We start from the raw sequence: 116,380 nt of genomic DNA on the forward strand, positions 1-116,380 counted from the left end.
GGTAAAGAAGCGGAATGAATTAGAAATTTGTTATTGGAAATGGAGTTGTGGCCACAACCAATGCCATCCATTTCTTTATACTGTGATAGTGAGGCTACTTTGTCTAGAGCATACAATAAGGTATACAATGAAAAGTCTAGACATATTACGTTGAGACATGAATATGTCAAGCAATTAATAACTGATGGAGTTATTAATATTGCTTATGTTAAATCAAGTAATAACTGGGCGGATTCGTTAGCAAAAGCACTTTCAAGAGCTTTGGTAGTTAGTACATCTAGTGGAATGGGGCTAAAACCCTTTAGTGAAAATTGGCCACCAATAATGGTAACCCGACTTTGTCTAGAACATCACTAGTTTAAAAGTTTAATGGGTAATAACAAGTTATTGTTAAGTGATTGTGAAAGTAGGGGTGGGCACGGGCCGGGCCGGGCCCAAATTTGAAGGAACCTGGCCATACCCGTTATAAATTGTAACGGGCCGGGCCGAGCCGGGTAGAGAGATCTTGGATTTTAGAACCGGACCTAACCCGGCCCGTTTCAAACGGGCCGGTCCGGAGCGGGTCCACGGGTCCAAATCCTTTTTTTTTTTTCAAAAATACAATTTTATAAAACTGCACTGCAGTGCACAGCAGCACAGACGTTTTCAAAAATTACATGAGCTACTTCATGCTTCAAGCTTCTTCATAGACAGATTACAAGAGCTATTCCAAATCCAAAAAAAACATAAACATTAAAACCGAAATAACATCCGTATTAACATCTGCAATGACATCAAACGTCCAAAATGATGAGGTGATACATTATGGTCAAAGAAATTGCAATATCGAAATGAGAACTGCAGTCTCAGCTCCTTGTACATCCTTGAAGGTAACATATGCAATTTGTGACCGCTCAGTATCACTACATGATCTTTCAATAAGACAGATTCAAACAAAGATAATGAAAGACAATAAATCCATTAAACTAAGTCAATCATCAAACCTCATCGTTTCGACATAAACAATATCACCAGAAAAAGAAAAGAACTCCTTTATGTCTCTCTCACTTGCACCCAAGGAAAGATTGTTGACTTTGATGGTTGTTACCTGCAACAGAATGATAACATGAATCTTTTATCCAAACATCCAACACTGAAAAACAACAAACTCAAAATGAATCAGTTGGAAAAATTAACACACACGGCTAAAGATTAATTTTTTAAGTAAAAGTGTAAAACTAATAGAGAAGTAGCTTGGTCTTATTTTGCATGTTGCAGCAATTGTCTTTTACTGGTGTAGCAGAGCAATGAAAACACCAAACACAGATTTCCAGTGATAAAGCTCTTTATCCCGTCTATTGGATCTAAAACCCATACATAATCTGCATACTTGTCTTTACATCTCCACCCATTTTCTTCTCCATAACTCTATCATATCTTCTCCAATAGCACAAAATCTAAATATTCAAAATTCATACACTAGCAGCAAACCAAATTCGAAACTCATACACAAGCAGCAAATCAAGAACCCAAAGTCCCAAAATCTAGAAAACCCTAATTTATTTTTCAATCCTAATCCTGAAAATTGAATACCTTTTGTGAGATAGACCGTGAAGTGGTGGTCGGAGTTGAGAGAAGCTGGTGGTGGTGGTCAAAGTCGACTTCAGACGGGAGGGAGCTCAGCTATCAAGATTCAAGAGGGAGTATGAGAATCGAGAGGGAGGAGAGTCAATCAGTTTGAGAGAGAGAGATCGAGAAAGAGGAGAGTCACTGAGTCTGAGAATCGACGATCTGATTCGAGAGAGAGAACCGAGCTGTGGAGATTCAGTTCAGTCTAGGAGGGAGAGATTGAGAAACGGAGAAGGTGAATTGACAGAAATGTGTGTGTGAATTGTTTGTGTATGCGTGTGTGAGAATTGAATGGTGGAGAGTTAATCTCCACTATTAGACGGTGGATACGGTTCGGGTAGGGGCCCCGTGTCCTCAAAAATTTGTACCCGCCCCGCCCCGCCATTCATTTAGACTCAACCCGCCCCGCCCCGTTTTTGTGTATAAAATATATGGAACTGCCCCGAACCTGGATTGAACCGCTAGGACCCGCCCCGCCCCGCGGGTCCAGGACCCGTTTGCCCACCCCTATGTGAAAGTACTGAAAATTATTACATAGCTCATTCCAGGATGATCAGTGCAAGACTACTACGTTTAGGAGGATGAATTTTATCTCTTAATGAGGTTATTTGTAGTTATGTCTATAGTAGCAGGGACATGGGAAAGAACCTCACCTATATGAACATAAGAAGTGGTGCCGCTTTTGTCAAGAGTTGGGTTTTCTCTTATAAATGTTTATGAAACCAGGATGAAGCGCAAGACCATAATAGTGCTTAATTGGTTCAGGAATTTCTTTAAGGAAATAAGACATAGTCATGTGTGTAGTGATTCTAGTTTTAACATAAGAATAATTGGTTTAAACTTAGGTCACCATCGCATTCGTTATAACTTTGAATTACTTACACGAATTAAAGGCTTAATTCGAAAAACACCTTTATTGTATGCATAATTATATCGGCATGCTTGTGATAATTATAAAGAGAGAATTATTGTAATATCATTTATTATATATTATTGAAAATGGGAAGGATTGTTAGAGATTTCAATAATAAATATATAAATTATTATTATTATATTATTTAATTATATATATATATATATATGTATATATTGGTGCAATGCATCAGAAATGTTTGACAGATGATGGGATTGGGTCATTGACCCAACAATCACACCCTTTCCAACTAAACGTTGCACCTTTTCTCTGTTTTGGCGAAAATGTATGATGCATCCGAATGTATTTTTTGCATCAGACATCTCCATTAGAAACATTGCTGCAATGTTCAGTTGTATCTCATGGTGAGAGGATACACCAAAAACCAAAGGATATGTCTAAAGGTGCAATTCTCTCTCTATATATTGGTAACATTAGTAGAAGAGATTCATTCAGAAATTTGTTGTCTACATAATTTCTTTGCTCTATTTTCTCTCCTTATCACATTCATACAATTTCTTTCTAGTTATTTCTAAGGGAATACAATTCGGTTTTCCTAATCGAATATTCCATACTTTGTTGTATTCTGGAAGTGATTTGCCAAGAACCCTTTAGCAAACTCATTCGAGTGGGGGCAAATAACACTTTAAGGAAACGATTCAAGTCGTACCTCGAAATCATCATTCGGATTATTCTCTATATTTCTATATTTACTCTAACAAAACTAAGTTTGAGAGTCAAGAGGAGAGAAGTTATGAGAGTCTGTGAATTCAAAATTAAGGTCTCAGAGAGATATTGAGGTCTGTGAATCTTGTTATATGTAGAGATTTAATCTCAAAATTTTAATGGTAGATACAATCCGGGTCAGGGCTTATTTCCTCAGTTATTTGGACTCACCCCACATTGTTTTGGATTTAGAAAATTTGAATCCGCCCTTACCCATAGGTTTGAGGCCATTTCGCCACCCCTAGTGGAAAGAAGATTTTTGAGACAAGGGCTAACATAACTAGACATGCCTAGGCTAAAACATCCCAAGAAAAAACCTACATTGTGTGAATTGTGGCTGCAAAGGTGAAAGGTTTGGAGTTATAGGTGGTTAGTTGATATTAAATTTAAGGGTAAAAAACTGTTTACTACCCTCATGTTTCGTGGTTTTCAACATTTAGTACATCAAGTTTTTTTCGTCTTAGATTTATACCTAAAGTGTAAATTTTGGGACAGTCTCATACATCCGTTAGTCAAACTGTTAAATTTGCCGTTAATTGTGACATGGCACCCATGTGGACAATGATTGGGCGTCACGTGTCATCCACCTTTTTTTTTTCCTTTTCTTCCTTCTTCTTCTTTCTCTGACCGCAACTTTTTTTTTTCCTCATTCTCCTTCTTCCTTCCCCCTTTTTCCTTCTTCTTCCTTCTCCTTCTCCAACTTCTTCTTCTTCCTCCGAATTTGGGGAAGGTTTTTTTTTTATTTTTTTTTTATTTTTTTATTCTTCTTCCTCCTTCTTCCTCCGAATCTGCCCAGATTCAGTTTTTTTTCTTTTTTCTTCTTTCTTCTTCTTCCTGCAACTTTTTTTTTCTTCCTCCTTCTTCTCCTTCTTCTCCTTCTTCCTTCCTCCTTTCTCCTTCCCTTTCTTCTCCTTCTTCATTTTTCTTCCTTCTCCTTCTTCTTCTTCTTCTTCTTCTTCATCTTGCTAAAAAAAAAAATCTTCATCTTTCCCAGATTCAGAGGAAGAAGAAGGAAGAAGGGAAGGAAGAAGGAGAAGAAGAAGGAAGAAGAAAAAAAAGTTGCAGTTGGAGGAAGAAGAAGAAGAAGAAGAAAAAAAAAGTTGTAGTCGGAGGAAGAAGAAGAAGGAGGAAGAAGGAGGAAGAAAAAAGAAAAAAAAAAGAAAAAACAGAATCTGGGCAGATTCGGAGGAAGAAGAAGAGGAAGGAAGAAGGAGGAAGGAGAAGGAAGAAGGAGGAAGGAGAAGAAAAAAAAACAAAAAAATAAAATAAAAACTTCCCCAGATTCAGAGGAAGAAGAAGAAGAAGGAGAAGGAAGAAGGGGAATAAGGGGAAGGAAGAAGGAGGAAGGAAGAAGGAGAAGGAGGAAGAAAAAAAAAGTTGCAGTGGGGGAAGAAGAAGAAGGAAGAAGAAAAAAAAACGTGGATGACACGTGACGTCCAGTCATTGACCACATGGGCGCCACGTCACAATTAACGGTAGATTTAATAGTTTGACTAACAGATGTATGAGACTGTCCTAAAATTTACACTTTAGGTATGAATTTGAGACGAAAAAAAGTTGATGTACTAAATGTTGAAAACCACGAAACATGAGGGTAGTAAGGCCATCTCCAACCGAGGGCTGGCCAGATGGCTTGTTTTAGCCCTCTGGCCCTTCAAGATTCTCCAAGATATTAATATTTTAATGAACCGTACATTGCCATATTTGTCTCTGTCTCCAACCGAGGGCCAAATGGCTAAACATAATTTATTATTTAAATTTAAAAACTACAACTTAAATTTAATATCCATAATCATTGAAAGAAGGAAATATTGCAAATGAAGTGAAGAATTTAAAGAACTTCACCATATTTATAGAAGAAAAGAAATGTTTAAATTAAAAAAAAAAAACCCAACGGCTAGCTGAGTCAGCTAGCCGTTATATTTAAAAAAAATTCAAACTATTAGTGCCGGTTATAACCGATACTAATAGTAAATAAAAAAAAATTTTGAAGATTGTTTTAGGGCTGCTCTCTGGCCCTCTGGACCCTTCGGTTGAAGATGGCCTAAACAGTTTTTTACCCTAAATTTAAAAACTTTATGTTAAATGAATGTAGAAGATCTACGGACAAATAGATAATAGTTTCAAGAAATGTTCACGGGAAGGAAAAGACCTAAATAGGAAGCGAAGTCGAAGTCAACTTATTCAATCGAAAAGATGAACCTTGATCGAAGCAGAATTTAAAACGGGGATGAAGCAGTGGGAATTGACATTTGATCCAAAATATCTACGTATTGATTTTTCCTTCTATCGTGAAGGTTAGGCGTGGATGACACAAACTCAAGATCATTGTATCATGGGTTTGAATCCGGCACGAAAGTGGAATGGGCAGGCAAAATTACGTGAGAGAAAGAAACTCTTGGTAGAGTCCTTCGGAGGACAGAATAGCATTATTTAGTAACTAGGAGAGAACAACCCGTTGTGCGATGTTTTTGTTTGACAGATCTGTACTATAGTCAAGTCGTCCGCGTATCTTTATAATTTCATTTCCTTGTATTTATCAAATTTTTGAAAAAATGATTGAAAATCCTTGTCAGCGGTTCGAACCCACTTCTAAACTGGTGAAGAAAACATATATGATAAAAGGTCGTACCCAGTGCACAAGATTCTCGCTTTACGCAGGGTCTGGGAGAGGTGAATGTCGGCTAGCCTTACCCCCATTTATGGAGAGGCTGCTCCCAAGTTTCTAACCCGAGACCTACCGCTCATAGGCGAAGACACTTGCCATCACACCAAGTGCGACATCTGAAGAAAACATATATTATATTCTAAAAATTTTAAATGTTAAACCTTTTTTTTTTAAATACGTAAAAATTTAACAGTTTAAAAGTATTCATATATTGTATAGTCTGAAACATTAGAATTATTGAAAAATCGACTACTTGAGGTAGTGGAGATGTACATGCCTGCCCTCAATATTGAAAAATGATGCTCTTCATAGATTGCCAGAATATTTGCAGAGATCACGTTTCCTATTATTTTATTCACACACTTATCTCGTTCTAAATGGAAGACATGGGGTAGGTGAAAATATAGGATAATATAAAATATTTTAATGTCGAAAAATTGTTTTGAGTTTTATTTTTGCACTAAAAAAATTTAACAGGGATGATGCACCATAATTCTGATAAAAGAAAGCAAATGGAGAATGTTACGTGAGTAATGCTATTCTTATTTTTTTATTTTAAATATATCGATATTTTCGCATTAAAAGAAAGAGGAATTTGGTTAAGCTAAACAATGAACAATCTAATTTGGTATTAAATTCATTATTCACGAGATTCGAACTTAAGACTTTTCACTTCTAAGTAGAGGAATACCATCAGACCATAGTACTGAATGTCAGTTGAGGTGTGCAACTTATATATAATTTCTGTTTATTTTAGCAATTGTTCCCTTCTTCTTAAGTTGCAATTGTTTTGATCCTTCCATTCCAAACCTTTGCCGTACCCTCCATCCCTCCCACTTAAGCTCCAAGCCAGAAGTCCATGAAAATTAAAAATAGGTGTCATCATACCCTAAATGCTGCCAGTTCGGGAATAACTAAGGTGAAAGATAATTATTGATCCTTTTATCCATCTTCTTTTGGAAAGTCCCCAGTTGCAAAGACAATCATTTTCTTATTTAATTTTTGGAAAAATTAGTATCCGGTTCCTAGTTTTTATTGTTCATTGACTAACACCTTATTAGTTCTTAAATTTTGATTCAAGTCCCTAGCATTAATGTGATAATGAATTTACATGTTTATAATTATATATTTTTTTTAATATAAAAATTAGTAATTAATTTAGGGTTTAATACTCACACCTCTATTAAACTTCTAATTAATTTTCAATTCAAACATTTCCAAAATAATAAAATATTAAATTAAATTAAGTTTGTACCTATTAGTTTTTTTTTTATATATAAAAAGATTCTCAATTTTTTAATCTTAAATGTACCCATTCATATAATTTTTCAATTTTTTAATCTTAAATGTACCCATTCTCAAATATATCAATTTGTTATATGTAAAATGTACCATTTTTTAATATAAAATCTATTCAAATTTTTTAATCCACGTTTAAACTTATATGGGTACATTCTTTTTCGTTGATTTGAGAATGTATCCATGTTTTGGTACAATAACTTTTTTTGTTAATTTTGGTTAATGTACCCATACATATATGTATATTTATACACACACACACAATATAATAGAGAGAATAATTTATATTTTATTATTTTTAATCCCATAATTATGAGTTTTATTTAAAATCTCATTAATATAAACAATTACAAATTTCAATTTTTAATTTTTAATTAAAAAAATATAGTAACTTACCTTATTACATTAATATCAGGGACCTCAATCAAAAATTAAAAACTAACAAGGTTTCAATCAAAGAATATTGATAGTTAGGGACCGCATCCAAAATGTCCCTTAATTTTTTTATGCTGGTGAAATAAAAAACGGTACAAAGGTTTCCTTGAGGTGTATACTAAATGAAATTTCAAACTTGAATCTGGTTACAAAATAGAAAAATCATGATGGGTCCCCGAGGCGGTGGTGGAGCACCATCAGTCGCTTAAGAGCAGTGATAAGGTCAGTCGCGAGTAGCCGTTAACTAATAAAGATGGAGTGGGAGCCGAGGTTCCAGAACTGCAACAAGCGGGAACTTCCGAGGCGTTGCCAATCCGAAAACTTCCTCCATGACCAAATCTTCTGCTGTCGCATTGTCAGGTAACTTCCAGTTGAATCCATGCAACAAGTTAGCCAAGCTAGACCTAATCATTTTAAGTCCAAGGCTATAACCAGGGCACATCCTCCTTCCTGACCCAAAAGGCAGCAGCTCAAAATTCTGTCCCTTCACATCAATTGCCTTCCCTAGGAACCTATCTGGGTTAAACTCTTCTGCTGCATTCCACTGTGAAGGGTCTCTTCCCATACTCCATGTGTTTATGAAAACCCTAGTTCCTTTGCAAATATCATAACCTGCCACATTGCAATCTTCAAGGGCTAAATGTGGTGCTAGCATGACTGCCACTGGGTGCATCCTCATTGTCTCTTTCATGATTGCATCTATATAATGAAGCTGTGCAATGTCTTTCTCTTCTACCCATCTCTCTCTCCCAATCACTATGTCAAGCTCTTCAGTTGCCTTTTCGATGAGGTGTGGTTGTTTCATGAGTTCAGACATTGCCCACTCCACGGTGGTTGCTGAGGTATCTGTGCCTCCTGCTATTAAATCCTGATTTACAAGAAGACAAACTTTAGACAAGTTTATGCAGTAATATAAGTCCATCAGTATCTTACTTGTTAGATTAAATAACAGAGGTTCAAAGTACATGTGGATTTGGTGAACAAAAATTTGTAAACAAATAACGCATCCGTACCTGGGTGAATCCCTTGACACTGTCATAGTTGAGCTTAACTTCAATATCAGGATCTTCAGCCAGCTGCATCAGTAAGTCCACCATGTCCTTCGACACAAAATCCTTCACTTCTTTCATGTTTGCCTTGTGTTCATCCAACACATGATCATGGAACCGGTCGAATTTTTTCTTCAACGCTTTCATTCGCTTTACGTACCCTTGCAAGTCCAAACACTGAGCCCATGGTATCCAATCCCCTATATTAAGTACCCCATTAAGTAAGAACAACTCATCTAACATCTCTTGAAACTCTTCTAGGGACACTATCGAAGTCTCAGATTCGGACACGCTAAAATACTTCTTACCCAACACAATTCTACTTATAATGCTAAGGGTTAGGCGTGACAGATGCACTTTGAGCATAGTTGGCTTGCCTGACACTGCACATAATCGTGATAGAAAAGCGCGGTTTTCCTCAACGCGGATGTACTCAACAGAGTCTAGTACTTTCGAGCTAAACAAATGGGAAAGGTAAATTTTCCGGCCTTGGCGCCAATATGGACCGTGAGGTGCCCAGGTGAGATTTTTGTAGTTGTAAGTTGTGTACTTACCAGCTGCCGTTTCGGGTCTAGAGGCAAAGATGTGATCATGCGTCTTTAAGAATTGTCTTGCCATTTCTGCAGATGAGGCAATTACAACAGGGTAGGAACCAAACATAAGCTTCATTATAGGTCCATATGTTTGGGACAATTTGTGAAGGGATTGATGAGGCAGAGGGCCAATGAGGTTGAGGTTGCCAATTACAGGCCATGGTTTGGGACCTGGTGGAAGTTTTAGCTTTTGGGGTTGGGGAAAGAATCCTTTCGAGAGAAGGGATAGAGCAGCTACCAATGCTAGGGTTAAAATAGCACAGGAAAGAGCTTCCATTGTGGGGAATTTGGGAAACTAAATTGGTGAGAGTTTTTCCTCTTGGAGGTACTTATATAGTTGACGAGTACTTAAAACATGAAGGCACCATGATATTTCTTAACCAATTTTTAATCTTAATATTCTAATTTTGGTTAGTGTGTACAGGACTTGCATTAGAATGTAATGAATATTTGAGTTTGATTTTTTAATCTTAATATTCCAATTAGATTGCAATCGGACAAGAAGTCTTAATCTTTCGGATCTTAACAAAATCACTGCACAGATTGCATGTGCCTGAGTACTTCACCTTCCACTTTGATTAAAGAGGTCGCACTTGGTGCGATGGCAAGTGCCTTCGCCCATGAACGGTAGGTCTCGGGTTAGAGACTTGGGAGCAACCTCTCCATAAATAGGGGTAAGGCTAGCCGACATTCACCTATCCCCAGATCCTGCGTAAAGCGGGAGCCGCACTGGGTACGACCTTTTATTTGAGTTTGATTAAATTGTTTTTAGAATAAATTCTTTGTTAAATAAAAGTGAATCTTGAAAAAACATTTGAAGTGTACTTCTTGCAGAAAGTGATTCAAGTGCTTTTGGAGCTTCAAAACATTTTTTTTCTAAATTCGCTTTTAGTCATTTTTAAAATATTTACAAATGAACCATGAGTAAACTATTACTGGTTCCTATAATTGAGGGACAAGTAATGACATAATTTTTCTAATACAGTCCTGCTAAACCCACCTCATTATCCTAATTCTCCATCCACATTTTAATAAAAAAGTTAATAAAATATTTATCCTTTTAAGAAAAAGACTTTTCCACCTCTATTTATAATTCATTATGATATTTCTTTTAGCTAAAAAAACAAATAAAAACTGAAAAAGCCCAGCAACCTTTCTCCTTGCCTCACCCCATTTCTCTCTCCCCATCGCCTCTCTGAAAACTGAAAAAAAATTGAAAATTTCCCAACAACCTTTCACAGAAAATACTGAAAACTGCCCAGCAACCTTTCCCTACCTAACAACGGGAATTGGATACTCGAGATCAACCGATCTTGGCTGTTTGTATTATATCGAGAATCCATGAATCAATTTATTTCCCTTTTTATTTTTTGTCATGCGAAACGAAACGTCAACTCCATCCTTTTATCATCTTCTTCTATCTTCTCCAAATCTCAGTATCAATTTTGAACTAAAATAAAAGTAATTTTAGGGCAGCTAAATTTATAGATAAAATTTGTAAATTAAATGATGTGTCACCAATAAGAATGAAGACGTTTATTAACGGTTAAGTATGAAACCGATCATCAATTTTTATATTCTTTAGTTTCTAAAATTTTGTATTACAAATTTAATATCCCTAACATTACCCTTAAAATAATCTATTTTTTCTAAAAATGTTTTCAATTATTTTGAAAAGCATCTACAAACGACTCATGAGTAAAATATTACTAGTAAATATAAATAAGGTAAAAGAAATGGCATAATTTTTGTAATAGAGTCCAATTAAAAAAGCCCTGCAACCTTTCTCCTGCACTCACCCCATTTCTCTAGAATTGGATCTTCTTCGAGGCAAATCTTCGGAATTCTCCTGATCCAATAATACGGACCGTTGGATTTTGATTCAACGACTACAAACAAGGAGCTCCTCTAAAGTTATAATAATTATAGTTGTTGGATCAAAAGTCAAACTAATAAAACAAGAACCGGTGGTTATCCCTTTGAATAGGTAAAACAAAAGTCAAACTGTCATTTTTTTTCTTATAGGATTTGCTTTGTTACCCTCCAACAATAGAAAATCAAGGGAAAATTTGAAATAGGTATAATTTATCAAACGTAGAGATAGGGATAGGATGAGCAAAATACTTATGGGTATGAATATCCGCGATTACCCATTTATTTAAACGTTATAATTACGATTATGGGTAATCGTTTTAACAAATAAACGGTTATGGTATAATTATTTATCTGTGAAATATAAATGGGTGATTATGGGTATTACCCATAGTTACAAACGGGTACCCATTTATCCGTTTATTTTAAGATTTGTAAAATTAAAATAAAATAAAAAACTAAGGTAAATCTCAGTTTACTACCCTCAAGTTTCGTGGTTTTCAACATTTTGTACATGAAGTTTTTTTCATCCCATAGTCATACCTAAAGTATTAATTTTGGGACAGTCTCATACATATGTTAGTCTGGTTGTTAAGTCTCCCATTAACTGATGACGTGGCGCCCATATAGACAATAACTAGGCGCCATGTATCATTAAAAATATTAAAATAATTAATAAAAAAAACCCAAAATCCTATTCGTCTTCCCCCACCCGACACCCCTCCATCCCCTCCACCCCTCACCCACCGACACCTTTCCTTTTCCCTGAAACCCACCCTTACCACCAAGCCTTTTCTCCTTCCCCAAAAACCCAACCCCTTCCATTCCCCCAAAATTCCCTCCATCCCTCTTCCCTGCTTGACAGTAATGTACTTCTTCTCATCCTCCATTGTTGTACAATCCTAATGAATTCTAATCCAAATACAATCAAGCTTCCAAACAAAGGATCTGGATATGGATCGGACAACATAAACGAATCAAACCCAGATAACCATTTCGGATTTGGGTTCTGGGTTTTGATACAAACACAAAAGCAAATCAAAATCCTGGAGTTTTAATCAAAAAAAAAAAAAAAAAGCAGAAATGCAGAGAAAATAAGAAGAAAGATTGATGTTTTCTTCCGGATTCAATCACAAACTAACAGTTACAGCAAAATACTGCAAGTTATAAAGCAAAATGCAGAACAAAGTATACTTAATATAGACAAAAAGGAGAAAGATTGAACCTTTCCTCAAGCGTTTAGTTAAAACCTACGCTCTTCCTAGCAAAATATCCTCCCACTTTTCGAGCAATTAGATTAAAAAGCTGAACGGGTACACACCCCACTTTCCAAATTTTCTCCAACTACCCCCAAAGTCTTATGGGTTTCTAGAAGAAATTTCAAAACTGTCTCCAAGATATTTTCGAGCCTTCTGCTGCTGCATTTTACAACACTAGTGTGCTTGTGTGAAAGAGAATATATCTGAAGAGAGAGGGAGAGGGAGAGGGAGAGATAGAGACCCACTAATGGACAAAGCCACAAAACATGTTGAGTAAATCGGCAAGATCTGAGGTCGCTTCTGGCGAGAGAGCACTGACCGGAGCTTATTCTTCGCCTCTAGGAACCGTGTCGTTTCGAGGTTCTGCAGTGCACAGATAGATTTGCACTTCATTTTTTGAATTAAGTTTGAAATTAGAATTTGTGAATTTGCAAAGAGTTCGTTGAGGGTTGTTTTGTTGTTTTGATTTGCAGAGAAGAGAAATGAGGGAGGGAATTTTGGGGGAAGGGAAGGGCTGGGTTTTTTGGGGAAGGAGAAAAGGCTTGGTGGTAGAGGTGGGTATCAGGGAAGAGGAAGGGTGTCGGTGGGTGAGGGGATGAAGGGGTGGAGGGGTGGAGAGGTGGGTAAGATGAAAGGGGTTTAGATTTATTTTTTATTTTAAATTAATTATTTTAATATTTTTTTAATGACACGTGGCGTCCATTTATTTTTCATGTGGGCGTCACATCATCAGTTAATAGAAGACTTAGTAATTTGACTAACGGATGTTTGAGACTGTCCCAAAATTTACACTTTAGGTATGACTCTGGGACGAAAAAAACTTGATGTACTAAATGTTGAAAACCATGAAACATGAAGGTAGTAAACTGATATTTACCCTAAAAACTATTCGACCTCTCCGAGACTCCCATCACCACTTATCTCTCTCCTCACTGCCCTCTCACTCATTTTCGCCAAAACAATTGGTTTGTTGCCCACTTTTAGTCATGGATGACGACGGTTCTCACCAAAATTATTGACCTTCATTAGATCATTAAGAATACAGAATACCTAGGTACGGGGCAACTGAAACCTACATCCACAACTAAGTGATCGATCTTTCTTTTGAAAACCGGATTGCTGCAACAAGCCATTCATTTGGAATGCTGCCCTTCAATTCTCCACTCAATGCCCTCACAACATGGGTTGTTGCTGCCTTCACAATGTACAATGTTCTAAAAATCGACCTAGGCGGCGCCTAGGCGCTGGGCAGCGGAGCTTCGACCCGATTTAGACCAAAACGTTCAATTAGGCGGGGAGGACTTAGGCAGCTGCCTAGGCGCTCGCTAGGTACCTTAGGCGGCTGCCTAGGCGCTCGCTAGGTACCTTAGGCGGCTGCCTAGGCGCTTGCTAGGCGGCTACCTAGGTGCTCGCTAGGCTCCTTAGGCGGGCTAGGCGGCGCTAGGCGACCATCTAGGCGGTTTGAATCTCGCTGCAATTTTTGCTACCGGTTCTTGGGTTCTTAGTTGTACATGTATGATTAAGCGCAACGGTATTAAACTACATATCATGTAGAAAAATTAGCTACAATAATTTTTATTGAACTTCTACTGAAAAAAAAAAGTATTAGACTACCTACCGTTGTAAAATATGATGTTTACATGACAATTAGTTGTACATACCATGGTAAGAAAATTACTTGATACCATTTTTGTCAACACGCATATGGTACCTACCCATGTAGAATGTGATTTTTACATCATAATTAGTTGTACAAGTATACTACTTTTTGGCTACTGTGCTTCTATTCTAATATGTGTTGGCTCGTTTTCGGATTTCCCATTTTAATCTAATCCATGAGTGAGTTAGACTATGAGTTGGTTCATTTTTGGATTTCCCATTCTAGTCGAATTCCTTAGTGAGCTGCTGTGCTTCTAATCCATATTGGAGTAGGTATGTTATTTTTTGAACAAATTATGTAACTAAAGTCTTATGTACTTTAATAAAATTAAACATGGTGTGTTTATGTTATAGGAAGTTGTACAAGTAGGTGGGGGCAGTCTGCGTTCACATGGTGGGGGGATAAATGTAGAGCCTCACGAAGTGTTAGATGAAGAATTTCTCCCAATATTTGATATACTGCCATCATAATTTATGGAAAACTACTTGGGAGAGCCTTCCAACAGTAAGGCGGACCTTAATGACTTGGAGAGAAAATTACAAGAGATGAGTCTTTTGATGGAGGACTACCATTCAGATTATGAAGCTTACTATTGAAAACGAGAATCTGAAGGAGAAGCTGAAATGTAAGAAAAATTACATAGTGAAAGACAAATCTCCAAAACAAAACTCAATGATTTTGCAAGTGAAATTAAAACAAAGGAAGCCCTTGTTGATGCCAGATTACAAGTATGATGCTTGTGTTAATAAAAAAATGGTAGTTCATATGGATAAAAATTATGTTGGTTCACGAGCAATTCAAATGCATGAATATGGGAACATAAAAATAATGGCACCGGTGAAGACAATAGCTATGCGTAGGCTACAAGTGGCCAAGTGTCTTCCAATACCGTATGCAGAGAAGTTGAAACAATTTCTAGATTTGAATGATGATAGGTAGTGTATAATTTTTCATCGTTATTCTATTTTATATTTTTTTACCTATTAGTTATCAAGCTGTTGATTATGCTGTTCGAACTATATTTATATACATATATATAGGGTTTCAATGTGGAATGGAGAGCATTGTGCAGTGATCCGTGATGATATCCTCGCACTCTTGAATGAGGGTGGTGTTAGTCGACAGGTATTTGTAATTTTTATAATTATTTGACTTAGATAGCAATGAATACAATTATATTTGAATGAAAGGTTTACAAATGATTCATAAGATGTTTTGGTTCTTTCTGTAGGTAGTTGATTCTTTTTTCGAAATTTTAAATGACGACCAAATTGGGATTCCAAAAGATCAGCTGAAATATGGGTTTATGCTGACATTTGCATGGGTACGTTGTTTGTACCATACTTGACCAATCCCGAAACTACCGAGCACCGGCCAACGCTATACTGTCAAGGACCCAGAAGAGTTCCCCTCCGACCAGGAGGCCAATCACTACTCGACACGTGTCAAGATTAGAAGCCAATCAGAGCGCAGCACGTGTCAACATCAAGAACCAATCATAACATGACACATGTCAATGTGACAAAGCTACAAGTTTTTCTATAAATAGGGGTCATTCCCCCACAATATTGCCTAATGCCATTTTGTGTTAAATCATTCACAAGAACTCACTAAATTGAGAGCTTGATCCTTTGTACTTGTGTAAGCCCTTCACTACTAATAAGAACTCCTCTACTCCGTGGACGTAGCCAATCTGGGTGAACCACGTACATCCTGTGTTTGCTTCTCTGTCTCTATTCATTTACGTACTTATCCTCACTAGTGACCGAAGCAACCAAGCGAAGGTCATAAAACCTGACACTTTCTGTTGTACCAAAGTCTTCGCTGATTTTGTGCATCAACATTTGGCGCCGTCTGTGGGAAACGACACTTATTCCTACTCTCTTCAGCTGTGTCAAGCTGGTTTCTATCATTCGTACACTTTCTTTTGACCAGGCATCCCTCTCCAACATGGGAAGCGAAGGAAGCCACAGCACACAGAATGACACCCCCCTTGCACATAGTGCGAAACAACGAAAGAAGGAAGGAAAACGAGTTCTTCTTCAAGCTAAAGTCGATGAGTTGGAAGCTCAGAACAACAAGATAGCAATAAGGAATGAGGTCCTCCAGGAGCAATATGAGAAGCTCTTCGAGACACTCCACGAAGCTAGGCAAGCTCAGACACGCGAGCTTGTTGCCCCCGTGGAAGTCAACCATCAACTGGGTGCCCTCCAACATGGAGGGTCACATGCATTCGACATAGATATCCCTGATAGGGAACAGATTACCCCTCGACTTGATAATCAACATGAGGCTTCTCTTAACCCAGTTGCTTCGACCCGAACCATGAGAAGTGGAGGGAGACACCTCTTTACTGAAGGGGCAGAAGGATCGAAAGCCGTCTTTCGCGATTGTCGGGATTTCCTGAAGCAACGTCGAGAGAATTCCATCCATATAAGCTCAAAGATTAATGACCCAAGGATTTCTGAGAGACTCGGTCCCCTGCCACGGCCCAAGCCGGCCACCAATTTGGGGAAGGGGCAACAAGTCCCAGAGAGACATGAGGGTACAGGGGACTCAGAGGTGTTCCGACAGACATACCCTGGAAGCCAGTACAGCGAGTCCAGGGAAAAATCACATGCCCTTGATCAAACCTTCCTAATTCCAAGAGGAGATGGAGATTTACGAAAGAAAGCTCCAGTGACACATAACTCCGCTCAGGACCCCCTTGTCCTACAACTTCTTGAGGAAGTAAACAAGTTGAAGGCTGAACGTCAGGCTGAAATACCTGACTGGAACCAACCCAGGCCTGGCCCTCTTACAAGAAGGATCCTCAACACCCCTCTTCAAGCAAAGACAAAGCAAAAGCTTGGCTTGCAACTTTATACTGGAAAAGAGGACCCGATTGAGCACCTTAACCTCTTTGAGTCCACCATGGCATACCGGATGCACACCGACGAAGAGCGATGTCTTCTCTTCCCCTCCACCCTCTCTGGCGGAGCTCTAAATTGGTATTGTCGTCTTACACCTGAGACGGTAGACTCATTTGAGGAATTGAGGAAACTATTTGTTTCCCAACACATTTTCCAAACCGATCGCTTGCACTCTGCAGATGACCTGTACACTATCCGCCAGAAGCCAGACGAGTCATTACGTATGTATGCTGGCCGCTTCAGCCATGAATACTCCCGGTGTGCCGAGGCAGACGACAAGACTGCCCTCAAAGCCTTCACGGCAGGCCTACGTGATTGTTTCTTTAAATACATGATCAATGCCAATACTTGGAAGACTTACTCTGAGGTGATGGCGCAGGCTTATAACCATGCCTCCGCCGAGGCAAAGACATATCAGGAGAAACCCCCTACAACCATCCTTTATCAACAAGTGGGAGGTGGAAGCCAGACTCACCTAAATGAGAAGACCTCGACTTTCCAAACAGCAGTGGCACCTCCCCATGCCTTGCATAATGCTTCACCGAATCAACAGACATATCAATTTCAAGGCAAGAGGAAGGATTTCCATCCTCACCACTCTCCTTTCAGTAAAAAGAGTAAGGGACACTATCCCGATAACCAAGGGTATCGCCACAATAACGCTCGCCCCCAGGCAGTCAATGCAGTGGGTCAAACCCGCGTCAAGATACCCCCTACCCCAAGGTATGAGACATACACGCCCTTGAATGCCACATGCGCGGCCATTTACCCCAGCATAGCTCACCTGATACCAAAACCAAAGCCGAGGCACCCAGATTACACGCCCCCGAATAACGCGGGCACGTTTTGTTGCTACCATGAGCATAACGGCCATGATAGCGAGAAATGTATCATCCTCCGTGATCGTATTGAAGCTTTGGCACGAGAAGGAAAAATTGATCAATTCCTTCTTCACCCTCAAAGGGATAACCGTAACCAACACCAGGTGAATGTCATATATTCCATAAGCGGCGGCACACCCATATCTGAATCTTCCAATAGGGCCATGAAAAACAGTGAACGAAGTCTGAGGCCTGGTCACCAAGTGTTTCACGTGGAAGACATCAGGGGAGGGAAGTATCAAAAACCTAACTGGGATCCGATATGTTTCTACCCTGAGGAAGAAAGAGGCATCATCTACCCTCATAACGACCCATTGATCGTGGAGGCTCACATAGCCAACTTTGATGTTCGACGAATCCTCGTAGACACAGGGGCTTCGGTCAATATCATGTTTGCCGAAGCTTTCAGGGCACTCAGTGTAGCTGAACACTTGCTCGATCGCTCGATTTCTCCTCTGATAAGCTTCTCCGGTGATATCGTGCAACCCTTAGGGAGCATACATTTACCCTTTACTATTGGTACAGGCCCTTACACGGCTACCATTACCACTAACTTCCTAGTGGTTGACTGCCCAACGGCATACAATGTCATCTTTGGGCGCACAGGCATCAATGATCTCAAGGCTATGGTATCCACGCATATGCTGTTGATGAAATTTCCAACCCCCCATGGCAACGGCTACATCAGAGGAGATCAGCTTAGTGCACGATCATGTTACAACACTTCAGTTAAGCAACAACACTTGCCCGGACCCAAGGAAACCCTGTCTGTACATGACCAAGTCACAAAGACCAGCCTAGATGAAGCGACCTTGGATCTTCCTGATAGCAACAATCAACCCGATGATCCTCGAGATGACTCTTTCACCCAGCAAGCCCAACCTGCTGAAGAGTTGGAGAAGGTACCTATCTCAAGAGATTATCCAGATCGCATGGTGAAGATTGGCACCACATTGTCACCACCCCTTCGGTTAGCATTGATATCTTTTTTGAAAGAGAACACTGAAGTCTTCGCCTGGTCATACGAGGACATGCCAGGCATCTCTCCCGATGTCATCTGTCATCGTTTGAGTATTGACCCCAAGATCAAGCCGGTGAGACAGAAGCGAAGATCTTATGACGCTGAACAATACGAGGCAATGAAAGCAGAAGTTGAAAAAACTCAAAGGCATAGGCTTTGTCCGCGAAGTCAATTACCCGACATGGGTAGCAAATGTGGTCCTTGTTAAGAAAAATCCGACCAAAGAAAGTCTTTTGCTTCAAAAGGTCTTGTGGAGAATGTGTGTTGACTACACCGACCTAAACAAAGGGTGTCCGAAAGATAGCTTCCCTCTTCCTCTTATTGACAGACTTATAGACTCTACGGCCGGGTGTGAACTCCTGAGCTTCATGGATGCTTACTCAGGATACAACCAAATCCTCATGAACCCTTCGGATCAAGAACACACAGCCTTCACTACCGACAGAGGACTATACTGCTACAAAGTCATGCCTTTCGGCCTAAAGAATGCAGGAGCGACTTATCAGAGACTAGTCAACTCAATGTTCGCCGAGCAGATTGGGAAGAGCATGGAAGTTTACGTTGATGATATGTTAGTCAAGAGCAAACATGCTGACCAACACATCACCAACCTATATGAAACTTTCACTATTTTGAAGAGGTATCGAATGAGGTTAAACCCCAACAAATGTGCCTTCGGCGTAGGCTCTGGCAAATTCTTAGGTTTCATGATTAGCCAACGAGGCATTGAAGCTAATCCCGAGAAGATCAAAGCAATCCTCGACATGAAGGAACCGGTAACTTCAAAGGACATCCAGAGCCTTACTGGCAAGGTGGCAGCCTTAACCAGGTTCATTTCTAAGGCCACAGACAAATGTGCTCCCTTTTTTAAAGCACTTAAGGGAAGTAGGAAGTACATTACATGGACTGATGAATGTGCCGAGGCATTCAAAAACCTCAAGGAGTACATGAGTAAAGCCCCTCTACTCTCCAAGCCCGAGGTAGGAGACATTCTCATTATCTACCTATCGGTATCAGCTTCAGCCGTAAGTTCCGTTCTCATTCGAAAGGATGGGAATATTGAGCGACCTGTCTACTACGCTAGCAAAGCCTTACAAGATGCGGAGACACGGTACTCTAACATTGAGAAATTGGCTCTGGCATTGGTCATGTCTGCTCGAAAACTCCGCCCTTACTTCCAAGCGCACTCCATCATCGTGCTTACCAATTATCCTCTTCGACAGATACTCCAAAGGCCTGACACTTCAGGGCGAATGATCAAATGGGCAATAGCGTTGGGTGAGTTTGACATCTCCTACCAACCAAAGCCAGCTGAGAAGGGCCAAGCAGTAGCAGATTTCATCGCCGACTTCACATATCCTGTTGACATTGCTTCTACACCTGAAGCAGTAGCTTCTACACCTGAAGCAGTAGCTTCATTACCATCGACTTCACATATCCTGTTGTAATTTTTATAATTATTTGACTTAGATAGCAATGAATACAATTATATTTGAATGAAAGGTTTACAAATGATTCATAAGATGTTTTGGTTCTTTCTGTAGGTAGTTGATTCTTTTTTCGAAATTTTAAATGACGACCAAATTGGGATTCCAAAAGATCAGCTGAAATATGGGTTTATGCTGACATTTGCATGGGTACGTAAATTTTAGTTCTTCAAACATTGCAATTAATTTTCCCATTCTAGCTAGTTTAATACCGTCCATAACTAAGGAATTAGAACAACCAATGCTATTTAGGGATGAGTAGTGTAATTGTCAAATGTTGATTTTTATTATTTTTTTCTAATCCATTTTTATTAGTATCTGTGGTAAATACAAACTACTTGCCCTTGTAACACAGTAATCCATTTTTATTTTGATCTTCTAGCATTAATCTAGAGAATCTTCTACCTGCCCTTGTAGAATATGATTTTTACGTCATAATTAGTTGTACAGGTATATTACTTTTTGGCTACCGTGCTTCTAATCCATGTTGGCTTGTAGGATATTGTGGATGAATCGAATTTTGCAGTGAGAATATATATTTATCTTGAACTTCTATTGAAAATGGTACGAGAGAACGACTATGTTTTCTTTCCGATTAACCATTTCAAGGGAATGCATTATACTTTGCTTGTGTTCAACAAACAAAGTGGATGGTGGGAACATTACAACACATTACAAACCAAGTTGAATATGTATGTGGATCCTTATTTTGAAGAGGCTAAGAAATTGGTAAGTTGATAACTATGTAGTATACCTCTTATCCTTCAAATTTTATTTCACACACTAACTTTGTAATGTGTTCTTTTTTTATTTTTTTTATTTTTTTTTAGCATGTGAAAATTTCTGACTACTTTAAGCACATGAAAGATAGTATTTCAAGAAAGCTCAATGAGAACTCTATTTGCAAACATATCATGTAAGGTGATAAGGTACAAACGTTGTTGTACACGCTTAGCCATGATGACATAGAATTTCTCATGTGGCTGAGGCAAACTAATGTTGAGTATCCACTTAAAGCAAACATATCATGCTCACAACAATTCCCTAACATGTAAGTGTTAATTTCATTTGTATTATGCCTATTTGTTGGTTTCTTGGTTATATAATGTAATATTTAAGTTCATACCCTTTTTTTTTCTTTGTTAAATAGTTATGACTGTGGAGTTGTTATGATGTATATTGCACAAAAAAAAGCTGAAGGAGAATTAGTCAAAGGTGTCTTTTCGACAAGGGCGATGAAGAATATGAGAGCACATGTCCTTTGTAAATTCATAAATGAGGGAGTTGGTAGCTGGGAAAAGGAAGAGTAGGATAAAGATATTATGCAAAATTTGAGTTTTTGTTTCATTTAAGTGTTTCAATTTAATAAAATGATGGGACTCCAATCCATCCAAATTCATTTTCTGCTAGATAAGTTTGAGTGTTATGTGAACTGAGATATGCTTTGTCGTATCTGTTTTTTAATTTCAATTTCAATTGAAGGGGGATATTCTTCATGTTTTCCTTTATTGATTGCACAATAAGATTTGTTTGTAATCTCATATAATGTTATTTTGTCATTATGTGGACATAGTTCGTCTGGTGTACTTTCGAATTGTATAAGGATAGGTACTGTCAAATTGTTGATAAAAAATGGTTGTCGGTAATTTTCCTACATGTTAGGTAGTTTAATACCGTCCCAAAAAGTAAAATACTTGTACAACTAATTGTGAAAGTAAAATTTGCAAACTTTCTTATTCAATATCAGCACCATGCCAAATCTAGCCATCATGGTTATGTCACGAGGCGTTCATTTGTGTAGCATGATAGAGAAAAGTGTCATGACCGGATGATGAAAGATTATTTCATCGAACATCTGAGATAATCTTCTCATGATTTTCAAAGGTGGTTTCAGATGAGGAGAGAGCTTTTTGAAAGCATCTTAAACACAGTTGTCCAACATGACCACTACTTTGCAAGGAAAATAGAGGTCATAGGCCAATAAAGCCTATCACCTCATCATAAGCTCACATCTGCATTTTGGATGCTAGCTAATGGGTGCTCTCTGCAGACTCAACTGATGAGTATTGCCTACTTGCAGATAGTACTACTATTGAGAACCTAAAGCGCTTCTGTAAGGCAATTGAAGCTATATATGGAACTATATACCTCCACAAGCCAAATCGTGAAAACCTGAAGCGGCTTCTACGCAAGGCAGACAAAAGATATTTCCCTGACATGATAGGAAGTCTCGATTGTATGCATTGAGAGTGAAAGAATTGTCCTACTGCTTGGGCTAACCAATTCAAAAGTCGTCATAACAAGCAAATCATCGTGCTCAAGGTTGTGGCATCTTACGACATGGATTTGGCATGCATTCTTCGACACTCCTGGATCAAACAACAATATCAACGTTCTTTGGTTTTCTCCTCTGTTCGATGATGTTGTCACTGGATGGGCACCAGAATAGAGGTATAAAGTAAATGGTAATAGGCATGAGCTAGGTTACTACTTAACTGATGATATTTATCCTAACTGGTCTACCTTTGTGAAAAGTTATTCTCATCCCGATAGTGCAAATAAGAAATTATTTTCGCAGAGACAAGAGTCTTACAAGAAGGATGTGGAGAGAGCATTCAGGATTCTACAAGCTCGATGGGTCATTGTTAGAGAGGTTGCACGACTTTGGCATACCGAAGACCTCTATTCAATCATGATGACGTGCATAATTTTGCACAACATGATTGTGGAAGATGAATATGTCGAAATTGAGGAATATTTAGATGAAGATGTGGATGATGACCAACTAACATATGCTAGAGCTATGGCAATAGATGTTGAATATCTCGTTGCAACCACATATGAGACTCGACATGATAGGGTCACACTCAGTGAGTATATGAGACGTTTAAATAGAATTCAAGCTCCTCAAGGTCATGACACACTCCACAAGGATTTGGTTGAGCATATATGGCGCCGAGAAGGAGAACGTTGATGATAGATAATCTTAAGTGTAATAATGTGTTATGTTATGTAATAATTTTGCATGTACTATGTTGGTGTTTTCTAGTAATAAATTGAATTTTCTTCTTGTGACAAATCTTTTCACTATTATGTTGTCAAAATTATTGAAGGCATCTAGATTAATGAAACAATAATTAAAAAGTCATAAACTTCATACAAACGACATTTAATAAACTACATAAACTTAATATAAAGGACAATTAATAAACCACATAAACTTTAAAAAAATGATAATTAATAAACTACATAAACTTAATAATAATATCCACCATCTTGATTTGGTAATGGACTTGGTGGTGGATTTGGGATATAGCCTTGACATGAATTATCATCTTGAAATATACTCCTTCTGGCATCCCTTTGTAAAATTTCCCTTTGCTTACTACGTAAGCACTTCTTCCTCTCTAGAGTGTATTTGTTGAGGTCCTCCATCATCAAATTTATTTCGAACCTCTCTTGCTCCCTATCCCCTAGCTGCGTCATAGCCACACGAATTTGGGCCGCTTCTTCCTCCCGAGAGCTATGACTTTCGGTCAATCTTGCAAATCTAGTAGCAATTTGTTCACTAATGGGATATTGGGACTTCCTTTTCCACTTTGCTTCCTTATGCATATCTCTTCCCGGGGGCCTTGCAAAAGAAGAAGTTGGGTTCATTTGTTCGACACCTTCATTGAAATCATTTGGGGGAAGGCTTCACTATGAAATAATCTTCCCCATTGTTGGTCCGCATAGGATCCCCACCTCAGACAATCCTTGAGGACGTTCCAAGCATGATGCAACTTAAAAGCTTGATTTTTTATGTAGTTCTTGTCTTGTAAATTACCATTGTTTTTTCACCTTATGCATCAAATACGTAAAAACAATTAGTTGCAAAATACTATTATGTACATTACAAATAAAATATCAACAAAGAAACTCACAATTTCTAAGAAGCTCCTTCCACTAGACATGTCAACCGTGGCTCTCTCCAAGCTTCCCTTCCACAAAGTGCACACATTGTTGATAACCTTCCACTGATCATAAACACCACCACCTTCCCTTCGGCCAGCGTTGGAGTTTTCATGGAACTTATTCAACGATTTTACCCCATGAAACCTTTTTATTTTGATTCGTGTCGACGACACCATCACCATCTTTGCTAATAGAAACTCATGCCAAACATAAAGCAATATATTCCTCAAAGGTCCAATTACAACCTCTAACATGCTCTTTTGCCATCTTGAAAAATTTGGAAATGAGAAGAAATGGTATAAAGAAAAATTGGAAGAATTGTAGGAGAAAAGTGAGTTTTGTGTGGATTTTTGAACAAATACATAGGTATTTATAGAGTTTTTGGTTGAATTTTGAGTTAAATATTTTTTTTAAATTATTGTAGCCGTTGGATTTAAATTTGGGCCATTAGATATTTTTTTACCGTTAGATTTGATTATATTCGATTTAAGACGTTGGATTCAATAAATATATAAATATAAAACTAAAAAAAATGAACGTGGACCGTTGGATTAACCAACGGCCCATTTAAATCTGGTCGTTGTATCGAAAAAAGTAGCCATTAGGTTACTGACCAGGATTGACAGGCGGAGGACATGCCCACGTGGGTGGAGTCCCTCTGGTATTCCGTCTGGTGCGTTGGGCAAGTGGGTTGGCGTCTGGGCTTCACAACCTATGGTTCACTCTCACTCGGTGGGGCCCACAATGATTTCTGGCCTAAAAAGGGGCCGGTATTTGGCCCTTTTTTTAGTTTTAAGTTTTAGGTTTTGTTTAGCACTTGGGTTGGGTTGGGTTTTTTTATAGAGGGAAGGGAAGGGGAAATTTGGGTTTTAACCCAGGGTTGGAAAGAGTCTATTGTTCTATGCCGCTGTAGTACTATCAAATTGGCACTTCATTTGACGAAATCACATCACATCACATACACAGAATATATTTCTTTTTGGAATAAAGATAAACTCCCCCACTTCATCGATTATGGCCATTCAACATGAATCCTAAATCATGGACCCATGAAGGCCACGTGGAAATTAGTTCAATCTCACACATGTAAATATTCCACCAAATGCCAATCTCTTAGATAATCTCCAATGGTGATCTAAAACCTAAAAATATTTAGCCCAGAAACAATTTTTCTGCTCCAACCCTTCGGCCTAAAATTTTTGCCCGATATTATCAAAGAATGAATTAAGGCTATTTTTTTTAAATTAACTTTTTTAAAAAAAATATGTAGACTATCCTAAATTAATTATATGAACATTTTAACCTAAAAATATTTAAATTCCGATAAATTTTGAAAAATCACTAAATCAATACATGAAAATCTTGATAAACCACATAAACTTAATACAAATGACAATTAATAAACCACATAAACTTAATACAAATGATCATTAATAAATCACATAAACTTTTTTTTTTAAAAGACAATTAATAAACCACATAAACTTAATACAATCGAAAACTCATAAACTTAATAATGATATCCACCATCTTGACTTGGTGATGGACTTGGGTGATAGTCTTGAGATGAATCATCATCTTGAAATATACTCCTTGTGGCATTCCTTCGTAAAATGTCATTTTGCTCACCATGTAAGTATTTCTTCCTCTCTGGAGTGTATTTGTCGAGGTCCTCCATCATCAAATTAATTTTGAACCTTTCTTGCTCCTTATCCCCTTGTTCCTTCATGGCCAAACGCATTTGGGCCGATTCTTCTTGCCGAGAGATATGGTTTTCATTCATTGTTACCATTTCGCTAACAAATTGTGCACGTATTAGATCTTGGGACTTCCCTTTTCTCTTTGTTTCCTTTTGCTTATGTCTACCTAGGGGCCTTGCAAAAGAAGAAGTTGGGGTCATTTGTTCGATACCTTCATTGTCGGCAAAATTCACACCTTTATTGACATCATTTGGGGGTGGGGCTTCATTATGAAATAATCTTTCCCATTGTTGGTCCACATCGGTTCCCCACCTTGGACAATCCTTGAGGATGTTCCAAGCATGATGCAACTTAAAAGCTTGATTTTTTGGTGTAGTTCATGTCTACTAAATTGTCATTGCTTTGTCACCCTATGCAACAAATACATAAAAACAATTAGTTGCAAAATACTATTATGTACATGACAAATAAAATATCAACAAAGAAACTCACAATTTATGAGGCGCCCTTTCTACTAGGCATGTCAACCATGGCTCTCTCCAAGTTTCCCTTCCACAAAGTGCACGCTTTATTGATAATCTTCCATCGATCATAAACACCACCAGCTTCCCTTCGACCGGCGTTGGAGTTTTCATGGAACTTATCAACGATTTTACCCCACAAAACCTTTCTATTTTGATTCGTGCCGACGACACCATCTTCGCTAATAGAAATCCACGCCAAACATAAAACAATATCTTCCTCAAAAGTCCAATTACGACCTCTAACATGCTCTTTTGCCATATTGAAAATTTTGGAAATGAGAAGAAATGGTAGAAAGAAAAATTGGAAGAATTGTAGGAGAAAAGTGAGTTTTGTGTGGATGTTTGAACATATACATAGGTATTTATAGAGTTTTTGGTTGAATTTTGAGTTAAATAAAAATTTTAAATTATTTTAGCCATTGGATTTTAATTTGGACTGTTAGATCTTCTTTTTTTACCGTTAGATTTGATTATATTTAATATAAGTCGTTGGATTTAATAAATATATAAATATAAAATGTTCATATAATTTTTTGAACTAAAAAATATTTGAATGTGGATCGTTGAATTAACCAACGGTCCAATTACTACCACCACCCGATGAAGAAAAGTAGTCGTTGACTACAGGCAAAGCTTGACAAACCGGGGGACACACCCACATGGGTGGGGTCCACCTCAATTGAATGCAGGTTAAAGACCTTGCATGCTGCGCGTGGAGCAAGTGATAGAGGGCAATTGGGCTTCGCATCCCAGGTTTCAGTCACATAAGCTAGGGTCCACTCCAATTTGTGGCCTAAACTTGGGCTGGTATTTGACCTCCATTTGAGTTTTAGGTTTTAGGTTAATTTTAAGTTATTGGTTGGAGTACTAACACCTAGTGTCTTGCACCTTGCTTACACATAGAATATTTTGCTTTTTGGAATGAAGACAAACTCCACCATTTCATTTATTATGGCCATTCAATGTGAATCATGAATCATGGACCCATGAGGCCACGTGAAAATTAAGCCAATCTCACACATTTAAATATTTCACCGAATGCCAATATCACAGACCTGGAAGATTTAGGCCACATGAAAGCCTTTATACTAAATTTGGTGGCCATCAACATTAGTGAATCAAAGGATCGAGATGAATCTTATTTTTATCTCTGTCTGTGTGCGTTCTTCTCTATGTTTGTGGTAGGACCGGTCTAGAGATTTTTAAGGCTCGAGTCGACGTTAAAAAATGTGCCCTCATTTTATATAAGAAAATTATTTGTTTTCACACGTAAGATAACGATAAAATTATACTTAGAAAAACACTTCAAACTTAATAATTTAGAAACACAAAAAAACTAATTTATTTTGTATCATGAGAAGGAAACAAAAAAACTCTGAGTTTACAAGTAGATAGACATGAGTTTTGTTTTCCATCTGAACTTTTAAAGTGTTTTTGTATGAATCGTGAGGTGTTTTTTCTTATTTACTAACCTTGTCAATATGGGACTAAAAAAATAATAATGTTTTTGAGTCTTTAATTGATATGTATAGGTAATAAATAGGTACTAAATTAAACTTTTTTATGACACGTCATATGTTTTGCAAATTTGGCGCATTACTCTTTGTTGAAGATTAGACTTGAATTGGAACAAATGTTTAAAAATAACAACCCACATAGCTACTAGCTACTAATTAAATAAATTAACAACCAAACAAAAATTCTTAAACATGCAATTAGCATTTCGAACTCAGGATCTCTCGTTAATTTTAAACAACAAAAAACCATTGATTCTAATTAAACTCCTTTGATTATTTAGCCAAATTTTATATATTTATACTCTTATGATAAAAAGAAATTTGTAAAAATTGAAAAGTAAATAAACACAAATGGTGTTTTGACCCCAAGACCTCCTCTTTAATTTCAAACAACAAAACCACCAATTCTAGTTCAATTTCTTTATCATTGAACCAAATTGTTATAAATTTATAATTTTATGAAAACATATATAAATATACCGCCCTAATAATTTTGGTGCCTCCAATTATTCTGAACCTCGGACGATCGCCCTGCCTGCACTGGGCCTGGGCCGGCCCTGGTCTGTGGGGCTATCTGTGAGAGTTCTTCCCTTTGTCTGTTGGGGGAGGGGGTTTCTCTCCTTCGTGAGAGAAGTTTACCAGCTTTCTCACTCTTTCTCCTGTTTTTCCTCCCTTTCTTTAGTTTCTCCCTTCGATTGCCATTTTAAGAGTCGACTGCTGTGACTTCTCCTTTTATTTTTTGCTTTCCTTCCACACCTTCATCCCCGTTTTGCAGCCCCTCTTCCTCAAACCCAACCTTTCCATATTTCCATCACCAACTCACACATCATCCTTTTCAACCATTTTCTTCCCCCACTGTTTTCCTTTCCCCTTAACCAAAAATTAGATCTTTCAGTTTTGGAGTCGATCTGGAATTTTAATTGCTGCATTTTAAGATTTGATTTTTTCTTTGGGTTTGCTTGTCACTTTTGGTTTGATTTGGCTATGGGTTGCTTCGATTTAATGGAGATTAAGGTTTATTTGGTTGTTTTCAGTTTGGACTAACTACTTTTGATTTCGTCTTGTATCTATTTGTTGTTGGTACTTCTCTCAGCCCTTTCTACAATTATGGATTTCATGTCTACGGTGGTGGGTCGGATAGTTCGAGAGTCATGTTTAACTCATCATTTGATCGCTTGAAGATGACCCATGTTGCTAGCTCAGGGAGTGTGCTACTATACCATATTCTACACATCTCCTGTAGGCCTTGGTCTCGTTTTTTCTCCTTTTTTCCTGTCGAGACTTCGGTCTCCTTTTTGGTGCTTGGGTTGCTGGCGGTGGTGGATTCAGGAGGATTGAAGAAGTTGCTATGTTTTTTTTATATTTTGCTTTTCCTATTATGGGCTCCAATTTCTGTATTGGGCCAGATTGTTGTTTGTATTTGTTTGTTTGGAGGGTCATTTCTTTTGTTTTTGGGCCTGCTTTTTGTAATCTTGTTCCGTTGGTAATGAAGTTACATTTGACAAAACAAAACAAAAAAACAAAAAAAAAAAATTGTGTGGCCAATCTCTTTTGCCTTCCTTTTGTCATGTTTCTCTTGATTTTTTTAAAAATCAAATTAATCTTTTGGCTTGTCATAGTATTTTCCAAAAACAAATCTGGGCATTATGCAAGCCACCAGTCTAAACTCAAAGAGGCATGAGGTCTCCATAAAAGAATAATTAAATAAAGTTGTTAATAAAATCACAACGTATATCACTAACTTGTCTTTTTGAAGATAGAGGTCTATAGTAGCACTCTCCAAAAACAAAAACATGTCCCCACACTAGTACAATAGTTCGTGGACGTCTATCTTGCACGATAACCATCTAATCCAAATTCTTATTCTTGACGGAATGAAGGGTGTTTCTCATTGAAAGAATATGTAGATAACGTTTCAATTGATGATTACGTTTGTGATATTGCAACCATATATATAATGGCTTAACCCAACAGTTGCAACTGTTAGATGTAGTTGTGACTGTTTGAATTGGTCTTATCTTTTAAAAAGGGTGCTAACTATTTACTGAAAACATTCTTATACTTTCAGAAGAAAGTTAACCGAACACAACAAAAACATACAAACAATACTTGTGTTATATTAATATATACCCAATCCAAAGATACTTTCAATTAGGCTTGTGGCCGATGTGGGACTAATGATCCCCATGAGTCCCAACAATACCTATATTTTCTTTTCAAACCCTAGTAACATGTACAGTTCATGGTTCAAACACAAATAAATTGGAAAAGTAGATAAGCTTTCTTGTTGTGTGCCTGCATAATTCGTTAGGTGTGAAGTTTTATCACAAAAAGTTTAGATATTAGTCGGAGTGGTATTAGGATATTTAACTCTTCTTTCCTCATAAATACGGTCAATGTAAGATATTTCAACAGTAGTAAGAATTCGTTTTAACAAAATCTAGTATCAGTAATCATATTGTTAAAGAGAACACTAAGTGTCATTAGAAGAAAGTCTTCACTAGATCGACTAGTACTAATCTTGTGTTACCAAAGCAAACTATGAATCTTTACTATATAAGAGATAACATAAGTTCAAATTTCATAAATAATAAACGAAAACTGTTTTTTCCCTTATTTTGTCAATAAGTAATTACTTAATAAGAACATAGTCAAAAGAATATCGTACGTGCATCATTCCTGCAAGGGCAGACCAATAACAGCCCGAAAAGGGACTAGCATACAAAAAGTATGTCACTTATGCAGCATAGCATGAGAAATGGTTTTCCTCCGCAACATTTACAAGCAAATACATAAACTAGGCTTCAACCCAATAAAACGAGCATACAATGAGTCCTAACAGTGGCCACACGAGGAAAACCCTAGAAGTACAAAAATCAGTGACGACTGGTTGAAAACAAAAAACTATTCTACAAAAGTCAAAGGGTAATGATTTTTACTCTCATAATTTGTCCTTCTTCGACTTCTTTTCTTATTTATGTCTTTTTATTCTCCTTTGCCTGTTATATTCAAAATCTAAAAGAAAATAAAAAAAGAGTATGCTAATATTATATTTGGATAATGAATTTAAACTTGAAATTTTGACAAAAATCATAATTTATAAATTGACATGCACTAATTTTCTTATTTAAATTCATAAATATAGAAATTTAGAATTCTATATGGAAAAAAAAAAAGGAAAATGGGACCTTGATGAGTCGATTTCATACTACATATTTTACCCTATTTTGAGTATAATTTGCTTCATATTTTCAATAGACAACATTTGACTTCATTCGGAGCAAAATATGATCAAACAGACGAATTTTGGAGTGATTCTAATTAGAAGATGTTCATGAGTCTCTCAGCTTGTTCGTGTCAAAATTTGCGATTTTTTACTAAGCGGTTACTTTATGGTGATTAAATAAAGGTGCAGCGCGCGGTGTTGGAAAGTGACGTCTTTGGCCTTAATTGTGATTTTTTGAGCCTAAGATGACCTCTTTCGGGTTTGGGCCGTGCTGGAGAAGATGTCAAATTATTACAAGCTTCAAAATGGGCTATTATGAGCCGGTTTTGGAGAAGATTTGAGTCCAAAATTGGCTGGACAATTTTTGGGCTGATTATCCCAGTCAATTTAGAATTATATTTCCTAGTTTATTTTAATTTATTTGGTTTCCTAGTTTTATTCTAAGTCATTTTCTAGGAAGGATTTGATATTATATGTAGTATAAATAAGTCATCGTGGCCGGCCCTACTTCTTCTCTATGCAATTTTTGGAGAGAGGATTTTCGTCAAAGCTTAGCGATTTCAAGACTTATACTTCCAAGGTGTTTTCGTTCTCTTTCTATTTCAACAAAATTCCTTTCGATTTTAATTATGAATATGCATAACTAATCCTCTTTGCTAGGGTGAGACCACGAGCCTTAGTAAGAATATATAGTCTCTTTTTAATTTGCTTATGATATTATGCATGTAGGTTTTGAATTGTTAATCATTGGTTTAAACTATATGAGTGTCTTAGTGATTTGCGACCTTTAGGATATTTAGAAAATTAATTCGATGCAATTTGGTGGAGGGTTGTCCCTAAAATTGATTAAGGCTTCTTGTGGTTCATATGTGTAACTTAACTTAGGATAGACACCACAGATGGGTTACATATTTGATATACGCTCTATGTTGGGATTCCAAGTAGGCATATATTAGGAAGACCTAACCTTCAAAATATAAATGTATAAATCATAAGTAATTGAAAGATCCACATAGGATTGTTAAGGCGACGGTGGAACCCTGGTGCTTTCTCACTCTGATTTCCAAAAATTGTTTTTTTTTCTTTTAATATTGTAGATTTTTGTTAATTTTTTAATTAAATTCGTTTTTCATAATTTAGGTCATTAAATCACCTTTTTCCAAAACTTTGTTTTAAGTAATTAGTTAAGATTCGGTTTCGCATAAATTTATTTAAAATAATTCATGTGAATAACGACCTTACTTGAGCCAACTATAATACGATAATCATGTTTTTCTTGCAAGTAATTTAGGTGTTTTTACCCTTTTTGTGCAAATGGTAAAAATTTTATCAAACCTCAAATTCTCAAATTTAAATTCCATATAAGTATGTGTCATATCCAAATTTCTATGAGTGGGAGTTTAAAAATTAAAAAATTATGTGTTCAAATTTCATTGTTCTTTTTGGTTAACCAAAGAAAAAAAAATCATAATTACTAGAAATAAAATTCCATTATTTCTATTTTTATTATTTAAAATTCTTTAATAATCTTAAATTTTCTTATCTAAACATACTATAATAAAAAAATTAAAGTGCAATAATCAATTTTCTACCGCTAATTCTAATTGTTGAAAATCCATGAAAGTCCTAATATCCCAATATAGAAAAAATGAAAATGCCCAACTACCCCAATTCATAAGCCCGTAAAATACCCAATCCGATGCTTTAAAACGTGGAAGACTGTGACGCCCCGACCCGCAAATAAAGACTGTTTACGAGTTAGAATGTAAGTCATATCTTAGCTATAGAAATAAATTCTACAACAAAGATATGGTGGAAAAATAAAATAAAATTATTTGGAACTGATTACACAATACATAATACATCAACAAAATCTTACATAAAATTTTATTGAATACGCAGCGGAGTAACTATGGTGCACAAATTAATTTACAACAAAAACTACCAATTAGATGATAATTAAATTGTAACAATTCTTTCAAATGGATGAAATATATGCAAATGAGAAGGATGAATGTACTCACTCCCTTCTAATCCTGCTAACACATACCTAAGGCACCCAAGCATGCACGTCCCATACCATGCTTATACCACTTAGCTCCGAATACCTTAGAATATGAGTTAACTCCCCTTCATCCCTTAAACCCAATTTTTGTAATTAAACTCTCAGTTTCCACTTTATTATATAGGCACTTCCCCCAACGCCCAATTGTATATACAAGTCTTTCCCCCTACGCTTGACATATACAAGATTTCATTATTTTATAATCAACCAATTTTTATACTCAAGCCCTGCACCATACACCTGACATATACAAGGTTCATTATTTTTATATTCAAGGCAAACTTCAGCCCTTGAATAGCGTCACAACTCAAACACAATTGAACTCTCCTTCTTGCTTTGCAATGCATATGTATATGTCATGTTCACATAGATATCAATAATCACATTCTATCATATAATCTGCAAAACTAGTCAAAATAGTTAGTAGTCAAAATTGTAGTATATTACCGATAATATAGTATTGATAACACACAATAATCTAATTGAGAAATATTACCTTACCATTTTACTCCATCTCTTTCTAGGTGATATTGATGCATAAACCCATTTGAGTTCCATAGAGCAATTATGTTGGGTAAATGGATATTTTTTGATGGTTTGGTGGGGATGCTTCTTATAGCAATGATCTCCAAAATATAAATGCATAAACAACACAAGATTTAAGTGGTTCGCCAAATCGACTACGTCCACTGGGGTTTGCTTTCATTGTTTCACTATATATGAGAAACTTACAAATACAATGAAAGATGACTTAAAACCTTAACAATATGTAAAAAACAGATAAAGAGGTAATATGAAAAGGAGAATGGCTTTCTTTTTGGAGTCGTTCTTTCTTCCTTTTTTTTTTCTTTTCTTCTTCTTCTCTCTTTTCTTCATGTCCTCTGTTGGTTCTTTGCTCCTTCCTTTATATAGATTGCATGACATCTTCATCTCCAAAATATCTCTCAAGTGTGCCAATAGAAAGAAATCAAGTGTGGTGCCAATCATTAGACATAAAATGTGTTCCAATACCAAGGCAACAAGTGTTGTCCTAATAATTAAGAATGATAAGTGTTCAAGTGGCAAAAAGCAACAAGTGTCTAATTAATTATGAACAAATGAATATCATGCAAGATGTTCCTTGCATCAAAGGCCACGTCCAAACTCTAGAGAATATGAATCCCACCTATTCTCACCTCATTGGAAGATTTGGAACAAAATTGAATAGAGAATATTGTAGCCAAATGATAAAGATTCCTTTAGCCTTGTGAAACAATACTCTAAAACCACAAAATATTGCCAACTCATGCACTTAGACACACGTATAAGCCAGAGGCTTCCCACCTCCGCATTTTGGAGTTGTGAATAATGACCAAATCATTAACTCCTAATGATTACAAACTTGCCAACTCACCCTTAAGTAGACTTCCACCTCTTCACCCTAATCGTTAACTTCTATTAATTTCCAACTTTCACCTCAACCTATCTAGAGTAGTGACTAACTCCTCCTCTTTATTCTCTAATGGTTGCCAAACGCGACTTAGCCTTTGTGAGAAAAGTAAAGCCAAACTCATCATAATCCCATTCTCCAACTCAAACTAAAAATATCTCTAATTACATATGAACATGAAATACTACTAGCTAGTTTTTGAAATAATTTGTAGCAAAAAGGATTTTACATATTGAAAGTAGGTTCTAGCATAAAATAAATCTAATAAAATCATTACATAAAAATAAAGGAAAACTAATGAAAAGGGCTTGAAAACTTTGAGTTTTAATGATAAGGACAAAATAAAGGGTAAAGTGAATAGTACCAGGATTGACTTTTTAGTGTAACAATGTGGTTTTTCGTTAAAGTGAACAGTATCAGGTGCTTTTCGTTAAAGTTCCCTAAAAATAATTACCCAACATACACCAGACCCATATATATAACCATTTTTTTTAAATACAGGGTATTACAAAGCCCAATAATAAAGGTAATTAAAAGGTGCTCTTGGTGCCGGTTTACGTAATTGTAATCACTGTTCTAAAAATCTCCGCATAAGCGGTTTGCCATCGCCTCTATTAATGCCTAGGCGTTTGAAAATTAAGAAAAGACGCCTAGACCTGCGCCTTCCTGGACTACTTAGTCACCCACCTAGCCCGCCCAAACTCACCTAGGCACCCACCTAGGTTGCAACTCTCTTAGACAGAAAATAGATAACTTTCATTTTGTATTTTATTTTTTTTCAATAAATTGTAAGAGAATTATTGACACACCTCGACCTAAATCAGGGCATGTTGGTCGTCACGTAAACGTGACGTAACCATGTGCACAGTACGGAAGCAATAAGGATATAGAGAATTACGAGCGAATAAAAACCAAATTACTAGCAAAACTAGCTAAGATAAGGTGCTAGTGCGAGAATAAGTGTAAAATACACAATCAGAGCATAAAATAGTCTACGTGCAGTCAAACAGACAAATACTAATAGTACAACACCCAAAGGTGATCCTACATATATGATGTTCTGTCAGAACCACTGTTGAAATCCTTGTGATCCACCAAAGTACTCCTACTTAAAACCTGGAAGGACGCAAAATAGTAAGTGTGAGTGGGCTAAAACAAAGCTTTTCAAAATCGTTTCATTTCTCAAAAGTTCTAACCCCTCGCCGTAAAACCTGTATAATTTTCTCAGAAAAATAGAATATATACATATTTCAAAACCATGCTCAGAAAACGATATTCATAAGTATGCCATGCCAAAGTATATCAATGAAGTGCCATAAATAACCCAAGTAAAATATAACAATGATAGGTATCACAACAACCAGATATCCCTAACTCAACTGCACGGCTGAGTCTATAGCTCATAATTAATCTCAATCATATCCAATCAAATCAAATCCTGCACACGAGTCGGAACCACCTAAAGTGGTCTGTACGATAAGACTAGATGTAAAATAAATATGCTCTAGTGCTACGATCACATGAAGGTTATGCGAATAATCGCAGGTCACCTACGAGTTGGAACCACCTAAAGTGGTTTGTACGACAAGCATGTGCACCTAACTTGGATCAAAGGTGAGCATATAGTGCGGGAGGTGAACATCACGTGAAAGACTGTGCCCTAACTCTGGGCGGGAGCACTAACACTTAGATGCAGGTTTATGAGCTCTCAATACATCACATCATACATCACATAACCGAAACAATCTCATACCTTTGATTATGAACGTACCTGGCACTTACTCGTTCGTCTGCAGCACCATTCATGAATGTCTGCAACTACTAATGCATAATTAAAATAGATAGATACTTGCATGGCATTTCCAAAACATATATTCATTTAAACATATTTTATGGGATAATTCTAAAGTATATAGGTATATATGGAAAACCCCATTCACTGGTATATCGAAGGGTCGTAGCCCCCGAGCCTCGATTGATAGTGCTCGTCCTCAGGTCACCTATATACGAAATAACTGATAAACGTTATTTAAAGCATATACACAAAACTAGGAAATAACTTATCATACAATACTCAAATGAGTATACCACCATGATCTACTCAACCTCAGGAACATCTTTATATTTTTAGAAAAATTTTCCAACCACCCACGCACCCTCACGCGCGGATCATGCGCAGGCATGTGTCTGGCACACCAAACGGATTCCCTAACGGCATTAGGGAATATTCCGTTAAAAACTAGAATATGCCATTAAAGTTACCTGACAGCGTCAAAATATTCCATCAACTTTGATGGAATATTCTCCTCATTCTTCCTTGGTTCATCGGAGTTTGGCGCCGGTCACCGCTGTGATCATCGAAAACTAGGAAATTTTAAAACTTCAATATCTTCTTCATTTCTCAACCAAAATCTATGAAATTTATACCAAAATGAAGCTTAAGATGAGAAGAACATATTCTTACCACTTTGGGGACCAAAAACCAACGGAAAGTCGCCTGAAAAACCTTCGATATTCCGGTCAAACCTGCAACTGGCTAAACATGGGCTTCTCGACGTCCAAATCACTTCAAAATTACTCCCCGAGCTTTGTGAAGATGTTTTAAGGCTCCCTATAACCTTAAAACTCCTTGAAACTTCACGATTATGAGTGCATGAACAATACTCCAAATCGGGGTTCTATGGTTCTCGGGTTTATCGAGGGTTTCACGTCCAAATAATAGTATCAATGGGCTCCTGGGCTCATAAGAAACTTGAAAATGGTCTCCAAAACCTCGATCCGTGACTGGAAATGAAGGTTTGAGGTTCATCCGTGCGTATCGTACGAACAATGAAAGAACTCGAAAGGAAGGAAGAAAGAAGGGTCAACGGGTAAAGGAAATGGGTTGGTTTGTGTGTGTGTGGTCTAGGTTGCAGCTAGTCACAACAAACAAAAACCATAGCTTTTAAGTTCCAAAAACTTAGGAACTAATTAAATTTGTCTAAGAACCAACTCAAACCACAACATCACACACAATGTACTCAACATCCAAGGGTATTCTAGGTATTTCATACCGTTGATAAAATATATTTCGGCACGGGCTGTGACACTTATTGAATACTTAAATGAACACATATTATATGCTTGTTCCCCATGTTTTTCCTTATATTCCAATACTTCATAATATATATGTCATTTTATTCTGTAGTTTATGATGAAATTATATATATTATAAACAGATATTTATTTACACGAAATATAATAAATCTACTTAAATCCGCCTAGTCCGTATAGGCCCCAGCTCGCCGCCCAACTAGCGTGACACACCCTGATCCGGAGGATCCAGGTGTGCTGGCGGTCACGTGATCGTGACGTAGCCAAGAGTGCGACACGGAAGCAAGATACCACAGAATTACGAATGAATTCGAAACAACTACAGGCAGTAATAACCTACTAGCATAAAGAGTGAGTTATAAAGTAAACGCGTGAATTCAGAGCATAGGTTTAAGTGCAGTCAAGTAGGACTAAAATAAAAGTACATCACCCTCAGGTGAGTCCTACATGTCAAGAGTCTGTCAGAAAGCCGGAATAAGCCCCCGAGAGCCACCAACCGCTAACTAGAACCTGGAGGGGCGCAAAACAAAATGAGTGGGTCAGTAAAACCAAATAGTTTTCCAAAATAGTTCATTAAAAACAATTCTAACCCCTCACCGTAAAAACCTGTATACTTTCCCAGAAAATAGTATATATACATATATATATATATATACACGCAACATCAAATCAACTTAATTTCATAAACATAATATCTCAGTAAAGACATGCTATGCCCAAAATATAACCAGAATACATCAATATCAATCAGGTGAATGATAAATCAACCGGAGACCCTACAATGGTCCTGTACGGCTGATTCTAAAGCTCAACATCCAATCCAACCGGAGTCACCTCGGTGACCTGTACGGTTCAACTCTGCACGTCACTCGGAACTACATATAGTAGTCTGTACGATGACAGGTGTATATATACGCTCTAGTGCTTCTCTCATCAATCATCAGCGCGCATAACTAAAGTCACCCACTAGTCGGAATCACATCTAGTGATTTGTACGACTAGCATGTCGGAACCCTCACATGGTCTGTACGACATCCACCTACTTGGATCCAAGACGAGCGTGCGGTGTGGTGAATAACAATATAAGCACTATCACCTAGGTGCAGGTCATGAGCTTTCAATGCAATCCATGATAAATAACTCAGCTAAAAATAAATAAACTCACATGAGCGTCCACCGCGTCATTTCACATATATATATATATATATATATATATATATCAATTATCAAACTAAATATCTCAACAGTTTCATGCATGGCAAATAGATTCATAATTTTCACATAAACGTATTTTCTGGGAAAAATAGTTGTATATAGGTAATACGAAATTAAAACTGCCCACTCACTGATAAGTCGAGGGGTCGTAAACCCCGTGGCGTCCCTGGATGTGCCCGTCCTCGGGATACGTGTCACCTATATGCGAAAAAACTATAAAAACGTTAATTTTAAACACATCACCAATATTTCGAAATAACCTCTCATATGATGCTCAATTTGGGTATATGAATACACCACATCGACCTACTCGACGTCACGGACGTCGCACAATTTTTAGAAAAATTTTTGGAGGTCCCACGCGCCGTGGGTGGCACGGGTCCACGCGCAGGTCACGCGCCGCGCATGTCGTCTTCCTCTCTGGGCTCGCCGGACTGGTTTTTCCGGCGGCCGGTTTCCGGCGAGTTTTAAAACTCTTCGTTCTCCTTCGTTTTTCACCCATTTTCTTCGTATTTTATATCAAATTGAAGCCCCAAACATGTAGAATCATGATAGACTAGTTTAAGGCTCTAAAAATCAAGAAATCTCACCGGGAAAATTCCAAGAATTTCAGCCGAACTTGAACCACGTGATCCCGATGTCCAAATCCTTCAAACGAAGTACTCCGGGCCTCCTTGGAACCTCACTAAGCTCACTACAAACTTAGAATTCCCTGAAACACAACATTTTACGTTCGCATGAACAGTGACCAAAAATGGAGGTTCGGGTTTCACGTGATTCCGAAGGTTTCACTGCCTAAAACTAGTACCATTCAACTCAGATCGTCAAAAGGATGAAGATGCATACCTTGGTTGCTTCGATCCGTCGAGATTTGGAAGGTTTTGGGGGTGGCCGTACGTATGGGTGTGTGTAGAGAGAGAGGGAATCGGGATGGAGCAGAGAGAGAGAGGGTTACGGGTTAGAGAGAGAGTGTGAGTTTTTGATGTCCAAATCAATCCCCACCATCCATTTTGTAATCCCTAACCAACATAACAAAAGTCAAATAAAAATCTAACTAATCTTATATAATTTTCTTCCACAACACATCTAGAATTAGACCAAATATTGTCACACACCCACGTACCTTAATGTCCATTAAGGGCAATTCCGTCATTTCACATTCCCGTCAAACGCACCACCGGGACAGGCTGTGACATAGCGTCTAACGTCTTTGAGACCCTTGATTGTAATCAAAATTAGAAGATTTGTTTTGAAGAGAAATTGAATTGAGGAGGATCAAAATCTAGATTTTCATAAAAGATGTATACTAAAATATTCTAGAATCGGAATAAAAATGATATTGATTTCGTAAAATTGTTTAATAATTCAGCATAATTGGAATATAAATTGGTATTTACTAAATACCCTTATTCCAAATCAAATATTTTATACGGTTGCTTTTTAATACATTTACATATATAATAGTAAAAAAAAAACTCAAATTGATATAACATATGCTTTTTAATTCATATGTTTATTAAAGAAATTACTAGGCAGTGGACATTGCGGCCAAAGCTAAAATATAATAAGTATCTAGCGGGGCATAATGGATAAGAAATTTTTTTATCTGGATTCCTTCATACACCTAAAATTGAAATACCACATCCGATCAAGGAGTTCAATTCTTTCAAAATGACGAATTGAATTTCTTATTTTGTATGGGCCTCACCTTTTTTGTAATTCTTCAAATTTAGCAAACAAAAATATGTCAACTATCAAAATCCAATTTCTTATTTTGATTTTGATTACGGGTTTGTAAATACGTCATTGGTAAACCGAGTAGAATTCTGAATTCATACGCCTCTTACTTTCCCGGAAGCTGCTTCCACTCTCCCCAGAAACTACTTAAATTACCAATTATATAATACAAGCTTAAACAAAAATTGAAAAAATTAAATTATAAAAACCTATCTTCCACCATTAATGGAAACTCATAGCTCATCATCATATGCTTTTTAGACTCCTTTTCCATTCCTAAAACATTCACAGAATCCAGAATCACAAACACTGTCCTTCTCTTTCTTTTTTGGATGTTTTTACCAAATATTTCCTTTCGAAATTTTGGGTTGTTTTCTTTTTACTAATTTAGGTATTGATAATTAATTTGATAGTACTTTTGAGAGAGGAAAATGGGGAGGGATAAAAGCATAGACAAAGCCCTCAAGCCGCATAAACACCCGCGACCGAGAAACAAGAAGAAGGAAGGCGGGGATGGTGGCCGCCGCCGTGGCAAAAGGAGCTGCCGTCCTCTGTTGTGTCGTAAATACTTCCTTCTTGTCATCTTGTTTTTGTTTCTTCTTTATGTCTGCGTCTGGCATCTGATTTTTGGCGACCCATGACAGTGCGTCGTACCGTGACTCGTGAGGTGAGAATTGCTCGGCCCTCCATGCAAAGGTTATGGATCTTATTTGGCGTTCGATGAGAGCGGCGAGAAAATGTTTTGTACATCGACGGTGGGTGGATGCCCGGATGGAGCTCCGAGCACTTGAATTTTATAATAATATTCCTTTTTTTGTTTTTTGGTAAAAATAGTAATATTCCTTTAATTTCAGCATATACAATTTGTAAATAAAAATAAGATGAGTTGAAAAGCTGTAGTCGAGTTGGTAGGACCAATGTCTTTCTCTAAGTAGTAAAGTTAAAAATTGTATTCCTTATAGTTAGGATAAAACTTAGAGTTAAATATTGCTTATATCAGAAAAATAGAGCAAATCTCAACAATGATTTTTTTTTAATATATTAAAAGAAAAAAGAAAGGTGTTTTTTTTTTTGGTTCTTCACTGCAATTTATTATTTGCTCTTGTTTTTACGATGAACTTTGTTGGGTTTTTTCTGTTTATTCAGATCGTTGATCTGTGTGTTTTTTTGTGAAGAAGTGAATAAAAACAAGATGATTAATTTGTTCAACTATGTTAGGTCAAAATTAGTAACTTTGGTGAGAGGTTAAACAAGTTAAGCGGCATAGACAAAAAGATGTGGAATGGACTTGATTGACTGAGACTTGAGAATAAAAGTGCACAAGCAAAAATTTGTTGTACTAATCAATGCAATTGAAGTCTAAGCCACATGTGAACATTTTATGGTCAACTTAGAGTGTTTTTATTAACTTTAGTCGGTGACGAAGTTAGGCTTCATCAAGTGAAGAGGCGAAAATTCTAAATTTTCTTTTCATTTTAAATACATTATACTACTCATAAAAGGTTAAAATAGACAATGTTATCAACAAAGAGATTCACTGATGGTTCGAGGATTGTTAGCTAATTATTATAGATATTTCTTACTTTCACAAAATAAGTAGTTTGGTTTGATATCAAAATTAACAAGAATAGCGCAAGTGTCCTGAAGGTGAAAAAATTGAAAACGAAATCACAAGGATAAGTATCACTTCTAACACAACATTCACATTGTTCAACACAAAATCTAGGTGCACAACATTACACTTAGTAAAAACTAAACAGTATAAAACCTATCATCCACCATGAAGCACATCAAAAGATATTCACAACCCAAAAAACTATGATAACCAAAATTTCTATTTTATTTTTATTCCACCCCGTACACAGACATATGTGTTGATACCATTACTATCCATAGAAAGATATTGACTGTGAATCTATAGGTAATCTATTTTGTATATATATACTATAGATGCATGATCCAACAAGCATGCCCTTTTGTAAAATTTGTAAAGTATATAAAAAAAAATGGACTCCTGGTAAAATCCCTACATGATGCTTTTTTTTTTTTTTTTACAATTTTTTGGCTGATAAAGGGATCAAATCTATAATTCTTTTGTTGATAGATTGGAGGATTAGAATTTAGAAACATGACTACTTCTACTGCTTTTTAATTGGCTGTTTTTGCATTAATTGTTACTTTGAAGAAAAAAAAAAGTAAGAAGATTGGTTGAGAGAGAAAGCAAAAAGGAATATGAAAGTGAGGAAAATAAAATATGGATGGTCCCCATGCAGGCATGTGTTATTTAAAGATATGGTTGAGAGAGAAAAATAGAATACGCGTCGTTAAAGATAAAATAAGCATTTTTCTCAACCAAAAAAAGGCATTTTCTTCCTCGTGCACGACCATGCTTTGCAACAAACAAAAAAACATTTTAAGATCCGGTGTTTTCCACATAGGCCGGCTTTGCCCCCGTCCAGTTCGTCTAAACTTGCATATCTCTAACTAGAACACTGGTTACATAAACATAGAAGCAGTCTAGTGAAAGGGGGGGATTCTCCCACTTAGGGTCAATTTTTTACGACCAAAGGTGCCACTGCACCCCTTACACCATTGTGGCTTCGCCACTAACTTGAGTGAACAATTTTTATGACAATCATTTGTATATTTCTTCAAGTGACAATCATTGTAAGTGTGTTGTTATTGGACCAAGTGTTATAACTTGTGTAGGCGAAAAGTTAATATTTGGCTTAGAGTTATCGTATTGATAATAATTTATTATAAGATTTTTAACAAATAGTCTTTAAAATTGACCCATCTAATCAAAGTGGTCCAGAAAATTGAAAATCAATCAATGTAATCCCTAATCGACTGCTGAAAATAAATGTGGTCCTTCCATTATATAGAGTTCCTTTCTATATATGTGGCTGACGTAGCACATATATAGGACCCAGTCTAATTAAATATTCCTAGCTATTCTAGCTGGTTCTCGCCGAACCACGTCCACCATTGCGTGGTCCGATTCCTCCCTCCGTCTGCAGCGCTGCTGCTATGTCCACAACATCAAGTCTAGTTGTGGTGTCGCTAGGGTCGCCTGAGGTTGAGTCAGCACCCTACTCCATTGCACCCTTCCTCCCTCCTTGGACCCTTCCTCTCTCCCTGTAAATCCAAATCCAAACTCCTGCACCCTTCCTCCCTCCCTGCAAATCCAAATCCAATTTCCTGCAAATCCAAACCACCACCATCTAAGTTCCTGCAAATCCAAACTACCATCACCACCTTTTAAATAAATTTGAAAATGAAAAAAAAAAAGAACAAAGAGATCGGACGATCTCCTAATTACTCCCTCTGACTACTCACGAAGTTTTTTTTTAATTTATTTGTTATTATTTTTAGAATATAAAATTAATTATTTTTCAATTTTTTAATTTATGTGGGAGCCATACATGTGCCAAATCAACACACTAACAGAAGTTTTAACTGAAATATAACCGAATGACGATATTGATTTGCAACACCCATATTCATGAACTATATTGATTGATTTTCAAATTGAAAGACCATCTTAATTGAGTTGGTCAATTTCATAGATCAATTATGATAAAAACCCTTTATTATAACATGAATGAAATAATAATATAGGTGACATGGAACAATCATAAGGTTTAAACGGTCAAACTAAAATATTTCCTAGACCAAAAATAAAAGTTACACAACAATAAATAGATTTAATCAATGAATGATGAGCGTCACCGCCACGGACAAAATTATTTCCACTGTACTAGAGTTCCTTTCTTCAATGAAAGTTTAAATTTGGAAGAAAAATGTACTTCCATTAGGCCATTAGGAAGTTTGTTTTGGGCCCCATGGAAAATCAGGACAACCCCTTCTCCAACATAACAACAAATGGGCTACAACCATGAATAATACTGGGGCTAGAGTATCGCGAACTGAGGATTTGCCGAGCCTATTTAGGTAATTCTGCTATGGGCTACAACGAAAAGATCCCTTTGGATTCGGCTTTACCAAAACTTTGTCTTTAGTAATTAGTGTGTTTTTTGCAAGATTCTAAAAGACGCTAGGCATTAGTCGGGTTGTGGGTGGCGGGCCTAGCGCTTAAGCGGACTAGACATATTTAAATAAATATATTATATTTCGTGTAAATAAGTGTATGTATATACTTTAAATATATATAATTTCATCATAAACTATAAAATAGAATGAAATATATATTATGAAGTGTTGGAACATAATGAAAACATGGGGAACAATGATGTAATGTGTGTTCATTTAAGTATACAACAAGTCTCCTACAATTTATTAAAAAAATAAAATGCAAAATGAAAGTGATCTATTTTCTGTTTAAATGAGTTGCGACTTTGGCGGGTCTGGGCAAGCTAAGCAGGTGTCTAGAAGGTCTAGGCGGGTGTCTTAGTAGGTCTAGGTGTTCTTTTTTAATTTTCAAACTCTTAAGCATTAATTGGGCCGCCTAAGCCCCACCTAATGCTAGGCAGGGATTTTTAGAACATTGGTTTTGTGTGTGTGTGTGTTTTATATGGCAAGTCAAATAGGTTTTAGTGAACTTTTCACTACGATTTTTTTGTATCAAGAAAAAGCTCAATTTAATCGTTCGGATTAGCCTAAGTGAATAGATGGTGAGGTAAAATAGGAAAATGGTCAAATTTGGATCCTTACTGTATAATTAAAGGAATGTTAGCAACTTTATCACTCGAATATTTTTGTTTTATTTTTTGGCTCTGTTTTTTTCATTATGCATTGTTGCTTGATGATCAAGATCGGTTAAGAACCCAGTCATCTTTTAAGGATCAACTCTTTAAAAGTTAATGGGTTTGTGGGTTAAATTGTAAATTACAAATATTTAGCAATTCATTTTTTTTTATTTGACAAACGATAGCATTAGTTGGTTAAATTATTAATTGTTAGGAGGGAGGGAATCAAACCCACACCATAGTACATGATTGTTTTCTGCCACTGCGGTAAGACGCCATTTGTTATTTAGCCATTCAATTAACTTTGTCAGAAAAATTAGTATTTATGTGAGAAACATGATGCATCTATTTATTAGATGACTAAATGATTTCGGTCTCAATTAGTTTTTTGTATTATGATCTTTAAAGGATGACCCAAGAATATTAGATAGTTTAGATTATTGTACAACATAGTAGAATTAGAAAGAGAGCCGTGAAATTAGAAAACAAGTATAAGTATTTCCCTAACTATAAAAAAATGGTGGTGCTATCTACACACCTATTTTACTTCTGAAACATACTTTCAATTTCCGGCCGTCCAGTGAAATAAATTGAAGAAGAAAGATGTACGAATAGCACTACTCTAAAAATAAGTATAAGTTAATTTGGATAGAATTAGAGCCCAAGTCCTACTTTATTAATGTACACAATTTTCACAGGAGTATATAATGGAAGGCACACATACATGTAATCAAATACGAAAGTTCCCACATGGTTGGGAAAATCCTAAAACTTAAAAGAAAATAATTTTCGTACATTCATTTTCTCGTTCTATACTTTGTCATGTATTCAAATTATGGGACTCTTCTGTAATTCTAAATGACAAAAAAATAAGTAGAAGTATGTTGAGCTGAAAGTTAGAGCGTGAAAATCACTTTTGATATTCAGTAGTGCTTTTTCTTAGATTATGAAAACCAACGCCTTAGTTGGATGAAAGTCTGAGACTGAGAGCACAAGGAAGAAACAGAGCATGTCTGCATGTACAAACTCTCACAGGCAGCCAACAAAGAAGAACCTTCTGATTTGTGTTTCTTCACACTTCACATTTCACACTCTTTTCTTTTCAATTTTTTTTTTTTAATTTTCTTGAATTTTTCAGACACAAGCTTTGAGAAGGCACACCTAAAGAGGGATATGATTTGTGTTTATACACTTAAACAACCCACCAGTCAACCCACAAATCAATCCAGATATATATATAAACGAAATATTTAATCAATACAGTCATTTCTCAATTGTTTAAATTGACGATGTTCTCATTTATTCCAAATCGATAGATGAGCATTAGAAACACTTAAATATGTTTGCTAGAATAATTAAGTCAAATAGATTAGTTGTTTCAGCAACCAAAATTAAGTTATTCCAGACCAAAATTAGGTTTTTAGGATACAATATCTACCAGTCAACCATTCAACCAATAGATAGAGTAATTCAGTTTGCAGATAAGTTCGCAGATGAAATTACTGACAAAACCCAATTACAGAGATTTCTAGGAACTTTAAAATATGTTCCAGAATTTATCCTCATCTTAGGCAACAATGCAAACCCTTGTTTGATCGTCTAAAAGAAAATCTTTCACCTTGGTCCAATACTCGTACTTCCATTATCAAACAAATTAAATCATATGTTAAGACTTTGCCTTGTCTTGGCATTCCAACTCCCAATTCATTCAAAATTGTTGAAACGGATACCTCTGAAATTGGTTACAGAGATATTCTCAAACAGGCAATTTCTTCCGGATCTCTTGAACAAATTGTTTGTTTCCATTCAGGAGTATAGAATCCAGCACAAAGTAATTATAGTACTATTAAGAAAGAAATATTATCTATAATATTATGCATTAGCAAATTTCAAGATGATTTATTAAATCAAAAGCTTTTAGTCAGAGTCGATTGCAAATCTTTAAAACATGTTTTACAAAAAAATGTTCAAAACATTGCATCAAAACAGATTTTTGCACGATGGCAATCTATATTAAGTATTTTTTATTTTGAAATCGAATACATCAAAGGTAGTCAAAATTGCATCCTGATTTTCTAACCAGAGAATTTCTGCAAGGGAAGAATGAAAGCAAGAAGACCTGATCAGATGAGGCTTCCAGCCACTCCACGACCACCACTAGTCAAACAAGAATCAAGTACGGATTCTTCATCGACCTTAGCCATTACTAACCGTTTCACTCCTTTAGGTTCCACAATAGGAAACCTGTTGGATATAAGTCAACAATCTATGATAACTTATATATGCTAATAAATAATAAATGCAATATAAACTAACAGAATATAAACTAGAATATGAATTATAAAACAGACAACTTGAAGATCGAGGCTTGCGTACCGCAATGTCCTTGAAACAGAAATTTCGTCCCTACTCTGTGCTTGTAGTTCTACGGACGTCTGTTCCACCAGGATTCAACGATCTAAGTCAGAAATTCCAGCACCGGAAAATAGACTTCTGGCGAATATTAATGTGGTTCTCTCAGTAAGAAGGTTTATGAATGTAGAAGATGAAATTTTATATTTCTATGTGCTAAATGCTATGCAGATGTATGAATATATAGCAGATAGATGTCTGTTTGCAACAGGTATGAGAATGGGGTGTGACTGTTGGGAGACATCTCTTCAGAAGGGTGTTTTGCTCTGTGTTTTACACCCCAAAGCCCAACCCCAAGGGTGAGCCCAATTTTAGTCTCCAGGCCTATTACTCTAATCACTTTCTTTAACGGACAAAACCTTATAAAGTGATAAAATCTTTTGGGAATGGCCAATGTGGGACAAGGAAATTTCTACTCAAACTACTCAAATTTCCAACAAAACCTTAGGCCAAATTACCAAACACCACGTCTCAACTATCAAACAGCATTAGTCAGTCAATATGATCCTTATTCAACCCCAACATCTTAATCATCATCAGCCCAACCAGTTAGTTATACCAAAACATCATCATATGTCAAGAAAAATCCCAGTGAATATCTTTTCAATATCCCTTTCAATCTCAATCAAGAACAAGCATCAGAAAAAATAGTCAAAACAGTCTTTCCACCCAATTTCCACTATCATCCTACAGAACCACATAAAACACTAAATACTATCAAGCCATCCTCAGCGAAACTGAGTCTATTTCAATCAAACATCTCTAAGCAAAACTCATGAAAACAAAATATTCTACCATTCTCTCTACATTGGAAAGTTTTTAACCAAATCAGATTGGGGAATCCCCCTTTACAAAACCAAACCTCTTCATACCCAATATATCCACATTCCCAATAACCATTACAATTACTTTGATTATATTGATGCATGGACTAACATCTTTCTCCATCAAACAGAAGATTTTAGTCATTCATGGTTCATTAATTTTGACAAAAGTTTCAAATTAAATTTTCCTGCATGGTTCCCTAAATGGTGGTCAATTCACGGCCTAACAGCCAGTCTCATACCAGAAGAGCTTATGCAGGTCCTCTCTGCCAGTTTCCAGAAAAAATTTGACAAAAGCCGATTCGACTACAGAATTACACTTCTCCTAATATTCATGGCCAAGTACAAAGTCTCATGGATCATGAAGTATAATTAAGGGTGGAAAAAAAATCCCAAATTCCCGAACCGAGCCGAAAAAATCCCGATCCCAAACCAAAAATTTCCCAAACCGAAATTCCCGAAGTTTTCAGGATGCTATCTCGAACCGATTCCGAAATTTCAGTACGTGATTCGAGATTGGTTTCTCAATATTTTGGGAATCCCATACCGAACCAAAAATATATAATATTAATTATTATATATATATTTATATTTATACATATATATTATATACATTATTCTTTTATAATTGATGCTAGTAGTTTCTAATTCATGCTCCGCAACCTGGAATGCCCTACACCTTGCATATTTTTCATGTTCTGTTTGATATACATTTGGATTTTATTATTGATGCTGCCATGCTGCTGATTTCAAAAGGCTTGATTCTTTTGTCTCTCAACAGATTGCAAAAAGGGTTTAATTAATTTGAATTTTGACTCTGATAAAAACAGTCAGGCATGCTAGTTTTAGATTAAATGGTAGTGTGAATGAAATGACATTCCTAGTTCATGAATGTATTCTTGCATTATATATTTGAACAACAATTCAAAATTTCATATTTAAATTTGGGATTCCCGATTTGTCCCGAAATCCCGAAAATATTTCTGGATTCCCGAAATTTGGGATTCCTGAAAATTTGGCTTGGGATTGGTCTTACAATTCATGTCCCAAAAAATTTCAATTTGGGATTCGGGATACTAGTTTTGGTATGGTATCCTATACCGAACCACCCCTAAATGGAATTATGAAGTTGAAACAGGTGAAGTCTACAGAGCAAGATGAGTCAAGTGGTGGGATAAATTCAACCATCAGTCTGGTCTTCACATAATTTCTCATTACTCCATCTTCAGTAATTCCGGTGCAGTCAGCACATTCATCTCTGTCAACCATCCAAGAACAGTCATTATCAGACCTTAGTCCATCATAATCACTCAAAGGAACAACCAAGTCATCCAAGTCAACTAGCTCAAAAGGCAAATAAAAAACCACCTAACTAAAAGACCTAGCTTAATAATTACTTGCAGAAGCAGCGATGCTCCATATTGAAGAAGAAGAAGCCGCAGAATCTGAATCTTCAGAAGCATCCTTACAGCAACCAGTTAACTCAGCAAGCCAAAAAACACAGTCAGCCAAATGGGTCAACTACCAAGATTCCCAAGACCTATTTGCATAAAGTCACGAGACTACTTCAGTCATCTTTCCAAAATCACCATGTGAAGCGTTTAGGCATTGTTCGCACCAATAATTTTGACAAAACATGGAATTATTCAGTCAACCAGCACGTTCCCACCAATGATTCTGATAAAGCTTGAAGTCATTCAATCATCCATGTTCTACAGTGAAAGTAGCAATTATTCCAACACATTTCACTGTTCATCAATAGTGAAAGCAAGTCATCATCCAACTCCTTTTTCAAGTCTATAAGAAGTGGACTACAGAGGAGAAAGTTTTAAGTTTGGAATTTCCACAATTTCTCAATAAAAGTTTTCTTTGAGTTCACACTGTATCCAAAGAAATAAAAAATTGTAAATACTTTTAATTTTCAAATGTCAAGGATGCATGCGTGCACCAATATCCTTTTCATCAGTTATTTTCTTATTTGCTTACTCAATCGCCAGTAAATCAATTGTAAGTTCTAGTGTAAGTTTTTCAATAAAACTTATTTTCAAATTATATATGCATCATTATTTTGAATTCATTATTTTCATTCTGAAGAATATTTTCATAACAATTGATTTTGAATGGCATAAAATCCTTACTCACAGTCAATTAATCGAATATCTCAAATTCAAGGTAAACACAGACCAATCATTTGTTCAATTCTTTCTATTTGTTTATAACAATTGGTTTCATGGCATATTTAATACTGGTTATCCTCCGCATCAAATTACCAATAATTCAATAAACAGTTCATTCAATTATGATCAGCATTGCCCTTGGTTTAATTGTTCTCATCGTTATTATCATTAGATCTTCCACCCCGTTTGGTATCATTGCCAAGTAAGTGGTAATTGAATTATCATCTTTATAATCATTACATTTCTTCATCCTTTAGTTTTCATTTACAATTTATCTTATTTATTAACCTTCTAAGTATGATTGTTTACTTTCAACCCAAACAGTAAGGCGTGCTCCAAATAATAAGTCCATATGATTGGCATGAGCGGATAGGGAGTTTAGCAAATACGCAAGGAAGGTAAAGCCAGTAAGATTTATGCATATTGAAAACCTGCATTTTGAGCAATATGAGTAGATTATTTAGATCTAATTCAACTGCTAGCACTAGCTCCAGATCCAGTTTAAGTAGAATTTCAAACATAGTAAATGAAGAACAAAAATTAGAATTTCAAACATATGACAATGTTGACTTTGGAAATTGGAATATCCCCAAGATTTCTAGTAAAAATATTTACAAAATGAAATGGTCAGTAGCATTTTTTAGAAGTGAACATCATGTCAAAACAGTTGAAAAAGCTTATGCTATTAGTAAAGAACATGAAACTTTTTAGTTATTCACACCAAAACAAATCAAAACTCATAGAAAAGATGGTTACAATTACATTCATATAGGTCTAGTCCAAATAGCAATCAAGCCCTTAACAAAAAAAGGCCTCAATACCTCTATGTTGTTATGTCTCCGAGATGCAAAATTCACTGAGTTTAGTGATAGCTTCTTGGAATGATTGAGTCAAGTTTTTACAACGGACCAATTCATTTTAATTGTTTCCCATATCTCACAATAAGTGTTTCAGACCCTCACATGATGAAAGCACTCACATTAAACATCAAAATTTCAGGGTACCAAGTCCTTGAAGGAGTCCAACCATTAGCTTTAATTTTCAAAGTCTACTATAAAGTCATAGGAACAAACATGAATTTCCAAGCCTTAGTAAAAAGTCCTAGAGACCATACACTCCTAATCCAAACTAATCAAGAAACACCAACATCAAAATACCTATAACCATTAGGTGGTCAGATATCAGTTTGCCTTCAGATTGGTGTTTGATTAATGAAAGTGAGCCAGTTAGTATCCAAAATAGTCTAGTCAACCTAGACAACATAGAACAATACTTTGATGGAACAGTTAAAATCAACTTCGACCGTTAAGCCAGAAAATCTAGTGTCCACTTACATGAGTTAGCCCAGTCACACAAATTTTTAGAACCAAGTAGGAATTCTGTTTCTGGATTCACATCAACCGATATTGACACATCCCGATCCCGATATTCCTCGAATACCAGGATAGGCACGTGCTGACCGACACCCGAGGGTGACGAAAGCCATTAATTGATACAAAAGCTAAGAATAATAAGTAAATAAGGGTTATGAATTTCAATACAATGAGTTAAAACTTTGGAACATGTTCAGAGCATACAACTAACTAGAGTTCTAAAAGAATTAATATATAATTGAATAAATAAGAGGATGTAGGTCCTACACTAAGAAGACTCGAATATGCCAATGTGAAAACGTTGACGTCGGGATCGTATGCCTAGATTCTAAATCCTGAAAGGGGGCACAAAACAAGGGTGAGTGGACCAAGTTCATATATATATATATATATATATATATATATATATATATATACACATAATATAAAAACAGTTATGAACATACTAACCCCCAGGTTTATATATAATGTAAACTACTAGCATAAATAAGTGATAGGTTTTCTGAAACTCTAGCATGCCATAAAACATCTCAACAGGTATAACGCGGAAAAACATCATATAAATCATCGCGTGTATTGTCTCGTAGATCGTCCCGTAAGCGCGGTGTGCTGCTAGTAAGATCACTGAATAAATATAATAGTTCCGGCCCAATGCCTGCACCTAAGTCTCTGTGCCAGTAGCCAGAGATAACTCCCTCCCGGCCCAATGCCTGTCTCCGTGTCCCTCAGTCTTTCGCTAGGGATTATTTCTCCCGGCCTGTCTGCCAACATCAGATCCTCGCCCCAGGTGGCATAGTGTCTACTAGGTACGCACAAATAGTTACGCCTCTAAAAAATAACCACTTCATAGTATAAAGTTATCAATCATCTATACTATAAATAGGGGTTTCTAAAACATGTTCTAGCATCCTATCGTCATCCATCAGATAGTCTACCAGTTCATGGTTTTTATAGAAAATACGATATATTAAAATATAGGTCAATATAGGCCAACAATTAATTCCTCACCAAAAACACGAGACGAAAATTTACATATTTAATAAGCATGCTTAACATAAAATCAAATCATAAACTCGTAAGGCATGCAATTCATTTATGCAATTAAACCGTAAAATCATATAATTTTAGAAGGGGTCCACTCACATGTATTCCACTATTGGAGAGCCACTTGAACTAGGATGAATTGGATCACCTCCCACAGTTGCACCTAAACACCAATAAGATTAGGTTTAAAATAATTGGCTTAAGTGTTTAATTATTACAACCCAAAGTTTAGGCCGGGTCCCCAAAAAGTTATTGGACTTAATCCAATAACCAAAGCCAATCAAATGAGTTGGGATTTTAGCATGTGGGTTGGGTCCTTAAAGATTTTGGGCTTAAATAGGGTTAGGACTTATTGGGTTTTGGGTTTGGATAATTTAGGAATAAAAGGAGGTGGTTTGGGCTTGAGCCCAAACCCACACAATACACACACACACACACACACACACACACACACACACACACACACACACACACACACACACACACACACACACATATCAGCACACACACATGAATGCACACACACACATACATGCACATCACACATGCACACACACATGACACACACGTGCATGCACACACACACACACACACACATACACACACACCAGCACACACACGTGAATGCACACACACACATACATGCGCATCACACATGCACACACACATGACACACACGTGCATGCACATACCCACACACACGCACGACACACACATAACACACACGTGCACCATCACCAAAATATGCCGAAAACCCAGATTACGGCCTAAAGGCCTGGTGCTCACCAGAGAAGAACATCGGAGCTTCTATAGCTCCGGCCGATAGCGAACACATGACTTAGGCTTCTATATAGGTACCAAAACGTAGAGGAAGGTAAGAGAAGTATTTTTATACCTTGGGTTTTCCGTAGAATGACTAGAGGTGATCGGAAAACCTCCTCAACAATCACGGTTCGTCGGAGATGGGTGAACTCTCCCCGCGCCAATTTCATTCTTAAAACCTTGATAAAAACAAGATGAAACCCATTAAACATTATCCATGCATCATTAACAATGATTAAAAGGAGATCTAAAGTTTACCCATCCGGAAAATTTAGGAAAACTCATCGGAGGTTCATTTCCCTGGGTTCGCCGATCTCGTTGTGACGAAAGAGAGAGCTGAGAGTTGCAAAGATCTTGAGGGAGAGAATGAGCTCGAGATATGGGAGAGAGTGAACACGAGGAATAATGTGTCACGGGAGGGAAATAAACAATGGGGTTTACAGGGATTGTGAGGGAGAATGGGTTCTCCAGAAGGGGAGAAAGGTCAGGGGTAAGGAAAGAAAAGAAAGTGGCTTGGGTACAATATCCACACAAGGGTATTTTCATAATTTAGTACATAATTTTTGAAGTGGGTTGTTAAACATATGGTGGGTTAAGATCAAGATTTAATCAATTCCTTAGTCAATAGAAAATTAAAAGCAGTAGAAACTAGCTCAGCAGTCACCCAACAAGAATTAATTAATGACCTAATTAACATAAAACTAAAATCAATAGAAACAACCTCTCAGGTGACTCACCCAAGATATCAGCCCAATACTCAAAACCAAGGAGAGCAAACCTCTCCAACAGAATCTGACTTTAAAGCAAGTCAAATTAACCACTAATTACTAGTCTTAAATAAATCATTCAAACCTCGACGGAAGAAACTCAATGCTGACATTGAAGCAACATCAAATATTCCAGAAAGAATATTTTTTGAAATAAATATACAAAAGAAGAAAAATTGGATATTTACAATAAATGGACCAATTTCAAGAAAAAGCACAGATTTGAAGTATTTTTCTTTGATTTCGTTGAAAAATATTACGAGTCTGAAAAAAAATTAAAAGTCATCACCAATGAAAATTGGGTTAAAGAAGACAAAACCATAGTTTCTTCTAGTCACTCTCCACAAGAATCAATTTTAATTACAACTGCAAACACACAAGTACCAACCACTCCTTTCAAACTTCCAAAAGAAGATGCAGTCATCGAACAAAATAATTTCACAAACCAGAGTCTACACACCATAGGAAAATAGTTAGACAAAATTGAAACCATAATACATAGACTTTCTCACCTAAAACCAACAATTAGGGAAAAACCCTTAGTTAACTTCCCAGAGTCTTTCTCTAGCACAATGGCTTTGAAAACAATTTCCACAAGTAAGAAAATAGATCAAATGTTACAAGAGAAAAAAACAAGAAAAAACAGTCAATGTTTTACAACACCCAGATGAATCTTAACTAGAAACAACTTCTGCAATGTGGGATTCAGAGGGCGAGAGTGAAACAAATTCCATCAGAAAAGTAGAAGAAGCTTTTCAAAATCTTAAACTCAAATGAATCACAAACAAAAGAGTCAATCCAACAACTCTTACCAAAAATTGGTATCCAAGGCCAACACCTCCAGATATTCAATTTGAGGAAAGAAACATCCAAAACCAATTCTCAATCTCAACTGATAAACTCTATGAATGGAAAATAGATGGATTATCAAAACAAGAACTTTTAAACAAATTACAACACATCTCAATGGTTGCTAACAATTATATTACCAACCATAACCTCAGTCAAACTCAAGTTGTCGACCTTTTAGTCACTGGATTTACAAGAATGCTCCATTCCTGGTGGGAAAAACAACTCACTGAACAATCAAGAAATGAAATTAAAAATGCAGTAAAAAGAAACGAAGATGGAACACCCATCTTTGATGAGCATATAGGACGAGGAGTCCCAGATACAAGGAGTCCCAGATACAGTCAACACATTACTTTTCACCGTTATAGAACATTTCATAGGGACACTCAGTAATGTCACCTCCAAAATTCATGACCAACTTAGTAATTTAAGATGTCCAACCCTAAGTGATTTTAGATAGTACAAAGATGTTTTCATGTCTAGAGTCATGCTTAGAGATGATAGTAATCAACCATTTTGGAAAGAAATATTCATTAATGGATTACCAAATCTATTTGCCCATAAAATTAGAAATGTTTTAGTTAATGAAGAAGATACCATACCATATCATACCCTTACTTATGGAAATATTATTAATATTATCCAAAAAGAAGGATTGAAAATGTGTATTGATATGAAAATTACAAAACAAGTCAACAAAGACAGGTCAATAGCCAAATATGAATTAGGCACATTTTGTGAACAATACGGATTACCTCCTATTGCTTCGTCCAACAAAAAGAAAAAATCAGAAGCCTATAGTAAGTATCCAAATAGGTACTCCAATAGGAGACACCCCAAAAATAACAAATTCAAAAATAAGAATTTTGAAACAAATAAATTTTACAATAAACCCAAGTCCAACAAGTGGAAGAGGAAACCCTCAGGAAAATTTCATTCCAAAAACCAAGAACAAAAAGGAAATTGCTACAAGTGTGGCAAATTTGGTCATTATGCAAATAAATGTAGAGTCAAGAAAACAATCAACCAATTGAAAATCTTTGAAGAAGAGAAAACCCAGCTAATCCAAGTCTTAGAATTAAGAGATACAAACCATAGTCAATCCGAAGATGATTTAGGTTTTATTCATCTTCTTCCAGTGATTCCTTAAGTAGTCTTTCATCCCCCGACATAAAAATAGGATGCACTGATACTTGTTGTAAAGAGATTTAAGTCTTCAATAAACAAGAAAAACAAGAAGATCTTTTTATCAAGTTAATCAGCAAAATAGATGATCCTGAATTAAAGTCATTTTATTTAAAGAAACTTAAGAAGTTAGTCTCTCTTGAAGAAGTCAGTACTAGTCAACCCCAAGTGGCCCAAAAAATACGATCAAAGATCTACAAAAAGAAGTCAACAAAATTAAGGAAGAAATTAAGTCCTTAAAATCAGAAAACATAAAAATTTGCTCACATCTCAGTACTATCCAAACACAAGCACTCTTTAGCAATAATGATGAAGAACACAATAGTTCTTCCTCAGACCAAGAATCAAAATCCAAATCCATAGAAAATCCGACAAAAAACCTAGTTTTAGGATTACTACAAAAAATTAGGATCCAAAAATGATATTCTAAAATAAAAATAATAATTGAAGACTGCCAGTTAGAAACAATTGCATTAATTGACTCAGGTGCAGACTTGAATTGTATTCAAGAAGGTTTAATTCCCACTAAGTATTTTCATAAATCAACAGAAAATCTTAGTGCTGCAAATCAGTCACCAATGCAATTAAAATATGAAATCCCAAAAGCTCATGTCTGTCAAAACAATGTTTGTTTTAAAACTCCATTTGTTTTGATAAAAAATATTTCAAACCCAGTCATTTTAGGTCTCCCCTTCATAGCTCTCGTATATCCTTTTAAGGTACACGATAACCGTATAACCACCTAAATGTTAGGACAAAAAAATAACATTTGAGTTATGCACGGAAACAGATCTCAAAAAATTAAGACAATTACAAAAAGATAACATCTCAAAAACCATCAATCTAGTTACCAAAAAATCACAACAAATTAATTTTTTAAAAGAAGAAATTAATTACAAAAGAATTGAAGAACAATTAGCAAACAAATCTTTGTTACACAGCATTGACAACTTTCAAAAGAAACTTGTTAATGAAATTTGTTCGGATATTCCCAACGCTTTTGGCACAGAAAAAAACACATTGTTAAACTTCCTACAATAAGGAATTTAATGAAAAGAAAATACCAACAAAAGCCAAACCAATCCAAATGAGTCAAGAATTTATGGAATTTTGCAAAACAAAAGTCCAAGAACTTCTCAATAAATTAATCATTAGGAAAAGTAAATCACCATAGTCTTGTCCTACTTTCTATGTCCAGAAAAACGCTAAATTAGAAAGAGGAACTCCTAGGTTATTCATTAATTACAAACCTCTTAATGAAGTCTTAGAATGGATACAGTATCCAATTCCTAACAAAAAATATTTAATTAAGAGACTTAGTCAAACTGTAATCTTCTCAAAATTCGACATGAAGTCTTTAGCAGATTCAAATTCATGAGGATGATAAATACAAAACAGCATTTGTCACTCCTTTTGGTCACTATGAATGGAATGTAATGTCATTCGGTCTTAAGAATGCAACCAGTGAGTTTCAGAATATCATGAACGAAATATTTAATCAATACAGTCATTTCTCAATTGTTTATATTGATGATGTTCTCATTTATTCCAAATCGATAGATGAGCATTGTAAACACTTAAATATGTTTACTAGGATAATTAAGTCAAATGAATTAGTTGTCTCAGCAACCAAAATTAAGTTATTCCAGACCAAAATGAGATTTTTAGGATACAATATCCACTAGTCAACCATTTAACCAATAGATAGAGTAATTCAATTTGCAGATAAATTCCTAGATGAAATCACTGACCAAACCCAATTGCAAAGATTTTTAGGATCTTTAAATTATGTTGCAGAATTTTATCCACATCTTAGACAACAATGCAAACCCTTGTTTTATCGTCTAAAAGAAAATCCCTCATCATGGTCCAATACTCATACCTCCATAGTCAAACAAATCAAATCACATGTTAAGACTTTACTCTGTCTTGGCATTCCAACTCCTAATTCCTTCAAAATTGTTGAAAATGATGCCTCTAAAATTGATTACGGGGGTATTCTCAAACAGTCAATCTCTTCCAGATCTCCTGAACAAATTGTTCGCTTCCATTCAAGAGTATGAAATCCAGCACAAAGTAATTATAGTACTATTAAGAAATAAATATTATCTATAGTATTATGCATTAGCAAATTTCAAGATGATTTATTAAATAAAAAAAATTTAGTCAGAGTCGATTGCAAATTTGCAAAACATGTTTTACAAAAAGATATTCAAAACATTGCATCAAAACAAATTTTTGCACGATGGCAAGCTATATATATTGTGTTGTGCCAACAGTTGGCTTTAATTTTGTAATTTGATAAGGATTGGAAAAGATTATGAAATATAGCAAGCCACAAAAAATAGGATATTTGCAAATCCCACAAAAATAATAGCATTACAAAGACGTGGGGAAGAGTTGTGAAAATGTGTGTGAGAGCTGTTGCACAAAGAGGTGTTGAGGATGAACCTCTTCTCCAATATTGCTCTCTTAGCTACAACATGAAATGTACTCCCCTCCCCCAATTTCTTTCTTCTCATCTTATCTCTCTTCTCATGTCACATGTTGCATGAGGAGAGAGATAAAAAAAAGAGTGATAAAAAAATCAGGGATGAAAGTATCTCTTTTACAACATAGCAATAAGGAAACAAGACAGACTAAAGGCTTGTTTGATGTTTAAAATAGAGTTGAACAACTAAACAAATTCATAGCATATTAAAGTAAGAAATGAATGGGGACAATTAAAAGCTACCACTCTCTGTTCTCTCTAAAGCCCTAATGTGCCGCTTCCCCCCTCTCCCAAAGCCCATAACCTCCAAATCAATCTCACTTTTAGCCGCCAGCCCTTCCTCTTGGGTGGGGTTGGTAGCAACCCATTTCTTCCTTCCTTATTCCCCTTCTCCTTCTTCCCTAAACCCCTTCTTCTTCCTTTTCTTTTTCTTTGGCCCTTGTTTTCTAGTTTTGTTTTGAGCTTGTCTCATTTTCTTTGAGTTTTGTCTCAATTGTTGGCAATCTTGTTGCAGATATGAGTTTCATGATTTTTCCTTCCCAAATTGTTGTTTTGAGCTTGTCTCATTTTCTTTGAGTTTTGTCTCAATTTCCTTGAGTTTTGTCTCAATTGTTGGCAATCTTGTTGCAGATATGAGTTTCATGCTTTTTCCTTCCCTAATTGTTGTTCCTAGTCGCGAGCTTATGCCCACTTGGTTTGGTTATTTGACTCCTCGAGTTCTTCCTCCATGCACTTTGGTTGGAGGCATGCTTTGGGTTTCTGTGGCTTCTAAAGTTCAATTCACACTATTTGGTATGTTTATGGGAGAGCTTTCAGCGCGGGTGGCTTGTCCACCCCATTTTCCGTTCATCCTTTCGGTACGTTGGTTCTTCTTACTAGTGGTGGTGGCTTGGCAATGGTGGTGCAACTATTTTGGTCGAGGAGGTTTTTTCTCGTTTTCAGATTTAGGGTTTAGGCTTTGCTTTGGGATCACTTTTGGGGCTGGTTTCCTTACTTTACTTTCATAATGGGCTGCACTTTGACTTCAATGTTGTGGATTTTCTTCAGACTTGCCTCACTTTGTATTAGTGTGTTTTATCTTTAATGAAATTAGTTGTTTGACAAAAAAAAAAGTAAGAAATGAACGTAAAGGTGAAAGATTTTTAATTTTTGGGATAAGAGAATATATGAATCTTAGCCTTTTGTAGGGATTCAAAGAGACGAGTTCACTTATCAGCAATTCATCTTCTACAATCAATGTCATTTGTTTTGTTTACCAATCCAGTCATAAGCCCCCATAAAAATTGGAGTGAAAACTCCATTCATCCATGTGAGCTGCCATTTGTCGTTCATTTAGTGCTCTGCTGACTGCTGATATGAGGAACCAATCAAAATTAGAAAGTATGCCTATCATGATAACAAATAAAGTGGGGGCTGGCTGCACCTACCTAGCTACTTCATGCTATTTCCCGACGAGCATGGATGTCACGGTGCAAGATCCTTAAAAATATGCTTCAAAGAGTCTTAAGCACAGAAGGAAACTAAAAAAAAGTTATACAAAAATGGTGTGCGAGCTTCATTTAAATTCAAGAGAAAAATTTCAAAAAATCCGTTGTTGGGTGTGCTTTTCTAAAATTTGGACTTGATAACAACTCAAATACGTTATCAACCCGATATTGTGGACCTCATCCTCAAACATAATGCAAATGCTCACCACTCATCTCTCATCATGCCCCAAAAAATAAGGGTTACTAAATTTAGAAAACTAGTCCGACCCTAGCTTAGTCCATTTCAATGTTCTCCTTCCATATCTCTTTCTCACGTGATTAGTCATGTGTGGAGATATGTACATATTAAGGCAATACAACCAACTTGAAGAAACACTGAAAATTGAAGAGCGGAAACATTGAAACCCAAACACATAAATATTTTCCCTAACTTAAAGAACCAAGTTTACAAATGTGATTTACCCATTATAAAAGATCATGTAAGTTGCTTATAGCTTAATTGGTTAAGAGCATTCGCTCATGCAGTGGCGAAGCCACGTGGGAGCGAGGAGTAGCGGCCGCCACTCCCCTCGCCGGGAAACACCACTAGACCCCAGGTCTTCGCCACTCCCCTCGCGCGCCTCGCCGGAAAATAATCGTTCACGCAGAGGCAGAGCCCTCTGTTTTTCTGGGTTTTTTCTGGGCAATCTGCAGTGCAGATTGCATTTGTATTTTTTTTTTTTTTAAAACCAGGCCAAAACGATGCCGTTTTGGACCTGGTAAAAAAAAATTTAAAAAACTAAATCAAAACGGCGCCGTTTTGATAGTGGAATTTAAAAAAAAAATTATAATGGGGTGGGGGACCGCTTCCGCGTGTCACCCCAATGAAACCCTAGCTTTTTTCTTTTGTCTGTACCCCCACACACACCCCATCCGCACACTGCACACACACCCTTTACTCTTTTCTATCCTTCTCTTCTGTCTTCTTCACAAATAATCAATACACACAGAGAGCGGGCCACCATCCATCTCAGCCAAGTTGCTCCTCAAACTCCAGCAGCCAAGCCAAAGCCACAAAGTCCTCTTTAATTTCTGTTCCACAAGTCAGTGAGCCACTCTCCTCTCCTCTGAGAGATTGAGCTGGCTCCAATCACTATTTAAAGGTAAATTTTTTAATTCTTAAATGCATAATCCCTACCTTAATTATGTGAATCAAATGATATATGGTTATTGATTATTCATGTCATAGTTATTTAATACAAATTATGAAATTATTTTTTAGGGTGAAATTATTGATACGAATTGTTGGGAATTAGAAGAATCATGTGTATGTATAATTGTACATATAGATAAATTGGCATGTCAAAAGTCATCTTTAACTAAACTTATTGGTAATAAGCCACATTTTGAATGAAATTATGAAATTATTTTTTAGGATGAAAATCAAAATTTGAATTCTTTGAATCTTGATGGATGATTAGTTGAATGGCTTAGTTGTATTCATATGAATATGATTAGTTAAATTACTTAGTTGTATTCATATGAATATGAAAACACCATTGCGTAACAAAATGGGAGATCAATGGTTGAGTGATAGCATGCTTGTTTACATTGAGAAAGATGTATTTTCTTTTATTGATAATGAGCCTATTATGCGACATTTTCATGACATGAAACCTTGCCGGCAACAATTGTAATTTGTTTGTATTGATTAATTATGGAAGACATTACTATATAAAAAGATTTAGTTGTTGCCATTTTTCTTTAACCTTGCATTTTTTAAGTTCGCCCCTCCCCCCGAGAAATCCTGGCTTCGCCACTGCGCTCATGCACTCGAGGTCTTGTGTTTGAATCTCCCTTCCTGTAATTTAAATGAATTTAGCGCAATCTTCCTATCGATTGCAAAAAGTAAAATAAAAAAAATAAAAAAAATGATGAAAGTGATAGCAAATTGGCATAATTGGGACATTCCAATTGTGTCACACAAATTAGTTCAAGTAGGTAAACAATTTGGGTCTCAATCACTTTCATTTGAGTTCTTAGAAGAAATTACACGTGCATATGATACAAACATGCATCTACTTACCTGGTTTACTTACATAGAAACCTACAACTGAAAACCGTATGCTTTTAACATCAAGCACAATGTAGAAATATTTTCAATTTAACATCAAGCACATGTTTGATCCAGCACACGTGTTAACATGGAAGAAGATGAACAGAATAATGTGAAGATAAAAGAAGATTAACAAGATAATGAAGGTAAAGAGAAAATTAATTTTTAACCGTTTAATGTTTGGTTGGACGAACAAGATTGAAGAATTCGGCTAGAAATGATTCGGAGATATCATATTCCGTGACAAACAATTCCATTGGATATTAGGGAAAGTATTTTAAAAAGACCAAATTTTTTAAATCAAATAATATGTTACTAATAAAAAATTTACACGTTAATCAACGTTTAAAATTTTAATCTCTTTAACACTGGGAATGGCCGGAAATCCCATTCGCGGTAAAAAAAAGAGCGAAAGAATGACCGAAAAAGAAAATGTAGCCGTTACTTTTCCTTTGCCAGTTACTTTTAAAATGGCGTGGACTGTTGACTGCTGTTCTTTTTAGTCTTTTGCAATCTCCACGAGTCAAAAAACGACAATATTACATCGCAACATTGGCACTCAATTTCTTGACTCTCGTGCCGCCCATTTTTCATTCCGTCGAAGTTACAACTTTACCCTTCTCTTTTGTTTTGTTTTACTGCTTAGACATTTGTGGTGACTCCTCTATGGGTAAAGTTGTAACATAAGCAATATAATTAAAAAAAAACTAATAAAAATAGTTTCAAAACTTTATGTTTTAATAATAAAGATAAAATAAAGGATAAAATGAATTGTACAAAGATTGATTTTTTAATATAAAAATATAATTTTCGTTAGAATGAACCGTATCAAGAGTTTTTTTGTTAAAGTTCCTTTTAATTAATAAGAAATTAAAAAATCTATTTTTTTTTTTTGGTTCTTGAACCTTGCTCAATCCCGATAATTCAACAGGAAAAGGGATGATATCATATCCCTCGATTTTTGTAAATTTTGTGTCTTGAAAATCATTTTGTCTAGCATCACCCATTGAAGAATGATTTCATATATTTTTATTCTGTATTCTAATTTTAAAAAAATTAAAAGTATGCAAAAAAAAAATTAAAAAAAATTACTTTTTTACATGAAAACACTCTATATTAGATCATTATATTCGGGGCTCATAAAGAAAACGTTATATTTTTATTTGGGATGAAAATACCCTTCTATATTGGCTGCCATGATCTTATGCCCAAACACAAGTTGATTTAGTTTTAAGTACAATCATGTACATTGCACTAAAATTTGGGTACAAATCCTTGATTTACAATTGTGATTTAATAACCTATGTGATAGTGTATAGTACAAAATAACTACCAAACGCAAATCCATGATTTGAAACTCGGGTGGATTAAACTATAATCCAATTATTATAAAAATTTGTACATTTTGATATACGAAAATGGCATCGGAGTAATTAAACCCAATAGAATGTCGCATTCCAGATCCCCGCATGCTTTTAAACCCGACAACGTACTTTTTCTCCTTCTACGTTCTTTTATCCCTTTCTGACAGTCGCAGCTCCAGAGCGACTGTACTCTCACTCTCTCTTCATCTTCTACATTTGGATATACGAAATCTACCCAGCTCAAGCTTTTTAGTCATGGCCGCCGAGGCCTTCTGGTTCGGAGTTCTGCTTCTTCTTCCCCCATGTTTCTCAGCCATGGCGAAGCAGACTTACATTGTGCAGATGAACCACCACTCCAAGCCGGAATCCTACGCCACCCACCACGACTGGTACTCCGCCAGCCTCCAATCCCTCTCCTCCGACTCAGATTCCCTCCTTTACACCTACACCGATGCCTACCATGGCTTCGCCGCCTCCTTAGATCCGAAGCAGGCCGAGCTGCTCCGCCAGTCCGACTCCGTCATCGGCGTTTACGAAGACACGGTTTACAACCTTCACACCACTCGGACCCCCGAGTTTCTCGGTCTCGATACCGAATCGGGGCTCTGGGAGGGTCACTCGACCCAGGATTTGAACCAGGCCTCCAATGACGTCATCGTCGGAGTTCTCGACACCGGGGTCTGGCCCGAGTCCAAGAGCTTCGACGACACCGGAATGCCCGAGATCCCTTCCCGGTGGCGCGGCCAGTGCGAATCGGGGCCCGATTTCGCCGCAACGCTTTGCAACAAGAAGCTAATCGGAGCTCGGAGCTTCGCGAAAGGCTACCACATGGCCTCCGGTGGGAGCTACTTGAGAAACCCGAGGGAAGTCGAGTCCCCGCGCGACAGAGACGGTCACGGTACCCACACCTCCAGCACCGCGGCAGGGTCCCTCGTGGCCAACGCCAGCCTCCTCGGATACGCGACGGGAACGGCTCGCGGAATGGCCCCTCACGCGCGCGTCGCCACCTACAAGGTCTGCTGGAGCACCGGGTGTTTCGGGTCAGACATTCTCGCGGGCATGGATCGGGCCATCGTTGACGGCGTCGACGTCTTGTCACTCTCCCTTGGCGGTGGCTCCGCTCCCTACTACCGCGACACGATCGCGATTGGCGCGTTCACGGCTATGGAAAGGGGTATTTTCGTCTCTTGCTCTGCCGGGAACAGTGGGCCCACTAGAGCCTCGTTGGCCAACACAGCCCCCTGGATCATGACCGTTGGAGCCGGGACCTTGGACCGGGATTTCCCGGCTTACGCTTTGTTAGGCAACAAACTCCGGTTCACCGGCGTTTCGCTTTACAGCGGGACCGGAATGGGAAACAAACCGGTCCAGCTGGTTTACAACAGGGGGTCCAACAGCTCTAGTAACTTGTGCCTGCCCGGTTCGCTCAACCCGGATTTGGTTCGTGGGAAAGTGGTGATGTGCGACCGAGGCATCAACGCACGTGTCGAGAAAGGTGGCGTCGTGCGCTCAGCAGGGGGGATTGGGATGATACTTGCCAACACCGCCGCCAGCGGTGAGGAGTTGGTGGCTGACAGTCATTTGCTACCCGCAGTCGCCGTCGGGAGACGAGTCGGTGACCAAATCAGGGAATATGCTCAGCACGATCCCAATCCGACGGCTGTGATTACTTTCGGCAGGACTGTGCTGAATGTACGGCCGTCACCGGTCGTGGCGGCGTTTAGTTCACGGGGGCCCAATTTGGTGAACCCCCAGATCTTGAAGCCGGACGTGATTGGTCCAGGTGTCAATATTTTGGCGGCATGGTCAGAGGCAGTCGGGCTCACGGGGCTTGAGGAGGACAAGAGGAAGAGCCAGTTCAACATCATTTCAGGTAACGGCTAGTTTGTTTACATGATTTGATCGCGACCGTTGATGATGTTGACTAATTTGAAGTTGACTCGACCTTTGTGATTTTGTCGCAGGTACCTCAATGTCATGCCCACACATTAGTGGGCTTGCAGCATTGCTTAAGGCGGCTCATCCGGAATGGAGCCCAAGTGCGGTGAAATCTGCCCTAATGACCACAGCTTACACCCATGACAACACCAAGGCCCCTGTCCGAGACGCGGCCGATGGCACGATTTCGAACCCGTGGGCTCACGGCTCCGGGCACATCGACCCCTCGAAGGCGCTGTCACCGGGCTTGGTTTACGACATTGCCACCGAGGACTACATTGCATTTTTGTGCTCATTGGAGTACACCAAGGAGCATGTCCAAGCCATTGTCAAGAGGCCCAATGTTACTTGTGCACGAAAGTATTCGGACCCGGGCCAGCTCAACTACCCTTCGTTCTCAGTCGTGTTCTGGAACAAAAAGAAAAGGGTTGTGAGTTACACCCGGGAATTGACGAATGTCGGGCCTGCCGGATCTGTATACAGAGTCGCCGTAACCAGTCCTTCGATGGTGAGGACCACCGTGAAGCCCACAAGGCTTGTGTTCAACAATGTAGGAGAGAAGCAGAAGTACACAGTCACATTTGTGGCTTCGCGGGGTGCAGAGAAAACATCAAGGTCGGAATTCGGGTCAATCATGTGGTCAAACCCACAACACCAAGTGAAAAGCCCAGTTGCTTTTGCATGGACGCAGTTGATAGATTGAGATTTTACGCTTTTTTCTGCTGTTGGGCTAGAAAGTGCCCTTGGTTTTGGGGTTTCGGCTTTTAAGGAAAGCAGTTCATTGGGGTGGGTGGGTTGAATTTGGGTGGGAGTTGACATGCCAATGTTTATGGATATGGCTGGCTTTTCACCAACGCGTAAACAAGTTAAAAGACCCTCTACAGTAGTTTATGCGAGTTTAATTCTCATATATAGGAATCAAACTGCTTGAGTTTGATACCATCGCTATGACCACCATTTTATCGAAATCAAACTAACGAGACCATAAACAATTAGACACTCTTTTTAAACTCAAAATTTTCGGCCCACTATGGAAAGCTTGGGTGCTAATGCTTGTTATCCGAGACGTTTATCAATCTTTTAGCTCGAGAGTATCTCATACATAATTGTTTCTACGACCTACCTTGCGTACGAAGGTACAAATTTTTCGTAAAAAACATTGCAAATCTACTCATAAATAAACATTTCCTCATCACAGAGCAAAAAGTCCTGGGGCAATACTCTAAAATTTACTTCATAGCTCACATAAATTTTGTATCTCTCAAATATTTGCATAATTTAGACTAAAAAGGCAAAACAAAGCTTCCACACTGATAGTATAAATACTAAAAACATATACTACAAGGATTGCAACAGGTTATTCTACAACAGCAACGTGGTCGTACCTTCGGACATTTAGGGCAAGAGCATTTCCATTTGCAACAGTTGCCGCAAGAGCAATCGGGACATGAACACGACTGGAAAATGCAACAATTCCTGCTGCATGAAATATTTTTGCAGCAGTTGGACCGGGGACATGTGCAGCAACATCGCCACTTTGGTAGCCGACAGCAGGCAAACGGATTACAGTTACATGGGCTGCAGTCACAGCAGCGCGGCATTTCTAGGTGAAGAGAGCACCCGTCGCAGCAGCAACAGAAAATCCATGAGCAGCTGAAACAGGGCATTCCGCTGTACCACAAACATACTTATGTCATATTCGGAACAAATTTACCTTTCCATTACAAAGTCGAATAATTAGTTGTTAGAAGACTTCTTCCTTAAATGTTTATATAATATTATCACTTTTTTTTTTTTTGGTATTGCAGTCACCGTCGAGTACAAACTTAATTTCAACTTAATAAGGAGCAGAGAATCAAAACTAGAGAATGAAAAACTTGTAAACTAATATAATCATTAAGACAAAAAAAAAAGTACCATAGCCATTTCCAGAAGCGGCATGACCGGCGTTTCTTTGGATTCCTGTTAGAAAGAGAGAAAACTGATTTACTCCACGCAAGGGGCGCTAAACTTTACAAAAAATTGCTGAAGTTGTTCTTACGTAGGTATTAACGGATCTGGGTTTGCAACCACAAAATCAGTAATCCTGCAAAATAGTCAAATTCAATCCACAGTCAGTTTACTCACACTACACGTACAGAGCCTAGATTTAACAAAATTAGTAGGTTTTCAGTTTGAATTCTTCGAGTTCAAATTTTGAGAACTAGATGCTACGAAAGGTAACAGAAAGAGTGACTTACTCTTTGCAGCATCTCGAAGCAGGTTGAAGCCGTTCAACAGATTTCAGTTCGTCCTGCAAACAAATAAGGTAATTGTTTAACTTCCACATAAACCAAATAAGAAGAATCAAGTAAACAGCATTGATATATTAAGTGAATATCTTTTCTGTTTGCAAACTCTATGACATGATTGATTAAAAGGGGCATTTCGGCTGCGGATACGCAGGACTTAAATTATGAAAACTACCTTGGTTTGTTTACGATGGAAAATTCAATTATTCAGTGGAAAGTTACCACATTAGCATTGAAAGATGAGAGATGAACCGTTTTGAGCTCAAGTTGGAAACGTCTTAAATTTCTCTAATGCATCGGAGTTAATCTAATCCGGTTAAGGTTACATGGATTATATATGCACACAAAGACCACCTTATTGATTGGTCAACGAACTTCTTTGTTATTATTGGCTGATCTGTTAAACATAATTGGGTTACCGAATGGGCCGGATCCCTTTCCACCTAATCCGCCTAATCTGGGATCCAGACCGTTGAAATTTGATCCGACGGCTACAAACAGGGGCCCCTTTAAAGTGATAATAATTGTAGCCGTTTGATCAAATTTCAATGGCCCGGATCCTAGACTAGGTGGATTAGGCGGAAAGGGATCCGGAGAGGATGCCTTTCTTACCGAATGAAGTCAGTGAAAATCTGCCAAAGACTTTTGGGTGCACAAAGTGACAGGAGAACTGAATACCACCCATTGTGGAACTAAAACTCAATTATGAAACTAATTCTAAATCACTATCACTAATTCAGGTTGGATCAGCCGGTGAAGAATATACAAAAACGGTGAGAATAGTTCCCGGAGTTCCTCCTCCACGCCGGTGGGGTTTGTGCTGCTAAACGAAGTTAATTACTGTCACCTGCATAATATAACTGACCAACACTATCTATACCAAGCAAACAGAGGAGTAGCACTCATTGGATCGACTACATTAAGTTCCGAAACTTTCGAGTTAATTAATCCCTTGAAAATTAAAACAAAACAACACCGAAATGGTTTGTAGTAAATTAGGATCACTCTCAACCAAATGATTTTAACTTGATCATTTCCATGTTAATTAACTTTAACCTAAGTGTTAAAGCAGGATATTGTCTAGCTTTATGGGCACATCCTCAAGGGAAGATTATCTTAATCATGGTTTTATCGTACACAAAAACGAAAGTCCTACCTTTTCACTTTTCACAGAAATAAGCCAATGAGATTAAAGAAAAAGTTTAGCTTTTCCAGTCCAAATGAAGAAAAGAAATGCTTTTTAATCCAAGAATGATTTGAAAAAACGAATCATTTAACAAAGACAGAAAGGGCATCAAAATCTTTAATTAACATTTTAACCCAAATGATAATTATATTCAAAGTTTTAATTTTTCAACCAAAAGAGGTAAATTAATTAGTAAAAGTAAAAGAAAATTGAAAAATCAGAGTTACCTCAAGAAAACCAATCTCCCTCTCAAGCATCTGAACCCTGGCAGTTTCTCTGCGCTTCCCATACAAATCAGGATACTGCGGCGGCGACTTTGGGTGTGGCGGTGGCAGTGACGGCACAGAAGCAGAGCAACCAGAAGGAGCTGCCATTTCAAATAGTAACCAAAACCCAGTTGCTAACTCACTCAGACCCCAAATGAAGAAAACGACAGCGGAGATTACAGAGAGAAAAGCTGTAACAGTAATGCTTCTGATAGAAGCACTGCAGTTGCAGCGATTATTAATTACAAAAAAGAAAAGGAAAAAAAGCTCATCAATCAAAAGCACTTATGAAGCGGCAAAGCAAATGATGGTAGGTGTAGAAATGAAACGGTAGAAAGCAGTAACTAGGGTCTCTGACAAGGATGAAAATTACGACCCAGAACCACAAAAGATAAAAAGAGAAGTTGTGCAGCGAATAAATGCTCTGCAAACAGAAGGGGATTAGTGGGGAAGTTTAAAGATTTAAACTTTATCAAACGCAATTTAAAAGGGTAGTAGTATTAATTAGAATTACAAAAAGGGGCAGCCATTTATTCAAAATTCGCACAACTCACAGGGCTCGATGCAGTGAAAATGAATGATTGTTTTTCAAAAAAGAAAGATGGGTTTTTGGGTTTTCTTCCTTCTCGAGGCGCATCCAACTTGGGCTTTGTTTGCATGTTTTGGTAATTGCAGAGACAGTTAATGAACCCAATTAATCAATTAATTAAACCAATAGTAATGGTAATGGTAATAGTAAAGACGGCTGTGCAAAAAAAGCCTGCAACTGCCAGTGTCCGTACGATCACATTTGGCAAATATTTTGAGTGAGATTTTTGGGGTCGAATTTGTAGAAAAACAACTTAAACAAGTAAAAACTCAAGCTTTTTCTGTGTGTTTTTAAATAAATAAATTTGTTGAATTTGTATTATTTTAAGTTTGAAGAGGTGAGTGAGCTGCAGGATTTGCAGAGGAAGAAGCGAAACGCACGATGGGGAAGTATCTCAGACAGCACGTGACCGCTGCGTAGGAAATAGAAAAAAGGGGGGAAATCGCAAGTGTTCGGCCAAAACAGAATTGGACAAATCAAGCCCTGATTTTGAGAATAACTAACCATCTGGGTAAAAATTCGTGTCGATTTTACCTTTACCTTGTACCACAGTAATTGGAGGACTTCTATGGTACATGTATATTATCGTGACGTTATGAGCCAAAAATTTAACCTTATGTGGATAAGAACTTACATACGTTATTGTACAATTAACTTGAAACACTACGGTAACAATTTGTTCGTGTCATGAAAGTTGCACCATCAACTTTTATCTTAATTTTTAGGTAAAGTTACACTTTTAATCCCTGTAATTAGATTAGTCTTTCACTTAGTGTTTGAAGTTTCAATATTGGCACAGTTAATTTACTTCTATAAATATTTTAGTTGCAATCATTAACTTCGTTTACTTGAAGAAGAAATATTTGGTGTGGCAATACGTGCATCTTCGACATTTTGAGTCATCTAACTTTTTAAACACGTATTAATCTGCCTAAAACAACAATTCATATTCATAAACATGCCTAAAACGACAATCTAGTCCATAAAAGACCATGAACGCTCTGATTAATTCATGTGATATCCCCACTTTTCACTTATTGATTTGTGTGCACGTGAGTAACGCTTTCTTTTAAAGTCAACACACTTGAAATGTCTAAATTGCCAATACACATTGCTGCCACATTAGATTTCATTCTTTAATTACCAAGCTAGCGATTTTTTAATAATTGCAAAAATAAACAAACTACATAGTTACACTTTTCAAAATCAAAACTATATGGACCAAAATGCAGAGAGTAAATTATCTGGACATATAAACTAACACAACATATTCAAAAAAAAAAAAAAAATTCTAGTGAAAAACTTATAGGTTATTTTCCATGAAAGGATTAAGGAAGAAAGTTGGATAGAGAAATTTGAGGGAAGGGTGAAAATTTTGGGTGAAGTAGATTTGAAATGGAGGAGAAAAGCAAAATACGAATGCTGAAAAAAAAAAGACCAAAACAATGTCGTTTTGAATCTTGATAAGGGTTTAAACGAGATAAATAAAAAAACTCAATTCTTCTTCCATGCGCTCACGTTGCGGCTATTGTCAAGGCATCCCTACTCGTTTATACTCTCCGATACAAGTAGTCCCAAATAGTGTGATATGGCCACATTTCTATTGAAAAATTGTCTCAACAAGTATGTCCAAACCAAATTATTGAGATGAAAGTTTGTCAAATGGGTGGTCTCATTGGCCTTCAACTTTGGGGGCCACCTTTTTACTGCATATTATACAAATATGACAGTGATAATAGTCCTTTTACTTACAAGTTCCTATTTAGAGAGTTTTTTTTTATAAAATAGTATTATTCAGACACTCATTTTTATTTCTCATACATCTTTTTAATTTGTCACTGTCCCGCCTCCTAATTTTGCCAGGATGACCAGTCAGAGAAATTTAATCTCAATTAACCCATGTCACGATTGTATTACACTGTACCTTTTATTGGGCTTCAATTATCCAGCTATATTCTCAGTAAAAATGGTCCATAATCTCAGTTACAGCTGGCCCATTACTTACATTTGTTTCAAATTATACATGAAAATATATATTCCCACACTTCAATTCATGTGACTTTTGACTTTGAATTTCTACGTGACTTTTGACTTTGAATTTCTATGCCTCTCTTAAGTAAAATAATTTGGAGTCACTTAATATTACAATCTAGTGATATTTCTTTTTATTTGTAAGTGAAATCCTCTTCACTTGTAAGTGAGACGTCTTAGATCCGATTCTCGCCAAATGCGAATTTGAATCATATTATTGCTAGTTCATTGTGAGGCTTAGCTCATTCCCTCACCCCCTGGGTATAGATAATATATTTTGTTAAAAAAAGTTACAATAATTTGCCAATTTGGTATCCAAAGCTTGACTTTGTTGTTCCAAAAATGCATATGTAAGTCATGACAAATGCTGAGGAGACTCTCTCAAGTAAAACTCTGCATAGACTCTCCGCCACTTCATGTTTTTGACACAATATTTTATAATGTTGGCATAAAAATTGTAACACAAATATGAAATGGTAGAGAATATAAAAATTCACTTTTGAGAGAATCTTCTTAATATTTCCAATAAATCATTGTTGTTCACACCCACTGACACACCAAATCATAACTCGTAAGGACCAAGCAAACTTACCAAGGCAATAACCAATGAGTTCTTTGATGTAGTGACAATTATCTCGGTTTGGTTATATTTTGTCTTACTTTAAACTTTCATGATATACTAACACACATTTATTATGACTTTGGTGCGAACTTGTGATTAGCTCGTACATATTAGTACACATAGAAATGGGATCTTCCCCCACCCAAACTCAACCTTTGGCAAACTCGCCATCTCATGGTTCAAACTCAAACGGTTGTCAAAAAGGAGGTAGATTTTCTGCCCTCCCACTTTCTGTGCCATCTCGTGCCGTTCTATTTGTGTGGTCACAGTTAAGCCACGTTAACATTTTATATATATTTTTTTTAAAAATAATAAGACAAAACATAAGAGCACGGGAAGTAAGAGAGCAGATAATCTGCCTCCTGTAAAAAAATGAGGCGGAATGAGAATTTGTCAATTTAAAATAAAACATCTTAATCAATTAACATAACTTACGATTGCAACTTTACGGTGAGTGAAATATCCAACGGTAGAAAAAGAGCTTGGTAAAAATAGATTGCCAAAATTGAGAGAGAATTTATCAAACCAAATTAATTCAATTACACAAGTCAGGCTCCCGTACGGTTGCGGAATAGTTTTTGAACTCCACGTGCCATCGGTGGGGGTGACCACGTCTCTGGAGGGAGAGAGGTGGCCGATAATTTTTTTATTATGACCGAAATACGGGTGGTACATCACTTTTTTTTATATAAGTATTGATAAATTTTATTTTTTAGTTATTAATTTTTTAACACACATTTCACCATTTATATGATGATACGTAATGCATTATCCCTTGTTTTGATCATATTGAAAAATCTTTTCTTCATTCATTCATTCATTCATTCATTCATCCAAGTGGGACCCGCCGGTGAGGCGACACATCATGAATTTCCTGCTCTTTCGCAAAGTACCACGGCAAAAAGAGGGGTCTCTGATTCTCTGATAACATGTCGAGTGGGCCAGGCCCACCATTTCTCGGGCTGCAAAGCGCAAGGCACTACCTCTTTCAATCTCCCTTCTCCTCCGTGAAGGTGCTAACGTGCGCAGGGGGTAGTGGCGGTGGATTAGATAGAGTGTAAAAGCTGTAACATTAGCGTCTTCTTCCCTTTTTATGGTTGCCCACGCACGTGCAACATACCACACGTGTGCACGCTCACAGTTACCTTGTTTGGCAAAATGCCCTCACAGAATCACAGGCTAAAGCTCTTGGCTCGAAAATAATACCTATAGTTTATTTAACGTTTATTTACCAAGAAAAAAAATGTTTTATTTTATTTTATGTCTGAAATTTGCAAGAGTTTCTTGTGTGTGTCTTGAGAGTAACATAACATAGAAGACTGTACTTGAGTATTCTTTCTTAAGAGGAAATGGGTTGATCGTCCACGAGTGAGAGTGCCATTTTTACCTAATGATGCCAAAGCAGAGAAGAAAAATAAAAAAAGTTAAACTAGCTCTTTCTTTTATTTAATTATGAGATTCAAACTCATGATCTTCTTTGACAAACGAACTTACATTAGCATTTTATGGGCCTTCCTAATCTGTTTGGCATGTGAGCTTGTTAAATGGTAGACCATCGTCCTTAGATAAGCATTTTGTAATTGTGTGTCGTGATTGTATTTAGAAAGCGCATATTTTTGATAAGAACGCCGCTTATGTTTCTACATGTTCTTGATAAGAATGCCGATTATGTTTGTACATGTTCGTGATAAGAATACTGCTTATGTTTCTACATGCTCTTGATAAGACTAGTGCTTATAAGAAAGCTGTTTATGTTTAAACATGTTGTTGATAAGAATGCCGCTTATGTTCTTGACCTTCACGTATAAGTTGATGACATTTCTTGGTCTTCTTGTATTGTCTGGGATACTTATCCTTCAATGACGTAACGTCTCTTTCATAAACTAAACTAAAAGAAAGAAAAAAAAAAGGTTAGAAGGATGGAAAGCAACCCCTAAACTGTAGGTCAGAACTGACCATGAAACACAATCCAAAACACCGTTTTAGGGGCAATTAAGTGCAAACTTACAACAACAACAACAAAGCCTTTTCCAACAAACTTAACATAATTATATTTTGTTCAACTTTGCAAACCTTGAAAGGTGACAAGCATCTCTGGCAATAATTCAAAAGGTCATAAAAAGATATGAAAGAATCTTTGAACTGCAGTCCAATTGGACACCAAACAAGATGCTTAACCCAAGTTAACGTAAGAACAACGAACCTGAACGCCCTCTTTCCAAGAGATTTACGCTTTCAAATATTCTCCCTTAAGACTTTGAGCTACCAAACTCAAATAATTAAACAAAAAGTTTAGCCAAATCAAGAAACGCGGTATACCTCTTAAAAATTAAACCAAAAGGCTCTTACCTTGAGCAGAAAGCTGTTGATTCCAAGCGAAAACTCTCCCGTTTCATTGGCCAGCAATCGTCATCTCGAACAAGCAACTGCATCTCTGCCAAGCAAGCACATTCGAATTCAGATATTCTTCCAACTTATGCGTATGGTATATGCAGAGTCAAAACTTGCCAAACATTTGAATGTAGAAACCACTAGACCCTAAAGCCTCCCTAAGGCAAGAAGCTTTCCTACTCTTCTTAGTCTATCTCTAAGCTTTGTGTATAAAAAGAAGTTAGCAACGAGATCAAACTCAAAGTTGTCATCGAGCGAAGCAGATTAGTTGAATACAGATAGCAAAGAAAGAGATGGGGGCACAAGACAATATGATCATGCCTATAATTAGCAAGATGTACTGTTCGTCTTCTCAGACTGTGCTTGTCATAAGGAGGAGGCCACACGTGATAAACGGAGGTGGTTTTGTGGTTACGGATTGTAGTCAGAAGGTTTCTTTCAAGGTTGATGGATGTGGAATTCTGGGGAAAAAGGATGAGATGATTCTGAGGGACAGTGATGGAGATGCCTTGCTTCTTATTCGTCGAAAGGTATACATATATATGTTCAATTCAAAAAATTCAAAATAGAATTTCAATCAAGCATGCATCTATAAGACAAAACATGTTTCAGTTTGCATTATGGCATGTACATGAAGAGGTGTTAGGGATGCTTAATCAGTTTCCGCTCACTCATATTGATTCGTATATGTACCAGGGTGCAATGGTGGAGGCCCTAAGCATTTATCGGAAATGGAAGGGGTATAGTTTAGACTACGAAGGATCACAGGATCAGATGGTTTTCTGTTTAAAACAGCCAAACTCGTGTTTGGCAACGACTCAAGCAATCAGAATCTCAACGAAAGCCACGAAAAACAAAGACTGGGACTTTGAGATCAAGGGCTATTTTCCTGATAAGGATTGTAGTATTGTTGACTCTAAGGGCAACACAATGGCACAGGTAATTAATTCCAATTCAAGACGAACCTATAAGACTTTCTTTCTTTGTAAATTGCTTCTGAAATGATTAAGGTGGGGATTTGTCGTTGGTTAAATTGAAACACAGATCGGGGTGAAGAAGGAATTGATGGCGAGCAAGGATCTCTACCATGTTGTGGTGACACCAGGCATGGATCAAGCTTTCATCATTGGAGTCATTACGATTCTTGACTACATCTACGGTGAATCCACCAGGTGCTAAATGACTTCAGATTCTAAAGAGAAGCTTTCCTTGATTTCACGTCGAAACATGATATCTGCGACTCTGCAGCAGAGTTCAATTTTCTGAATTTTGGAAGCTGCTAATCCTTCAATTTTCATTTTTCATGGATTGTTTGATGGATAACGTTTTAGTTGTCCCAACCTGTACTAAGTTACTAACTGGGAACTCATTTGTTAAAGCTTTTAGAAGGTATTTTTTGCAACTCTCTGGTTTGTAATTGGAGATACATTTTTACTTTTCCCAAAAGGATGCACCACCAATGTACTAAACCGTAGATACAGAATCCGTTTCAATATAAATACACAATGAAAAGTGAAAATCAATTCCACAATGTAAAGGAATTCTTACCCGACTTCGCCATTTCATAGAATCTCATGGAGGAGCCCTGCCGCTGCAGAAGCGTGAGCATGTCATTCCCGTTGAGTTGCCAAAATGCGGAATTTTAAACAAGGGAGACATTTCTGAAATGAAATATGTGTTCAACTACAACTAATGGGATGGGAAATTTGATTGCAAGAGATTGATAAATGATAATAGTGCAAAATTTAACATCTTTGATGGTAACCTACCGAGTACAGGTCAAGATTTCTGTCCACGGACCTTCGGACCATCTTCACAGGCATCGGAATGCGTCAGGAAATCTAAACATTAGCTCAGTTGCCTGATTCAGTTAACCAATTCATAGTAAGCAGGAGAAATGTTACGACATTATGCCAAGCAAGCATTCTTGAACAACACACATGGAAAACCAATTAATGAAATAAGCATCGCAACGTTCCATCACCAAATAGAGGTGTAAAACGACACAGAGAAATAACAATCTCAGAAAACCATAAGGTTATACAAGTTGGCAAACCGAATTCGTGGAAACTAAATCTCTTTTTCATATTAACATGAAATTTGTAGTACATTATCTGGGATTATAATCTAGTATCAGTTAACAATGCTGACAGACGCAACTAACAGTATCAACATTGCCATTCCAACTCAACACTGTACAAGACACAACGTTTTTAGTTACCAATCCACGGCATCTTCGTCATAGATCTACCACAGCACTCCCGTTGAGGTGCCTAGCCTGAGGGAGAGAAATACCAAATAGATTGTTATGAGGCCAAGTCCTAAGGTCTTGTTAAGGCGCATGCCATTCCTGGGTAGCACAACAAGTGACCATAGAAGCCCTGATATTAGAAATCCCATTGTATAAAACAAGCTGTTATCTTTGGGAATTTTGTACGGTACCGGCCTCTGAGACCAGGATGCAAGCAGCATTGAGATCCCCAAACCAGCAAGTGTGTTAAACATAGGTCCGGCATAACATCCTGACATTGCAATCTGTATACCATCTCCACCATTCATTGCCAATGCAACGTTTGACATTAAATCACCCATTGAGTTTCCCCATGCTAATACAGTCAATCCAAGGATTGATGGACTAATTCCAAAAATTACGCCAAATGCCACCAGCAAGGCGACGAGCTCGTTTGCAACAATGTAGAACCAGATGATGCTCATAAAAAACCCTCCTAAAACCCACGGAAATAAAAATTTGCGAGGGGGCTGGTCTGGTCTGGTGTGTCGATATGCAAGAACGCCAAAGACACCACTGCAGAGAAAGCCTATAAAGTAGGCAATTTCCTTGCTCAGAGATCCGACATCTTCTTGGGTGTTCCATAAGAATAACAGAAGAATGGGAGCTAACACAGCACTGGCAACAGCATAACCTTTGGACCACCTATCCTCCTCGACTATAGGGATCGTCAACCGTCTTGGCAGTGTCAACGGAATCTCCAGCAGTGATAAAAATCTAAAAGAGGAAGAGTTTTCCTTCACTGTTTCATCCTCGTTCCAACCCCACAATGACCTTGGACTGTCTGAACCAGCCTTCACATCGTGATTCGAATAAATTGCCACATTTGAAGCCCACATCCACTGTGGCAACTTACTTTGGAGCTGAGGTACCTCACTGTCTGATTCAGACTCAAGGAGCGAAGCATATACAGATTCCTCTTCATCGCTTCCCTGAGAAAATATACTTCCCCTAACCGGTAGCAATGGTGTTACAGCATCTAACCTCAATTTTCGAACATGTTTCCTCAGAAGCTCGTTTGCAGCGACCACAAATGCATAAACCACGTAAATCAAGACAAACGCTATAGCACCCCAGACAGTAACCTCACCAACCATCAACATTAAGGCAAGAGACATAACAGTAAAGAGGAAAAAACATATATCTCTGATAAAGCATTTCTTATCAATCTGAAACCCCTTATCCGCCACACATAGAGATATAGTTCCAACAACAATACAAGTAACAAAGACAGCTCCCCCCAACACACTATTAAGGCCCACTCCCCCGGCATCCTTACCCACAAAAGCAGCAATGCTGGCAAACACATCAGGAGCGCCATTCCCGAGTGGAAGCAGAGACACACCGGCCACAGTAGCCGGTAGCTTCAAGAGACTCGAAAGCTTCTCCAGAGAACAACAGAAGTAATCTGCCGCAGTATTACCCAAAAGATAGAACAATGCAGCTAGCCAAATTGCCAACACTACATACCCCAAAATGCTAACTTTCTCACAGCTGCAGTAAAAGAAATGAATGTAATTCAAATACCCACCGGAAGTACACTCTGGATGGGCAATCAAGAACTCACATTTGCTCCGATACCCTTCGTGTTTGAACAACCCGGTGCATAATTGGGGATTAGGTTCTGATATCAAATTGACATCCGACCCATTAACACTGACACTATAATTCGACGGAGAAACATCAACTTCGGCAATCCTCCGGCGAATAATTACGACCTGACGACCAGGATCGCCAAATCCATTTACTTTGGAGCTCCATCGAGGAGGAAGAACCGAAGGGGAACTACCCAGAGAAGGGTTTCTAAGAAAGCTATCCTGGCTGTAGAACAAGAAGACCAATACCAAAGTACAAATTCCATTGAAAAGCCCACGAAATTTGGAATTTTCCCCCCCAAAAAACCACTTGGGTTTGATCATGATTTCTATTCCCAACCCTCCTACTATCAAGCCCTAAATTTCGGAATTCCAAACCCGGACAGGGGTCGATAGAGAACGCCCGAGCAGGGGAAACGAAAAAACTCTAGAGTTTTGATCCAATCTAATGGGAAATCGGCAAAAAGATCTCGAATTCAATAAAGGGTCGAGAAATTCATGTGGTAGAAAGACAATTTTGATATTATCCAAGCGAAATTAGAAGGGGTTTCAGAGGGTACCTTTGGCTAGAGAGAGAGAGAGGGGTCTAGCACACTTTCTGCAGGGGGGGGGGGAGAGAGAGAGAGAGGAAAGAGATACAGAAAGAGTGCTAAGGAAGAAGAAGAAGAAGAAACGAAGCTTCGTCGTGGTTTCGTTCTCCTGAAGCTTGCCAATTGAGGAAGGAGAGAGCAGAGCAGACGACTGCGTCTTTACTCGCGCGTACCAACAGTCGCAATTTTTCATCTGAAGTTTTGGTCCCAATTCAATAAAGTTTGGTGGGAAGACTGTCCTACTCGCGTATGGAGGTTTTAAGACTTTTCAATGGGCTGGGCCGGGCCGGGCCAGATTAGAAACAACAGTGGATGGGGCGGCTCAATTGGGGTCGTCTATTGTTTTTTTAACGGGATGTGATATCCACACACCTCATTTTACTTCTCACACACCCTTGATCATTTCTGTCCTTTGAACTTCTTCAATTCATCTAATCCGACGATCGAAAATTAAAAAGGTATGTGAGAAATAAAACGGGGTGAGTGGATATCACACCCCTTTTTAACAATCGATATTACATACATTAATGGAAATAATTTAACTTCATAATGAGCGAGCAATAATTTGATTCAAATTTGTGTCAAACCTAAAACTTCTCATTTACAAATGAAGAAAAATACCGCTATAATGTGGATCATTTAAGTTAAACATTTTTGAATAAGAATCATCAGACGATTTAACTTATCGGGATCTAACTCTAGTACCCTATGCACCAAAACCCACCAGGAGACACAAATCAAATTGCCAAAGGGTTTGGTTCTTGTCCATAATTTGTTAAAGTTGAAATTAGATGTCCTTTCTTTTCTTTTCTTGGTTTATCTATTGCCTTCTCATACATAAAATTCTGATTCCGCTACTGCTTTTGATGCATGACATTACTTGAAAAAAATGAGCCATGATTAATGAATTATTATTGAATTGATGTAACAATGAACCACTACAGGTTGGCTCAGTAGTGGGAGACGAATTCCAGGCATGTATTTCACACTACACGTTCTACGTTCAATTTTTTATGTTGGCTGTTCACACAATGGTGGCTAGAAGAATGCTAAAATACCTCTGTAAATTTTTTCCACACCCAAAAGGATGGATTGCGGTGACAAAACCATAATCCGGTCCTTTTAAAAAAAAATCACGTTTGACTTGATGATACCAAAATACAAGAAGTTGCATGCCATTGTGAACTCATGTGTATGCTTGCATGTGATATTCATTACAATCCATGCAACATGATGACTTAGTGATTAGAGACGAATTCCAAGCTTATATTTTACACGGCACGTTTTGAGTTTGATTTTTAGCGCATAATCGCACGATGATGATCAGAAGAGACTGAAATCTCCTCTGTAAATCTTCCCACATTCGAAAAGATGAATTATCGTGACAAAGACACCAGAGAGTTCTTAAAAAAAAAAAAAAATCCATGTAACGTTGGATTCGATGATACCAAAATACAAGAAGTCGTGTGCCATTGCAAACTCATGCGTATGCTCGCATGTGATAATCACTACACTTTAGTGCTTGACACGTGTACATGTAAGATAACGATGATTTTATGTAAGTGTCAAAGTGTGGCGTGTCGTAACGTTCCAGTACTCCCACTCTCTGATTCAATTATACTTCTTAACATTTCTGCTAAATTATTACCGCAAAATCCAAAACATATCCATTTCTCATAATCCAAATCAAATCATCGGTAATTCATCATGATCAACAAAAAGCTTTTATTTTTTTTTGGATTTTTTCGTTTTCAAATTTTGGTGTTTTTTTTGTTTTTTATTTTATTTTATGAAATGAATCATAAGACACAGAGATGTTGAATATGCAGAGATGGGTTTTGCCAAGAAAGAGCACGAGTTTCTGAGCGCTATCGGTCTGGCTCCCGAGAATCCTGGAGGATTCATCAATGGCAAGTGGAAGGCGAGCGGCCCGGTTATCTCCACTGTCAGCCCTTCCAACAATCAGGTTTCTAAATTGTAAACTTTTTAGTTTTTCTTTATTAATCTCCATTCTTTCATCGATGGTTGCTTTTTATTTGTTTCTTTTGCGTAAAGATGTAATTTTGATTGGAAGAACACGAAGATTTGAGTTCGATCACAAAAACCCAGAATTTGAATCCTTCTGATGATGTTGTTTTTGCATTTGGATATTAGGAAATTGCGAAAGTCACGGAAGTGTCGATGGAAGAGTATGAGGAGGGCCTGCGGAGCTGCAATGATGCTGCAAAGACATGGAAGAGTGTTAGTTCTTGTTATTTCCCTTTCACTTGATAATTGGTGTTTAAACTTGTCTTTGTTTTGACAAATTTAATGTTGTGTTCGGTGCAGCTTCCGGCGCCGAAGAGAGGTGAGATTGTTAGGCAGATAGGAGACGCATTGCGAGAGAAATTGCAGCATCTGGGGAAGCTTGTGTCCCTCGAGATGGGAAAAATACTTGCTGAAGGAATTGGCGAAGTTCAGGTCTGAAAAATATGATATCTTTAACAAAAAATTGTTATGTTTTCCATCTGTTGAGTAGCAAATGAGCTTTGGAATTGTTCGCTATTGTTGTCTGTTAGTGTTAAGATGGAATTATCATTTACCCTTCCTTTATCATAATCGTTGTCAAAACTTTGTTAGTGATTCCGGAGCACTAATTTTTGCAGGAGGTTATCGATATGTGTGATTTTGCTGTTGGACTGAGTCGACAACTGAATGGATCTATCATACCTTCAGAACGTGAGCTCAAAGTTTATATTTCTTGCCAATTTCTATTTTATCATCCTCTGGTTGCTAAGCCAGTGGTTTTTATTTTTCGTATAACTCAAAATAATTGGCCCTCTTTCTGTTTTTTGTTTGCAGGTCCGGATCATATGATGTTTGAGGTGCATTGCTAGTTCTTACCTTGAACCTTAATCAATTTGTATATTGTTACAACTTCTACCATGCTCTTTTACACAATTGAGTTTGATTATGCTATAACTAACAGTGATGTGCATTCTTACGCACTGCAGGTCTGGAATCCATTGGGGATAGTTGGTGTCATCACCGCTTTCAATTTCCCATGTGCTGTTCTTGGTGCGTTCTTGTTCTCCTTTGTCTTCATAAGTCTGCAACATAAGTTAAACAGTTATCTTTATCATGTAAAACTATTTTGGCATGGTGCTGGATTTTTAGTCCGTTAAGCGCATCCACTAACTTGAGGATTTAGTATCAGCATTGACCTTGCTTTTCTTTTTGTCACCATAATTCACTAAATACATTAGGAATTTTACACTGCAAGATTTCCAACTGTCCTTTTTCTTTTTATGGTGCTTTAGGATGGAATGCCTGCATTGCATTAGTCTGCGGTAATTGCGTTGTCTGGTAAGTTTACATGTCATCCTGATTTCAGAATTGGAGTTTTAATCAAATCAATCATGCCAGAGCATAAGATAAATAATGAAGTGTATTCAATATATCCCAACTGTTTCATTGTTATACTACGAGATATCTTACGTAACTATGTGACATTATCTTCTAAAACGTTGAGTTTTGTTGTATTATTTCATTAGAAAGATGCAACTTTATAATGTAATTTCTACTTTTGACGTTTATGTTTCGTAGGAAGGGTGCACCAACAACTCCGTTGGTGACTATTGCCGTCACAAAGCTAATCGCTGAGGTTCTTGAGAAAAATAACTTACCTGCTGCTATATTCACTGCTTTCTGTGGAGGAGCTGAAATTGGTGAAGCAATAGCAAAAGACACACGGATACCCCTGGTTTCGTTCACTGGAAGTTCAAAGGTACACTGGTCACATACATGTGCCTTTTAACATTCTTACTCCCATCACCCTGGTGGCTATTGCTTAAGTTCCACATTCCCAAATATAGGTAGGTGCCAAAGTGCAACAAATTGTCACTGAGAGGTTCGGTAAATGCTTACTTGAATTAAGTGGAAACAATGCCTTAATTGTCATGGATGATGCCGATGTTGGGCTGGCAGTGCGTTCTATCTTTTTTGCAGCCGTTGGCACTGCTGGTCAGCGCTGCACAACGTGCCGTAGATTGGTAACTATTTATATAAGAAATTCCATTTGTGTGATTTGATGTGGTTATAACAGTTGAGATTTTTTTTCTTGAAAATAATATATACAAATTTTTTTTTTGTGCATGTACGGTTTCATGGACTGCAGTATCTCCATGAAAGTATATATCAAAATGTGTTGGATAAACTAGTTGGACTTTACAATCAAGTCAAAATTGGGGATCCTTTAGAGGAGGGAACTCTAGTCGGACCAGTACATACTAAGGCGTCGAGGGAGAATTTTGAGAAAGGGATTTCAACCATAAAATCTCAGGCATGTTCTATGCTCTTGGAGAAGCGTGGACACCCACCCACACACACACACAGTCCCCAGAGGAAAATGGATTCTTAAGTTTTACATGACTTAATTTATTTTTCAGGGTGGAAAGATCCTTACAGGCGGATCGGTTATAGAGTCGAATGGCAATTTTGTGCAAGCAACAATTGTTGAGATTGCTTCAAATGCTTCTGTGGTGAAAGAAGAATTGTTTGGCCCCGTTCTCTATGTTATGAAGTTTAAGGTGGTCTAACTTATGAAAAGTTTCTCTTGCATTATTGTTTTTTACGCGCTTCTTCCCTGATAAATGTTGCGGCTTTTGTTTGAAAATGTGCAGACTCTTGAAGAAGCAATTGAACTGAACAATTCAGTACCACAAGGATTGAGTAGCTCAATTTTCACAAGCAAGCCGAATACTATTTTCAAATGGATTGGGTAAGTGTCTATAATGGCTAATGACACTTGAAAGTGACACTAATTAAGAGATTATACAATGAATAAAATTTTAAATTACGATGCAGGCCACATGGTAGTGATTGTGGTATAGTGAATGTAAATATACCTACAAATGGAGCTGAGATTGGCGGTGCCTTTGGTGGAGAAAAGGCAACTGGCGGTGGTCGTGAAGCAGGGAGCGACTCCTGGAAACAATACATGAGACGTTCAACATGGTAATCTTTCGTTAAGCCTACGCATTTCCTAGACTATCTACACTGATCATTGGACTGTTTCATGGTTATTTCATCGATGACGTGAACAATTCTTATCCTATGACAGTACAATCAACTACGGGACTGAACTACCACTTGCTCAAGGTATAAATTTCGGCTAGTGAACCAGGCATCACAGCAAAGCTCGGTCTAATCTCTCGGTCATGACATGTCAAGGAAGGTACATTCTGCAGAATGTGCTGTGTCATGGTTACGAGTACCGGGCCAGCTTGAATGCGCTAAAAAGAAACCCGAAACAGATGTTTATGATGATTGGTTTCTGGGGTGCCAGATTTCTAATCTTGATAAATAAATGGTCTTTTCATTTTTCTTTTCTCTGAGAAATAAAAGCAGTCTTTATTAAAATGGTTATGCTTGTGCTTTGCGGCGCTTGTGCTTTTTGCTTTTGTTAAAAGTCCATCTGTGAACTGATCAAGTATTCATCATAAGTGTTCAATGATTGTGGTAGCATAAAGCCTGACTTTTTGCTGCCAAGATTGACAGGGCAAGTGTGGCCATTTCTGGCGATCCTTGGCCGCTGTCGTATACAACCGATATAAATAAGAAAAGTTATAACGAGAAGAATATCTTTCCCCTCAACGGTTGTATGCAATTGTACGTCTATTTGTTTTTTTCATTTAACAATCATTTCTTGTAAGACATATTCTGAAATCACAACAAGAAGACATTAGGATCACGAATAAATCAAATCAATATAAAATAGAGATCGACTAATTATATTAAACTTATGTGTAGAATACAGAAGACATTGTTATGAAGATGAAGCTTGCGAACAAAGTGAACAAAGTAGTAGTCTTCTACTTCCAGTACCTCTCAATGAACTCTACTATTGAAATAGGTTTGTAGTTTTCGTGAGTTTCAATTGGTATTGTTCGCAAAGTAGTAGTCTTCTACTTCCAGTATCTCTCAATGAACTCTACTATCAAAATAGGTTTGTAGTTTTCGTGAGTTTCAATTGGTATGGAAGCAGGGACTGCTCGTTGGTTTTATAGCTAGGGTTTTCAATCAATTCCTTCCTATTATCAGAAAGGATATCAACCCAAATCATGTCAAATCAATTAGAGTCTCATCATGACTCTTATTCCTTGTATTTACTTAATAAAAGCCCTTAATTGATTGCATGTAATTAGGACTCTAATATGTTTATTTCCTTAAGGCACTGAGAGTCCTAGAGATTTCATTAACTTGTATGGCAAGTCAACTATTCTCTCAATAATTCTCGGCATAATTCATTGTCATTCACAAAATGGTTTTACATTTCTATCATTGGATACTACAAATCTCTCTCTCTCTCTCTCTCTCTCTCTCTCTCTCTCTCTCATCACACGATCCGGTACACTTCAAATTTTCTTCTTGCGGACCACCTAAGAAGTTAACACTGCTGAGTTGTGTAGATTGATTTTTTTGTCCAAATGATAGAGACGGGGATGAAAATGTCTTTCTATCACAAGGGAAGTTTTGGTAGCAGTACAAGCACCGCGTGTTATATCCTACGGTGGGGGAAGTTCTAATGTCCGGCCGGCCTGTCTAGATAAGATTCTTCCATTTTTCTCTCCGTATGCGGCATAAGACTCGTAAAACCCGGCGTATTAAATTCCACACTCCTCAAAATTAATACGCCGCACATAGAGGGGAGGGCAAATAGAAGAATCCCTGCCTACGTAGACAATGGACTGGAATCAAAGACTATGCTAGTGAGTATTCTATGTACTCACTTTCTAATTTACCCTAATAAAAAAATATCACGTGTTTTTTATTTTTTATATTCAAGAAAAATTCCTTAATTATTTTTTAATACGTTAGGTAAACTACTTTAAGAATTGCATAACGGAAAACAACTTCTATGATTGATTCCAAGTCGTTTCTAAGTCAAATAGCTGACTAGTTAAACAATAAAGAATCATAAAATTCATAACTACCATCAAAGCAACAAAGTGTAAAAAATATCACTAAATTGACGTGGAAGGTTTAAACAAAAGAAAAATCATTTTAACGTACCTTTTTAATCTTGTTTGAGAGATAAATAAGGTGTTTATTACTAACATTATCAGTTGTACGATATTAAACTACTTACCCAATAAAATTATGATGTCAGCTGTTGAAGGAGAATTCGAGATGAGACTGATTGAGAGTGATACAAACCTTAGCCTTGCCAACTGCATTCTTTTAACTTTTAGCACAAAAAATATCAGAAAAAGAAACCTTGAATGAGATTTGGATCCTCATCCCCTCCTAGGGATCAACACACGTGAATTGTTGATAAAAAATCGTGCGGTCACAATTAAATATCTTTTATATTTTTAAAAGTGAAGTAACTTCGTTTTACGTGAAAAAAAATAAAAAATACAAAAATTATAACCCACATAATTTTTTATCAACGATCCACGTTCATTGATCAATAGGATTCTCAGGAGGGGATCCGGCGAGGATCCAAATCCCCTTGAATGGACCTGACTCAAGTTACTGGATTCGGTGCCATTCCAGCTGTCCCCCACTTTATTTCTTTGTTTTGTCTCATTAGATCAAATATGTCCAGTTTTCAGACATAGGAGGGACAAATGTTTTGCTACAAATAAACCAGACTTCCTCACGCAAGGGCAGTGAACAGACTGGCGAGGAAGGGAGAGAGACTTACACGAAACAGAACCGTGAAGATGTTAAGATGTCCGTGTCTCGGACCAATTCGTACAATGTTTTGCGGAATAACTGAAACACTGACGACACGTGAATAGGCTGTTTCAACGTTTCAGTTTCATGCAAGTTTCAGAAAAATGAACTTGGTGGTTTTTGAACAAATGCTTTCCTTATTTTTCCATGGGAAATTTCTCAGAAATTTCCATCTGTGCTTTAGATATTTCTTACCTATTTTCATTTAATTCCCTCCAAATAAGCCAATATTACACTTAACTAAAACAGATAAGAACCAGCTAATTAGCAATTAAACCACCGCTAATTAGTACTTAAAATCTATAAGAAGGGAATGTTTAATGAGGTGCATGCATTGAAGACCAGCCAGCAATGAAAACTGAATTGCTTCGCTGTCGCCGCACACAGTTAAACTTTTCTGTGTACAGGATCCTGAGCAATTCCCTAGGGATCCTAAGGATTCCGCAATCATGTCCGTTTATCGTATATCGTGCGGTCAGAAATCATTTAAAATTTAAATTTTAAAATTCAAATATGAATAGTACCTAACGAAAACTGACTGCACAATATAAAATGAACGGACAAGATTGCGAGATCCCTAGGGAATTGCTCAGGAGAGGATCCTGGTTCCTAAAATGATTGGGGATAGTGGAAGGAACAAAGTTGGCATATCACTTTCTCAAATATCTAATTTGACCCTATATAATGGCCCTAGATTTATTTCCATTTATTTCACAACCCTAATAATCAAGAATTCATCGTCTTTACTTTGTCGAGAAAGTTTAAGTTTAATTAAAAATATTATAAGAGCGAAAAAGATGTTTGGGTTTAAATTTCATGAACAATAGTTGTTAATCACTAAAGATAATTACAATGGAGAAATCAATGGCTATTTGGTCTCCACTTTGTCGGTCTGAGTTTAAATTTCATGAACGATAATCTAAGTTAGATGAAACAAGAAAGAAAATGCATTTTTGAAGCAAATTAACATATGAAATATTTACATTGGAATTCTAGAAAAACAAGCTCATGTTCAGTCCTATCAGTTCCCTCATCATTAACTTAAAAAACCCATTTCTCATAATCCCAATTAGAGCAAGAAAAACCGACCCAAAATTTACCCAAATCCCAAATTGTTACTGTATCCAAGTGAAAAAGAGAGTTCCTCTGTTTCACATATTTACCTTTTAATCCTCTGCTTTTTACCATTTTCACCTAGACAGAGAAGGGAAGCAACTTCCCGAACGAACAAGCGGCGGGCTGCGAACCCCTTCGACTTCTCCGAGGGTAGTACTGGAATTTGACCTCAGGGCTCTCGGAGTATCCAAGCTCCGCCGGAAAACCCGACCCATGGCGAAGATAGGGTGCTCTGTTTCTTTCTGCGACCGGAACTTTTTGCAGAAATTTATGTGGCGGTTCAGGGCTTCTTCGGTGGAGATGAGCCTATCTGATCGCAGAACTTCGTCTTTCACCGCCTCGACGCAGAGCCCGCAAATCCAACGGCCCTGATAGCGGTCTCGGACTCGGGAGATGTAGGCTGGGGTGCAATCCTCTGTGAACCCGCAGGAGGCGCATTTTACGCACTCGACTTCGATTGGTGGAGGAGCTGGGGATGGTTTGGTTGAGGTTTGGTGCTTGGAGTCTGTCCCGGTTATAGCCATGGACTGTGGTAGAACATTGAACTCTCTCTCCTCTCTCTCTCTGTTTTATCTCTGTTTTTTTGGGAACAGAGGAAAGAGAGAGAAGAGGTCTATGTTATGTAGATGTGTGTGGAGAGAGAAACTTTCCTCCAACGGGAATCTAGTCTGGCAACATTTCCAGTCAACTATGGTCATATGTTTTAATTATTTTATATATTAATATGTGATCGATTTGAAATACCGCAAAGTTCTTTCTCTCCTCATTGTGGGTGTCTACGTATTTGTATGCAATTAAATTGTGTCTATAAATTAGGGTTTGTGTCATGGATTTTCTTGCTATCTGGTCAGGACTTAAAATGGGATTTTCATCATTCTGTGACATTAGGTGGACAATGGGTCATGGGAAATTTACGAGACTCACGGCCATAATTTTGGCAACTATCATTTTTTTTGTTTTGGCCAAAATTTGGTAAATTCCTTGAATATCTCATTATTGAAATTTTATGTCTATATCTTATGAGAGATTTGGCATGGAAAGGGTGATATGCTGTGTGCCTATCACAATGTAAGATCTCGTGCGGTGGTAAAGTTAAGTAGTATGATTGAATAGAATAGTGATTAGGGTTGGTTTGGTTGGATAAGAGCTAATCTCATCATAATATAATCATGTGTATTGTTGTGATTAGGGTTACTTCGAGAAGTGATTAGGATCTTTGCATTCTGAACCCAATTCAAATTTGTCGGTTTTTTTTTATAATCAAAATGGTCTCTGAAATTGATATAACTCGCTCATTTTTGGCCCTTATGATTTAAAATCAATAGAAGTGATCATGAGATTACACCCATTGTCAATCATTTTCATCATTCTGTTAAAAATCGCCTTCAAACTGAAGAAACCATCAATTTAAGGGGAGGGGTTGATTTGATAAAATTACCCTCAATTTAATATATATTTCTCACAGAAGAACTAAAATAATTGACGATGGACAATTATGGATCACTTCTATCGACTTTAAATCTCAAGAATCAAAATAAGGAGTTATGACAATCTTAAAGACTATTTAGAAAGAATATTTTGTGTAAGCAAAACTTTATCAAACTCAGTTTTCCCATCATCTTTGAAAGCCATTTGAGATCGTTAGATTACCACCATATCATTTTTATTATGAACATGCTGTGGTCATGACCCGAAAAATAAACCTTATCCCAGGCGAAAAGGAAATAAAAAAGAACAAAAATCTTTATCAATCACATTTCATATGTGAGATAGCAAATCCCAGTTCTTCTTCGTCATGAATCCATGATTAAATAGAAAGTAGAATTTCAGAGTTCTATATTCTGAGTTTTAACCATTAAATCTTGTGAGTATATCTTCGACCACATTCTAATAATTAAAAATTCGGGAATATATTGTAAAATCCCGCCTGTTTAACCCTAAAGTCATGTTTGGGATGCAAGTTTTTGTGAGAAAAGCAACGAGTGGACTTTCTCTGTCTGTATAGCATTATCCTGACAAGTGCAGTTTTGTTGACCAAAAAAAAATATGAAGTCACAAAACATTGTGAATGTTCTCACATCGATACGCCAAACAGGCTTCATGGCTCTCAAACATTTTCTCACCTCATTTTCTGGCATTTTGTTGGCATGGTTGCTTGCCTTCTCTCTCTAAATCTACTTCTTCTCCCCAGTATCACCAGATTCACTTCACCTCCCTCCACCTTCCCTCCTTCCCAAGAACAACATATTAAAGGTTTCATAATCATTTCGTTTTCATTTTAAGTTCTCAAACAAAAAACTCATGGCCCATTTCATAACCATTTTTTTTTCAGTTTTCATTTTCATAAAACCGAAAATGAAATAGTTAGCAAGCTCAAAGCCCGTTCCATAAATGATTGGTAACAAAAAACTGAAATCCTTAAAGAAGCTTGTGGTATGCTCTTACCTAGGATGGGTAGCTTCCCCTCCCCCTAAACATTTTTCTGATTAAGAAAAAAAAAAAAAAAAAAAAAAAACTGAAAACCGAAAATGAAATGGTTAGCAGACAGGTTGTGAGATTTCCGTTTTAAGTACTTTAACTTGAAATTCTGGTGTTTCTTTCTTTCTAATTTTTATTAAGTTTTTGGGTTTGTGTAGAAAGTGATTAAACTTGGGGATGGAGTGCTTCTGAAACCAGATATTGATGTGGATAAGGAAGGCACACTCTATACAGCTACAAGAGATGGTTGGATCATAAGGCTTCACACAAAAGGGAGTTGGGAAAACTGGAAGAAGGTGAATAGTGATACAGTTTTTGGAATTACATTCACAAAAGATGGTGATCTTGTTACATGTGATACTGATCAAGAGGTAAGAGCATCACATTCTGACCAGAAAATGGAGAAATACTTTGTGTAACCAGAGATTTATTTCTCTCTCTCGATATCACTCATCACTTGACTACTCAATCAACATACTGAGTCACCTAATGGGCATAATAAAGCGATGGGGTAAACTCTTTAAAACCTAAACCTCGGATCACGCGTAAGAATTTACACTGTAAAACTGGATTTTGCATTGTTTCCCCTTGTATAAACTGGTACCTGTTTAGCTCTCTAAAGCCTGTGGTCTGGTTGCTGTAATTTGTGCAGGGTTTGCTGAAGCCTGAAGGTTACTGAAAATGGTGTCAAGGGTTTCACATGTTAATGGGTCCAAAATAAGGTTAGACTGCTTTCCACTACACAATCTATTACATGTTCTTTTAGGCGAATGTCTTGAAACGACCTACTTTAACGCGTCTCTTTGACCATTTTCAAACCCAAGAAGAGACCAAATGTTCGATATGTGGAATTTTTCACATGCAAAAAGAGTTGGAATTGTATACATATGAACAAGTAAACAACGGGTAGGGATTTCTGCACTCGTGTTTTCTCCTCGCAATCTTTTTTAGGTTTTATGATACTTAAACAACAACAAAGCCTTTTCCCACTAAGTGGGGTCGGCTAGGTTTTATGATACTTGAATGGAATAAATAAAAATAAATAAAAAATAAAAAATAAATAAATAAATAAAAAACAAGAGTGAAAATCATTATCTATGTACAAGCGCCTGCAATATTTACCGAGACGAAGATTTACCTCCAGGTAAAAACTAGATGAACAAGTAAGCAGTGGTTCGATACAACTGTGGAAAATGACTGGAGGCGCCTGCAATATTTACCGAGACGAAGATTTACCTCCAGGTAAAAACTAGATGAACAAGTAAGCAGTGGTTCGATACAACTGTGGAAAATGACTGGAGAGAGAGAGAGAGAGAGAGAGAGAGAGAGCAATGTGTTCACTTGGAAAGAAAACATCCATATGCAAGCCATGCCAAATACAATTATGATGTGACACCACCAGAACAATACAAATAAGGTCCTCTTGTTACATATTAATTGCAAGGTGTGGCAGTTGCATCGTGACTAAAAGAATGATTTACATGGAATAAATTTGTTGTTATGTAATATTTTAATCAATAATGTGGTGTTATGTGTAATTTTTTTTCTAATAATAATGATTTATTATTGAATTAAAATGTTGTAATAACGGTTAATTCGTTTCATATAAACTATTTTGTAAAATAAAACTATTAAGTAAGGAATCTTTTTCTTTATATTTGGGACCGATTGCTACATGTTCTACAAACATCATGGTTTGTTGGTTTGTAAGATAAATCCATGACTGTTGCCATCAAAGTCTGGTACGTTTTACCTTCTGGGGATTTCATTTAGATATTTTCATATCTCTGAATTCTTTTTTTTTCTTTTCTTTTTGGGTCTTGTTTCATTAACTCTCTTTCAACTAAAGAGAAATAAAAAAAACATGATTCAATAGAGACCATGTTGAAGTTGAAGTGATGACTGATGAGTGATGAGCCTCCCAACCCTACAGCTATTCTACCTGTATTTTTAATGAAGAAAGGTATGTACCCTAGGAAACTGGTTCATTTCAAATGATTAGGTATTTGTGATACTCTTCCTAAAGGAGTATCATTCTCTCATCTCTTAATCTTCTTCCCTTTTCCTCCTCTCATATTTGAATAATTATGGTTAAATCACGTCAATGTTTTGTGTTAGTTTTTAATAACCAAAAGAAGACAAAAATAAATTTGTGAGATGAGGGGAGAGGAGGGGATGAAAATATGAGAAAAGAGAATCTTACTCATTTTCTGAGGAAAGGCTTATGGTACAACAAAGTTGTTAATCGGTACTTGTGAAAACCCATTTAATTTGATATGTCTATAATATAGAAATGAAATTAGTAGTGATGATGATAGTATAAGGTGAAATCAAACAGAATTAGTCTTAATGAGTATTCATTAACAATCCAATAAGTTGATTTGTCGCATGTGACTGTTGGACCAAGGTTTGTTTTGTTGCCTTATGGGAATAAGACATGTCATTTGAGAAGAGGTGTATCAATGCCTGTAAGTATACCAATAAGTCATCCACTTCATATTATTCAATTTTTTTTTTTTTTAGGAAAACTAATAAAAAAAACTTGAAAACTTTGAGTTTTAACGATAAGGATAAAATAAAGGGTAAAGTAAATAGTACCAGGATTGACGTTTTAGTGTAAAAATGTGGTTTTTCGTTGAACAATACCGTGGGTTTTTCGTTAAAGTTCTTTTTTTTTTTCTTTCTCATCCATGAGTTATATTGTGATATATTATTGTTCTAAGAATTTCTGCCTGGCGTCGTTTAGGTCCGGCCTGGCGTTAGGAGGTTGGCCACCGTTTCGATTAATCATCAGGCGTTTGAAAATTAAGAAATGGAGCCTCAACCTCTTTAGGCGTCCACCTAGCCTGCTTAGGTGCCCGACTTGTCCGCCTAGACCCGCCTAGGTCCTTACTCTCACTTAGACAGAACATGGTAACTTTTATTTTGCATTTTATTTTTGTTCAATAAATTGTAAGAAACTTGTTGAATACTTGAATGAACATTCATTATCACCATATTTTCAATATGTTCTAGTATTTTAATCTAGTTTCATTTTATTTTGCAATTTATATATTCTAATATAAGTATGTATTTTTTAAGCATAAATAGACACTTAATTATACGATATATATATATATATATATATATATTTACTTAAGGACATAGTATCAAATACTAAACTTGATTTCAAGTTTCAGATTTTCTAACACATATTCATATGCATTTAGTAATGTTTTTATTTAAGAGTTTGTAACTGATTTGGTTTTTAATTGCATGATTTATTTCTTGCATTTTGTAAGTGATACATATAGCAATTTAACCTTAATTTTTCCAACAAATTGTCCCACAACGAAATTTAGTACATAACATATTTAACTATGTTGCAACTTAGTACTAAGGTTTAGTGATATTCTTTTTCACTTGTCAGTGAGAGGCCTTAGGTTCGATTTTTGCTAAAGGCGAATTTGAACCACATTATTGCTAACTTATTGTGAGACTAAACCCACTCCCCCCTTAGTGTAGATAATATTATTTGTTCAAAAAAAAAAACTTATTTAACTATGTTGAGTACTAAAAGCATTCATTTTGTCACTTATTACTATGGTCTAGTGATATTCCTCTATACTTTTAAGTGAAATGTCTTAAGTTCGATTCTCGTCAAAAACGAATTTGAGCCATATTATGCTAGCTTATTGTGAGGTTTAGCCCACCATCTCCCCTTAGTGTAGATAATATCGTTTGTTAGAAAGAAAAAAAGCATTCATTCTGTCACTTATTATTATGGTCTAGTAGTATTCCTATATACTTTTAAGTGAAATGTCTTAGATTCGATTATCGCCAAAGACGAATTTTGAACCACATTATGCTAGCCTATTGTGAGGCTTAGCCCACCCCCTCCCTTTAGTGTAGACAATATCGTTTGTTAAAAAAAAAAGACGCATTGATTCTAGGGAACTTTAATGAAAAACTTCCGATACTGTTCATTTTAACGAAAAACCACATTTTACACTAAAAAATCAATCATGTTACTATTCACCTTACTCTTTATTTTGTCCTTATCGTTAAAACTTAAAGTTTTCAAGTCATTTTCATTAGTTTTCCTTTGATTCTACTTGTTCTTGTGCGTGGCTTTAGGGCATGTCTCTACTGGTTCTTGTGTGCTGCTTTAGGGCATGTCTCTAGCTATATATCTATTTATCCTAGCATTTCTCAAAACTAAAAAGAGATGGATTGTCTGCCCTTCCATCCCATGCCTTTCCTATCCCCTCCTATTTTCTATGGTTACAGTTAAACCACGTCAATATTTTATATTGATTTTTTTATAGAAATAATAAGACAAAAAACAATAAGAATATAAAATATTAACGTGGCTTAACCGTGACCACATAAATATGAGGGGTAGACAATCCATCTCCAAACTAAACACATAGGCCCAGTAAATGAACATATGTTGACGTTAAACTTCTTAAGAGGGACAAACCCTTACATTTCTAAAGGATTAATTACAATCAGAATGCAGATGATGTAACTGAGGGACCAGATGGCATGTTAGTCTATGTTTTAGTGTTGCAAGCACCAAATTTGGACTCCATGATTGGTATCTGGACGTGCTAGAGGCAAAGGCCCATGGGCAGCTGCTCAAGTATGATCCCTCGTCTGGTGAGAATTCAATTCTACTTGATCATTTGGGTTTTGCTAATGGAGTTGCAGTGTCAAAAGACCAGATTATCTGCTGGACTTTGAAACATGGAAGTAAGCTTGATGCAGCACTTCTATCTCACCCTATACGCCCGTTTGGTGGGCTAGGTGGTATTGAGTTGAGGAGAATTGAATTGGCGAGACTTGTAAGTTGTAACTCCAGTATAATGATATGTTAGATAACCAACGGGCGATTAATAACCAATTCCATGCACCCAATTCGACCATGTTGATAATATTGAGTTTCATGCTTAGATTTAGGTGCTTGAGGCATCGGCTGGTGAGAGACAAGGGGAAGACAGAGATCTTTGTTGAGAATCTTGCTGGTGGACCTGACAACATTTGTCTTGCTCCAGATGGGTCTTTCTGGATTGCTCTACTTCAGGTAATACAACCTAATTTTATGCAAAATTAGTGAATAAAAGGGCTTCCAAGATTGGGCTCGGGATTCACCACACTTCCCAGAAGCTCGCAAAGCTCGCACAGGGTATGTCAAAATTTCTTCTCTTTCCCAAATCAATGTTTTTTTTTTCTTTTTCTTTTTGGTAAAATCTTAATTACATATGATTGATTAGTGTGTTAATTATGCTAATATATGTGTAAATTGGGATTAATATGCTTAATTAGTGTGTTAATTATGCTTAGAGAGAATCAGGATGCTAAGCAAAAGTTTGTGTTGGAATTAGAATATTAATAAACTGGTAATTCATGGCTATACTTGTATATACAATATGGACAAATAAAATCATTACAAACTTTTATTCGAAAATAAAACTTGATGACGCTAAACAAACAATAACCCGTAATAAACCACGATTTGGTCCACTTTTTGTTTGTCTAGCGTCCATCTGGTTTAATAGGACTTGCTGACATTTGGTGCGATCCCTGCTGACATATTTGCTTTGGTATTCGCCAATGGCGAAAAGGATATGGGTGTTTTATGATCCGGCTCTGGAGGTCCAAGAGCTGAAAGGTGAGTAAAAGAAGTTACAATATGTTTGGATGAGGGAAATAAATATAGAATTTTAGTAAAAGTCAGAATTTATAAATTGACAAGCACCGATTCTCTTATTTAGATTCATAAACATAGAAATTTAGAATTTTCGTATGGAAAAAAAATTTGGAATTTGGGACCTCCAAAGCCCAAGTTCAAATTCCATGTAAATATGTGTCATTTCTCAATTTTTATGATTGAGAGTTTAAAAATAACAAATTCCGTATTCAATTCCATTGTTCTTTTAGGTTAACGAAACAAGAAAATTTACAAATTCTAGAAAATAAAATCTCGTCATTTTAATTTCCGTCATTTTAAAATTTCTTAGTAATCTTAAATTTCTTCATCCAAATGTAATGTTAAAGTTGCAATGATTAACTTGTATATCTCTGAAAAGTGAGTAGAGGACTCCACGTCAAATCGAATTTTGTTTGGATTAAAAATGGGTAAATTACATTTTACCCCTTCAGTTTTAGGGTCGATTTCAATTCCTTACAACATCTTTAAAACATTTCACTTTCATACCTCACGTACTATTTTATTTCAATATAATACATTTGTTACATTTTTCATCCATTGGTCTGTTAAGAGCTAACTTGGCTGCCACATTTGTGCTGATGTGGCTACCATGTGGCAAAAAAACAATTTTTATACATTAAAAATATTATAATTATTAACCCTATTTAAAAAAATAAAAAATAAAAAAACCAGAAAAACCCAAACCCAGAAATCCTTCCCCGCAACCTCACATCCCACCCCCACCCCTACCCATCACTTCTTTCCCATCCGTCCATCCCTTCCACCCCTCTACCTTTCCATCCTCTCCACTCGAGCACCACTAAGCACGGGTCCCACCTCGCCCTCTCTCTCTCTTTCCCCCCTCATTCTCCTCTATAAAATGTGAAATTTGAGATGCGGGTGTGGTTTTTGAGGTCTAGTGTTTGAGATCTTGGAGGGTGGAAAAACGACGCCGAATCATTACGCCATGGACAAAGCAACACGCATGGTGTTTTACGAGACACGGCGTCACATTACGAGGCCTTACACTCCCAATTACCCTTCTTAGCAGGTTCTTAATGTTCTTGAATTTCAAGTTATTCAACCCCATGTTTTGCTTAATCACTCAATTACCCAACTTCGACGACCTCCTCCTTTTGACCTTTCCAACCTCGACCTCTCATGCCTCACCTCCCCCAACCTTTTGCCATGTTTCTCAAGTCCAACGACTCATTGGGGGGCCAACCACCCAACACCTTATCCTCGACCCACAAGCCCACCGCTTCCTTCGGCTCCACCGCCATTGCTGCCCACCTCCGGAGCCTTTCCGTCTACTCTGACTTTTTTGACTGCCTGGGCAGGACTCTTTATAGGTTTGGGGGTTAGGTTATAAGGGTTTCGGAGTGGGGATTTTGTAAATGGGTTGGTTTGTGGGTATAATTAGGTATGAAAGTGCTTTAATGAGGATGAACCGCGGGCTGAGCGGTGAATTTTGTAAATGGGAGTTGAAGAGAGGTGAAGGGGATCTGGGTTCGGGTTTTTCTAGTTTTTTTTTATTATTAATTTTTTTAAATAGGGTTAATATTATAATATTTTTAATGTATAAAAAAATATTTTTTTTGCCACGTGGTAGCCACATCAGCACAAATGTGGCAACCACGTCAGCTCTTAACGGACCAATGGATGGAAAATATAACGGATGTGTTATATCAAAATAAAATAGTACATGAGGTATGAAAATGAAATGTTTTAAAAATGTTGTAAGGAATTGAAATCGACTCCAAACCTAAGGGGTAAATATTATTAATTTTTTTTAAATAGGGTTAATATTATAATATTTTTAATGTATAAAAAAGTTTTTTTTTGCCACGTGGCAGCCACATCAGCACAAATGTGGCAGCCACGTCAGCTCTTAACGGACCAATGGATGAAAAATGTAACGGATGTGTTATATTGAAATAAAATAGTACGTGAGGGATGAAAGTGAAATGTTTTTAAAATGTTGTAAGGAATTGAAATCAACTCCAAACCTGAGGGGTAAAATGTAATTTACCCATTAAAAATATACAAGGACTAAGCTCTCCCTCTCCCACGTTGTTAGTCCTCTTTCTGGAACCGGAATCCTCTTCGGATCCTAAAAAATTGAGTCTAAGGATCAAATGATTCGGACCATTGAAATTTGATCTAACGGCTACAATTATTATAACTTTTAGAAGGACGGATTAAATGTCAACGGCCCGGATCATTTAATTTTTGGGCTTAGTTTTTTGAAATCAAGAGAAGATTCGGGTTCCTCTTTCTATGCTCGATGACCACCCAAAGAACGATTTGGTGATTGACGGCGCAGATGAAATCGACCTAAATCTCGATTTGGTGAAAGGGCGCGGGGGAGCTCGACCTAGGGAGAATATGATGGAGGCGTCGTTTGATACATTTGTGGTGGTGGGGTATAAGACGAAACTGGTTACTGGTCTTGGAGGAAGAAGTGTCTTGCTTAAGATCTCATTTTCGCAGGCTGCAGCTAAGAGCAAGTCCAATGGAGCTTTTAGCCTGATGGATTGTGGATTGCACGGGAGCAAATCGCTGAGGCGATCAACTCCAGGCCATGCGAACTTCAGCGCAGGAAGGGGCCCGAGCAATAGGCCCAACACGAATCGGTGGCCCAAGAGCCCGAGGTGGGGGTGATGCAAAGCTGGCTTCAGTCACGTTATTATATTTTTTTGCGTCAGGCGTGTGCGTAACATGCGCGAGTGGAGGCACATCTGCGACCGGTTTTGCAGGCGCTAGGGCCCGCAAAACATATTCAGTAATGTTACCGTTGGATGCCATGTGGCACATTCGTGTCCGTTGGATTTCAACAGTTAATTTTTGTGGATCCAACGGTAAAAAAAATTCAAACCTTCTTTAATTTCAGCCGTTGGATTTAAGATCAACGGTCTACGTTATTCGCCTTTATAAATTTAAAAAAAACATAGTAAAAAATTCTAAAATTTTACCGTTGTGCCACGTGGCGCAATTTGGAGGGTTGGATTTCAAAATTTTTTTAATCCAACAGTAGAAATTAATTATGTGAATAATTTTTTTTTAAATGTAAAAAATTCTAAAAAAAAATGTAAAAAATTAATAAAAAATCAGAAAAGAAATAGAAAAGTTAAAAGAAAAAATGATTTTACTTTTCTATAAATACATTCTTATTATCTTCTACTTTACACCACAATTGGTTAGGTGATGATTTTCTATTCACGAGCCCATAATTTTCCAATCACTTTGTTTGTAATCGGAGCCCATAATTTTCCAATCACTTTGGGTTGTAATTTCTTATTTATTGAATAGAGTACTTTATGTTGTTTCCAATTTATTGAATTTAATACTTTATGTTCTTCCCCTCACTTTGGGTTGTAATTTCATAATTTTTTTTCCAATTTATTGGCTCTTTGGCTTCTTGCTTCGTCATCTCTTTTTCTATGCTCCTCATCCTCTTCCTCTTCCATCATATTTTCGCCCACATGGAGATTGAACATTTCTTCTCCTTGCTTAAACAATTGTTTATGTTGCTCATCAATTTCCCACAACATCCTTGAAGAAGACATTGTAAGAAGGAAGCAAAAACTATGAATAATGATAAAGATTTTGATTTTGGTGTGTGATTTCTTAGGATGGATGATGAGTTATATAGAGGAAAAAGAAAGGATTAGGTTGTAGATAATGTCACGTGGTATGCCGTCTTTTGTTAAAAATCTGATTGAAATATATCCTCAAATATTGTAAACAGATTGTGACACGTGGTGCGACGTGATTGCTTAAAAATCTTATCGGAAACCTGAACGATTCATAAAAGGTAACGACACGTGACACGACGACATTGGATAAATATCTTATCGAAATCTATCACAAAAAAATTGTCTTCTCGGATAATGACACGTGACACAATGAGAACGACTAAAAATCTTATCCGAAATTACAAATAAAATTATTTTATAAAATAAAAAATACTAATATTTTATTGCCTATTGCCATGACTATTCAGTGTAGAGGTGGAGATGCAAAAGACAGTTACTGTTCATTGGAGGCTATTCAATAGTGACTTGCCTTAGGGGGCCTTTGCAACACTGGAGTTGCTTTAAGAAGGCAAGCGTCCCGGTTATCTTCACTGTCAGACCTTCCAACAATCAGGTTCGTAAAATTCTTAACTTTGTTTACTAATCTTAATTTTATTCATTGATGATTGCTTTTAATTTTTTTGTTTTGCAGAAAGTTTTGATCAGAACATGATTGGCATGAATCTAATTTGAAAATTTAATGTTTTATGTGCCACAGAAGGAACTCCAGCAGAAAGATTTTGATTTATTGTTTTTTAGTTTAAAAAGTTGGATTCAAGTAGAGTACCAAACAAGTTTTTAAGGTCTAAAATTTAAAAAAAAAAAATTGAGTTTAAAAAGTTGGATTTAAGTATAGTAAAAAAAAGACCCTAAATTTTCGTTTTCTCTCAAAGATTAAAATGTGATTGATGATTGTATGTGTGCTTCCACATTGTGTATGGTTTTGTATCTCTTTGTCGAAATACTAGGAGCAATTTACACTTTAAGGAATATATATAAGGGTTATTTTTAGGGGTGTGCAGATGTGCTTCCACATTGTGTATGGTTTTGTATCTCTTTGTCGAAATACTAGGAGGAATTTACACTTTAAGGAATATATAAGGGTTATTTTTAGGGGTGTGCTATCCACACACCCCTTTTTACTTCTCCCACACCCATTGTTAATTTTTGTCCTTTGATCTTCTTCAATTCATCCGATCCGACGGCCGAAAATTAAAAGGGTGTGAGAGAAGTAGAAAATGATGTGTAGATATCACATTCCTATTTTTATCTCTGGACCTCTAAGCGGTAGTTACAAACTTTTATTCGACCCCTCTTGGAATTGTTAGTGTCCTAGGATTACAAAGGTAAAGTTATGTGAGAGCTGATAATGCCACATTTTCCTTTTGGTATTGTCATGTTAGCAGATATATTTAGTGACTTTTGTGGCTAAAACTGTGGAAAGGGAAACCCATTTGTTGATCAACAACGTTTAGTTCTTTAAACGAATTATGTGAATGCGATTCATTCGCATAGCTGAATCTTGAGTCATTTGATGCATATGTGACGAAACCTTCTGGAGATCAACAACTTGGTGGTTTGTAGTAGTCGCCACATTAGGTGGGCTGTGGCAGCAAAGACCGGCCATTCTCATCCATAATTCTTTTTATTCACGGTTTTCTGGTTTTCAGCATCGACAATGCCAATCTTTGTCATATTTAATTTATTTACTTGGTCTTAATGTTAAAGAGAAATAACCAAACTTTAAGGTATATTGAAAATCCTATACACGGTAGTTGTTCGATATTTTGCTACTTGAAAGTTGTTATTGTGTGATTGTCGTGTATTTGTTAGGTGTGGTGAGAGTTGAAGGCTATATCTAGCCAACTAACAATAATATCCCATGTTTCATTCACAAAAATGTACACCCTTATATGCATAAAACAAAGAAAGAAGAGTAACTGAGTGATAATAGAGAACAATGCGAAAAGTTGGGACATGAAAAATCAAGATAGTTTGCTATGTAATTTATTCTACAAGCATCTATCTTTTGTTTCTTATTGAACATAAGAATGTAAATAGATTTTTGATACGGATGTAAATAGATTTTAATATATTTCACACATTTAACACAATTTAAATTCCCAAGGCATCTTGCGGCTCAACTGGTAGTAGAAAAAATTAATTGAGCTAAGTAAAACTTTGTAAACGCAATTGTAATTTTTTATTTTATACGTACATGTTCAAGTTCGAAAAATTAAAAAAAAAATCATGCAACAAATGGTTTCGAGGTTTTATATTTAACTTTTGCATATGGCCCAAATATCAGGACATGCTGGATATAGTCAATTGATTTTATAGTGATACCTCAACCTCCTTCATAGTATTGGAGTTGGTTGTTCCACGTGTAAAGTCGAACAGTCATACGTGTTCCACGACACCCCATTTATGTTGTCCAATATTTAGTTCAGAATTTACCACATGAGGAGGTGTGTTAAGAATGAATATCACGTAGATGGAGGAATGGACCTTGCAATAGAACTAGGGTTCAAAACTAAACTGTAGCAAAAAAATCTATCTTTATATGGTCAGTACATTTGCAGAGCCTTTCCTGTTCCCTTTTTTCCAAATCAATTTTTAACCCGTTGTTATTGGAAACATAAGGGAAGGTCAGGGGCCCACTTTGATTTGAGAACTACTTTGCTAATATTGTGCAAAGGAGAAAAGGAAGTTGTCCGTGGACTCCCAAAAAATGATGGAACTATACTCTAACAGCATGAATGCAATAATGTCTTACAATCTAAATATCTCCATAGAGACGTCAGCAGCCAATCTCCGCAAAGTTACATCTATTTTTGTCAGAGATGCAATAATAGACGGATTTGGATCCCATCCCGATCCAAAATATGGGGATTCTAGGAATCTTCACATCTTAGTCATTCATCTTGCATCGGACAGTAAAAAATCATTTGACTTTTTTTTTAAAATTTAAAATTAAACACAAATAATACTTAATGAAAAATGGTCGCACGATATATGATAAAAGATTAAAATGTTAGGATCCATAAAATCCCCACAAAATGAATCCGAAAAGAATCCCCTTCCATAACAGACACCATGTTGTTTTTGTCAGAGCTGTAATAATAGAACTTGAAATTGTATGCATTATTCACCCATGTTGATTTTGAGTGATCCTCCTCACGGCCAGCCGGTCCTATTATTGCAGCTTTTCGTAGATATTTTTATATAACATGTTGTAAATAGTGGAATTGTATGCCCACATGTGAATAATAATGAATAAGGCATAATTTATTGTGTTATGTCACGAGAAGTTGTTTTCATTCATTGTAAACCTTCTATAAATAGATCACCACATAGGTGATCAAGACACTACGAGAGAAAAACAACTGATAATAATAATATTCCTCACTTCCTCTGCAATCATTTTATGTTGATATAATATTTTGCAATTGTTTCGCTCCTGTCCCTAGCGAAAGTTATCTCTTTAACTTTTACCTAGTTATAACACATTATCAGCACAACTCTCTAACCATTTTCTCATTTCCCTTCGCCGAAAGAAAAAAAAAGTTTCCTCTAAGGATTTTACTATTGTTCTTCTTCCTCTGCCTCAACTGCTGGATATACCCTAGCAAATAACTGTTTGCACTATGCCTGCTTTTAGTTTTTAACATAACAGTTACTTATATCATTGATTTCTTGTTTGGTGTAGCTCTTGACTACTAACCCAGTGTTTATTTATGCAATCCAAGATGGTGCAGTATCATCGCCTATCTTGAACTACAGATCTAATTTTATTGTAAATTTTAGGTGGAGCGGTATAATCGACCACCCTACCCTACTTATTTAAATTTGCCTACTATTTAATTTTATGGCAATTTTTGGTGGTGTGGAATAATCACCCACCCTGCTCTGCATATTTCATTTTTCTGCTGTTTGAGCGGTGCGGAATAATCACTCATCCTATATTATTTCAATGAGAATAGGCGGTATAATCGCCCTCCTCATTTATCATGTAAATCTTGAGCCCGAAGTTTCGAGTGTTTATCATTTTGGCCTGAAGATCAAAATGAAAAACTTGTAAGGACCAGAAGTTCTAACAATATATTCATCTAGAATACATATTATTGTAAGTTCTTACACACCTCATTTTTCTTTCAAAAAAGAAAATGGTAAACTTGACAAAGCTTGATTTTGTTGCCCTGGATATTACTGGAAAGAACTACCTTACCTGGGTAATGGATGCCAAGATCCATCTGGAGGCAGGAAATCTTGGGAAAACCATCAAGGAGGATAACATTGCATCATCTCAAGATCGGGCGAAGGGCATAATCTTTATTTGTCACCTGGATGAAGGACTGAAGAGCGAGTACCCCACAGTTAAAGATCCATTAACCATTTAGAAGGCATTGAAAAATAGATATAATCACCAGAAAACGGTGATTCTTCCAAGAGTTCGTTATGAGTGGGCTCACCTAAGAATCCAGGAGTTCAAGACGGTGACTAAATACAATTACGCAATGTTCAGAATTAGTTCCCAGTTGAAGTTTTGTGGAGAAACAATAACTGAGGAAGTCATGCCTCCAACGTGCTCCTACAACAGCATTATAGAGAAATAGGCTTTACCGAGTACAACTAGTTGATATCTGTACTTCTTGTAGCCAAGCAAAACAATGAGCTTTTGATGAAGAACCATCAGTCCTGACCTACTGGATCAACACCATTCCCAGAAGTGAATGTTGATTCCCTTGAAGGAAATACCACATCCTCTCATGGAAATAATTACAAACGAGGAAATGGCCACAAGTGAGGCCGGTGGAATGGTAAAGGCAAGAACCATGGTGTTCAGTTTCATAACCAGGTTCCAAGGTATAATCTAGGCCCAAGCTTTAAGAATGCAAATCGTCATAAAAGTAAAGCTCATATGAACACTTCTAGAAATCCTGAAGGAGTTTTCCATAGGTGTGGTGGCAATGGGCACTGGACGCGTACTTGTCGTACCCCAAAACATCTGGTGGATCTGTATCAAGCATTCTTCAAGGATAAGGGTGTTGAGACCAATTTCCTCAACCATACTCAACCAATGGAAATATCTGATCCAGTGTCCAATTTATCATGACAGTTGAACACAACCCACCTGTATGTTTTAAACTTTATTATTGAAAGAGGAAATGAAGTTTATGGGTCCAATTGAATCATTTATGTTTAATGTACTCTTGTTATTTATACTTGTGGTTTAATGCTTACATTTTCAGTTCAATAAAAGTAGTATTCTAGTATGAATAAACTACTTTTTAAATGTAATTTCTTTACTCAGAAAGCATGGATAAAAATTATGGTTATTCTCAAAACAAGAGCAATGGCGGAGACTTTTGTCTTGCAGACAACGCAAGCACACATTTAATACTTCAAGATCGAAAGTATTTCTCGAACTTGGTACTTGTAAAAGTAAAGGTAACAACAATATCGGACAATCAGATGTAATTGAAGGCTCAGGAAAAGCCTAGATTATGTTACCAAATGGAACAATATTGTCCATACAAAATGTGTTGTACGCCACTCGGTCTACTCGAAATTTGTTGAGCTTTAAAGACATACGTCTAAATGGATACCACATTGAAACGAAAAGTGCAGAAAATGTGGAATATTTATGCATTACCTCCAATGATACCCAAAAACGTATATTGGAGAAGTTGCGTAGTTTATTGAGTGGATTGTATTATACATACATAAAGACAATTGAGGCATATACTGTCATGAACCAGAAGTTCATTGATTCAAAAGTTTACATGCTTTGGCATGACTGTCTGGGTCATCTAGGATCTACCATGATGCGTAGAATCATTACCAACTCTAATGGACATCTATTATTGAGCAGACACATTAATGTCTCAAATGATAACCCTTGCAAGGCATGTTCCTAAGGGAAGTTGATAATTAGACCATCACAACTAAAGGTTGATGCTGAATCCCCATCATTTTTGCAAAGAATCAAGGGGATATTTGTGGACCTATTCAACCACCTTGTGGATCAGTTTGATATTTTATGGTTTTGGTTGATGCATCTACCTAATGGTCACATATTTGCCTATTGTCTACTCGAAATGTAGCTTTTGCGAGGCTTCTTGCTCAAATAATTAAGTTGTGAGCACAATTCCCAGATCACCCTATTAAGTCAATCCGACTTGATAACGTTGGTGAATTTATGTCCCAAACCTTTGATGACTACTGCATGTCACTGGGCATTGATGTTGAACATCTTGTTACTCATGTCCATACTTAAAATGGTTTAGTAGAGGCATTTATCAAACGGCTTCAATTAATAGCTCGCACTCTGCTCATGTAAACAAAATTGTCAGTCTCTGCATAGGGACATGCCATCTTACTTGCTGCATAATTGGTTTGACTAAGACCTATAGCCAACCACTAATACTCATCAATACAACTCGTGTTTGGGCATCAGCCAAACATTTCACACTTACGAGTTTTTGGTTGTGCGGTTTATGTGCCTATTGCATTGCCACAACGCACTAAAATGGGACCTCAGCGCATATTGGGAATTTATGTGGGTTTTGATTCACCATCTATCATTAGATATTTGGAACCCTTGAAGGGTGATATATTTACAGCTCGTTTTACGGATTGTCATTTTGATGAGACATTCTTCCCGTCTTCAGGGGGAGAAAAAATCGTTCCAGAAGAACGGCAAGAGCTAACATGGATTGTTCCCACCTTATCTCTTTTTGATCCACGAAGCACTCAATGTGAAAATAAAGTGAAAAGGATCGTTCCTCTTCAAGGTATTGCTAATCAAATGCCAGATGTATTTAATGATGCTTCAAAAGTAACACAGTCACATATACCAGCTGCAAATGCATATGCAAGAATTGATGTCCTTGTTGGACAAAATAAAATGGCAGCGAATGATTCATCTAGTACATGCCTGAAGCGTGGTAGACCCTCAGGTTCAAAAGATTCAGCCCCTTGAAAGAGAAAGATGAGGGCACAGTTGAATCCAAATGAAATCATTCAGGAAAAGAAAATGAATGATAAATTCACAATTCATGATTCTGTACTTTCAGAAAAAGAAAATGTGCTTGATGAGACATCTGTCCCTAAAGAGACAGAAGTACATGAAAGCAAAGAAATATCCATAAATTATGCATGTACTAATGAATTGTGGGATCGAAATGAAATAATCATCGACGACATGTTTGCATTTGCAATAGCCACTGAAATTATATTAAGCAATGACATTGAGCCCCGCTCTGTTGATGAATGCAAACAGAGACATGATTGGCCTAAGTGGAAAGATGCAATCCAGGCAGAAATAAATTCCTTGGAAATGCGAATTGTTTTTGGACCAGTAGTCCAAACCCCGCCTGGTGTGAACCCCGTAGGTTACAAATGGGTATTCACAAGGAAACACAACAAAAAAAACGAGATTGCAAGATATAAAGCACGACTCGTTGCACAAGGTTTTTATAAAGACCTGGAATTGATTATGAATAGACATACTCTCCTGTAATGGATGTAATTACATTCCATTACTTAATAAGTTTGCTGGTTTCAGAAAAATTTAACATGTGACTTATGGATGTCATCACTGTTATCTATGTACTATTTATATTTAATTTTAAATAAAAATATTCAAAATAATTTTTAGTTGCATGATGTACGATAAATAGCTAGGATATAAAGATCCATATCATCCTCACAATCTGAATCCACATCGATCCAAATTCACCTTATCTGTACACATGTGTCGGCAAATGGAGAGATGATTGATGTAGATGCCTTACATCAGCAATCATCAACAAACTGACCTCAACAAGGCACCTGTGGCTTGGGATAATAGTAGACCTATCAACTTGCAGGGAAATTTTTAGTTGTGACAGAAACACAAGTGATACACATAATAGGAGTGATGAGAAATTTTATTTTTTAAGTTAATAACTTTTTAGCATACAAATCCCACCATTTTCATAGTAACACGTGGTATACCACTCTATGTACCGATTACACTAAAAAATCTCTCCAACTTGCGTTCATCAATGTGACAAATCCGTCTATGTTGTAAAATCGACGATGGGTGTAGTGGAATAAATGAAATAAGACACAAGATTTACGAGGTTTCTCTACAGTCAATGTGATTAGAGTACATCTTCGGGGCAGCAGTTGTGCTTTCATTATAATTTGGAATAATAAGAGTACAAAGATAGCTCTCTCTATTATCTCATATCCTCTTCCTCTCTTTTCTCTTTTCCTCTCTTTTCCTCTCATCCTTTCTTCCTTCCTATCTCTCCATGAGTCTCACCTCTTCTTCACCTCTCATTCATTTTATAAACAAAGAGAACACAATTCACTTTACAAATTTTCCACAACTGTGTAGTGAAAATAATGTGAATAAATAGAAACAAATTATTCATGTAGGCTATCCACATATTATTCACAACACTCACCCTTGGATGGCCACAAGTCTTCGATTGAATCTTTAAAATCTTGATCTATCTTGGATGCTCCCCCTGATGAATATCTCCCCCTGATTTCAAATCATTTATACTGATCGTTGATCATTCTGCTTCAGTCTCTTAGCGAGAAAAGTTGCCGAAAGAGATGCTTTACTTGTTGTTAACTTTCCACAGGCTTGTTCTTGAACTAAGTTGGAAGGCTTTCTGCTAGACTTACCCCAAAGGTCTGAATTTACTCATTTTATCTGTAGTGGAATTTGATTCAAGGGTGGTGGACACTTGATCTTGAATCAGACTTGTGTTTTCTTCAAGGACTTCGAGACTTGATCTTGAATGAAATTGGACCATGAGGAGCTTCATGATCACTCATATATTTCATGCATTTATACCATGCATTTCTAAAGTCTTTGTGATGTTTTTGTGTTAAAATTGTGGCATTTTACCTTACCTTGTGTTAATGTACAGTTAATTTTGTTTTAGGATTAATTTCAAACAAAATGGGCTGAAAAGAAAATACAAGAAAAGAAATAAATGGGAGTGGGAGAGACACTGAGCAAAAGAAATAATTGGGATGAGTGGAGAGGAGTGCTGGACGGCAAGAATAATAGAAAAGAAATAAATTGGGACGAGTGGGAGAAACACTGAGAATAGAAAGGATGGCAGAAAGAAAAAAGAAAACAAAAGAAAAGGCAGAGAGGAATAAAGAAAAGGAGGAGTGCATGACACGAGTGGAAAGCAGACAAGGCAGAAAATAAAGAAGAAAAAGAAGGAATAAAAAAAGAAATGAAAGGCAAATAAGAAAGGGAGGAGCAGGAATAAAAGAAGGAACTGATAGAAAAAATTGGAAGATATAGACACGGGGACAGAGGGGCGAGGCGGGGAGAAAGAAGAAGAGACATAGGGCAGACATGATTTGGTGGAGAGAGAGAGAGAGAGCGCAAGGAAGTGTGCGGAGAGAAAGAAGAGGCAGGAGAGCAGACGTGAGGACAGAAGGCAGTGCGCAGGAAGTGAGAAGCAGAGACTGACGAGAGACTGACAGAGAGCAAACTGGCGGGAGAGGGCAGAGAGCGACAGAAGAAAAGGGTTTTATCTCCTCAAACTCATGTTTAACATTTGGTTTAATTTGAGAATAATGTGTAACTAATTTTTAGTAGTTAGGGGCTGTTTTGAAGTCCCGAATATGATTGTAAGTTTGTTGTGATATTTTGTTTGAATGACTTTTATGAAAGGATGAAAATTGTTTCACTACTTATGTCATTGATAAATTCTTTATGTGTTTCTATGGATGCATACATAGTGAGCATATCTAGGATTTTAATACTATGAATATATGTTTACCTGCCCTTGTTGAATGAGGACTTACATATGTTCTAGAGTAGCACTTGTTAATTGTGGTTAACATGTGAACCGATTTCTAGGATAAGTAAGACAACGCCAATACTTACGATACCTTGTGATGACTCAAACTCTTTTTATTCTTAATGATTTCTACTTGTTAAATCTATGAACACACCATTCTAGATTGCATGCTAGGGACTAAGTTAAGTTGAAAACGCCATTCTCTTAACATACTACGTAAGAAAGAGTAATAGGTTGGGTTCTAACAGTGAGCCAACTTGAGCATCTTCATCCGGAAATAAAAGGGATTTGAATGAAACATAACATGCTTGCATGATTATTTGGTGGTGGATAGCATGTCTCCTAACTCGTTTTCTTAACTTGTGAATTAAAATCTATTGGTATTATTTAAAACTTGTTGAGGTCCTGTTTTGTCCGATTTAATTTAAATAGCTAATCAACTCCAAAAATCCCAAAAATTTGTGTGAGCATAGCTTGGTGTGTCTAGTTTATGTGTATAAAATTTCGTTGCATTTGGATAAGTGTAAGTTAGTCTAATAATTATTGTTCGGTGGCTGGTCAGTGGAGACAGCCACCCTGTTTTTGTGACATTTTAAGTATTTGGATAAAACAATCTTCTGCGGGAAAGACCCTTATTTTCATATGCTAAAATCGACAAATTTTAGTGTTAATAAGGAAAATTAATAGGATATTTGTGTGCTACTTTGTGGTGTGCTTTTATACCTATCACTTCACATGGCAAGTGATCTTCGGCTTTGTCGGGGATGAATCAGCACGTGTTTGTTGCACTTGTCTTCGCATATTTCAATGTATCATTTTCACTTGTCGTACTTGTTCCCCTTGCATAAGTGGTGTTTTCCCTGCTTTTCCCCCATGCATATGTGGCATATTCTCCTGCAGTATTTGCCTTCTGATGTAGGAGTGGAATGCAACCCTTGCATTTGGATGGTTCATCACTTCTTAGTGACTGGAGACCCAGCTCCAACAACAGTTGAAGATGGCTACTCAAGAGCAATACTAGGTAAGCAATCAGGAAAGGTTCCAGGCAGTCGGTTCCTTACTGGGAGTTGGAGTGGAGGTTCCGACATATTGCTTTCTTTAACCTTGTCTTTGAAGGTAAGAACAAGAACAGAGGAAATGACAAGGAGATTGCATGATATGAGATAATCTTGCCCTCGTCCCTGATGATATGAGATAATCTTGCTCTGGCGTGACTTGTTTTGAAGAGGTATTCTTGGAGAGGAAGAAAACTTAGTATTTCGAGATGCTTTGTTGAAGATGCATTCTCGGAGATGAGGAAGAGTTAGGTATTCTTGCAAGTTTGCCTTATTTTGGAGAACGGAGGTTGACTTATATAGAGATTTTTCAATAGCAAGGAGTGATGCTGTGCCTTTACTCTTGTCAGCAACCATGGTGTAATTAGAATAGTAAGATTTACGCGTTTTCAACTTTGTTAGAGATCTTCGATATCCAAAAAAACTGAGATTGCGTCTGAAAAATACCAACGAACTTTATTCAGGAAAATCTGACTTTTGAAATTCGGAGAGCGGTGCCTCTTCGATCTCTGAACGAGTGGCTCTGTTGCATCTTCTTTTATAGAGACATCAATTGTGTTTGAGAGTATGCTCAGAAAGTTGCTGCATCTAGAAATTTCCTCTTTCTTGCACTTCTGAAATTTTACTTGACCTCATTTTTCCTTCATCATTTCTGAAAATGACTTACCCATCTAACATTTGCTTAGATTTGAGTCTTAGGAGTGATACAGACGAGCAGCGTCAGGATAATATATGACACCCATCCTTCTTATCTTCTAATGGTCCTCTTACGGTTGGGGACTCTGTGATGAAGAATAACATAACCGCTACTATGGTAGCTAGAAATCTTCTTACTTCAAAGGATAATAGAATCCTTTCAAAACGGTCTGACGAGTTGGCCGTTCAAGACTTCTTGGCTTTCAGTGTTCAGTGTGCTGGCTCTGTTTCCAATATGGGCCAACGTCTACTTGCTCAAACTCGCCAAGTTGAATCATTAATGGCTGAGATGACAAGTCTTAAACAAGAGATCAGAGGGCTCAAGCACGAGAATAGAGTGTTACACGTGCTTGCAAATAATTACTCTACGAGCATGAAAAGAAAGCTCGACCAGATGCAAGAATCCGAAAGTCGGATTCAAAGTGATCACCAGAGGTTCGTTGTTAGATTTCGAAAGCAACTGATGCCTTCCCTTTCTGGTGTTTTGCCAAGTATTAGGGTGCCACATAATCAATCTCCAGTGCCTCCCCCTTCTGGGTACTTCTGAGTACTGAGGCTTCACATGAGCAACCTTTGTGAATGCTCCATCCTGTTTGTTTGTTTTAACTCATGTGTATGTACATATCTGTAATTTCTCGGAGATATTAATAGATAAGCTTTATTTCATTCAGTGTATTGTGCTAAATACAATAAAGCATATACTTCACTAAGATGTGGTACTTCTGGACCAAACATTAATTTATCTTTACCCTCACGAAGATAAATGATCTTTCTTAATGTCTACATCATTTGAGTATTCAACTCATAATCTTCAATCCATATGGTTCTTTTAATATCATAGACGTCAAGGATAAGATTTGTGTTGGTAGATTGTTTGATCTGCAGCTCGAGACAATATTTCTCTCAACACTTTATAATCTTTCTTGACTCTTTAGGAGTCCCAATTTAATATCATCAACTCTTCATGAGTTCTAATTTAATGTCATTGACTCTTGCAAGAGATTTTAGTATGTTGCAACAATATCATAATAATAGTACCCACTAAGGTAATTTATATCATCCATTGGTATTGAGTACATAATTTATGCTTTACCCTTCGGGGGCTTACTTCAAGCAATTTGAATCTTTCAGGGATTTTCTACAGTTCATGACACATTTTCCTTTGGAATTTATACAGAGCAGTTTGCTCCTATGTATACTTGAGGGATTTACTTATGGAGATATGATGTGAGCGACTCACAACCCTTCGTATATAATTCTCCATTCATATGAACTCGTTTACAACCTTGTGTCATATCATGTGAGTGTATTTCACTGTATTACAAATGCCCAATGTAACCTCATTCGTTCAACATCTTTTGGCTATTTGTATTATATTAAAATATATAGGTCCATTTTTCCACGTTCTTACAAAATTGTAATGGAATTGCTTTTCTCCATTTTGGCCAATAATTTTGTTGACAAAAAAGAATGAGACTCGATATCAACATAGCTCATTGATGAATTTAGTAGCTACTTGTAGAAACCAAAATTATCATTGGTTATCATCAATCCGTGATCCCATATTCTCATGTGCATGCGCATGCATAAAAGCTTTTTATTTCTTTGGATATCTATTACCTCTTCAAGGGCATTACACTATCTCTTCTAGGATAGTCGTAATTTAGAGAATGCGGATCATAACCTCTTCTAGAGCGTTATAGAGCTTGGATTTTAATCTCCACTTCCGGGAGTTGAGTCATTGGAACCTATATGTCTATCATGCTCCATGCATGAGACATCAAAATTCCTTTGTCTGTGGATTGTCCTTTCTGGGACGTATATTCATGCGGCGATTGTCATGTTTCTGGCATGCAACAATTATGCTTTGGGAATGCAATAGTTTAGTTGTGCCATATTCTTCTTCTTTCGAATGAATGAACCTTTTGAGTCTAAGGGTCTGCCACGCTTCAGTCGTGCAACAGATAAATCATTTACTGCCATATTATTTTGTCTAATAGGGACATCAATTCTTGTAGGCACATTTGCAACAAGTATATATCATTTCATCACTTTCGTTGCATCATTCAATTATTCTTACTTCATTTTCATATTGATTGCTTCGTGAATCAAAATAAGACAAATTCTCTTCGTTCTTCTGAAACGATCTTTTCTTATCATTCTTCTGAAATGATATTTTCTCATCGTTCTTCTGGAACAATGTTACTTTCTCCCCCTAATGGCAGGAAAAATGTCTTATCAAAATCATAGTCTGCAAATCATGTGGTAAATATATCCCCAGTCAAGGGTTCCAAATGTTGAATGATAGATGGTGGATCGAATTCAACATAGATTCCCAGTTTGTATTGATGCCTTATTTTAGTACGTTGTGACAGTCTTACAAGCACATAGATAACACAACCAAAAACTCGTAAATGTATAATGTTTAGCTGATGCCTAAACACGAGTTGTACTGAGAAATATCGATGTTTGGTAACTGGTCTCAACCAAACTTAATAGTGAATTATGTAAAATGACATGTCCTCATGTCAAAACTGGCAATTTTGTTTTCATGAGTAAAGCGCGAGTAATCAATTTCATCCGCTTAATAAATGCTTATGCTAAACCATTTTGAGTATAGACATAAGGAACTTCTGGTCCTTATTAAATAGTCTGTAGACTGAGACTTTTATGGCTTTTATTACAATTAAGTTGAGGCATTGCGGCACTTCAACTTACGGTACTCATCAAGGAATTTCATGTCCCGATCTTCGGGATCAAGAGACTTCATGCCTGATTTTTTGTATGATGGAACTTTGGGTCTAATCATTTTATATGATGAGGATCAAGAAACTACAGGTTCTGATCTGATCAAGGAACTTCATGTTCAGTATGTACTTATCGTAACAAAAATAAGTATAATAAATAAATTAAAGCAATAGGCGGTAATTCCAGCTATAGTAAATAAATTGCATTTAAGTAAATAAAGTTTGTGACAAGGGCTTTAATTCAGCATCATTCAAATAAATCAAAACTTAAAGCAGTAGGTGGTAAAACCGTCCATGGTAAATAAATTGCTTTAAAGTAAATAGAACTTATGAAAGGATTTTAAACCAACACCATTCACATAAATCAAAACTTAAAGTAGTAGGCGGTAAAACCGTCCATGATAAATAAATTGTTTTAAAGTAAATAGAACTTGTGAAAGGATTTTAAACCAACACCATTCACATAAATAAATTGCAGTAAAGAGCTTGTAATGTTGTGGTTGTTGGAGTTTGACAATTCCACTTACGAATGTGTTCGAAATTTGTTGCCATCACAACAACCTTTCTATCCCCTTTTTGTTTTATTATTTCTTCTTATTCATTCACATGTTGTACTATTCCAAAAACTTTTGGTTTTATTCCTTTTATTTTATTATCTAGATGGTGCAGATGCATCAGGCACCAAAACCTTTTGTTTCTTTCTTTTTCAAATGGTGCCATACATATTCTATAAACTTCCCTTTTTTTTTTCTTTGTCTGTCTCTACCAGTCTCGGAACCCAGGACCAGCTGGGTTGTTGTGGAGGTCACACAAAACTAATTCAATCCAAAAAGGCTACTAGAGATTGGCTTTGTTCTTGCATGACCCAGGGAACATGGCATCGCGAAGCAAGAACCTCCATAAAAAGACAAAGATGACAGCGAGGTTGATGGAGGCACAAGAGAGGGAGGCTTATGTGGATTCATTCTTGTCATCACCCTCTCAGACAATCAAGTATTCATGGGAGTTCTCGAGATCCATCGAAAACGATGTGATCTGGGTTTCCAAGTCTAATGAGATTCTTCTGGATCTCTGGAAACCAGTTGTCAAGTACAAGTTTTCTCATCTCGTGATGACTTCAGGTTGTTGTAAATTTCAATTCGCATCGGAATTCGGTGGGGCGCTTCAGGCACGAATGAGAGATAGAAAATGGACATACCTTTTGTTCTGTGAGATTTTAGCTGACGGAGGTGAGA

General features: G+C 36.9%; 10 protein-coding genes, 2 long non-coding RNA genes and 1 pseudogene across 27 annotated transcripts; 7 read left to right on the top strand and 6 right to left on the bottom strand.

Annotated features, from left to right (window-relative positions):
* Positions 1 to 808: 808 nt before the first annotated feature.
* LOC126602741 (binding partner of ACD11 1-like) lies at positions 809 to 1,997 on the bottom strand. The gene is made up of 4 exons (XM_050269627.1): positions 1,977 to 1,997; positions 1,573 to 1,662; positions 984 to 1,087; positions 809 to 902 (listed from the first exon to the last, which is right to left on the bottom strand). The coding sequence occupies exons 1-4, from the start codon at positions 1,995 to 1,997 to the stop codon at positions 809 to 811; spliced, it is 309 nt and encodes a 102-aa protein (XP_050125584.1).
* Positions 1,998 to 7,590: 5,593 nt separating this feature from the next.
* LOC126602281 (dimethylnonatriene synthase-like) lies at positions 7,591 to 9,577 on the bottom strand. The gene is made up of 2 exons (XM_050269106.1): positions 8,663 to 9,577; positions 7,591 to 8,517 (listed from the first exon to the last, which is right to left on the bottom strand). The coding sequence occupies exons 1-2, from the start codon at positions 9,566 to 9,568 to the stop codon at positions 7,894 to 7,896; spliced, it is 1,530 nt and encodes a 509-aa protein (XP_050125063.1). The 5' UTR covers positions 9,569 to 9,577; the 3' UTR covers positions 7,591 to 7,893.
* A 3,111-nt stretch (positions 9,578 to 12,688) lies between these two features.
* On the top strand, positions 12,689 to 15,395 carry LOC126602742 (uncharacterized; annotated as a pseudogene).
* Positions 15,396 to 25,633: 10,238 nt separating this feature from the next.
* Positions 25,634 to 26,842, bottom strand: LOC126605819 (uncharacterized). 2 transcript variants are annotated; one of them, XR_007617046.1, is made up of 2 exons: positions 26,530 to 26,842; positions 25,634 to 26,447 (listed from the first exon to the last, which is right to left on the bottom strand). XR_007617046.1 is itself a non-coding variant. In XM_050273269.1 (2 exons), exons 1-2 carry the CDS (start codon positions 26,805 to 26,807, stop codon positions 25,848 to 25,850), a joined length of 642 nt encoding a protein of 213 aa, XP_050129226.1. In that variant the 5' UTR covers positions 26,808 to 26,842; the 3' UTR covers positions 25,634 to 25,847. The 2 variants fall into 2 exon arrangements, 1 of the variants encoding a protein (XP_050129226.1); XM_050273269.1 differs by having other exon boundaries at positions 25,634 to 26,211.
* Positions 26,843 to 40,725: 13,883 nt separating this feature from the next.
* On the top strand, positions 40,726 to 42,052 carry LOC126604853 (uncharacterized). Its single transcript, XR_007616765.1, has 2 exons — positions 40,726 to 41,404; positions 41,488 to 42,052. It is a non-coding gene; the product is annotated as an uncharacterized LOC126604853 (long non-coding RNA).
* A 22,526-nt stretch (positions 42,053 to 64,578) lies between these two features.
* On the top strand, positions 64,579 to 67,400 carry LOC126605964 (subtilisin-like protease SBT1.8). Its single transcript, XM_050273419.1, has 2 exons — positions 64,579 to 66,318; positions 66,410 to 67,400. Exons 1-2 carry the CDS (start codon positions 64,701 to 64,703, stop codon positions 67,084 to 67,086), a joined length of 2,295 nt encoding a protein of 764 aa, XP_050129376.1. The 5' UTR covers positions 64,579 to 64,700; the 3' UTR covers positions 67,087 to 67,400.
* Positions 67,401 to 67,593: 193 nt separating this feature from the next.
* LOC126605965 (guanine nucleotide-binding protein subunit gamma 3-like) lies at positions 67,594 to 71,075 on the bottom strand. Its single transcript, XM_050273420.1, has 5 exons — positions 70,088 to 71,075; positions 68,624 to 68,676; positions 68,425 to 68,469; positions 68,301 to 68,345; positions 67,594 to 68,054 (listed from the first exon to the last, which is right to left on the bottom strand). Exons 1-5 carry the CDS (start codon positions 70,232 to 70,234, stop codon positions 67,709 to 67,711), a joined length of 636 nt encoding a protein of 211 aa, XP_050129377.1. The 5' UTR covers positions 70,235 to 71,075; the 3' UTR covers positions 67,594 to 67,708.
* A 3,865-nt stretch (positions 71,076 to 74,940) lies between these two features.
* LOC126604148 (cation/calcium exchanger 4-like) lies at positions 74,941 to 80,454 on the bottom strand. 11 transcript variants are annotated; one of them, XM_050271284.1, is made up of 6 exons: positions 77,981 to 80,454; positions 77,529 to 77,620; positions 77,308 to 77,420; positions 75,718 to 75,802; positions 75,572 to 75,630; positions 74,941 to 75,251 (listed from the first exon to the last, which is right to left on the bottom strand). In XM_050271284.1, the coding sequence occupies exon 1, from the start codon at positions 79,966 to 79,968 to the stop codon at positions 78,007 to 78,009; it is 1,962 nt and encodes a 653-aa protein (XP_050127241.1). In that variant the 5' UTR covers positions 79,969 to 80,454; the 3' UTR covers positions 74,941 to 75,251; positions 75,572 to 75,630; positions 75,718 to 75,802; positions 77,308 to 77,420; positions 77,529 to 77,620; positions 77,981 to 78,006. The 11 variants fall into 11 exon arrangements, with proteins under 11 accessions (XP_050127241.1, XP_050127239.1, XP_050127242.1 ...); XM_050271282.1 differs by having other exon boundaries at positions 74,941 to 75,256; XM_050271285.1 differs by having other exon boundaries at positions 74,941 to 75,256; positions 75,572 to 75,638.
* Positions 75,801 to 77,205, top strand: LOC126604150 (protein LURP-one-related 6-like). Its single transcript, XM_050271287.1, has 3 exons — positions 75,801 to 76,289; positions 76,456 to 76,698; positions 76,804 to 77,205. The coding sequence occupies exons 1-3, from the start codon at positions 76,053 to 76,055 to the stop codon at positions 76,936 to 76,938; spliced, it is 615 nt and encodes a 204-aa protein (XP_050127244.1). The 5' UTR covers positions 75,801 to 76,052; the 3' UTR covers positions 76,939 to 77,205.
* A 1,327-nt stretch (positions 80,455 to 81,781) lies between the features above and the next one.
* On the top strand, positions 81,782 to 85,634 carry LOC126604407 (aldehyde dehydrogenase family 7 member A1). Its single transcript, XM_050271656.1, has 15 exons — positions 81,782 to 81,931; positions 82,064 to 82,200; positions 82,389 to 82,475; positions 82,563 to 82,694; positions 82,880 to 82,952; positions 83,076 to 83,098; positions 83,228 to 83,291; positions 83,534 to 83,579; positions 83,820 to 84,000; positions 84,089 to 84,265; positions 84,391 to 84,555; positions 84,662 to 84,802; positions 84,896 to 84,993; positions 85,080 to 85,229; positions 85,336 to 85,634. The coding sequence occupies exons 2-15, from the start codon at positions 82,066 to 82,068 to the stop codon at positions 85,388 to 85,390; spliced, it is 1,527 nt and encodes a 508-aa protein (XP_050127613.1). The 5' UTR covers positions 81,782 to 81,931; positions 82,064 to 82,065; the 3' UTR covers positions 85,391 to 85,634.
* A 3,251-nt stretch (positions 85,635 to 88,885) lies between these two features.
* Positions 88,886 to 89,744, bottom strand: LOC126601648 (uncharacterized). The gene has a single exon (XM_050268390.1). It carries the CDS (start codon positions 89,594 to 89,596, stop codon positions 89,147 to 89,149), a length of 450 nt encoding a protein of 149 aa, XP_050124347.1. The 5' UTR covers positions 89,597 to 89,744; the 3' UTR covers positions 88,886 to 89,146.
* A 1,415-nt stretch (positions 89,745 to 91,159) lies between these two features.
* LOC126602276 (uncharacterized) lies at positions 91,160 to 93,135 on the top strand. Of its 5 annotated transcripts, none has more exons than XM_050269103.1 (4): positions 91,160 to 91,505; positions 91,709 to 91,921; positions 92,203 to 92,272; positions 92,695 to 93,135. In XM_050269103.1, exons 1-3 carry the CDS (start codon positions 91,464 to 91,466, stop codon positions 92,227 to 92,229), a joined length of 282 nt encoding a protein of 93 aa, XP_050125060.1. In that variant the 5' UTR covers positions 91,160 to 91,463; the 3' UTR covers positions 92,230 to 92,272; positions 92,695 to 93,135. The 5 variants fall into 5 exon arrangements, 4 of the variants coding, with proteins under 4 accessions (XP_050125060.1, XP_050125062.1, XP_050125061.1 ...); XM_050269105.1 differs by having other exon boundaries at positions 92,793 to 93,135; XR_007616064.1 differs by having other exon boundaries at positions 91,160 to 91,325; positions 91,709 to 92,272.
* Positions 93,136 to 95,993: 2,858 nt separating this feature from the next.
* On the top strand, positions 95,994 to 101,639 carry LOC126602277 (uncharacterized). Its single transcript, XR_007616065.1, has 4 exons — positions 95,994 to 96,376; positions 96,486 to 96,717; positions 101,249 to 101,394; positions 101,473 to 101,639. It is a non-coding gene; the product is annotated as an uncharacterized LOC126602277 (long non-coding RNA).
* The last annotated feature ends 14,741 nt before the right edge of the window (positions 101,640 to 116,380 follow it).

The sequence above is a fragment of the Malus sylvestris genome, chromosome 15 (genome assembly GCF_916048215.2).
Source record: "Malus sylvestris chromosome 15, drMalSylv7.2, whole genome shotgun sequence".
Lineage (NCBI taxonomy): Eukaryota > Viridiplantae > Streptophyta > Magnoliopsida > Rosales > Rosaceae > Malus > Malus sylvestris.

Coding starts and splice junctions, on each gene's coding strand:
- LOC126602276 (XM_050269102.1), top strand. CDS start 91,464: ATGATTGGTAACAAAAAACTGAAATCCTTAAAGAAGCTTGTG. Junction 91,506..91,708: donor AATCCTTAAAGAAGCTTGTG/GTATGCTCTTAC, acceptor GGGTTTGTGTAG/AAAGTGATTAAACTTGGGGA.
- LOC126602741 (XM_050269627.1), bottom strand. CDS start 1,997: ATGAATGGCGGGGCGGGGCGG. Junction 1,663..1,976: donor TGAATGGCGGGGCGGGGCGG/GTACAAATTTTT, acceptor GAATCTTGATAG/CTGAGCTCCCTCCCGTCTGA. Junction 1,088..1,572: donor CACGGTCTATCTCACAAAAG/GTATTCAATTTT, acceptor ATTCTGTTGCAG/GTAACAACCATCAAAGTCAA.
- LOC126605964 (XM_050273419.1), top strand. CDS start 64,701: ATGGCCGCCGAGGCCTTCTGGTTCGGAGTTCTGCTTCTTCTTCCCCCA. Junction 66,319..66,409: donor CCAGTTCAACATCATTTCAG/GTAACGGCTAGT, acceptor ATTTTGTCGCAG/GTACCTCAATGTCATGCCCA.
- LOC126604148 (XM_050271283.1), bottom strand. CDS start 79,968: ATGATCAAACCCAAGTGGTTTTTTGGGGGGGAAAATTCCAAATTTCGT.
- LOC126604150 (XM_050271287.1), top strand. CDS start 76,053: ATGGGGGCACAAGACAATATGATCATGCCTATAATTAGCAAGATGTAC. Junction 76,290..76,455: donor TGCTTCTTATTCGTCGAAAG/GTATACATATAT, acceptor TATATGTACCAG/GGTGCAATGGTGGAGGCCCT. Junction 76,699..76,803: donor AGGGCAACACAATGGCACAG/GTAATTAATTCC, acceptor ATTGAAACACAG/ATCGGGGTGAAGAAGGAATT.
- LOC126605965 (XM_050273420.1), bottom strand. CDS start 70,234: ATGGCAGCTCCTTCTGGTTGCTCTGCTTCTGTGCCGTCACTGCCACCG. Junction 68,677..70,087: donor GGGAGATTGGTTTTCTTGAG/GTAACTCTGATT, acceptor ATTTGTTTGCAG/GACGAACTGAAATCTGTTGA. Junction 68,346..68,424: donor CCAGATCCGTTAATACCTAC/GTAAGAACAACT, acceptor TCTTTCTAACAG/GAATCCAAAGAAACGCCGGT.
- LOC126602281 (XM_050269106.1), bottom strand. CDS start 9,568: ATGGAAGCTCTTTCCTGTGCTATTTTAACCCTAGCATTGGTAGCTGCT. Junction 8,518..8,662: donor GTGTCAAGGGATTCACCCAG/GTACGGATGCGT, acceptor CTTGTAAATCAG/GATTTAATAGCAGGAGGCAC.
- LOC126605819 (XM_050273269.1), bottom strand. CDS start 26,807: ATGTTAGAGGTCGTAATTGGACTTTTGAGGAAGATATTGTTTTATGTT. Junction 26,212..26,529: donor GAAAGGGCGCCTCATAAATT/GTGAGTTTCTTT, acceptor TTCTTTTGCAAG/GCCCCTAGGTAGACATAAGC.
- LOC126601648 (XM_050268390.1), bottom strand. CDS start 89,596: ATGGCTATAACCGGGACAGACTCCAAGCACCAAACCTCAACCAAACCA.
- LOC126604407 (XM_050271656.1), top strand. CDS start 82,066: ATGGGTTTTGCCAAGAAAGAGCACGAGTTTCTGAGCGCTATCGGTCTG. Junction 83,099..83,227: donor CGGATCATATGATGTTTGAG/GTGCATTGCTAG, acceptor TACGCACTGCAG/GTCTGGAATCCATTGGGGAT. Junction 84,001..84,088: donor CGTTCACTGGAAGTTCAAAG/GTACACTGGTCA, acceptor TCCCAAATATAG/GTAGGTGCCAAAGTGCAACA.